The 144,179-nt window shown below is 31.5% G+C and overlaps 1 protein-coding gene and 3 long non-coding RNA genes across 7 annotated transcripts in view; 2 read left to right on the top strand and 2 right to left on the bottom strand.

Moving 5' to 3' along the window:
• The window catches only part of LOC143049102 (uncharacterized), a 5,916-nt gene extending 3,706 nt beyond the window's left edge, over window positions 1–2,210 (top strand). The window contains exon 3 of the long non-coding RNA XR_012970063.1: window positions 229–2,210. This is a non-coding gene — a long non-coding RNA (uncharacterized LOC143049102). The remainder of the gene's footprint in view (window positions 1–228) is intronic.
• A 25,815-nt stretch (window positions 2,211–28,025) lies between these two features.
• Window positions 28,026–73,255, bottom strand: LOC143049100 (con-Ins Im1-like). Of its 3 annotated transcripts, none has more exons than XM_076222872.1 (3): window positions 73,233–73,255; window positions 44,095–44,328; window positions 28,026–28,432 (listed from the first exon to the last, which is right to left on the bottom strand). In XM_076222872.1, exons 2-3 carry the CDS (start codon window positions 44,321–44,323, stop codon window positions 28,239–28,241), a joined length of 423 nt encoding a protein of 140 aa, XP_076078987.1. In that variant the 5' UTR covers window positions 44,324–44,328; window positions 73,233–73,255; the 3' UTR covers window positions 28,026–28,238. The 3 variants fall into 3 exon arrangements, with proteins under 3 accessions (XP_076078987.1, XP_076078985.1, XP_076078986.1); XM_076222870.1 differs by lacking the exon at window positions 73,233–73,255 and adding an exon at window positions 56,544–56,832; XM_076222871.1 differs by lacking the exon at window positions 73,233–73,255 and adding an exon at window positions 56,549–56,617.
• A 7,619-nt stretch (window positions 73,256–80,874) lies between these two features.
• On the bottom strand, window positions 80,875–87,153 carry LOC143047382 (uncharacterized). The gene is made up of 2 exons (XR_012969538.1): window positions 85,849–87,153; window positions 80,875–81,315 (listed from the first exon to the last, which is right to left on the bottom strand). It is a non-coding gene; the product is annotated as an uncharacterized LOC143047382 (long non-coding RNA).
• Window positions 87,154–89,539: 2,386 nt separating this feature from the next.
• On the top strand, window positions 89,540–99,450 carry LOC143047381 (uncharacterized). 2 transcript variants are annotated; one of them, XR_012969537.1, is made up of 4 exons: window positions 89,540–89,604; window positions 89,967–90,056; window positions 90,469–90,776; window positions 98,856–99,450. It is a non-coding gene; the product is annotated as an uncharacterized LOC143047381 (long non-coding RNA). The 2 variants fall into 2 exon arrangements; XR_012969536.1 differs by lacking the exon at window positions 89,540–89,604 and having other exon boundaries at window positions 89,613–90,056.
• The last annotated feature ends 44,729 nt before the right edge of the window (window positions 99,451–144,179 follow it).

Below are 144,179 nucleotides of genomic sequence, written 5' to 3'. Positions count from 1 at the left end.
GGAATATGAAAGTTGTTGTGTATTCGTTTGATGGGTGTGGTAATTTGATTTTTCTATTTGATTAGGGAATTTCCGTTCTGCATATGCTGAGTGTTCAGTATCGTACGAGATTTTTGTAGACGAAACGCGCGTTTGGCGTAAATACAAGACTTAAACCTGGTATCTATGATGAGTTTATTTGTATTCATTTGCTTATCCATTTTAATAAAACTTTGTTTGTTATTTCAGATACTACAGACTCACCACTTCATGGAATCATTTTGGGTAAAAGAAAAGCGGTGGCCTATATTACTAAACGACGGACACACATTGTTTGTGAATGTTGTCATAATTCTTGCGAATTCAGCGAAATGGAACAGTACTGCAACTAGGATTGAAACACGAAACAATAAATTAAAATATAGGAAATTAAATAATATTTGTAAAAGTTAACATGCTTAACATATTTTGATATACGAAAATATTGTTTATTTGATTTTTTGTAAAACAAACGGTATATGAAATCGTCTTTCTCCAAAAACTTTCAGCTTTAAAGACAAGAAGCATTTGATTAAAAAAATATACAACAAGACTGTATGAATGATGAATTCCTAAACTAACGTAAACATATGAATCGGTTGATATTATGATTAATAATTTGTTAACTATCATGAGAGTTGAATACAAAGTGAAAATGCCAATTTGAGTTTGAACATAATTACACAATTGGTCTGTGTTATCATAATACAGACTGGTGCATACATTAACACTACAACTGAACTGTGTAGGTAAACAATCGAGATCGTTTTTATTTCGGCCACTATCATTTTATGATTGTATTATCAATAAAAAATAATTGTTTCAAACCTGACTTCTATTCTGTTTAGAGATGTAGAGAACTAATCTATACTCAAATAATTTCTACTCACTCGCAAGATGTTTAATGCCAAGTTTTATCGAAGACGCTGCTGAATGATTAAATGTACAGGTGTGCTCTGCATTTGAACTTCTTGATATTATTGTAATAAATCTTACTTTTTCTACTGTTTTTTTTTTCGAGGATATACATTTTCTTGGATAAAAGTAATCTTGCATGGTCTTGGACAAAAATTTGGTTGTTATGAAAACTTTGGTTAACATTTTTACAAGCTTATAGGAATTTGAAATTGACGGAACACTTAAAGTCATGTTTCAACAATACCTATCAAATCAACGAAAAAAAAATATATATGACATGAATGATATTCGATAAAATTTATGGAAAAAATTGAAAATGAGGCTAATATTTTGAAAGTTTTGATTATATTTATTCAATATATGGTGTGATGGGAAAGATTCATGAAATATACACTGTAACATATAAAGTTCATTTTGTATAAATATCACATAGTGTGAACAATCGTTGAAAGAGAGAGAAAATCAGAGTATAAGCTATGCTGTGCTATGTGGCACTGCGACATTATTCTCTGATTTAACCACATGTAAGTGCAGATTCAGTTTAAAATGACGAACGTCCAGAGTAATAATTTTTACTCTCAGTTTATATAAACTCGCTGCATTGTCTCATTTATCTTGGAGATACTAACTGTGTAGTAACAATTACATCCTTAGTTTTATGATATAGACATTTGTATAGGTTAATTAATCGTTTTATTAATTGATATCGAAAGTCATGAATTATTTTATCATTTTTGTTTTTTGTTTATCTGAAATGTTCCAGTATTTGCTCAAGATTATTAACTGCTTTGTGTTTTTACATTAGTTTTGTTTTTGCAGTTGCTAATTTTCTTGGGTTCAAATATCTAATAATAAATGAATTTTTTAACACTATACAAAGAAGAAAAATACTTATAGTAATCTCTTATGATTGTTCCAGTGGTAACTTTGATGTTTTATCAAATAATAATATTCCTTTTTTTCCTTTAGCTAATGAGAAAAGAGAAGTTTCCTAGTCATATAATAATTTGAATTAATCAATTGAGAATAAAATGGCCAGTTACTGTCAATATCTCATTTTGACTTATTGTAATAGATATTGTCCCTTTTGTGCACATTTTACTACTAGTTGTTTTATGTTTATCTATACAAACAGAGCAAGTATGAGTGTAGCCTGGAAAACATATAACACTGTTGTGAGTCCATGTTAAACATACTTAGGAGATTTGATAATGTTCGTGAATGTTATTGTTAACGTAATGAGAATTATATTTGTATTAAAATGTTCTTATTGACATGTCATTATATGGATAAAGTTATTTTCAGTAGATTGATACTTTTTATTTTATTTTGGAACGAAGAAACTCTTTCAATTCATTCCTTTGATACTCTCTGCTCACGTTTAACAATGGTGTACATGGTGTATAAGGGGGACATTTTGTCTGTTTCTGCAGTACATCTAAAACTAGCATCTGGTGCATTAAATTGGTACAGTAAATGCTCTCACATACTGTAACAGAGGGGCGAAAGACACCAGAAGGATAGTCTAACTCATAGATCGAAAAAAAAGACAACGCCATGGCTAACAAACCAAAAAAGTCAAACAGACAAATAGTACACAAGACACAACATAGAAAACAAAAGACTAAGTAATCCGAATCAGCTAAAAACATGATATTTCCTAGTCATATTCTTTAAAATTATCAGAATGGTAATATTGCTTTAAAGTTTCAATTTTTTGCCAATAAAGTTAATAAAAGATTTAAATAAAGGATATGACTTTAACAGAAAAAGCAAAATGTCAAAATTGGTCATTAATTTCGATTGTGTTAATTTTATTGATGAATATGAGAAAGATGATAATATCTTGACAGTGGAGTTGCAAACAATAACATTTTTTTTATGTCACTTTGATTTTCGCTTACGTGTCGAATGTTAATTTGACATTAAATGACCATTTGTTGATATACCTGAGATAGGTAGTTGCGAACAAAAACCATCCAATATGATATTTTATTCACATAAACATCTTCTTCTCAAATAAATATTAGCATATGACTGTTAAGAAGATTCGAATTAAGATTACTTTGGCAGTTCTGTAAGACTGAGAATTTGTGCAAATTGAAATAAATAACGTTAACTGTGCCCGTTATACTACAATCGATTCTTATTTCGACAACTTATATCCCATCTGTGAAGCACGAGTCAACAAATCTTTTGAAGATCCAAAAGTTACTCAAATATTATTGCTGAAAAAAAAGAACTCATAAAAAGGACAAAAGGTATAGCTGAAGCCAAGCTGTTGAGATCATTGCATGAGGAAGATGTATCCTCAATATAAAATTACTTCCAAAATTTAGCATTTTTCTAAAACGCAATATCCTTATTTCGTATCAGTACTGGTAACTTTATGCCGTGCAAAATCTTATATACAAAATAAAGTTTTTATTGTTTACAGACTGGTTTCATATAAGGCCGTGTTCACACCAAACGCCGTGTACAGTAAATATGTTTACATTTGGTTTAATGTAATGTACACTAGTTTCACATTAAATTTGTTCACATCTATACACCTTGTTTAGCTACCTGTATATAAGATTGTTCACACTTGTAAACTATATGTCATTTAAATGTTCATTACGTAGAACCGAATTCAAATTTTCGAACAACTTATCTAGCAGTTAGGAAACGACCATTTGACTTTAAAAAAAGAGAGGGGGGGGGGGATTTTTCAACAATTTGATTTAAAAAAAAATCGAGCCATTCAGATGATTATAGAATGAACAAATATTCTGAATCCAAAATGTCCCCATACATTATAGTGTTATATATTAAAAAGAGTAAAGTGGTTTCTCCTATAAGAAAGTCATTTTGGATGATTTGCAGTAGCTTAATAATGTCTCGACTACCCATTAAAAACGTAGAATCGCCATCAACGTGCTAACAGACGAAAAAAAAAAGAATTGCTATGTTAAAGATCACTACATTTCTATCTCTTCTGTTTGTTTGAAATGCTATTTTTTTTTCCAAGGAATATTTGGAAAAGGGAGGGGGTAATGTTTTTTTTTTATATCTAATTGTATTTTAACGGGTCTCAGATACTACACAAACAAACAATTAACCTCCCCCTTTTTTCAGTATTTCATTTATAGTGAATCGTTGTGTGAGTATAAAGACCAGTGGCAAATATTTCTGTCAATGTGTATGTCTAATCGATTCAGGAAGACCTTTTAAATGAGTTATGTGTTCGGCAATGATTATAGATGAGTCCTGATTAGGGGTTAATAAGGCTACGTAAAGTGTTTTTATAACAAATAAATAAATCAAGTTTAGACAAATTTTTCTGTAAAGAAATTTACCAGTGTTATAAGTATCAATTTTATATACAACTTGTTTCTTTTTTAAATATACATGGGAAAATTTAAGTTTTGAATGCCTAGTTTTGTGTACACCTACCTACTCAAGGCCTACATCGACTAGCGACTGCATGTAGACAAATTATGATTTAAACTACATGTAAACATTGAGCTTTATCAATGAGAACGCAATTATGTTTAGTTTATGTGTGAGTTACACAAACACAACACCGAGTTTAGGTCAATGTGAACACGGCCTAAGTATCTGAATGTGATAATATGCTAATTTGTAATTCCTTGTTTGTATTCAAGTGATTAATGAAAAAAAAGTGGCTTTCCTTTCATGCATCAAACTTAAGGTATGACTTTGTGTCCTACGACAAATTAAAACGTTATTTAAAGAAATGAACTGAAATAATAATGCATAATATTAAATAAATTTCGACAAGAATATGCAATTTTTTAACTGCCAACAAATTAATTTCCGGTAGCCATACGAGTTCATTACTTGATTTGAAGATTTGATCGTTGTTCTATAGTTTCTCTTGAATATTAAATAATTACACTTTTACAGAAAATGCCTCTGCATAAAAAAAACCCCACTTAAACTGACCATCGAGAAATTACTTAAGCTAATGACGCTATGATGGTATCAAAACGCAAACCATATTCACTACCGATTAAAATCTCGGAATATTCATAGCCATCTAAATAATATCGACGCTTGAACGCAATCGAACACGACATATCGATCTCTTGACGCACCTTTTTTACATAACATATGCTGTTCAGTTGTGGTGCTGTTGTCACACTGTTTTGTAGAGTTATCCTATAACACTCATTCAAGGTACCAGTAATAGGTTTGATGTATGACCTAAGCTTTACATTTGAGAATCATTTGTTTGGAGGTCTCGTTGGAAATGTGCTACTTTATTTACAAAATTCTGTCATGGCATAAACGTTTGAATACCTCTCCAGCATTCCCAATTCCTTTTGAAAAAGTTCAATTCAATACCAGTTTTAAGTGGGGTTATCAAATACATGTACTAAATACATTTCAATTTTTGTTCTAAGTCTTAAACCTTATTCTCACTGAAAAGGATTGGCGTACCAAGTTAATTTTAACACATCGGCGTATGATGCTGCACGATATATTTTTTTTCTTTTTTTGGTTATAAACATTGGCTTTTTCATTCGAATGTACCGACTTTGTTGAGGTCTTTAACAGCTGGATAAACGCTATATTGTTTACGCTTTGACCTTTGTTTTAGTATTCATACCACATCTTTTTATATCTTGGTGTATACCATTGAGCATTTTTGTAACGATTTGTCTTATGATAAAAATTTTAAAAAATGTGAAAAATGTCTGTATAAATGTAAAACCAATTTAACTGTAGCAAATGTCATCTGTGACGTCAATCAATATTCCATCAAGTGAATTAAAGGGTTTTCCTAGACTCCGAAAACACGTAATGCATTGACCAATTTTTCCGTAATGTCGTGTCAGCACAAAAAAGTCATAATGAGACGTGATCACAGAATTAATAGAGTGTTAAAAGTTAGGTATCAAAACGCTATTTTTAGAAAATGATTGGAACCCATTTCATTAAGAACTCATCGAATATTGTCAGTTTGTATGTACTTCAGTTTCAAACCCTTACCATTTGAATTGTGATAAACAGTTGTATTCAGGCAGATGTGTATGTTTCAGTTTGAACTTTTTTTACAAAGGTGTAAAACCATCAAAGTAAATTATGTCACATTTGGTGTCACACGACAAAGGATCAAAATATATCGTCTTAGATTTGACATCTTAAGGTCTCTTTGATTTTCGTATTCAAGTGCTAAAATAATAAAAAAAAACAGTTGCCTTATCATGTCTTTTCTTTTGTCAAATCACCTTGCTTGTATCACGTAAGTCTTTTCATGTACAAAATACGGTATGACCTCGTTTTATTGCCACAGATTAAAACGTTGTGTAAAAAAATGAACTAAAATAAAATTTTATAAGCATATTTTGACAAGCTTATGTCAATTTCAAACTGCCAACAAATTAATGTACGGTGGCCATACGGGTTCATTCTTTGATTGAAAGGTTCTATTGTTTTTATATAGCTTCACTTGGATATCAAATAATTATATTGTAAATAAAAATACCTCTGACAAAAAAAAAAAAAAAACCTTAAATTGTCCATAGAGAAATTACTTTTATAGCGACTGACGCTATTGTACTAAGTGTAGGGTACTCCCTGTGGGAACAATAATCCGGACCTATGGAATCTGGGTTGCCAAAAAGGCAATATTGTTCGGATGAGGCCTTAATTTTGCCAAAGGTAAGGGTTTTCTTATCCCAGGCATAGATAACCTTAGCCGTTTTTTGGCACAACCTTTTGGAATTGTTTATCCTAAATGTTCCCCATTCATTTATTCTGATTTGGGTTTCTGATTATTCTGATCTGAAGCGTCATTGACTAGTCTTATGAAGACGAAACTCCCGTTTAGCGTATCAAATTATACCTTTGATAACTATCCTTATGATTCAAGATATTTGGGTTTTGTTTTACCTATATACGTCTGGCGTATCAAGTTATACGCAAGTTTTTCTACATAAAAATACCTGAATCAAATCAGAAATATGACAATTGTCTTCCATTCGTTTGATTTTGCAAACTTTGCCATTTGTAATTTTTTTCCGCTTTGTATTATCTTTGGTGTTCGGTTTTTGTTATTTAACTTTTTTATGCAGATTATAGGAGCTTGACTGTTCGTAACATCAACATGTTTTCCAATGTTCTCATTTTTTGATATGTCATGATAAGACCTTTGAATGATGATGCGACGTTACAGAAACATAGATTAATTAATCACTTTATGTTTAGCCCCTGAGAAAAAAAGTGACATATCTTATAAAAACACTTTCTCTGACATAACTGAGATTAATTGCCGTCAAAAATAGACATTTGCTAGAGATAATAATTACTGTTATGTTAGTTCTTAAATTTTACTGTGTTATTTGTCGTTTTCATCAGGAGAAAATTCGTTGGTCGAAGTAGGATCAAATACTGTAGAAATTACCAGATATTTGGTATAAAGTTCCCAACTCATTCGGTTTTCAAGAGCATGCAGCTACTTCTCAGACATTTTAAAATATTTCCAGTGACTAAGAAGGAAGTTGATGAACCATGCTTACACGTATGCGGAAGAACGTTTAACCCTGTTTCAAAAAAAAAAAACAAAATGTTCATCGGAAGATTATAAGACAACGATGTTAAACATTTCGTATTAATTTCAAAAATAATACACGATGGGCTTGAAGAGAAAAGTCTACGTATTGATGGTGTGTATCATCATAAATTCAATGTCGTAGTGTTATCCGTCTTTGTAAATTTTTATTTTTGATCTATTCCTGATAACATCAACTTAACATGGCTCTGTACTTATACATCCCGTCATTGTGTTTTTTCTATGGTTATTTTTCATTATTCTGTTGCTTTGTTGAAATATTTGTTTGGTTTACAGTGATAAAAATTTAAACACAAATTTGGCTGCTGTAACCCTATTTTTGACATTTGTATCTATTATGTATGTTTGTTTTCATCACACACTGTTGTCAGAATAATGAAATTTTATGCGACTGTCATACAAGTGAGTGGTTTATCAAACTTATAAACCCAAGTTAAATGTGCATCTTTCTACATCAATACAGGCAACAGTACAATTGTTAAAAAAAAGAAACATACGATAATGTAACATAAATGAGACAATCATCGTCTAATCGTTAGATGCGTTTGAACTTTTAATTTTTCCATTTGATCACCGAAACTCTTTTTGGAAATTTCCTTTGTAATCGTGTTTTTATATTTTTACATCACTTGTGCTCTCGATGGTACAAAAAAAAGTCACCCTTAGTCTTGAGTGAAACAGACTTGGTTTGGTTACAATTCGTGTTGCTCAGTCTTGAGTTTTCTATGTTGTGTATTGTCTCTTCTGTGAAGCCAAGGCTAAAAGATAATTTCTAAATTAAAAAGCTGTTTATCACAGACCCCCCCCTGTCATAAAAATATATATTAAAAAAGAGCCGATTAAACAAAAACACAAAAGGGACAAAAAGTACAACTCAAGCCAAGTAAAGGAGAGCATTGCATGAAGGAGATGTCTCAATCTAAAATAATTTCCAAAATGTTGTTCCCGTATTATATTATGACACTATATCTCTATTTCTTACCAGTATTGATATGGCTTATGCTGTAAAACACTTATACAAAAGAAAGTTCACAAAGTTTATGGACTGATTTCCCATAAAAGATAAGGATTTTCTTATCCCAGGCAAAGATAACCTAAGCCGTTTTTTTTGGAACAACCTTTTCTGAATTTTGGCTTTCTGATTATTCTGATCTGAGCGTCATAAATGAGTCTTATGTACACATCAGCACCCAATAGTATTATCGCGACTTATCACAACACATAACAGTTACAAGGACAAATAATCAATTGACAATTATCAGGTTTTAGGTTTTGATTGTGCCTTTTGAGAGATTTTCCGCTTTGAACTTTCTTTGGTGTTTCGTTTTTTGGTTATGTTACTTTTTTATACAGCTTGGATGTTTGTGACATCAAAATTTAGTACATTGTTCTCATTTTATGATATGTCACGATAAGACCTTTGGATGCTGATGCGACGATATAGAAAAAAAAATGATTAATTAATCACATTATGTTTAGCCAGTGAGAAAAACAAGTTACATACCTTATAAATACACCTTCTCTGATATAACTGAGATTAATTGATTGCAAAAATAGACATTTGCTAAAGACAATAATTACTATCGTATTAGTACTAATTCTCAAATTTCCAATTCTTATATTAGTCGTTTTCATCAGAAAAAAAATCGTTGGAAAAAACCCACTGAAATACAATAGAAAATACGAGATATTGGATATAGATGTCCCAACTCAAGAGCTTGCAGCTACGTCTCAGACATTGTAAAAGTTTTCCGCGTCTGAGCAGAAATTTGATGAATCAGGGTTATTTTGTTCAATGGTATTTTTTTTATTCTTGTGTTGACACATTTAATTGTTTTATAATCCTGGTACTTTTGATAACTATTTACAGTGATTAAGATTTAAAGACAACTAGAACACACCCGCGAAATCGTGGGCATTTAATAGAGCTTGGTTGAAAGTATGTAAACTGTTGTAAGGAGTTTTTCTGTTCAATTCCATTTTTTTCGCGTTTCTGTATACTATGAACATATATATACTATAATTAAAGTGTATTTGCTATCAAATATCAAATTTAAGTTTCTTCTGCTAGTCGATCACTGATATTATATAGAGAGTCTGTATCAACCCGACTGATAACAATCATTGATAATTATTGATAATTATTGATAATAATAGAGCTTGGTTGAAAGTATGTAAACTGTTGTAAGGAGAATTTTTAAAACAGATTTCGTGCCTGGAGAATTTCAGAAAAGGTATGAAAGTTCATAGGTACTTGGAAACAGTTTAAGACCTCTCTCTTTCTTCCAAAATCCGTTATTATTTTTTTTGTTAAATTCCATTATTTTCGCGTTTCTGTATACTATGAACATATACCCTTGTCCTGGTCCCCGAGTACTCTTGTGAAATTTAGGTGCAAGTTAAAAGCCGGAAGTCCGGTTTTACTTAAAAGCAAACTCGCGGGCATTTTAATCTTGGTTGAAAGTATGTTTACTATTTTAGGATGATTTTTTGTAAAATATTTTATGTCTGGAGAATTTAAGAAATGATATCAAAAATCATATAGATACATGAAGACAGGACTTTTTTTTAAAGCCCTCTCTCTTTTTTTTCAAAGTCCGTAATAATTTTGTTTTCTGTAATATTCCATTATTTTCGCATTTCTGTATACTATGAACATACGTATCTATATTATAAATATTTAAGTGTATTTAATTTTCTATTAACTATTTATTCTAAGTTTCTTCTCCATTGAATCACTGCTATATTATATAGAAGTCTTTCACATGATACATCATAGTAGTATATTAATCGTAGCATACATGCAAATAAACGCGAAAATAATTGTCCTGTCCCGTCTGAATACTTTATTATGAAAATTATGATACAAATCATGTGCAAGTTTAAGACGAGGTATAATAGTAGTGGTTCTTACGATCTAAAAACCACGATATGGACAACGCCCTGATTGGCTTATTTATTTTTCATTTTTGTGATCTATCATACGATTGGTTCTCAACGTTACCTCAGTTTTAATTTGTTACCCCGATTTAGTTTTTTGTCCATGGATTTATGAGATTGAACAGCGGTATACTACTGTTGCCTTTATTTAAAACCGAAAGTCATATATATATCTGACTTAAAAGTCGGTTTGAATACGGAATCAACATCCGGACGCCTTGATTTTTGTTTTTCTCCCAAAATAATTCAAACTGAATAGTCATAAGAATGGATGACAATTGCGACTATGCACGGTAAGTATAGGACACAGAGGCATGATGATTAATTCATTGTGAGAGGAAGAGAAGCAACACACACAATGAGGTCTTCTCGTTTAATAGTGTAGATATGGGCTGCTGTAACTCTGTGTTTGACCTATGTTCCTATTGTGTATATTTGTTTTGATCACAAATTGATCTCAATATCATGAATTTTATGCGACTTACATACAAATGAGAAGTTAATCTAACTAGCAAACCAGTTAAATGAGCCATTATCTACATAAATAATGGCAACAGTAGTAAATCACTGTTCAAAAGTCGTAAATCGATTAAGATAAAACAAATTCAGGTTACCAACTAAAACGAAAGGAAACACATCAACTACAAAAGGAAAACAACGACACAACAGAAATACTCGAGTGTTGTGTTTATGTACAATTGTTGTTTTTTTTTTCGTTTGCTATGGAGTTTTCAGTTTATGAATTGAAATTCCACTTAGCAGCTTTCGGTCCTTTTGTACATGCTCCAGTTGTTAATGATGTTTTACGCCAACAAAATTTAATATCAAAGATAAAATCATTAAACAAAATGTTTTAAATGGTGCTTTTAGTGCTCATTTCTATTTTTTCTAAAAAGACCTGTGTCAAGATAGAAATACTCTTTTTTGCATGATTTTGCTAAAGTTAACTTATGATTGCGGTTATATTTTCGAGGAGATAGATTAATAATAGAGTAGTTAAAGTAATGGTTGATAACGATATGATGTTTCATTTATAGTTAATTATATAATATTGTTTTCATCAAATAATAAACACAGGTCGATAGTCTCTTTTCTGTTATTAATTTGAATATTTCAAACAATTGGGTTAATTTTTGAATGTTAAAAGTTTTGTTTATCCTTATAAAAATACCATTAGTTCAAACTAGTAAGAGTTATAAAGGACGTTTCCTCATTCAGATGTAAAGATGGTGTTTTATCTTATTGATTTAGGTCCCCCTTTCTGCAATCAGCATGCAGAATCAGTATCAAAATAGACAATTTTGCCTCAAACCAAGATGTTGTTATGTCTTTAAGACATACTTTGTGTTTGATTTTCTGTTCATTTTGTTTTTGCCTTAAACTAAAAAGTTTATATGATTTTTTAATTGCTACATGGACAATATAAAACATATCTTTTAAAGCTTTCATCGTCATTTGTTTTATATGTTGAAGCGACTATAAGTTCGTTTGCTTGTGCTTTTCGCTGTGCTGGTTGTTTTTTTACATTTGTATGAGGTGTAGTTCTGTCAAGTAGTAATGTCTTTTAAGAGATATTTGTTAACATTGACATATAAGCGGGAGTTCTGATTGCTATAAAATCCGACTCAACCTAACATTTGTTCTTAAAATGTCCTGTACCAAGTCATGAATATGGTAGTTGTTATCAAATATTTCGTTTTTAGGTATGCTTGTTTTTGTTGCACTCTAGTTTTTCTGTTGTACCGTTGTTTTACTCTTATAGTTTGCGTGTTTTGTTTTCGGTATTAGTTGGTAATCCGGATTTGTTCACTCTCAACTAATTTTCTTTTGACCAGCGGTATACTTCTGTTGCCTTTATTTACAACAAAGTGTACGCTACTTCAAGCCAACAATTCACGCATAGCATACATTTACATCTAACAGTATTAATGATTAACTTCAATTTTAAATACGTGTTAGTTTGTGATCAATATAAAATACCATACCTGTGGTGAAACTTCCCTTTAGATATGATAAATGCACAGAGAATGCCAATTACCCACTTTAGATATTTTTCAAATATGATTTATTTGTCTATATTTAAATCATTTTATTAAACAAATAATGTATTATTGTTATGCATTTACTTTACTACATTGGTTAGAGGTATAGGGGGGTGGTTGAGATCTCACAAACATGTTTAACCCCGCCGCATTTTTGCGCCTGTCCCAAGTCAGGAGCCTCTGGCCTTTGTTAGTCTTGTATTATTTTAATTTTAGTTTCTTGTGTACAATTTGGAAATTAGTATGGCGTTCATTATCACTGGACTAGTATATATTTGTTTAGGGGCCAGCTGAAGGACGCCTCCGGGTGCGGGAATTTCTCGCTACATTGAAGACCTGTTGGTGACCCTCTGCTGTTGTTTTTTATTTGGGCGGGTTGTTGTCTCTTTGACACATTCCCCATTTCCATTCTCAATTTTATTTGCATTATTATGTCACTGATTATTCCTGATATGATATCAGGATTGATAAAGTACTTAAAAGTAATTCTACTGATTTCAGTGAACATGAAAATCCCTAAAAAAAATCAGTGAAATATACAAATTCATCGTAACATATCTACTGTATGTAGTATTTGGCAAAGTAGAAAAACATACACCATACATTTTAAATGACATGTGGTGCAAATTAAACAGTAGTACATTAAGTGTTTTCCCGATAAGCTCGTACGATTTGGTTGCTATCATAAAAACATATCCTGTTTTTCGTGAAATGATATATACAGTTCCCAGCTGAGATATGCAAATTGCATCACTGCTCTGACGAAACCATTCAGCTTTGCGATATCCTATAAACTTATGTAGTGAAGGTCTTCTACAAATAATAAAAAAAAGTCAATTCCCATCTGATGAATAACTCTGCGATCAGACGTAATCTTCGTTTCTTCCTCTTACCCTACGACGGTATAGAAAGTAAACGGGATGCAAAAAAAACAAATTTGAAGCCAACATATATTTAAGCTCCTCATTCTAAAAGGAAAATGTTCCTTTGCAGTTATACATAATTCTAGTTCATGCATACAAAGTTTTAAAACCCAATTGCATAGATCTAAAAAGAATACCATATATATTCAATATGTTTATTCATTTAACATGGATTTTTTCTATCATTCTGAAAGGGACAATCGTTTTATATACACACATAGATGTGTACAAATTGTTTCTTTTCACATATCGACTTTGTAGTGCTATGTATAATCAATATAATTGCTTATTGTAATATAAATAAGTACGCTAACTTTTTGATTATGTTGGTTCTATTTAAGCGCACTTATTTTCTTATGTGTTTTTTTCAAACATAGCAAACAATGACTTAAAAAAGGAAATCGTGTTTCTCTATGAAAAAAAAAATTTGACGTTTTAAGACGATTCTATCATAATAATATAATTTCCAAGAACTGTAACTGAATCCATGAGTAGATCAACACAAACAAATAGTATACCTATCTTTGATTAGGGTCTTTCCGTTTTGGATTGTCTTCGAAGTTCAGTATTTGTATAATTTGTTTTTACTTTTTGAAAGCAAAAAGTTTTATTTTGATTTGCACTTGAATACACATAGCAGTAAAATAGTGCACGAGTATATAAAAATATGACCACAAAGAGAAAAACAAAACATCTTTGAGATAATAGAAGAAAAAAAAATGTTTTAGTTTCTATATTTGTGGTTCATCAATTGGTAGAAATCTGTCCCGAATTTGCCTAAGGAAGAATCAATTATTTTTCAATGGAAAACTGAACATTTACTAGCCAGTGTCTGATTTTCCTGTGATGCTATACAAAGCTAAAAGAATAGGACATAGAAAATGTATGAGACATTAATGCAGTAGAATATAAAAAAGAAATACATGTCAATAACATAAAACCAAATGGGTTAATACAAAATGATACGCTGAAAAACAGAAAACAAACATAAAGACCAAAAACGGGCAATAAAAAACCCCATAAAAACATGATTGCGAAATAAAAAACTTCAGAAAAATAAAACAAAGAGGTTAAATTAAGTATTGTCTTTTATTTTTTGAAACATTATATATGGAGAAAATCGTACAGTTGCAGAAGTGTTTCGTAATATCAAGTTTAACCTATAAGCTATTTTAACTAAAGCAGTCCTTCGACTTCTTATTTGAGTTATTGTCCTTAAATGGCTTTTAAACATGTATTCATTTGTTTGATAGCATGTTAGAATACTTTACATGTATTAGATACAGTCGAACAGTACAATAAAATGATAAGCAAATCAAGATCAACAAATAAGTGTATCCCATTTTATCTTACATATTTAAAAATATACAGATCATTATTTTCAACGGAAAATTAACAAACGAAATATGTAACTATTTTATTTATTTGAGAGTTTGTTTCTCTTTGTGTGTAACATTCAACTGGTAGCATATGACGTTTTTCAAGTTTATCTTCTAAGACCCATTGTTGAGTTTGTATATAATGCTATATATGTACCTAGCAACATTCACAAAGCTTTTCAATTAATCAAACAATTACCGAGAATCACGTTAACAGATCAATGGTGTGCACAAAGCACACGACACTAGCTTATTGCTTGAAACCTTCAACCGCAAATTGATCCTATAAAGTGCAAAAACATTATTAATGGACATAGAACGGTTTTGCCTTGCTAACAAAGTCATCTGATAACATTTTAAAACTACTATCAACAGTTTACCATGACAAAGATATGTTCAACAAAATAAATGTATACGGTTCTAATGATTTGTTAAACCCATACTTCATAGCAAGCTTTAAAACGCCCGTAAAAATGTAACATAATTCTATTAAAAAAACTGTAGTTTAAGTTCAAAACAATTAACAAAAAACAAAATAAGATAGACAGCAAACAACGACAATAATTGAATTACATGCTCTTTACAAAGGCAGACGCATACGAATATGAGGCTGAGAATTATGTTTGCGATCGCTATTTATATTTGATAAATTTTACAACTAGTATTCTATGGTTCATTAAAAAGTAAAATGTTTACATTTTACTTGTACGTGTAACAGTGAGTTAATATGGGGACGAAGTCCCCAATAACAGTAGAAAATCAATAATAATAATAAAATAAAAAAAAAAAAAAATCGGAAAAATTTTCCCGAAATTTTCATTGTTCCAATGAACTCAAAATCGTTCAATTTTTTTATGTCATGTTTTAATTCCCGCAACTGCGCAGAAATCTACAATGTACTTCCCTTTTCCGGTCTCGTTTGTATAAAACTTTGAGTAAATATATATATGTATCAGTCTAGTATAAAATAGCAAGGAACGCTATACCAATTTCATTTTTAATAATTCATTGATATGAAAAACGTCACATAATGATAGCGTTTCTTTGTTTACATTGCATATGACGTCATAACTTAAATAACGTCACAACTAAAATCCCTAACAACAGAACCAAAATCGGAAACGTTACGGTATTTCTGTTTCTTTTTTTTAACAAATATTTAAGTTACAAAAAAATAATTCATACAAACTTCGTCCCCATTAACGGGTAATGCCTGCCTCATCTTAATTCATAACACAAACACCAACGAAACATGTCTAACTTATTGTAATTCACAATTAGTTGTGAGTCACGAGTGGTGATTTCATCAGTCTTTACTTTTACTGTTGTTTTAACACTTAAATTACATTGTGTTTAAAATGCCATAAATCAAATAGTACACTGATTTTTGTTTTGGAAGGGTTTTTTTTTGTTTGCATAAATAATGGACTATAACAAGGTTATTACTCGTACGTTTATCTCTCATAATAGTTATCCCACGATGACGCGGTGTGTCAGTGTAAGATCACCCCGATGGCCGGAGGCCAGAGGGTGATCTAACACTGACACACCAAGTCCGAGTGGGATAACTATTTTACATCCCAGCTGTTTTAGATTTGACGAAAAACCATTTACAATTCATAAAATCTAGTTTTGAACGCCATACAACCATTATAATATACTTTATACATTACTATATGATTTATACCCTTTTTGACCCCGAATACGATGAGCAGATATCAAACAATGTAAACTCGCCCCACTGGCCAATCGGCCCAACCTATATCGCCACTTTATGAACAAAATCGGCCCACTCTTGTTTACCGGCTTGCCCCACTTTTGAAAAAAGTGTAAAATCAAACTGAACAATCACTAACAACACACTTATTAACGAAAAGGGTTTAAACCCCACTGAATAAAGGTCTGCCAACTCGCCCCACATATAAAAATATCTTGCTTCCTTTAAGTATGTTAAATTACTAATAGGTCGTATCCAGTCGTTCTGGTGTAGTGGTTGTGTCGTGGCTTGATATGCTAAAGGTCTTGAGTTCGAATCCCAGCATATACACTGGATTTTTTTCTACGTGAATTTTGATAGTTAGTCTTTTCCGTATAATTGTATATTTAATTATAAATTTTATAGTGGATTTGACATTCCCGCCAAAATGTTACAGAACAATGGAAAGCATGCATAACAAAGAAACTCAAACTGGGGTGATCTGGTAGGGGTGATCCGGCTCATATCACCCCTGTTAGAACAAAGGAGCTGGGATGTAAGTTACTGGATAGCATAGTAAACTGTTAATATTTGTCATTAACAATTCCTTAACTTACAATATTGATTGATGTAAAACGGAAATTCAACTAATGAGTGACGTTGCATTTTAAAACAAAGTTTAAATGAGGTCATTGTGAAATTGTTGTTTGTGTTTGTTTGACTGTTTGTTCCCATCTGTCTGATAAGGTGCACTGGATTTGGTTTTTGCATTTTCCTCAGGACAAAGACCTTCAAAAGAAGTGGCATCTACCTAAACGTTGTACATCAACTCAAAATAGATACAATGCTTACAACTTAGAACACCAGAAGCACGTTTTTTTATTTTTAAAACTGACTCATCAGTGATGCTCGATTTAAACAAGATAAAGAAGAAAAAATGGGTTCAGTAAAGTATTGAGGACATACATGCCAAACGGTTATCCAAAATGCCTCAAAGGTAATCTATTCTTTGGGTATAAAGATCCTAGCTCTTAGTTTATATAGTTTTGTAAACTGAATACTTATGATCATGACCTCATCAATGATGAGTCATGCCAGCACAGATGAATTATACTGCAAATCTTTGCATTCAAATGACTTTGTAAAACATCAATCAAGTCATTCAAATGCCATAATTATGTCTTTAATGAGCACGAGGACATACAAAGTAGCACATGTCTCATCTAAAAAAGAAAATTAATCTCTAGCTTTCCGAATTATATATATTCACTGTACGTCCATTATATTTAGAAATTAAATTGAATTAACGTCTAATGTAATTGTTCTATTACGAAATTCGTCATAAGATTGTTTTAAAAACAATAGTTCTGGCTTAAAATAAATTTTAAAATTCACAAAACCAAAAAAACGACATCGTTATATTAATATAACAAACACCAATACAGCTAATACCATTTCGATTAAAAAGGTCCTTGAAGTTAAAGGTTAAGCGAAGAACGTATAAAGATTTTTCAGATATGAACATTAACAGCATTAACAAGACCTTTGATTGTCGGTACATGGTACATAAATTTTATCCAATTCTGCAACTATACTCACAGAGTACATATTATAATGGGAAGTATGGTTTACTGTTTATTTGCAATATGCAATTTAAGATAAAACCGTTTGCAAGAACAATCAGTTAGACGCATAAATTCACCAGGACAACCGATTAATGCAATAACGGTTCTCTACAAAAGGTTAAGGTCAAGGATCAGCAACTTGTAGTTCTTAGAAACAAAACCAAATAAAACAGTCCATTTTTTATAATAATGTGACTACACATTTTCTAAAAGTTATGAGTTGTAAAACTAACTTACTACTTATAAATATCACGGTAGGTATAGTGTCCTGCTAGGATCGTGGATTTTCTAGTGATTTGATCGGGCTTTTTCGAGTGTGACCACTTTTTCTCGAGTGAATATGATCAAAAATATAAACAAAAAGACTTCTTTTTTAACAAGACGTGATATAGATAGCATGATTTGTTAGTATTTGAGATATAAAGACAGTATCATTCAGACATTGCTTTTTGTTTAAAAGTTAAATTTAGCCTTAGAATAGTTTTATTCCAAAATACCGAATAAAGCCATTTTCTTACACATACCAATGCAAATGTCGACGGAAATGCAAACATGGAATCTACATATCCTTAGATATACAGACACTTTACATAAACTATTGATATTGCATTGAAAACAACATTTTGAGACTAAATTCAGTTTTTCATGTCCGGGATTTTTCGAGAGCAGCCCGGGCTTTTTCGAGTGTGTCCTTTTTTTATCGAGTTAGTATACACATTTCTTATAGCTAAAACTGTTATGTGTTTACGATTAAAAACTATAAAATATAAAAAAATGCAGCGGGCCTAAACGTTTAAATAGGTACCAATATTTACCCTTACCTGAAACAATGATAAAACATTACAACTTAGAAAGACATGCTATAAACTATCAATTGAATAGAGTTAACGTAATCAGAGGACATATTAACGAAAAACATGTGAAAGTACGTTGTACATACAAAATCAATAAAATAAGTGGTTATATGTTAACCAATATAAGAAAGATAACAATAACCTGAATAACTTTAAATAAAATTCCGACAATTAAAATAACGGTAACCGGTAAAAACACATATGTTTGTTGGAAGGTCAACAGTCCTGGAGTACGGAAAAATGTAGTTACAAAATGTATAATTTTGTTGTTCCTGAAATAAGAACAGAAGTGAAAGCTTATAGTCATACCAAACTCATTTGTCGAAACACACCCCTCCTCCGATTTGCTGTATATTTTTTGTTAAGTTGATTTGTAAATTCTTATTCTGTTGTGTAAAGTTTGCGATTTTCCCAGTAGTCAAGACTTCGGTGCTGACATGAGTATCAATATTGTGGTCATTTTTATAAATTTCCCGTTTACAAAACTAAGAATTTGCTTATCCCAGGAATAGATAACCTTAGCCGTATTTGGCACAACATTTTGGAATTTTGGATCCTCAGTGCTCTTCAACTTTGTACTTGTTTGGCTTTATAAATATTTTGATATGAGCATCACTGATGAGTCTTCTGTAGACGAAACGCCCATCTGGCGTACAAAATTATAATCCTGGTACTTTGATAACTATTTACACCACGTTGTCGATGCCACTGCTGATGGAGGTTTCGTCCCCGAGGGTATCACCAGCCCAGTAGTCAACACTTCGGTGTTGACATGAATATCAATATTGTGGTCATTTTTATAAATTTCCCGTTTACAAAACTTTGAATTTTTCGAAAAACTAAGGATTTTCTTATCCCAGAAATAGATAACCTTAGCCGTATATGGCACAACTTTTTGGAATTTTGGATCCTCAATGCTCTTCAACTTTGTACTTGTTTGGCTTTACAAATATTTTGATATGGGCGTCACTGATGAGTCTTATGTAGACGAAACGCGTGTCTGGCGTACAAAATTATAATCCTGGTACTTTGATAACTATTTACACCACTGTGTCGATGCCACTGCTGGTGGAAGTTTCGTCCCCGAGGGTATCACCAGCCCAGTAGTCAACACTTCGGTGTTGACATGAATATCAATATTGCGGTCATTTTTATAAATTTCCCGTTTACAACACTTTGAATTTTTCGAAAAAAACTAAGGATTTTCTTATCCAAGGAATAGATAACCTTAGCCGTATTTGGCACAACTTTTTGGAATTTTAGATCCTCAATGCTCTTTAACTTTGTACTTGTTTGGCTTTATAAATATTTTGATATGAACGTCACTGATGAGTCTTATGTAGACGAAACGCGTGTCTGACGTACAAAATTATAATCCTGGTACTTTGATAACTATTCAATAGTTTACTAAAAAAGTATAATTGTAGGAATACGTATATGGTGCAGACAAATTGGTACTGTTAATATTATTAAACATGAAAACGGAGGAAAATACCAAAAGGACAATTTGAAATAAACTTATAACGTCAATGCAAAACTTACGTCGCAGACCACTATGGAACGCCACAGCTGTCTTAGGTGGAACTCTGATATTACTTTATGTTGTTTTACTATTACTGGATGATATTTTGTCTTTATTTAATATGGTTTTGACATTACTTAATGATGTTTCGATATTACACGTTATGATTTCGCATTGACTTGATATAGTTTTGTCATTACTCAATATGTTTTTGTCATTACTCAATATGGTTTTGTCATTACACGCTGTGGTTGTGTCATAAGTCAATGTGGTTCTAACATTACTTGATGTGAATGTGACTTAACGTTATGTAATTGTTTCATTACATGATGTGGTTTTGTTATTTCGTAATGATGATTTGCCTATTCTTTATATGGTTTTAACATTACGTAATAATGTTTCAAAATTTGACGATTTTACACTACTTGATGCGTTTGTTGCATTATTTGATGTGGTTATCCCATTACTTGATGAGGTAAAACCACGTGACCAATTAGGAAAAACCTGTTCTATTTTTAGATAGATTTAGTGCCTTGGATGATTATGGCCATCCATCGAATTAGAGTTCATATTAAAGTTAAACTTTGAGTTAGTCTTCGATTTCAAATTCAGGCCATTATTAGAATTAAAGTTCTACTTGGCGTTGAGTTTCGAGCTGGACTTCGAGTTAGAGTCACATTTAAAGGTAGATTTCGAGTTACAACTTTGAATTTGAGTCATGTTTTGAGGTAGAGTTTGAGTGAGCTTTGAATTTAAGTCTCATGTTGATTATTTAAGATTTCGAGTTGAATTCGAGCTATCTTATGAGTTCGTAATTAAAATTTCTATCGCGGACAAGGGCTTTTGCTCGAGCTTCCGAAAAGAGGACTCTTGGGTATGCGTACAAACAATAAACAATGTAACAGTATACAAAACGCAACATAGAAATTGAAATGAAGTTAGATGTGTAAATGCCAATGAGACAACTTTCCACCAGAGTTGAAATGCAGTGGATATAAGAAATCATATATAGGCAACCGTACAGCCTTCAACACAGCGTATAGTCAGCTACAAAAAGCCATCATGCACCAGGTGAAGAAAATCAAACATAAAAACTTACGGTATAATTTATAGATTAACAATCTACAAAAAACAAATATGACACACATGATACAACGACGACAATTGAACGTCATGCTCCTGACTCGGGCAGGTACATGTACATACAGAAAGTGCACATGGCGGAATTTAACATGTATGAGACCGATTAATTCTAACCTAACATCGGACTGTTACAGTAATGTAACAGCACAACATGAGAAAAATATGTAAACTAGACAAAGTGATGCCCTTTGCACTCCGCTCTAAAGTAGCAAAGTCAATTGAGGACTTTCTCTGGGATATAATTGTGCTTGGGGGACACAATTGATGCCTTCGCAGATGCAAAGTGTTATTTTTAAATAACTACAACATGTAACCGCTTATACGCTCTATGTTTCGTGTCCCAATAATTAATGACAATTTAGTCATTTTCATTGATTTTTCGTGAAAAATCAATATGAGTACTATTTGTAAGGTCATGAATGACACGGAGGAACGTCATTTTTCAACAAAAAGACACATTTCCTATCTAGTCAAATGTATTAGCAATAATTCATTGTGATATTGGTCGATAAATCTTTAAAAAGCCAAAAAACGGGGCCATTTCATTTTAGGAACATAAACTCTTTTTCCAAAAAATGACAAAGTTCAACTATTTCCTAAAAGAGCAAATATTTATAAAAAAAACACGACCACATGCACACCTTCAATATATGAACAAACAGACAGTAAAGAGAAAACTTTCTATGATTCAAACTCTTGGAGGAGTTACTAGTATGCGGAATAACCATAAACCCATAATAGGTCGGATGGACGGACAGGGGTAAAACAACTTTCAGTTGCAGGGGCATAAAAAAAAACTGTTTCAATTGGCTGACTCAATAGATTGATATGACTGACTGGGTAATATAAATTTATAGGGGGGTGGGGGTGGGTGTGGGGGATCTCTTATTCTTATTTTATAGTATTGATGTTTGTCGCTTAATCCGAGCACAACCGCTCCCCTCCCTCATTTCCCTGTTTACTTTAGTGTGAGTTGATTTTATTAGTGTCTAATTTGTTAACAATAAAGTACAAGTCATTTGATTTGTTTCCTCAATATCAAGAAAAAGCATCTACAGAAAAACTTTTTTATTTTCTCTTTACCGATAAATGTATCGATAAATGTACAGCCGGTCATCATTACGCTTTCGCACTGACATCAACAATATCAGGCGCGACACAGGGTTCCGTGGAATATTTTACAAATTTATTATAATACTTTTCCATTTGAAAACTAAGAGAGAGAAAAACGGCAGTACCAAGTTGTTTGGGAATATCCCAACTAAGCCCGAAATACTGTAATTTTTTTAATACTTTTTTTTCTCAGTTAGTATTGTCTGCCGATCCCCCCTTTTTTTATACCAAATAACTCTGAACAACCACTCGAACTAAAATTTAAACTTTGACTCAATGAATAGCGATTACCATCCAAAGCACATTAAACAAAAGAGAGCCGAAAGATACCAGAGGGACAGTCAAACTCATAAATCGAAAATAAACTGACAACGCCATGGCTAAAAATGACAAAGACAAACAGACAAACAATAGTACACATAACACATCATAGAAGACAAAAGAAAAAACAACACGAACCCAATCAAAAACTAGAGATTTAAACAAACGAGATATTGAAATCTGTTTAAAAATAGAACATATTTTTTTCCGAATTGGTCACGTGGTTTTATCCCATCAAGTAATGGGATAACCACATCAAAGAATGACACGACCACATCAAATAATGAAACAAACACATCAAGTAGTGCAAAATCGTCAAATTTTAAAACATCATTACGTAATGTTAAAAAAATATAAAGAATACGCAAATCATCATAACGAAATAACAAAACCACATCATGTAATGAAACAACTACATAATGTTAAGTCACACTCACATCAAATAATGTTAAAACCACATTGACTAATGACACAACCACATCGAGTGATGACAAAACCATATTGAGTAATGACAAAACTATATCAAGTCAATACGAAACCATATCGTGTAATATCAAAACATTATTAAGTAATGACTAGTCCATATTGAGTTATATCAAAACATCATTACGTAATGTAAAAATCATATTAAGTAATGACAAAATAAGTAATAGTAAAACAACATAAAGTAATATCAGAGTTCCACACAAGACAGTTGTGGCGTTCCATAGACCACAATCGAATTTTTTTCTAATATTTAAAGAAAACATGATGTATTTTCATGTTAAAACGTGTCTTGGTATTTTATTTTGATCAATTTTAAAGTAACTTAATAAAAATTAAAGCCTTTCCTTGGTGTAAAGGAGTGTAATAGATCTAGCTGTTCTTAATAGTCACGACAGTGCATTGTCTTGAATCTAAAATTCCCCTCATCATTTTTAAATTAAAAAAAATATAGATAGCGTAGAGTACATTTGTATATGGTTAAATAATCCTTTGACAATTCCACTCGAATAATATTTGTTAATGAAATTTACAAATATGATAAGCATGAAAACAATTGAACCGAATGGTCTCATTAATGAAGTTAAATTCATTTGTATAAAACCGGGAGTAGACGCCTAACCTACTGATAAACCAATTATTGCTCATTTTGAAAATAATTCAATTCTCCAAGTTAACTAATTGTATAGAATATCCGAAAAATATCAATGAATAAGACTTGTTATTTTGTTTCTAATTTATTTTGCAGACGAAACCAAACCTTTGTCTTGAAATTGTCAGAAATGGAAAAACTTTCAGGTTTTATGACAAAAATATAGATTGTGTAGTGGTTGATGCATCGGACTACTAGCACAAAGTTCATGATTTGATGACCGTTCTGGAATGAACATTTCAGGAACTTAATTTTCGGCTCTCCCTAGACACCGTTTGCGAGTATGGTCTTGAAAAAACGATAATAGTCCGTCGTAAGATGACGACAAATGGCTGACCCGTATTAAGAGAGAGCCATATTTCTTGCACGTAAAAGAAATCCTTAGCGATTTCGAGAAAAAGTAGGCTGATGCGGCAGCACTCGCACCCGGAAAGTGGAAAGGAATTAATATAAATTGCAAAACTTGTTTCCCAATCCACAATAAATAAATAAGTTTAAACTAAAAATATAGATTTCAACACTGCAACAAGTGTTCTACGATAATTCTCCACTCGAGAAAATTAAGTTGTATTGTTTCAAGCGCGAATTTGTCGAGATTTTTAAATACTTAAAATTTAACTGTTGGGATAGGCGAATTATCGTAATACACGAGTTATAGTGGTAACATTTGTTTCTTTAAAAATCTTCATCCTTCCTTTTTTAAAATATGAAGAAAGTTGTGTACTTTTTATGTTACGCTATCAGATATGGTCGCCTTTATTTGTGACGTCACAGTAGGAAAATTCAGGAAGAAAACGTGACGTCTCAATTCAATGTTGACCAATCATTTGCCGAGAACAGATATTTCACTTGTGATAAAAAAAAAATTCTCAAACCAATGGAGAAATGTGAAAATAGCACAAAAGTTAGAGAAATATGATTACGGTTAATATAAATTTCCCATAAGAAACAGAATTTGTAAGGAATATTATCTTACCTCGTATATATTTATAGAGGTATAATTAGTTAAAGGACTACACGTGGTAACTATGTATATTTGATATAGTGTGTCCAAAAAAAAATACAGGGTTAGTTACCATAAATTGTTAGTTACCATATGTGGTTTGTAAGGAGTTACTGCCATTTCTTAACAAAAAAGATGCGACAACCCTTTACAAAAACAACACAGCATTGAGGAAAAATCTGAAAGGATTCAGCAGACGAAGAAATTATTGATGAAAGGTTGAAATCGGTTCATAAAACATAATCAAAGCTAACAAGTAGTTATTTGTGGCATAACATAGCTATTTCCCTTTAAAATCAAAGAAATCTGAAAGGATTCAACAGGCGAAGAAATTGATATATGTAATGAACGATGAAATAAATTCATAAAACAAATTTATATCTAAAAAGTTGTTATTGTTAGCATTTATTTTCCGTATATGCCAATGGAAGAAGGATCTTAATACTGAGTATTGAATACTTTATCACTTTGATAGGCCGCTAGTCAAAATACCACATGTGAAGATAGATTCGTTACACAGTGTGCTAGGGATTCTAGCTTCGCTCTCACTCCATATGGAATTTACTGACCCCATATATATTAGGTCTCTAACACACCATGTAACTAATAATATATTGATGAAAGATTATGAAGTCATCTATTGATTTGTGTATATAGAAGGAGTAAATGTAGGAACAATATTGTCTGAAAGCAAATTTATGTGACATAACTAAGATCTCTTTTACAACATTAGTTTCCATGCACCAATTAAATTGTTTTAATGATGACTGTTACATTGTAAGTGTTGTTGAAAGAAGAGTTGTTCGCTACTCGGTTGTGAGATACTGACATTAATTTAACCAACATTTCTATTTTCAAACATCCATTGATAAGATTAAATTGATTATTAAAAACTAAAGTTCAATCTCCAGAGGGTAAAATTGACCTATATTGTTTTTTGTTTGAGGTACTATTAGGTCATATATCCCCCGGGTCTTAACCAGCCTTGATTTTGAACGTACCTTAAAAATGTAAATCATATAACATGTATAAGCGCTTCCGGTGCAACTTTTTTCATAAAGACATTCAAAACAAAATGTTACGTTTATTAGCGATAATGTGTCCGTTAACAAGAAGTTATTAGATATAGGAAGATATGGTGTGAGTGAAACACATTTGTTTTTCCTTTTTTCATACTTTTCATCAAATCAATAACCTATTTATTAATTCCCAACTCGGGAAAGTTGAAATATAAAGATTTTACACATGAAAAACCCAAAGAAAGATAAAAACATTATTCAGATCAATTGAATGTCTTAAAATCAATGACAATCATTATGAATCGTTTGAATTAAACAAAATGTGCAAATGCTAATCTGTTTGCGTAATCAAACCGCTTAATTTAGAAATAATCGTATTTACCTGATATTAATGATGCTTTCCAGTCATTTATAAACTCATCATAGATACCAGGATTAAGATTTAAACCTTTCAATCTAGATATATTATCTTAATCGTTTGAAATATTTTAAAAATGTTTTAATTAAATGGTTAACAACCTACTTGTACAAATGTAGTATGTGGAAGACACGTGTAGCATTTGAGATTGAATTTGATTTTTTTTTTATTAATTAAAGTTGAAGTGTGAGTAGTTTTCATTACGTCAAATGCTTTGAACCGTCACGACTAGAGTATTATTAAATAGAAAACAAAGAAAGCGCATATTTATCTAGAAAAATTAGTACTGACAAAAAAAAACTGTTTAAAGACACAATCCGGAATATTTTCTCATTCTTCGATTTTCCATGTTGTGTTTCTTATGGTAGAGTCGCCTTTTTTAACTCTATATTTTCCTTCTTTAGTCTCGCAGTATGTTTTATATTACGTTGTTATATGTTTGTTTCTGTAGTAGATACTGTTACTTTGCTTGTTTTGTGTTTTGTTCTGAAGATGATTGCTATGCACTTACTTTATCACCATGTATAACGTTGTATCTAAAGAATCAGTAATATGTTTGCTGCTAAACAAGTAAATAGTAGAATCCATTCTTAAAGACTGTAGGTTATACTTTCTATATTGATATTACGTCATAGACAACCTTCAGTTATGACGTGAATTCCGGAAACAATGATATACAATATGATAATTACCCTGATGTTTATATCAAACACCTATAGCATGATTTTCTTGTCTGAATATCATAAAACCCCTAAAATATTTTTGCACATCAACAAGTGACAACAACATTATCGTGTGAGTATTCATAAATACATTTGCAATTGATGACTTAAATCATGAATATAGTTTACTGAAACCTATAACGACAATTTATATAGGTTAACAACAGTAACAATACGTGTGTCATAATTGGACCATTAACTATTATGTTTTATTTGATGTGACTGTCATACCAGTGAGAGGTTTAGCTAGCTATAAAACCAGATTCAATCCACCATTTTCTCAATAATAATATGCCTATGCCAGGTCAGGAATATGACAGTTGTTATCCAATTGTTTAATGTGTCTGAGATTTTAAGTTTGCCTTTTGAGTAAGGACCTGTTTGGAAGTTTTGTGATTCTACTTTTATCGGAGCAAGTGAGTTCGAACCAGTTTTTTTCGTGTTGCTCAATTGTTAGTTCTCTGAGACTGTAATTTGGTTTTATCATTTTTGTTTTTAGTAATAAGGGTGTTTATGACTTATGATCTTTTCAATGCTTGATCATATGTACCTAATAACATATACGCCAACGACAGCGGTAAATCTACGCGAAATAACAGAGGTAAATTTACGTGTAAAACAGAGATAAAAATGAGATAAAAAAGAAACAACACATTCATTTAGTGTGTCTTTTGTGTAAGGTGCACAATTGCGTTCATACAACATGTACTATAGTTACCATCACATAATACACTTAAATATCTCGAGATAAATCAATTATACAAAAGTTGGTACAAGGACAATATTCTGGTTTTACTAACACTTCTGTCTTCTTATGTAGATAACGAATACCTCTCAGTACATTTTCGATGTTGTAGTCTGCTGTTGTTATGAATCTTTCTTGTCGAAGAGACAGTATTGAGAAAGCTCATCTAGACTGCAATGATTGTAGCAACATTCACACACTATTCCTTGGTACGAACTTCCATAATCATAAAATCTCTTACTCTTTCCAAGATAGGATAGTGCATTTCTTTTACCCAGGATTTGTCCTTGTAGTGGTGAAAACCTTGGGAAAATATCTACAAAATAGAAAATAAGCGCATTACAACGTAGCATGAATTTGATGTGTAAATTTTATTAGTATGATCTGAATATTGTCTCGATTCAATGATGCACGTAATTATTCGCTGTAGAATTTAAATAAAAGAAATTTCAAACTTAAAGCAAACTTTCTAATATCATAAACTTAATGCATTTGTTTTTATTATTTTGTGCTTTTAATTTATTTCATCCAATGTGTCTTGATTATCTCTCTTTATTACAATTACTTTTCTGCGACATCATGTTTATACAAGTTACACTAAATAAAATATTGAGAAGGTGATAGGAGAATGTTTCAAAGACACAACGACCCGACCAACATGACCAAAGAGAAAAAACGACAAAAACGTGAGAAATGTGTATTAGTTCAGTGAAAATAAATGTCACGCTTAATTTTGAAACAATGTATAAATTAACGTTAAACATTAACAAAAACATTACATGAAAAACTAACGAAGGCTAGCGGCTCCCGACAGACGCACAAATGCGACATGGCTTAACATGTTTTGTGATATTTTAACACGTTTGAAGGGATAAAAGAAGCATACTTATATGTTATCTGGTTTTTGTTTTGAATTAACACGAATAATTTGTATACTAGTCCTCAGAGCAAATACAATTAAGATGGTAATAGGGAATGGATCAGAGACAAAAACCTGAGCAAAGAACAGAAAAGAGTCGAAAGCTAGACAAAGCATATTCGGATTTAGTTTGAATAAGGTAAGAGTATAGAGAAGTGTCACACAACGGTTACAGGTAAAACGTGTCCGTTGTAAGCATTTTCCTAAAAGCCCTTAAAAACAAGTGGAAACTTTAAACCAAACATAACAGGAACACTGGTACAGGCCAAGACTTTTATAAGATGATAGTTCCGATTAAAAATTATCAACAATTTGAGACATATCGGTTTTTCAAATATTTATTGTTTGTCCAGTTGAGAACAAATACAAACTCTGTTAGAGCAAAATAACGTACATTATAATGAAGTTTTGTTTTGCAAATTACGCGAAAAGAACAAAATATTTCGTATCAAGAAAATTGTGATGCATACAACATATTTCCGGTTACTGGTAATAACAAACACAATATCAAAAACATGATAACTCTTCTGCAAAGCCCCATAAGCATATACATATATGTTCTCTAAAGGGAATCGTTTAGACTCGGCTATTTTTTTTTCTAAAATGCAGAAATTAAATGGCAATTACTGTTGTACTTATTTAGAAATTCGTTAAAATTTTCAAAACTGATTTTTTAATGATGGAGCAATTATAGCATTAACATATCTTTCTTTTTTTCAAATTTTATGTTCTTTAATTGGACATTGATCTGATGATATTGATGAACGCGCTCTCATCTTCAATTTGTCAGTGTTGTAAGCTGAAGTGAATTAAAACAAAACACTTCTACCTATTTTATCTTAAAAAAAAAAATACATATTTGGTCTAACATTGCACCTTTTGGGTGAATATACACTGGCTTACAATTCGTTAGTGTTATATAATTTAATTTTGAATATATTATGTGTTCTGATTGCCTAAGCTCATAGACATAATTTTATCATGTGACTGTGCTTTCATCAACGTTTCTTTTAATGATTAACTCCTTAAAAATCGAATTAACAATACAATTATGAGGATAGACTGTAATATGTTTTCTGTCTATTCGAAATTATCTTGAAATTTGGTGCACACTTTAAAGTAACAAGTTATATGGATTATTCAGTGTGCGCCTTCTTTTTTGTTATTCTTTCAAAAACAGTAAAAAAAATATTGAAGGTATTCCTTAAATAATGTTTATAAGTGAATTAAAAGCTTCAAAATATTTTTAAATTTTCAGAATAAATATTAGAAAGACTGAATTGCAAATTCTAAAGCTTGATATTCAAAAGTGTTCACAAATTTATTAACAGCTTCAAAACATCCCACATTTAGTTTTAGCACAGTTGATAAAAATACGACTTATATGTAGTTTTTCTTAAAAATTATTCAGTATCATTGCTCCACTTTATTTCATGTAGAATTTTGACCTTAGTTTGCACCCTTTACTATTTCAGATTTTCGTTAAATAAAGCATAGACAATACAAAATGACAAAATCATTTTTCGACCTGACGCCTACACAATTAGACATTGTTTCATATGATTACAGTTGTCAATTTTCTTTCTGTTTAGAAAATTACTTGTCGTTCGATAACCTCGAAAGTGAATATTTTCTTATCGTTAATTATATTTTTTTCCTACTCAATGTAAACGTAACTAGTTATTTTTATAGACTAATGTCCTTATTTTTCGTAATTAAGAATTGAAATGTAATTATTCCTGTTAATGTATGAATATGGGGAACCACCACCCATTTATTGCAAGGTCAAGAGAACTTAAAATGACTAGATTTAGTATTTGATCAGTAATGAATATGATTAAGGTTTACATAAATGGACACATTTAAAGCGTTACTGAGATTGAAAACATAAAACAACAATTTATACATAATTACAGATGTTTTATTCATAACATGTTAACCAGTGCAATATGACGTATCGCTTCCTAAAAAATATATTTGTTCATGTTAACCACAAACAAAATTTAAAGAACTAAGTCGACTTGGTTTGTATTATTATATGTAGTTACATAATGTGATAGTAACCTAATAGGATATATATTGGAATGGAAATTCCATATGGGGTGAGAGCGAAGCTCTAATGTCCATGTGGAATTTACTGACCCCACATATATCGTATTAGGTCACTATTAACACACTATTTAATGAATATATCATACCGAATATCTTAGCATGTTGTATTTAGACTGGTTTCCTATCAAAGTGATCAAGTCGTCAATACCACTAGTATTAAGATCCTATTTTCATTGGTCTATACAAAAACAAATGCCAATAACAGTCTGTTAATTTTTAATGTGTTTTAAGAATTAATTTCAATTGTGTATTGTCCAGTTCTTCGTCTGCTGAAACCTTTAATAAGTTCCTTCAACGCCGTGTTGTTTAAATAAAGGGACGTAACACCACTCATAACCGTGTATTGAAATAAGCCCCGCCTACTAACCTACTAACATAGTATGGAATATACACGGTATTTACGCATTTGCTTTAACAAATCATATTCCTAAAATAACTTACATGATTTCTAATAAATTATTAAAGTTTAGTTTTATTAAAATTCTTTAAAAAAAGTATCTTCATTTGCATAAATGTATTATTGTGTTAAAGCCTTCCAGTTTCATGCAGTTTCTCGAAGAATAATCGCATTTCAAAGTCGTCATTTACACCGATCAACCTCGGGTAACTCATTCAAAATATGCTGCGTGGGAGTATGATTTAAACAGCCTACACGAATTATGATGTTGAACATCAGCTAAATACACATTATAAACTTAAGATTCTTGCATAAAGCCATTCTTATGTGTCAATGATATGTTGTCTACTATGCAACATATTTATTGACAAGATTTGTTAACTTTGTAAACAATTAGTTCAATAACAACTGTAAACCTCATTAGTTAAATTACTCTTTGACCACACAGGAAAATGGATTAGGAAAAACAATTAGTTGTCCTGCCTTTTTTAAAATTCTTTTCTAAGCCATGCTCTAAATATTGCACGTATTATAAGTGAAGTTAGACCTGAACATAGCTGCTCAAATACTTGAAAGAATCGTAATATCATTTTTCGAATATAATTTTGTCAAAGTATATAAGTGCTTTAGCATTAAACATTTGTGACTCGGATTGATAGTTGTCACATACGAATTATTACGACCAATTCTTATTTCTATTAACTGCAATTACGATTATACACGAGGGACGTTAATGTGGATGTGCGGTTTGATACATTCATTAATGTTCATGTATATAGGTGTTAAAAATGTGTAACACAAAACCAGATAATGGAAAAAAAATTCAGATAACTATAAATTCGTTTTATCCTCCACTAGTACACAAATTTTGAAATAACACGGTCTATTATATCTGAACATCAATTGAAATGAAAAACAAATGAATTAAGTCATTTTCAGTGTAACAGTTGAGGTTTTATGCATGCACTTCGGTATATAAAAAACTGGTCAGTCAATTTGCTAAAAGTTAATTAATACAAGTACACACCGTGATATCGTGGGTCCGTGACTGAATTAAAGTATATAACTATGCCTAAGCCTTATTTTAGTAATTAGTATTGTCATCTGATAAAGTCATGTCGATTATAAGATACAAAGTTTTCTCTGCTTTCAAATCTTTCTGTTTGAACCCGTCGACCTGGAACTTATCAATTATTGGTAATATTAATTATTTGGAAAACAAAAGGTCCTGGCTATCCAGGAATGGAGAATTTTTTAATCAACAGCATTGTCCTATATTAGTTATCTTAGAAAGTCTTGCTGATTGCTGAATAAAACTACAATAGTGAACAATTTGACAATGATTGAATTTAGTAGTGTCAGCCCTTTGATTATGACCCGTGTATATAGCAAAATCCTAAATACACCGTTTGGTGGTGCGCCTGTCAAATGCGGAACGTACAGATAAGGTAATAGCTAGCAGGTGAATATACTATTGATATCGGTATCGGATTCGACCCGGAACTTGTTAATTATTGGCAATATTAATTATGTGGAAAACAAAAGGTTCTGGAGTGGTGTAATTTTTAATCTACACCATTGTCCTATATTAGTTATATATAGAGTTGAATTCTTTGAATTGTCGTTTTTACCCGATGACGGCTGACAAATTGGACCTAGTAATTTTAGTATTATAGATGAGACAGGCTTTGGCTGTGAAAGGGGATGATGTCTATATGATCTTTTGAAAATTTTATTCAAACATATTTTGACTTTAAAATCTTTTAAAACGAAACGGAAGTACCGCAACGTTTCCGATTTTGGTTCTGTTGTTAGAGATTTTAGTTATGACTTTATTTAAGTTATGACGTCATATTCAATGAAAACAAAGAAACGCTATCATCAGGTAACGTTTTTTCATATCAAGAAATTATTAAAAATAAAATTGGTATTGCGTTTCTTCTACATTTTACTAGACTGATGAATATATATATATATATATATATATATATATATATATATATATATATTCATTAAATAAAATAATAAAATAAGTAAAAAGTTAACAGTTCCATTCTATCGATTTCATCCTTCCATTGGGACTCTTCAGGATAACTGATGTAGTGTCGCTATAGGCGACGTCGTTAAGGAGGTTTATGACGTTCCGTCATTGTTCGTTATTAAAAGTTCTCGGGATTTAATTTTGATCGGAACGTTGTTATGAAATAACGTTCCATCTCTTTTCTATATGCTTCATCCCGTCTACATTTAAAAATAGGCATTATTTGAAAATGCTTTTTACCACAAATGTCAAGATGGGCACTAATTGGTGAATTTCTGTATTGTGGGTGTTTTATTTGTTCTTTGTGAACTCGCACCCGTTCACAGAGGCTATTCCCGGTCTGTCCAATATAATTTTCGTGACAACCAGTACATGTGACGCAGTAAATAAGGTTTGTTGTCTTACATGTCATATTGGCGTTCACATGAAATTTTTTGCCATCTTTAAATGATTTCATTTTACCCGTTTCTAAATATTTCGTATCTTGGCCACAAACACCGCATCTTGAATCTCCGCAAGACTTTATTTCAAAGTCATTAACCTTCGGTTCGAACCGAGCTCTGGTTAAGTGTTTCTTTAAGTTTTTAGGTTGTCTTCGGCTGTAGATTAAGTTTTCTTCCGGTATCAATTTTTTCATAGTTTCACTTTCGTGTAGAATCGGAAGGTTTGATTTAATTGTATTAAAAACGTTTGGTAAATACGGGTCATGTGTACTAACAAACGGTATTTTCTTTAAGGTTTCGTCCGTGTGTTTCACTTTCGGGGTTCGTAATTCTTGAAGTGTCAAGAGTTTAGATTTTCGAATTCCACTTTCGATTAAACCCTCTGGGTATAGCTGTTGTGTCAAATAGCCTTTTAATTCCTTCAAACGTACTTCTCGAATGTTATGGTCAGATACTATAGCACAAATCCGTCTTGCCATACAGTAAGGTATATTTCGTTTTGTATGGGACGGATGACACGAATGAAAATTTAAGTATTGATGGGTGTCTGTGGATTTATAATAAATATCCGTTGTTATATGTCTGCCTGATTTTAAGATGAGGATATCCAAAAATGGTAGTTGTGTGTCACTGGTTTCCATGGTGAATTTAATCGACGGATGTAAGGAGTTGATAAGATCTTTAAATTTATATAAATCCTTTTCTGATCTGCTCCAAAATATTATACAGTCATCTAAATATCTTTTCCAAAATTTAATGACATAATCACAGAAATTTTGATCGAATTGGACAGATATTTGTCGATACATCTGTTGCTCTAAGTATGCCATCACTAAATTTGCGTATGTGGGGGCAACTTTAGTTCCCATGGCTGTACCTTTAATTTGTCTGTATTTGTTTCCGTCGAAATAAAATGTATTTTCTTCCAGAACTATTTTGGTAGCTTCTAGTATGAAGTTTGTTTCAAATCTACTGTCAATTTCATCCCGTTTTTCTTCGATCCAGTATTTTACGGCTGTAAGACCTAGATCATGGGGAATATTTGTGTATAGACTTGTAACATCAAAGCTTGTTAATAGTGTTTCTTCCGGAACTATGGCAGGAATGTGATTTAAAAATTCCATATCATCTTTGATATAACTTGGAATTGACGGACATAGATGTTTGATAACAAGGTCGATAAAATGACTTAGTCTTTGAGTTAATGATTCCGGTCCGGCGTTGTCAAATTTCTTTTGAGTTGATTTAGAAGCAACGGCGGCATATGTTCCAGTATTTGTATTCTGTGAATCATTTGGTTGGTTAGGGGTGGTATTGATATTTACATTATTCATGGGTATATCGTTGTTTCCCTTTGTTCTAGCTGGTCGTTGCGGTTTTAGTTTCATTATGGACTCATCGCCATAATTCTTTTCCCAATGGAAGGATGAAATCGATAGAATGGAACTGTTAACTTTTTACTTATTTTATTATTTTATTTAATGAATATATATATCTGCACATGTGAAAATTATTTTTTACGCCTATATATATGTATATGAGGCTAAGCGATTAGTGCTGTAGTGTATCAAAGGTGTGAGTTCGAATCCCGCTGAGGGACTGACAAAAATTTGTCAGTATAAAATCTAACTCTAACACTGTTTGGTGTAATTTTCAGACTTATATAAATATTTGCATTAACCTTGTATCTATATCACTATTAGATCCAGTGGACATGTATATTGTATGGTTTGTCACTTGTTTAGACTTGTTTGTAAAATATACTTATTTCTAGTGACTGTATAATGAAATGAATCATGATCCTATATGATATATAAAAATTGTTGAGTTAGATTGCTGACAAATGATAAATACATTGTGTATGAAAATAATAATATAACATCTACACACGCTTAAAAAACACGTGTCTCATGTCTATCTCTAGATTCACCTTCCGTGACAAGGTAACACTACGACTATTGAAGTTATATTTTTTATATAGCGGATGTGGTCGAGTGGTCTAGAGCGCTGGACATGAGGCTAAGCGATTGGTGCTGTAGTGTATCAAAGGTGTGAGTTCGAATCCCGCTGAGGGACGGACAAAAATTTGTCAGTATAAAATCTAACTCTAACACTGTTTGGTGTAATTTTCAGACTTATATATATATATATATATATTGTACTCAAAGTCTCATGCAAACGAAACCAGAAAAAGGAAGTAGATTTCTGCGCAAATGCGGGAAAATAAAAAAGTTTCAAAATAAAAAAAGTTAACGATTTTGAGGTCATTAGTAAAATAATATTTTTGTGGAAATAAGAAAAAAATATATTTTTTTTTTATTTTCTACCGTAATAGGAGACTTAGTACCCAAAATATCTGATTAGTTAGTATTCAGTTGTTTTATACTTGCTCATATAAATAACGTATTGAATTATCTTAAAAGTACTAAATCAGCTTTCATCACATTTTGTGAAGATATTTAAGTGAATTGAAAGTGGTATATTCTTCTGTAAATTGACTATTACATATATTTTGTTCGGAACTTCAGATGATATTCAGATCAAAATGACAGTTTTAGACTAAATTTCATTCAGTACTGTATCCTCTGTCCGATTACATTAATCATCTGACTTTTTTATCCTTCTTATTCTGATCTAAAATATACTTGTCTTATACCAGCTTAGTCAGTTGTAAAATAAACAGATTTAAATAATATTAGAGAATATCGATGGAATTATTTAAATATCTAATGAGGAATTATAAAATTTATCTTCCGGTATAAAAAAGCTATATTTGATGTCTATGACGTGATAACATGAGGTTTTGTTTTTATTTAATGCTTTCCAACATCCAGTCCCGATCATTTTGGTTATCCCTTGTATCCTATTAATTTTCACAATCTACTCTTTCTATTAAAATTCGTTTTTGGACAACACATGGTTAAGGTGAATTTAATATAAAAAATGTTCAGTTTATCAAAATGTGTCCCTATAGGCATGATAGGTGTAATACCTCCATTGATTTCCCCTATTAGCCTTGTTAAAATTGCACTTTTCAAAAAATTGTGCAGAATTTATCTTTGTTTCAAATAAAAAAAATACTTGGCATGAGTCCTGTCCAGTACTATAGCAAAATTTTACATAACAATTCATTGCATATAAGAAAATAACCATCACTGGAAATTAACCACTCAAATTTCTCCCCTTATAATGCTTATTTAACCCGTGTACAAGCTTAAGTAACCATGTAACCTCAAGTTTACAAAATATTCTATAGAAACCCCAAATAAAAAAATTTGAAATACCCAAGACATATGTTTATGAAACAGAAATGTTTTACTGCAATAAAATGTAGGATTAATAACTATACAACTGTCAAATTCAAGGAAATATTTTGTTCGACTTATTTTCGTATACAACCGGATGTGACGTACCATGATTTGGTATTATTACATTAATTAAGTAAATCACAAAGTTAGTAATTGAAGACGGATAGATATTGAAATGAACCGCTCGATTGACAGAATAAAAAACAACTTCTATCAAGGTTTATCTAAAATGTTGAACGGGTAAAAATTTATTGATTCATTGTTTTTAATTGTAGATAGTTATATAATTGTTGGTGTTTATATGCGTTATACTCCTATATACGTAATTCCATAAGCCAGAAACTTGTTCCTTCTCACAAAAACACACATACGTATAGAATATCTAATGCCATGAATTCAGAGATTAAAAACTATTTCAAATGAAGAACGTATGACTGCATCCAAGTAAATGATAAACACATCCTACATTTAGATAGAAGTTTTATTAAACTACAATCCTTTACAAAATGTTACTCCTTAATGGGTATCTCAACAGCTGAACAAACAAATGTTGATTAAGATCTCAAATGTCAACCACTTGTCATTGATTCTAATGTCGTGAAACGGTATCTGGAACATCCTCTAATTGCTATTTTAATTATCAAATAAAAGATTAAACCTATGCAATGCTTGTAATGGCCTTGTTCTAACAGGTTTATTGAGAAGTTTAGATTTTCAAAGCTTGTTAAATTATTTGATATATGTTATTTAGGCGTAATGTTTTTATTTTTAGAAAATTTAATTAATTTGATGGATGGATTGACCTACATGATTTAAAGAAAACTAATGTACTTAAAAATTAATTGATGGAATAAATTTTTATTTTAGATGTACTACAAGATAGGTTGCAATGTGCCGCTTGATAATCTAAAGAACCATTTGTATTTTCATTGTAAGTGACCGGAAATGAAATCACCACACAACGTTGGTTGCATGTATGTTGTTTTTCTAAGTTTTTGGTCAATCACAACATTTATTTGTACTACTTTATAAATCATACCTAGAAAGATATAAGATTCTGAAACGGTGAATTATTTCAATTGAAACACTGCTTAAATTTTGTCAATTTTCTTTATGTAGATTGATTTTCAAACAATTTTTTCCTACTCTGTAGGGTATGAATAAATACAAATTGCTGTTCTTAATACATGTTTAAGGTAATGTAAACTAAACACATGTTTTCAGATATCCCTTCCCATGGATCGAGAAAAGAAACCGGAAATGTGTCAAGTGAAATAGAATGACCAAAGAGCAGAACACAGTCAAAAGTCATCATTTTGGTCATCCACACTGCAGGAAAATACGGAAGCAGCCCGAGTCAAATGTTCGATAAGGTAACAGAAGAATGACAACGATGAAGATAAATCAACAAAGGACGACAAGCAGTTACTAACATGCCAGCTCCAGATCTCAAGTGATTCAAAGAGTATGCCCTATGTATTCCTTTTTAGTGAAAATCAAGCACAATTCATCCCTTAAGGGGTTCATAATAGTACTGTCATTAAATATAAGAGAGGAACATAACCCGTACCATGCCAATAACTGGTTTTAGCGCCACTTGAAGATTATTTTTTTTAAAGAGAGTAGACAATTATTGTTTTCAAGCGTTTTTGAATCGATCTTAGTTTTATGGGAAAAGAACAAGTTAACTATATGTCGTTCCTTCAAGCATTATAGCCAAACAAATAAAATGATCCGTCTTGCGACAGGTCAATTTTCTTGCATATCGATTATCATTTCTTTGTTTAGATTATTAACAATTTAAATTTATAGATAGAGGACAATTTACCGATTAACAAATTGTACCGACACTTGTCTGTTGTTGACGTCGGCGTTATACTATCATTTAGTAGTCTACTCTACTATATTATTTTCTTAATGTTGTCGTTGGGTTATAGTCTTATTGACGAATATTCCATATTTCCTTATCAACATACGCAAACTTTCTATCGAAGGTCTAAATAGGTCTCTTCTAGTACTTTGGCTTCCTCCATCATAACAAAAAAATTGACCGTCACAATAACGTCAATAGTGCTGAAAAATGCGTTAAAAACTAACAATCAACTAATCAATCATTTATTTAAGGTGGTACCCAACACTTTCACTAAAATCAATTTGGCTCGTTTAATTTTGATAAAATTTTGATAATGTATTTACTTTGACCCTTTAACAAAAATATAAAAATTTCAAAAATTTTGAATCAACCGTTTTATCAGAAAAATTACACTGGTTAAATAGCAGTTTGACAAACACCAATTTTGATAATTGAAAAGCTTAATATTCCCTTTACAACACAACGTAATTAAAACATTTAGATGACTTTACAGAGTTATCTCCCTGTAGTGTTAGGTTCCACCTTAAATAAAAAGAGAGTGAGTGTAGATATGTAGATTGAATATTTAATTGACTTGAAAAGGGAAAGAAATTAGTGGTAAACATCATTAAGACAACAACCCAACACTACAGAAAATTAATGTTGTTTGATTGGTTAGTTATGTCGTCATCAGCATACGGTATCTAGCAATTAATTGACCTGCATGGTGACGTCATCATGGTGAACAATATGGTTTCTCCTGCCATCATTGTTATATATATTTTCATTGGCTTTCATAAAGATTCATTCCAATAATTATAAGAGAATTCAAAATGAATAAAAAAAATTCAAAACTAAATTAATCTTGATAAAAAGTAAATAATTTGTTTTCCTAACATTATCATCAATGCAAACCACGCAGAATCCCGTGGGCGAGATTTGAAATTAACCTAATGAGTATGATAGTTATACAACGAAAGATGATATACTGTTATTGAATATTTGTCACGGTAATCAAATCAGATTAATAAAATTATAAACACTAATCATAAAAGCCAGTATGTATTTCCTTAACGTTTTACTTCCTACCCACAATCAGGACGTAAAAGAAATTAAGCTATAAATAGAATGCGCCAGACTAGTTAATATCAATTTATTAACTATAGGCATTAATTTACAGAAAGGAAATACAGACCCAATTTCTTTAGACATTTGAGCTATTAAGCTGATTTCCATGCATCAACAAACACGGACCTTAAAAAAGTATTTAGGCAGATGGATGGTCTCACAAGAAAAGAAAACCCAAAGTTTCAGTTTGACTGGAATATAAAGTTCGAATTATAATAATAAAGGTAAAAATACCAAAAGAAAGGGTAAGCATCTTCCATTTCCCTTGCAATAACCATTTATGTGCAACTATAGTCAAATATAACGTTAGCGGTTCATACCATTTAAAGACATGAAGTAAGAAGTGACACATGCCTTGCAATAAGTATAAACAAACAAAACAGTAACAATTGACCAAATGAGTAAAACTAAATGTATATACAAACAAAAACCTTATAATATCAGATCAGTTGAGCTTTTATGTGGTTCGCACTATTTGCTCTCATACTTGAGTCTTTGAACTGACCTCGATAATTACTTTCATTTAGCAAGATAATATAATGCATGGACAAGTTTAAGTTTAAGAAATGTGTACACTGCTAAAAATAAGAGAAAAAATGGGGGGATACTCTGGTATTGCTTATATTTTAATGTATTATAAGCCAAGTTCGAATGGGATAACTATTATACATCCCAGCTATTCTACATTAGATAAACAACCATTTAAACGTCATAAAATCTAGTTAAGAACACCAAACAATCCTTATAATATACTTACTCGATGATTTATCCCTTGCCTTACCTGTTGATTATTTTTATTTATCAACGTTCGGCTCGAGGATTAGGCATTCCCACCAAAATGATACAAAACAAAGGAAAACATGCAAAAGAAGGAACCTCAAACTAGGGCTCAGATCAACCTTCAGTAGGTAAAACGTAGGAACCAAGATGTACTTTTATGTACGAAATACGGTTTAAAAGTCCGCTTAAATTTAAATATAAATGGAATATATAATCTGTTGGTTGCTTTTATCGGTTATCGGATAACCGTTCCGTTGGTTTTGATTTAGCGTGTTTGACTCCAGTATAGGAGATCGTGAATTGAACACGGGTCGAGTTGAACCTAAAATTCAAAAACTTATTTTCTGTTTTTTTTTCTGCTAAGAAAGCAGCATTAAAATTGTCCAATTAGTAAATAGAATAATGTGTCCGGGTAGAGTGATACGTCTTGAGAATTTGTAAGTCAAGTCAATAAGATAAAGCAGGGTTAGTATTCATATTTAATGTACATGCTCTATAGTTATGATTATGGAATTGATTTGGGGATGAATATTAGATAAGCATCCATCACAATCATGATCCCCGGGTTTACTGTTTGTTTTGGATTTATTCCTTATTGTTTTGGGTTTCTACGATATTTTTTGGTTAGCTGTACGATTTTCCTATTTTGACTTTTTGCATACCAGTACAAAGCTGAATTTAGAAAATAATAAAACTGATTGTCCTCTGAAATGATAATGACGTACCATTATTGGTTAGTGATTTATAAGAAAGAAGTTACCGATCACAGCCTTTTGATGTATGCTTTGAGTTATGTAAGATGGGCTGGATGAGCTTCAAGGCATCTATAGTAATGGCTAAGATTTGGCTCATAATATTTATGTCACCCTGACGGAGGTCGGGTGACATATTGTTATTGTTCGATTATTTATTATGTCACCCTGACGGAGGTCGGGTGACATATTGTTATTGTACGATTCTTTTTTTCTTATTCTTATTCCGCACTTTTTGTCCAGCTTACTTCTCGGAACTGAATGGACCAATGTTGATGGAACTATAACATAATGTTAATCAGCATGTGTAGTTTTACACCTTACTTTGGAATTAAAAAAATGGCTGCCATTGCCATGGAAACAGCAAAAATGTGAAAAATAGAAATGTGTTCAAATTTATATGAAACTTCTATGACATTAAGAGACTCATGCACACTTCAACATGGTACATTTTTTTTCAACTGGGGGGTCTCTAGACATAATTTGAGGGGAGTGAATTTTTCATGGAACATTCCAGAACATAAGTGTTAAATTTATTCTAGAGACATTTTAAAAATGGTATATTATGGTATATAATTATGGAGAGATCAATTTGCAGCAGAAGTTAGACTTTGGAATTTTAAAAATGGTAGCCGTTACCATGGAAACAGCAAAAATATGAAAAACTCCAAAATGCTTCAAATTTAATGAAACTTAAAACAAATATTGCCTAGCTAATGTAGACTTGACTTTTGAGTTCGGAATTTCCAAAATGGCGGCCGTTGCCATGGAAACGGCACAATTGTTGAGAACAGAAAAACGTACATAAAGCTATGAAAACTGACAGAAAGATCTTTTGTTATGGATATATCTACATTTACTGATGGAACATTTCGAAATGGCTGTCGTTTAGTGGCAATTTGGGAACCAGGGTGACATCCGCTATTGCTTGCAATGGCAATTCTAGTCTTTTCCTTATTATTATTCCACACTTTTTTGTCCAGACTATTTCTCGGAATTGAATGGACCAATGATGATGGAACTTTACCATAATGTTAAACCCCATGTGCAGATGTGCAATCGAGGGTTGGAATTTCCAAGATGGCTACCGTTGTCATGGAAACAAAAAAAGTGTGAAAAATCGGAAAGTCTTCCGAAATGAATGAAACTTTGGGGAAATGTTACTTGGCCTGCGAAGACATGCCATCCATCTTTGGTATTTTAAAAATGGCCGCCGTTGCCATAGAAACAGTACAAATATGAAAAATTTCAAAATGCTTTAAACTTTCTGAAAATTTGCAAAATGATGTATTGTGAAGTAAATTAAGTTAATTTAAAGATAAAAAAAATTTCAAAATGGGTGCCACTTAGTGGAAATTGGTGGACCAGGGTGACATCCGCTATTGCTTGCAATGGCAATTCTAGTTCTTGTTTTTACATAGATTAGATCGTTGGTATTCCCGTTTGAATGGTTACACCAGTCATTTTGGGGGCCCTTATTACATGTAGCTTGCTGTTCAGTGAGAGCCAAGGCTCCCTTTTGAAGACGGTCCTTTGACCTACAATGTATAATGGTTTACTTTTACAAATTGTGAATTGGATGGAGAGTTGTCTCATTAGCACTCTTACCACATCTTCATATATCTTAGCAGTGCAGAATAAAGATAAAATAAACATAAAGAATAGAGAATAATAAAATACTGAAATATGACGAATAGAAAATAAAAGGGTGCTGAAATAGAATGAATAGAAAAACAGGGTTTAAACAAAAGAAAGATTAGAGATGCCCAATAAATGTTATAGAGCAAACAAATGAATACTCTTATCAAGGCTCGCATTCGCATTTAACCAAGTGCAAATGGAAATTGTTGAGTTGCCTTCATATATATATATTAAACTTGGGTGGGGAGGGGGAACAAAAAAAAAAAGAAAAGGAAAAACAGTCAAACATACAATAAAAAAACTGAGAAAAAAATGTGACACTAAAAATAATAAGATAGTATTTGTTTTAATTTCAAATTACATGGCCCTCAATTCATACGATTAGTATTAAAATTATCGTTTTTACCGTTGCAGATATACATGTTGTCTGCTCTATAGTCTCTTTGACACATTCCCAATTTTCACTCTCAGTTTTATACTGAAATGTACATTTGTACGTTATGAAATTAAATTTATTTTCTCTTTCTTTTATTGATTGTTACACAAGATAAAATAGATAGGAAATTAGCATAATTTCTGCAAATAGAAGTCTTTCAAGTACTTACCTTCATTAGAATTTTTATGGTCAACTGAGCGCTTTTTAGGTAGACTAAACTTTCCTTCACACACAAGAGTAACGACAAGCGACAATTCATCTCCACAAATTCCATCTTTATGACCGCCATACCGTTCTGTCTGTGACATACAATACTTTTCAAAACCAGCAAGCACAGGCCAAATGAAAGCATATATCACAAAAACAAAAACAAGAAGCCAAACTGCATATCTGGGCATTTTACCTAAAATTAGAGAGAGAAAAGTATCTGAGAATTAATTTGGGAAGAATAATACGGGGTGATTATAAGGGATAGAAGTTGACAGCTGAGTCTTACTAATTTATACAGTATGAGATTTGTATGATGCTTAGAACAATCTGATTAAGTTACTGTAACTGACCGTACGTGATGTTTGTAATATATACGGATAAAATGTTTGATTCGAGCGTCACTGATGAGTCTTAAGTAGACGTAACGCGCGTCTGGCGTAAATTTAAAATTTTAATTTTGGTATCTATGATGACTTTATTACATTTCAAATACTGAAAAGTTATTTGTCTTAATAAAAGTTACATTTTGTTACCGTATATCAAATAATATCTGTTATATTTTGTACTTGATTTATATTCCAATTACTGAAAATTTGTTTGTCTTAATAAAAGTTACATTTTGTAACCGTATATCAAATATTATGTAAGTCCCATTTTGTACTCTTAAACTTTATACAAAATTTTCATTTTTTTTTACTCGTTAATGAAACGAAATCTTATATAATATATATAATGTATTACATGCTTAACTTGAAATATTTCTTTTTTTCATTCTAATTTTATAAAGAAATTATAATATTTTTACATTTCGTAAGGTATGTACCGGCTCATCGGATGTCAATTTTATATATCAGCATTGAACATTCCAGACCGATTCCACATTTTTGGAAATCAACAGGCTCATAATGGTAAAATTGTCAGCGAGTTTGCTTCAAATTTCAAAGTTATAAGGCCTCATCGTTGATACATACTTGCTGCTACTTTTAAAATCTCGAAAAGTACGTCATCAAAGTGTTTATAGTAAGTATTAAATGAGATTTTATTTTTATGCATAAAATTGAGAGTGAATGTATATAAAACATTATTTGCTTAGAGATACCAGTCTTGCTCCAAAGTTAAAAAATTAATAGGAAATGATTGAATATTTTGTAATTTCTAAGTTAAGTCTGATATATTTTTATTGTTATTTCTACTGTAATATCTTTTTTTTTCTTTAGTAACTGGTTTTAGTTGTTAACGTTGTTATTATTTGTTTGACATTGGTTAACGTAATGTTACAAAAAATATGGGTAAATAAAACCAAGTCCAAAGACAGGAGCCTGCAATTCCGTGGTCGTCGTTTTTTGCTTTATATCATATCAGTCTGTTTTTCGTTTATTGCTTTAAATATAAATAGGGGCGTTAATTTTCTCTTTTAAATTATTATATTTGTATTCAGTGGAGACTTGTCTCATTGGCAACCCTACCACATATTCTTATTTCTATATTTAATTTACAAAAAAATAATTATGTTTTAAAATATAAGAATATAACCCATTTTAAGAAGTAAAGCAAGATTTCTCGATACCAGCATTGCCATAATTGATTTATTGATTTGTTTCAGTTAATTCTCCGACGTATCCAATATGTAGTTTAACCAAAGTCTGAAGGCATTGATCATATGTTAAATGACGCCTTTGATCTCTTATATTAAGTTAAATCTCCATTAAATTAATAAATACCGGTTATTTTATGGAATATTAGCTACTTTATCTCGAGCTTAATGTATACCCCTACAAAAGGTCAAGAATGGCATTATCATTATGATTGGCTAATCTCTTCCGTTGATCAACCGACAGATTGTCACTCATTTCTCGAATAAGCTTCCAGTAAAGGTCACAGAATATTTTATAAGTGTCAAGAAAAACTCGTTAGGTCACATGTAATTATGTGCTAGGTTATTACAATTTTCACTTGATTTTAGATATTATAGGTGATCATAGTCACTTATTAATATTCATTTGTACATTAACCGAAAATTGTTTTATTCTTGTGTATTGATTTGAGTTCAGGTTGGGTATTTAATTGTTCTTATTTTACACTATTAACAGCAACAAATGCAATCTACTTTTTTTTCTTCTCTCAAATCGATGTACAATGCCAGGCTTTACAAAATGTAATTTTATGCAATGCCAAATTTGTAAAGAAAAGGTAAGCGAATCATAAAATCGGAAAAGGGCACAGAGTTACAAAAAGTAAAATAGCCAAAATACCCAAATCCGAGGTAAATTCAAAACGGAAAGTCAGTATAAACAGTTGTCATATTCCTGAATTGGTTCAAAATACAGAGCTGTGTTGTATTACAAATTGAACAGATTTATTTTCCGGCTAAGTATGCCAAAATTTAGGACCCGAGTACATATATTAAAATTTAGCTTATAGAATGAAATTCAAAACAGTGTGGCTGTGGCCATTGATTGACACATTAAATTCACCCATTGACTGGGACAATTTAGGTGAACGTTTGTATGTAACGACCACTGCTCACTATGTACTTTTTAAAGACACTTAAACTATGGGGTCACCAAAGGTTCTCAACACCTTAATAAAGTAATTCGAAAATTAATCAGAAATAACACGATGTTTTGATTTATATCAATTATATAAATCAAAACATAAAGGTTCCTGATTAATTTTTCGAATTATTTTATAATTAAAGGCGTTAAGAAACCTTTGGTGACCCCACAGTTTAAATGTCTATCGTAGGTACGTCGTGAACAGTGATCGTTACAGACAAAAGTTCACGTAAATTGTCCCAGTCAATGGATGAATTTAATGTGTCAATCAATAGCCACAGCCACACTGTTTTGAATTTCATTCTAAATGTATGCAAAGAAATAACGAATTCAAATCAGACTATGTCCATGTTTAAAGTTATAAGTTTAAATATCGTTGTTTACATCTTGGGTTAAAAAAAATGAAAAATGAAAAAAAATAATTGCGCAGAAACAATTCACCTCTGATTCTTCAAAATGGTTTTGAACTCTGAAATGCATTCGTTTTTTTTTCTTCAAATGATTTGTAAAAAAAATAATTTAAAAGCATTTTTAAATAAGGATCAAAATAAATATTTTTTTTAAAGAATGATTATACAAAAAGAACAACGCACTTACCAATATATGAAGCTACAGAACCTAGTGCACAGAACAACTTTAAAAAAAATTATAACCTCTTAACATTAAAGATTTATATCTTTTATATTGACATCGATTGTATCCAAAAGAACATCTTTTATATGACTAATAAATATCACTGTGTCATCAATTGAAATTATATGTTTTTGTTTCGTTTCTATAGCGATTCCTATTTTCTACGAAGGTACATACATGAAACCTATATTTATCTGATGTCGTATGCTTTTGAAGATAGATAAAATGACAGATTATTTTCCAGTCATATAATTCCAGACCTTAGTTTAATGATATCCTAAACATACATTTGAAATAAATATAACTTTTTTTAAATTGACATAGACATTTTATCCAATATATAATTATGAAATAAAAGCATAAAGCTTTAGGAATTGGAACTATTAATTTTGGAAAATACGAGTCTTTAAAGAATAAGAAACCAAAAAGGATTTTTGTTTGATCATAGGGTTAAAATGTTTTAAACTTGCCGGTCAGAGTGGGGTTTACAGAATAGACAACAATGGACCAAGAGAACAGGAAATAGGCAAAGACAATGCCAAAACAATATAAAAAAAAAAGATCGAAAAGACAAAAAAAAAAAAAAAAAAGAAGAAAGAAAAATAGAGGCCTTAAAAATATAGGATCGAAAATAATAGTCATTCAAAATAAAAAAAAAAAAAAAAAAAAAAAAAGAGAATAATTATAGACAAACAAAATATGGAAAAGAGAAAAATGGATTACAAAGTTAGAGAATACGGAAATGATCATAAAACCCCATAAAGACCTTCAAACATACTATATCTACAAATGTAACATACTACATTGAATGTCCTTAACCAAATCAATATCAGATATGAGTAAAATGGTGTGTGTGGAATACATCAACTGGACAGTAACTAATCAACACAAGAAAATCAAAAGACGTCAAGAGGAAGAATGTTTTAAAAATTGCGAAAAAGATATTTGATTTACAACGATTATTACTGTAGCAATCATCAAAATGAATGTTATTTTTCAGAGATAAAGATTAAAAACTAGTCTTCATTATATATTTTGCATGCACGAAAATAAGGTTCATTAAATAATAGACTTGTAGTATATTGTGACATGTCTGGTTTGGTACAGGCATTATTACGACACAAACAAACACTTTATAAGGAATTATAGACCAACATGACCTCTGGGCCTTTTATAGCTGACTGTGCGGTATGGTCTTTGCTCATTGTTGAAGGCCGTACGGTGAACGTATAGTTGTTAATGTCTGTGTCATTTTGGTCTTTTGTGGATAGTTGTCACATTGGCAATCATACCACATCTTCTTTTTTATATGACCTAAAATTCTTTAATACAAAAAAGCTATGCATGACTGGGTAATAAGAATTTCGCAAAATAGAAAGAAAAAATAGTAATTAACTACAGGATTGACTATTAGAGCCACCTGAAAGTGAATCGATATAGTTAGATATGAAATTCACAGCGCTTGTTTCCCTTTTAACGTTAAAGTTTCTGTTTCAGTGATAATATATTACAGTATTGTATTGTATTTGTCAAAAAAAAAAACAACAAAAAACAAACAAACAAAAAGAAAGAAAAACAGCAGAACGTTTGCGTTAAGCTTGGAACAGAATATCTGAGTGAAAATGTGTTTTAAGACAACTTTAAGCAATCTGCGGTATATGTATATTCCTTCAAATTGTTATTCTCTCTGTATGTATGACCTTGTATTTGCTATGGCCAATATGCCTTAAATTATGACTATAGGACATTCCAACTTATTCGGGGCCATAATGATTATCAACAAAACGCCCTACCTGAGAATCAACTGTCGTTTCCCCTGTTATATATACATGTATATATATTTATTGAGAAACTACCCCTTTACATCGGGGCAAACACCAACAGGGTATACAAAATATAAATACAATACATACAGTGTACATAAATAAAAACATCACTATCATTAAAAATGTCAATATATTCGTTAAACTATTTTAACATCAAACATTTGCAATAAAAAATCATATAAGTGAATAAAAGAAACCGTAAATCGTACGTTGCGATATTCTGAACATTTTTTAAAAAAGATTACACATATATACTTTTTGGAAAAAACATATTCACATAAACTTGACACAATTTCAAACTTTCATACATTTAGAATAATTTACCTTAGCCGTATTTGGCACAACGTTTTGGAATTTTGGATCCTCAGTGCTCTTCAACTTTGTACTTTTTTGGCTTTATAAATATTTTGATATGAGCGTCACTGATGAGTTTTATATAGACGAAACGCCCGTCTGGCGTACTAAATTATAATCCTGGTACTTTTGCTATTATTTAGACTTTAATGAGTGAGGTAAGATATTGTTTTCCCATTTCATCAACCTTTTTCCGATATCATTACTGAACAGAAAAGCTATGTCGCCGATATTAAATTGAAGTTTATTAAAGCGAGGCAACTCTGGGAAAAACACGCCGGTTCCTGCATTGATAACGAAATCGTGAAAATCAGAAAGGAAACGTTCTCGAATATCAATATATGCTTCGCATTCTAATAGCACATATAAAACGGATTCTTCAGTACAACACGTTTCACATGCATTACTATCTTTCAATTTCTGTTATAAGCTTTTCTTCATTATATGTCACCACATATAAGAAATCCGATTATTAATAATTCATAAATGGTTTTTGTGCGGTTTTAAGATAACTAGAAAGAAAACTTAACCCCATTTTTTTAAAACTTATTTATTTCATGTCAAACTTTGTGTGATCAGTCGGGTATTATTCTTTCTGTTTCAATCATTTATATTACCAAGTTCACGGGACTATGCTTTATATGCGAGGCGTTTAGAAAATACATTTAGAAAAAAACTCAAATGACGTTAGATTTAATATACACTGAGCTCGGATCTTCTGAAAGCAAGAACCAATTTGAGATCAAATCCTAGAAACTTAATTATTTAGGAACATGAGATAAAATCAAATTATTTTACTATAATAGAACATATCGGATGACGTTACACGTGTCTTATTTGAATTGCATAACTGATTACTTAATTTGAATAAAACAGTGATTTCGATGAAACATAATACTGTCAATTATCAACGGAAATAAGTAAAAAATAATAATAACTGAAAAAATCATACTGACTTCACCCTCACGAATATTCTCTATACAGACTTTTAGGGTGCATATTCTTTACAGTTTTTATTTAAGTAGCTTCAGTTGATTGTAAGGATTATACTATGACATGCATCGTCAACTCTCAAACAACTAAGCGAACAACCATTTAACTTTAAAAAAAGGAGAAGGTTATGGATTTTTTTTATGAATAAGATTTTATTTTCGCGCTATCGATCAACATCTTTTTCAAAACTTAACAGGTATTAAGGAAATCTGGATTCAGAATAATTTTTCACCTGCTTGTACATAATATTTTTTTAACATATAGAGGATCAGAATATATTTTTTTTTTAGAAAAACCATTACCCCTCCCCCAACCGTGCAGTTAAATGGTCGTTCTCTAACAAGACTGCAATATTTGTCAGAACATGTATCCACAGTAAATTTTTATGAATAGGAAACGTACGGAAATCTGAAATTGGTGCCTCTGCGAACACTAAAATTAAACAGTACCTGAGACAATGTGTATTCATATATATAAACAGAATTGTTGCAATATCAAAGGGAACAAGAATGCAGTAAAATGTTGTCAGCAGTCTATCTGAGGGTGTGGATGGGGTTTACAGAATAGATAATATTGTGCCAAAAAATAAAGAAAAATTAGAAAAAAAAAGAAAAAAAAAAGAAAAAGAAGAAGAATCAATAATTGAGTGCTAAATATATGAATACAATAAGATATTGGCTAAATATATACTGATTATAGAAAAGATAATTGTGATTTCAAATGAAAAACGTAAAAATTGTTTGTCATTTGAAAAACTTTGATGCAGACGTTCAAACCTTTAATGTTTTATAGTCCTTTTCAAAAAGTATCACATACAATGTTGCAGCTTTCGATTTATTGACAGCTTTAGGCATTGATGATGTTTTTGAATGCCGTTTCCTTCAAAAACTATTGGTATTGCGCATGCGTATTTAACCACTGAAACATGTACATTAATACGTTTGTATAACAAATGTTTTTCATTTGTCTGTTGACTTAAATTCATTTGAATTGAGTTTCGAATGTATCAAAGCAATTCTAGCACCAATGCACCGATTGCATTCTCATAATAATTGATACCAATTTTATTTAAATGCATTTTCGTATTGTCACTTTATTTCAAAAGTAACATATTCAGCGCACATGCAATACGGAATAATTACTTCTTTGAAATATAAAACTTGAAGAAAGCTTTCAACTCTAGTTATTCAAATTCGTTTAACAATGAAATAAATTTAGTTAGTTTTACAGTGCCTCGGATTGATCATAAAGTTATATTGTTTCTATTTGTTCTTAAATTCCTTGAAATTTGTATTAATGTAAAACTGCACAAAATTGTTAAAGGATGACTAATAAATAGTTCAAATGTAATTTTGTTAATGTTTAAGAAAGTGGGTCAATTTCATAAAAAGGAAATTGGACACACGACTTGCCATCCCACAGAAAATCAATATTTTAATATCCGAATTAATAGAATATCTGAGAATGAATTGTTAGTGAATTTTCATAATATTGCGTAAAGAGTATTTACGTTATTGTAAACGAGGTATTTATCCTTTTTTTGTGAAATACAATGGACCTATACCTTTTAAAAAATGTTAGAAAAACTGCTGACGAATTGGGAAAAATTCATATTGTTTCAACAAAAAAACAAAAACATTAATTATATATTATATAAATTACATTGAGAAGTGAAAGGAGTAGGTCCGGTAAGGACCGATTTTGGCCTCAAACTTCAGGTTCATTGGACGAAAGATTTTGACCACTTTTTAAACACACAAGTGTCTATTTTTTTTGAATTAATTAGTTTATGTGAAAGATTTTAACAGATTTAGTCATTAAAAACTATCCGATTCAAGCTCAAATATGAAAAATCTACCTAATATGCCGAAAAATGTCACTTTTCAGATGGTTTTTGGTAAAAATGAAAGTGGTCGCATCCGTGTTCATCCTCAACCTTTATATATGTTAAAATACAACTTACATTTCAACACTAAGGATGAACACGAATGCGGCCACTTTCGTTTTACACGAAAACCGTCTAAAATTTAACTAAAATGCCAGAATTATGAGGATTTCAGTAATTAAGCATGACTTAATGGTGCTAGTACCGGATATATGTGCATTGTATTGTCAAAAACAGCCCATATTTATGTAGCAGAAGCATTCTACTGTCCAATAAATAACTAAAGTTTTACATTTTAACAATTTTGTAAAACTGCTATATTTTGGGGCCAAAAAGGGGTCTTACTGAACCTACTCCTTTGTAAGCATAATTTACTTTTACGAAACAAACGTGAATAGTGATCGTCAACTTCAGTACCGGGTGCACCACTAGTTGATGGGCCCATTTGCTTCCTATGTTAAATTCCTCCATTTTAAGCAGACACACCTCTTTTGTTTTAAGTAAGTTCAAATAAAGTGGCAATCATTGCATGTCATTGATAATATACCTGCATGGCAAAATCTATTGTATTTTTTCTTTCTATGATAATGTCTTTTATACTGCCTCCTCTTATGGGTGTACAAATCTCAATAAGTTAAAATGAGAAAAAAGATACCAAAAGGAGAATCCAAACTCATAAGCCGAAGAGAAACCAAGCCGAGTCAGGAGCTAGTAGTTTGTGGTTGTCGTTGGTTCCTATCTGTAATGTTTGGTTTTTTTTGTAAGCTGTTTTGTTATAACATAGGGAGTTAGTGTTGTCAATTGAATTGTTTTATATATCAAGTCGGGACCTTTAATATATTTAGCTGACCACACGTATGGGCTTTTCAAAATGTTGTATGCCGTATACGGCTGCCTATACTTCTATTTCATTTAAACTTTGGTGGTTAGTTGTCTCATTGGCAATCATTACCGCATATCCTTATTGTTTTAATAACATGGCAACAATATAAAAAAACTTCATTGTACAAAACACTATACATGAAAATCCAAATTTCAAATTAAAATGTTTTTGAAACTTTTTTAATTGTTGAAGACTATAATTTGGTGATTTGTGGTGTCAGATTGCTTTTTCATTTAGTGGTATTTCCAAGAAAAACAGCAACCGAACACCAAATGGAACACTATGTATGACAGGTATTAAAGTCTGTGAGCAGGAGCATATTAGATATATCGCTGAACAATTGTTGTGGCTATGTCGTAAACAATCATTTATGAAACAGACAACGTTTACTCTCAGATCTGTACTTTTGGTGATGGGATGTACAAGTACCCGGCCACGTCCACTCTATGTTTTTGTTAGGTGCATTTCTTATTGTATCCATCTGACGAGTTAAGCTTTTTTCGACTGATTTTTATAGTTTGTTTTATGTTGTACTGTTAGACCACGGTCCCAAGTTAGGAAGAGGGTTGGTCCCGCTTACATTATTTTGTATATAATTTATGCCGTTAGTTTTCTCGATAGAAACGTTTTATCTTTTTCATTTCCTTGTCTATCAAAGCTGAATATGCGGTATACTTTACTCATTGTTGAAGACCGTACGGTGACCTATAGTTGTTAATTTCTGTGTCTGTTGGTCTCTAGTAAATCGTTGTCTCATTGGCAATCATACCTCATCTTCTTTTTTATAAGCAAAAATTAAAAATAAATAGTTAAAGAACCCGTAAACATGTAATAAGTAAAAATAGATAAAACGGTGATAGGGCAGAAATAGAACATGACTTTTGTCGTTAAGGTTGAACATATTATCTTGATGCAGAAATTATAAGGTTTCAGTGATACATGTAGTTATGATTTTTATACACAGTGTGAACATTATTGTTGCAGCTTCCAGTTCATGCGTTTATACGATGATTGTTTCTGCTGCAGTAGTAGGTAGTGGTACATGAAACATACTAGATCACGTTATGAATATCACAAAAGTTTTATACAGACCATAAACAGAGCAACATCGTGATTGACAAACACGCTTTTGGTGTACCGAGACACACACTTTTTCCACTACAAGCATTCAATATAGTTCAACTTTAAAGTCTCGTGGACAGAATATTTCTGAGAATAATTATTTTGGTCTTTTACATGTAAGCTCTGTCATTTATAGTTAAACTTTATTTTGTTAAGTTGTACTGGTAGTTTGTGTATTCAAAGAGGAAGCCGTCTGCGGATACAGATTATAGGACTATTGCAAATACAGAAATAGAATAAAGTTCATCGGGTATATTTCTAATTTTGTAGATTGGGCAATATGATAATTAATATAATAAAGAAAACATTGTTTCCAAAAAATGTAAAAGAGTGAATATGAAATATCCATCGTTAGAAATCTTCAAAAGTATTTTCCCAAAGAAATAACTCAATTCTTATGTTTAAATACTGTGTAACAGTTAAAATAGTCATTTAAAATATGTTTACATTCAACTGCCCACGAAGAACACAATTTCATATGTTATAAAACTAATTTAATGACTTATTCCTTTATTCTAATTTTTCTTCTATACATTTGTAATGTCATACTAAAAATTTACAGTTTTATCCCATTAAAGTAATCAGATATTTTAGTTTCAAAATGGATACAAAAGATAGCGTATGCAATAAATTTGTTATGGTAACGATAATCAATTATAAAACTGTCTTAATAACTCAGAAATAACCATTAAAGAATAGTAAAAACACTGCTGCACAATTAACAGTTTCTCCTAACTATGTGTCACTGCATAAAAACTTACTTTATGCAATCATATACTTAATTTGTAGGCAAAAGTGCTGAAAGTTTTTTTTTCGATTTTTTTTTTTTTGCAATACACTACGCACGCATAGAAACGTGTTTTGACGTGCATGCATTAATTTGGAAATGTCACCATTTCAAAGTTGTGTAAAGTACAACGACTTTTGTAAAATGGCAACCTTGAAGTCAAGTTTGTAAACAAAAAAAGAGGGGGGTTGATGGCAAGAGTGACATCTGAAACCGTAATTCTAATAAACACAGACTGTACAATAAAACATTGTAACCAACAATAAACAAAACAATCAACCGCAAAAAATTACCATTGCATAATTGATTGATGAACTTTTGGTTTTAAACAACACTTTCAGCACTTTTCTTGTTGGCTATTTTGAAATAGGCATTCTGTTAAAAGTTGTGGAAGACGGAGTACTAAGAGAGATCAACTGACCCCCCGCAGGTAGAAATTGCAACCCTTGCAAACTAATATCAGAGTCAACCGCGCTTGTCACGTGCCTGACCCGAACTCATCACTTAGGTAATGACACTCTGTGATACAACACATAAACTACTCATACCTCTCAGCCACCGAGACCCCTAGTACCATAACACACAACACCCAAATCTAACGATCTAGCTACACGAACATAACAAAATACCGGCGGTGAACTGGGGTGCTCCATTAAAGTGCGTTTTAACTTCTCCGGTAGTACCCGTCGATCGATTTGCTCGGGTCAAGTAAAGATTCTGTTATATCTAGTAACTCAATCGGTGGCGTCACAATTAAGGAAACATGAACTTGATTATGTACTACGACACGTGAACACAGACGTGATTACGTGTGAACCAGAAATTTTATAACGGTCAAAGAACTATTATATATAAATGAAGGCACTTATAAAATTTTCAAAAACATTTCTTCGATTTATCTAAAGTTTGATGTTCTACAGCAATCCGTAGAATGTCGGTGTGAATATATTTATTTTTTTACCTAACGAGAAACGTCATATTTCTCGAGAGATGTTGGGAACGTAAGCCTCTAAAGGATAATAAAAAAAATCCAATTGAGGAGGTTACTTAAATATTCAATTGGAAAACACGGTTTTATTCAATGATCTACTCAAAGAGAATCAACAACTTTATATTTAATAAGCAATACTTGAAAACTTTCAAGGGAAATCTTTAAAGTTTCAAAATTGAGAAGTTATCAGACAATTTAAATTCATTTGAATTAAACAATAATTTCACCTTGTTTCGAATGTGAAATTATTTTAATTTAAATTCAGCATTACAATTCCAATAAAAAAATCAATTAAAGACTATTTACGACTTTCAATTACATTCATGCAGTATTTTAATTGTCTTAAATGCACGTTTCTAAGAATAGTAAATTGTCTTACCTTACCCTAACTTACGCCTTCTGCCGTTCTAAAGGTTCTACGACACTTTACGTCAGACTGCTTTGCATCGAAATAAAATTAAAACATCTTTTATATTAAGTGTTTTAGTAACGAAATCGCATAAAGTATTTTAATTTCCGATTAAACCAGTCAATAATTTTAAAGGCGAGTAATGTTTTGTTACAAACAGATAAATCTCAGTATGCTTACGACATTTGGCAAAGCAACAAACACTTTTACTGCTTGCTTTTGTGTCAAGCAGATTGACGTATGGATGGCATCGAATAGTCGGTTATGATGTTGAAGTGCGTTCTTTTGTTTTATACAAATAGGCGGGAAAATTATGCAAGCCGGAAATGATGTCAGTTTCACAACTTACAACTTCAAGATGTTTTATTGAATTTGCTACTATTATATAACATTCGTAGTTACGTGAAGCTTTATAACTTTTGAATGTTATTAAAATATTCTATACTTTTTATAAGGTGTGAAACAAGTATCGTATTTGTTTTCACTCAAATTGTAGAACTCGTGAGAGGAATTGAACAATCTTGCACATGTAGCCAATTCAAAAATATATTTCAACATAAAAAATAGCGAAAATTTTAAAGATACGATAATGATCTTAACTTAAAGTCTTACACTATCTCGCATTAGGTTCTGTTTAGGGTCAGCAATTAGAGGACCAAATAGTTCGCCTTTCCATGTTCTTTCTATTAATTAGTATGGTACTAATATATACAATAAAACGAAAAAAGGACAACAGTTTTTTTCGAATACAAAAGCTCGAATAAGCTTTAGCAAAAAAAAGGAAGACCTTGGCCGGCAGGGGCCGCATCTCTAATGCTAGTCTCTAGTTTTGATTTGTTTCAACAAGGGTTATTAAATAACAAAAATTGAAAAGAAAAAAAAAAGAAAAAATAAACATTTGACTTTGAGTAGTTATGACTTCAGACTATTAGTCCGGCCGATTGGTGCAGGTATAGAGCAAAATTGCTCACTTGATGAGGAAAGCATGAAACTTTGCACAGTAGTTCTTGGTTATATACCCTTTGATTTTAGCTATGGAGCCACTCTGAAAAATCCAATATGGCTGCCATTTTCAAGATGGCGGGAAAACGTTATAAATTTTAAGATTGTCCGCAAGGTATTCTATATAATTTCAGAAATTAAAGTAATGATGCTTTAAAAATGGTCTCCATGTTCTTGAATTTGTAATCAAATAATTTTTCAAATATAAAAAAAAATAATTTTACATTTGCAAATATGGCTGCATATACAAAAAACAAATAGTGAAATTCAAAATGTTAATCAATATGTTACATGTTATTGTAATCGTTCTTTAAACGCTTTAAGTTTTAATGGTTGGAATGAAATAGGTTGAAGCGAGTCGATTGGACGTTGATATAGGTCAGTTAAATGTGGTGGAATATTACATTGTAGGTAACTTTGATGCAGTGCCGAGGGCATCTTGTCTCGTGTCTCGTCAATGCCACGTCTTACGTCACTTATCGCGTTTTCATCTGCCGTACCCACTACATCGTCAATTATTCTATGTAATCAATAGGTGTACCTTTCTGCGGGCGGATAAGACGATTGTCATCCTTTAAATGGTTAAGGGGTAACTATTTCCTTTTCCAACTACGTGCGAAACCAATTCGCTACTAATCAACGAGCATGGTCCTAAAATGCACTCCTGGTCAGCACTTTTATTAGTTTTATTTATTGTATTTATCAGGAGATCTTCCATTGAACTGGTGATCTTCCATGATTATCAGATAAGAAGAACCGAGGTTATATTGATCGGCCAATCCACGGTTATGCTGATTAGTTGAAAGCATAACATCAGCTATTTTTTTACAATTTGTGTGAGGTTATGCACCTCATTTTCCAAAGGACTGCTTATATTTCCTTTATCGGTCGGTGATACTGCGCCATCAGCAAAGTAGATGTGCATAATTGGCACTATTTAATTTATATATCGCCATCTGATTGGCTATTGAGGTTTTCAATTGTTTTAACGCCTTGTTGAATGGTTCTGGGTTCTTCTCTATTACATACCTTGCAGAATATTTGTCTTTACATCCTGGGAGGAATGCTTTGGTTCCAATCTGGTTTGATCGTCTTTCTATCTTGCTGAAGCGCTGCTCAAATGCTTTTCTGAAGGCTTTGAAATTATCATCTGTCTTTACCTTGCGCGCGTACTCAAGGCCAACATCGACCTTGCAATCTGGGAGCCTACACACTGTTTTCCGATTGTCATCTACCGGCAGTTCGTTCAAATTGGTAAATGAACGACTCACAATTCAAGGATCCTCTTCAATGGAGTATTTGCATTTTTGGGAGCCGTGGGCTAAGTCTCCGTTCCGTTGCACCAAGATTTTATTGCCATCGGGTATATTCTCTCTCCAATGAGGAGTCTGAAGAAGAGCTGTTGCCACACTCTTTTAGTTTCCTCTGCCCTTTTCTTGATCGGTCAGTGAAGTCAGCTTGCTGTTTTGGGAAGCCTGTTAGAGCTCCAGGAGCTGACGAGGTTGTCATAATTGGTGTAATAAATGTGGGAGGAGGAGTTGCCATTGACTCGACGGGGACACTGTAGTCAGCATTGGAGAAACTTGATAGGATCCACTTGCAGCCAATTGTATGTTCTTAAATGGAGGTTGTTGTTGAATAATTTGAACTGTCTCATGCAAGGCTCTGACATAGGACTTTCGAATTTAGGTGAAGACACCTTCAACGGAGTTGTCACGGTTAATGGTTCATGCGAACTACAATTGGGGAAAGACCCAAGGCAGGGATTTTGTTATTTACTTTTGGTAAACTTGCGTTGTACTGACTAAGGTCAAATTTTGGCTTAGATGATGTGTCCATTGCTGGAATTTTAACTTCTTTATTTCGATTGTCCACTAATTCACTTACAATAGGCAACAGATGCCAGTTGTTGGAAGGTACCCTGCTGTACAAATGTACTTTTAAATTGAACTGTGTCTCCTTCCTTAGTTGTTGTCAGCTTGTCCATCCATTTCACCACAACATCGAATATCTTATTGGTCTGACCATCAATTCCACCAAGCAATTAACACTAGCCTTGTGGTCTATTCTGTCTTCAGACTGCTGAAGTTGCTGAGATATTGCTCCCATCTTTTCGTTATATATTCGTTATAATATTCATTGCCATTCATTCTGTTCAGCTTGCCTCGTAATTAGACCGACACATATTTGATCAATTCGCGAATCGCTATGTTTTATATCGCGGTAAATCTGAGCTGTTCTTTGAGCGTTAGATTTCCTATCTGCTAAAACGTCTTTGTATAATTGTTAAATAGTCATTTCTGAAAGCGTCTTCAGCTGGTGGTTTCTCCAGATCCCCAAGTGATTCAGTTTCTGCCATTTCAATGTTCTTGTCCTTGTTGTCCTCAATTCCTGCCATTTCACTGATATGTGTTTAAATGATTCTCAATTCATAGTTTAATATCTCAAATTGCAAAATATTGCGACCCAAGAAATAAGATGGGCACTGAATAATATCTTAGGGCAAATAAATCCCAAATCACAGCTTTTAGGTCTGATCCAAGACAACAAATAGTGCAGCTTTTTATAAAAGCTACTACTGCAGCTTTTTATGAAAGCTACTACGTTGTGGTTGAAATGACAAGCCAGACAAAATAAAAAAGGACAGAACTGCGACAGAGACTAAATGACACTATAGATCAATAAAATGCTGAAATTCAGGTTTTATCTCAATAATGAATATTTGCTTATTTTTCAAGGCGGCCATTTTGAAAATAGCCGCCATTTAGAATTTCAAAGATATATCGAAACAAAATCTTGCAAAGTACACCAATTCATTCAAATATGTTCATTTTTGTGCTTCCAGCATCAAATCCACTGTGGATTGTTCAATACTGGAAAATATTTTAAAATGTATGGCAGCCATCTTGAATTTGAGGGTGGGTCCATAGCTAGTATTGCTCAATACACAAAAATTTACCATCATGCAAAATTTGGTGCTTTCCTTATTATTTGAGCATTTTTTTCACCGATCGGCCGGACTATATGATATGTCCTAAGATGCGATAAGACGCATATGTATGTGTAATTCTTGATGCAGATTTATCTAAGACGCTGACTTGCAATTTTAGAATGAAGTTAAAATGTACTTCCTACTTACCATGTATAGTAAAGAGACAGTTTCGTAATTTTATAATTTTATATAAGATGTTTGATAAGAGCCGTTTTCGATCACTCAAATTGTAAAAATAGTTTATTAAGTAACGATGCAATCTCTTCAAAAAAAGTCTACATCTTGTATTGATAAATGAAACAGATAACAATTACACTTCAGTTTAGAGATATCAGATGTACTTCTGCAAAGATGTCAGACACATGTTTGACCTAATGTAAAGTTAAACTTAAAGCACTCTTTCAACATTTCATCTTATTTATTTGTGTTTCTCAATATAGACAAATTAAATAAAAATAGCATGGGTGATGTTTTTGGTCTTCAACAAGAATTTGAAAAAAAAATACACTAAATATGTTTTTGATTCAAATTAGAAAATATCTCACGATACTTGTTTAAATATCTTACAGTCTATACTCTTTGGAAACTGACCCTGTTAAGTCGAACACTTTTCTGTGTGAGAGTTATCTCCCCGAATACTGTTTTCTTGTTATGGGATCTCCTTCGCAACCATAAAAGAAAGCGACAAATTTAAATTTCAAAATGCGTATTATATCTTCAGGATGTTACTCTTTATTTGACCGAAGCTGTCATGATACTCCATATGAGTGATATTTCCCTTATGCATTTCATATAAGTGATATGCATTTCTAACTGGTTAACCGTAAGTGATAGAGATCTACTAGGGTCTTGTGATTTCAGGTCCTTGGTAAAATAATAGGTCACGATCAGAGGACAAGGTCATATTCTAAATTTAGAGTTTGGCTTATTTTCACCCTTTTTTTCAAAAGCCGTAAAGACATCGACAACATATTTCTCTATTTTTTTTTAGTTACATGTCGTTACACGGACATTAAGTAAAAAAGGTACGCAAATATTAACTTTGAGTTTTCTTCCCTCTTATATTTAAATTTACGTGTATGGTGATATAACTTATTCACCATATATAACAATACACTAAGTGTCTTTTGATGGAAGGTCCTAGATAGATGACCTTCAATATGAGCCCAAGGTCATAGTTAAACTTAACGCTCTAGATTATAACCTTTGCTTTTACTTCATATGTATACATGGCAAAGCCATGGGACTTTTTGCATTAGGTTGCAAGCCATATGACCTTGGAAAGCCAACTGGAAGTGACCTTATGTAAATCGGAAGTATTTATTGTTTGTATTTGTGTAATGTACAAGCAAGGATTTGTATAGTTATAACTATACAAATCCTTGGTATAAGTATATAGAACCACATATTTTTGGAATCCGTAAAAAAAAATATAAAATAATATCGGAAGTGACATTTTTCAAACCAGTTGTGACAAGTAATCTGTCTTGTAAAAAAAAATATAAAGAAACCATATATGTTTTAACCCTGCGTGCAGTATTTTAAAGCTATCTTTTGACACTGGAAATGAGATTTTAAATAGAATTTTAATACTTTTTGTTTCAAAATAGATATCTTTCGGGTGAAAAGACCTTCAATTGCTATTTGAACAATTGGCCTTTAATAATTATAATGATGGTCGCAAATTCAGTTTACTGGCGACGCGTTAGCAGAGACAGTAAACGGGTATTTGCGATCATCAAATCCCCAATTGATGCCGTCGGAGCTTAAAATACAATATTGTTATCTCCATTCTAATGAAACTGACAGAAAACAACGTTAAAACATGTATTTAAAAACTGTCATATGCCGTATGCGCTTGCGCGTACGTTCCATAGCATCAATTGTCAATTGATGCCTTGTAGATAAGTGACGTTATCCAATCAAAATGAACGATACAAACGTTGTTGCATGATAAACTTATTTATTCAGTTACGCTTCGGCTTCGCCTGGGAAAAAATTGAGAAAAATATATAATGCGACTTCCCTGTAAAATCTGCTAAGAACTACGTAATTAAGCCTCTTTTTATAGTGCTACAGTAAAAAAGTTTATGTCAACTTGTTTGATAACGCATTTTACAGTTTTCTAACAACCAAACAATAATAAAATAGTTACTTTTATGGTGAAACTGTAGATTTAAGTATGTACTTTTACTTGTGAAGCTTGCATCGGATTTTATTATTTTTACATTATTGTTCGGATACATGTATATGGTTCTGTACTGGAACAGATTTCCACGTACTGACCTAGAATGGTTCAATCTCTTATATTGAACTGTTGTGTGCAAAATCCTAAAGGCATTAGAAAAAATGAAGATAAAGAGAAACAGAATAAAAAAAAAATGATCATAGAAATATAAAAGATACAAAGAAGGTTCATGAATTCAATTAAGACCGGGGTCGAAAGAACCTTGACAAAGACCTTTCCGAATCGACGACAATCTAATTTTGACAAGTTGTTGATGATTTTCGCTATAAGGCAACCATTAATATATGTATGCATGTTATCAACATTGCTACTTTAAATTACATCATTTGATCCAAATGATGAATTTCGACCAAATTATTGACTAGTGGAGAGTTGCCTCATTGGCAATCATACCACATCTTCTTTTTTATATAGTGTTTTTCTAAAAGCAGTAGGCACTTGACACTCACATATACCAATTGTCCGAAGCTATATTTATAGATTATCGTTGATTATCTCAACAAGATTTATTTTCTCGCTTGAGGCGGGAGAGCGAAAGCCAGAAAAAGCAATCGAGTTCAGATGAACATTCAATGATAATCTGTTTATCGCTATTTTACCTATGACGACGTTGACAATTTCATGTCAACTTCATTAGCAACGCCACCTGCCTGCTTAATTTCTAGCGATAATTTGTCATCTCAAGCGAGTAGTATGATATGAAAAATTATCACAAAAAAAGATCAAAGGAAAAATGCACAAAATAGCGATAATATGGTATAATTGATTGTTTGATATTCCTGCATGGATAACGCCGGACCTTCTTAATTGCGAGCAACTTAGTAACAGGGCGACCTGTTACAGGACATGGTTGCCTTAATCAGAATGTTTCGCATTCCTTTCCTAATTTGGTTTCAGCGCCGCTGATATGTTTTATTTAAACGAAACGCGTAAAGTGCGGACCAGATTACCAGCCCGATTTCTTTCTCTTTTGATTTCTAATAATCATTCGGTCGATGCTTTTATCTGGTGTACGATTCTGCAAATAGGGTATTACTAGCCTGTTCACATTATTTGAAACGTTCATTTTTTGATTATTACACGGTTTATAAAAGACACCGTTCACAAATTTGGTTACCTACGAAAGACATCAGATTTAGCCTGATTTGGCAACGCTTAAAATTAAGTATTGTTTCCAACACTTTTTAAAGGTGACCTACAACAACCGTGAGTTCCACTACCCTAAGATCTTATGTAGACAAAACTGCGAGTCTGGTGTACTTGATTATGAACCAAATACATATAATTAGATGTTTATAATATTATCTTTTGTTGAAAACTTTGACTGGATACACTATTAAGGCGTAAGCTTTATTCATGCTTTCGATTGCAATAATTTCCTCTTTACTTGTCGATTGATATTAAGCAGTAACACATACACATGTATATACATGCTTAATATGATTACAAGGATAAACTCAATTTCAAAAGAAAACTCAACTTTTAGAATTTCCTGTAAATTATTTGAATGATATTAGTTATCAAAGGTACAAGGATTTTAGTTTAATACACAAGACACGCGTTTCGTATATAAGACTCATCAGTGACGCTCATATCAAAATAGATATAAAGCTGAACAGGTACAAAGTTAAAGAGCATTGAGGACCTAAAATTCCAAAAAGTTGTGTCAAATACGGCTAAGGTAATCTATGAGCAAGGAGAACATACAAAGACAGACATATTCTTGACTTTTACGCAGAATTTTAAAAGAGAACATTACAACTTCAAAGTATGTTTTATATATGTACGACTTATGTACTTAAAACTCTTCTGAATTTTGGGATATTACCGGCCCAATAGTCAGCACTTTGATGTTGACATGAATATACATTATATGGTCATTTTGATAAATTAACTGTTTGCAAAAATAAACTGAATTGTTAGAATTAATAAGGATATTTTTTTTAACACAGGCATATTCGGAACAACGCTTTTGGAATTTTGGGCCTTCCACTTTACATTTGTTTGGCTGTGTAACGATTTTGATCTGAGCGTCACTGATGAGTCTTACAATGTATGTAGTCGACACGCGCGTCTGGCTATCAAATAATAAGCCTGGTACCTTTGATAACTATTTACACAACTTGGTCGATGACACTGCTGGGGTGGACGTTTCGTGCCCGAGGGCATCACTAGCCCAGTAGTCAACAGTTCGGTGTTGGCATGTATATTAAGAATATGGTCATTTTTTTTAAGAATGAACTTTTTTCAAAAGTATGAAATTTTAGAAATAATAATGGTGTTTTTATCCAAGGCATGGATTACATTAACCGTATTTGGTACAGCTTTTTTGGGGTTTTGGGTCCTCAATGCTCTTAAACTTTATACTTTTTCGACTTTCACTGATGAGTCTTATGTAGTCGAAACGCGCGTCTGGCGTATCAATTAAAAACCTGGTACCTTTAATAACTATGTACACAACTTAGGCGATACACATGCTACATGTACCACTGATTGTGGTAATTGCTATTGGTGACTTGTGTTTGAATTTTTACATCATTTCATTTGAACTTTTGTTGTCTCATTGGCAATCATACCAGTCAACATCGCCTGATTTTAACAGTCCTTTTGTTTAATATCGATGGACATTTTGAATACAAATGTAAATAAAATGTATTTTTCTTACGCTTTACTTTATAGTTTTCGTACATTTTGATATTTGCCGAAATATAATCAAATTAGTATGCCTTGTTTTTTTTTAAAACGTTAGTTTGTTTATATGTTTTGGAGTTCAGTGTGACGTCTACTATTCACTGAACTAGTACATATATTTTAAGGGCCAGCAGAAGCCCGTCTTCGAGTGCTGAATTGTTCTCGCTGTGTGGAAGACCCATAATTGATGGCCTTCAACTGTTTTCTGCCAATTGGCCGTTTCATAATCTAATGGATCCTGGGTAATATTTTCAAAAGCGTACACCAAAGCGTTTTGATTGGTTTAAAACGTTATAAACAATGAAAATTCAACCAATGACGTAACGTTATTTTCACTTTGGTGTACGAACAATGAAATTACCCATAATGCTTTAGATTCTGAAACGGCCAATTGTTCGGGTTGCTATCTCTTTGACACATTTGCTATTACAATTCTCAATTTAAAATTGCTGTGTTCGCGTCTGTCGACATTATATGTTATAATAATTAAACTGGACCAAGGACTTATTAATTATTCGTATGCACGTGAATTTAATATTCAAATCAGTATATGTCTGATTAAGCTTTAAGTATTATAATAATTAAAAGAAAAATCACTAGACGCTGAATTAATATCTTGCGACATATTTTCTAAACTTTTGATTGACATTTATTGGACTGTTAGAAGAAAAGATAATATAACGTAGTTCCAATGTAATGAAAAGAATGTAACTTGAGAATTACAATTAGTTTTACATTAGTTAAATGGTTTAAAGTAGAATTTTAGTTCAAGGTTTTCAACATTGCGTAATTAAAATCTTAAGGCAAAAAAATAAACCATTTTAGCATAGTAGTCATTTTGTTTTTTATAAATGATTAATGCAATAAACAGAAGATGTGGTTTGATTAATAATGAGACAAGTATCTACCAAGAGACCAAATTAGGACTTTATGTAAACAACTAGAGGGCACTGTATGACATTCAGTAACGAGATAAACCGATCCCTCTAATCTGTTTAATATTGGGATAGGTTGTAAAGTAATAATGAACAAAAGTAATTGAAATGGCAAAACGTGTGTATTCAATTTCGTTTAAAAAAATATTATCTAATGAGCGTATCTTTTTGTGTTTTAATTTTTTTAGTGGAAACTAGAAGAAATAGATATGCAGTAAGATAATTATTCATCGGTGTTCAAATGAAAAGGATAAAGGCAATTGTACGTCATTGCACGACCTTCAACGCTGACGAAAACCTTTACCGTATAGTCATATATAAAAGGACACAACATGAATAATGTGAAACAATCAAAATGGAAAAAACTAAAGGTCTTATTTAAAACGAAATAATTTACTGTTTAACATATTACAAGCATAATTGATTGATAGGTGATCGCTTTACGACATATCAACACAAAAAGGTTATATTGCGGCGAGAGCTATGTCAAATATAATAACAAGACATTTAAAAAAAAAAAAGAATCAGACAAAATATTTTTTGAATTTACTAAAAGTCTTAGTTTAACGGTTAAAGTAATAATATGCGTATTTATAAAATACAGCAGATTGGGATTTCAATGTTTTCATTTTATTTAGTTTTACTTGCTGTCAGCTTAAAACCAATGTTACTAGAGATCGACTATATGACGTCACAAAGCTTAATTGGTTCCTTTTTGTTTTTTTAGCAGAGATGACTTCTTTAGACGTACAAAACAAAAGGACTGATTTATTGAAATATGAATTAGTAACGAAATCGATTTATTAACCTATTCATACACTTAGCTTAAAGAAATAATTTTGGCGGATATCGAATTTTCAAAATTGTAAAGTTGACAAAAAACGATTAGCGATTCAGACACAATTGCTCGTAAAATCCAAATAACATTTTTTCTTTTAGACATACATCAAAGTTAAGAAACTCCCACACCAAACTAAATGTCTAAAGTGTAAAATTGATATTTTTGTCTCTCGGATATTAGTTTCCTAGTTATTTTTTCATCTTTTGGTTTTAGTTGACTGAGATGCGTGATAGGGCAATGCGAAGTCGAAGTAAATAGCATAATTTTGTTGGGTTTACAAAGTTTCTACCTTATTATTGTTAATTTATTATTCTCGTTAAATACCATTTGTCATTCCTTATTGTTTGTTTAAAGTACAGTGGCATGTTTGTCATGTGTGTTTAAAACGAGAACAAGTTAACAATATATACAATAAGTTCTGAAATAGGGGTCGTCTGAGAAATTTGGTTTGCCACTTGAAAAGAGTGTGTATTTGATTCGAACATACAGTTTGCTCTGCCTTGCTAATGGCCACCTGAGGATCTGGGAACGATCGTTTTTGCAAGGATCCATAATGTACATTTAGTTAGCTCTTGGCAAGTATGGTCGCGATCGAGCACACATTTTAGTTAACAAGACTCGACATAATATCGGCAATACTTAAAAAGTAAAATTACAAAAATACTGACTTCCGATTGAAATTAAAAACGGAAATTATCTAATCAAATATCAAAACAATTGCAAACACATGAAATGAATGCTTAACCGTACTTAACTGTACTTGACTTAGGTTTCGACTTTATTTAATAAGTCTGCTTGACGACTTGATCAATTTGGTCCGAAAATGGTCTCGAAAAGACTTGAATCCCGTTATTTTGTAAAATCAAAATATAGTTGAGTTAGATGTCTTATTAAGACCAGTCTAGACTAAATTAAAAGGACAAGACGAAGGCCGAAATCGAACAATAAGAAGTCAGACTTGTCAAGACAAATCGAGACTGATCAAGAGTTAGCCGAGACTGGTCCATATCATAATCCACCTGTACAAAATCAATTTCATTTACAATCATTAAGTCAAGACCAAAATCAAGTACAGTCGAGTAAAGTCAAGTAGCTGTACGAGATCAATCCGAGTCTTGTCAAGTACAATATGTGATCGACCTTACTGCTTGAACACACAATATGGTCTTGTCATTCTCCGAACATTTTGTAGTTTTGTAGTGTATGCAGACTTGGTCAAGTTTGCCGAACACACAACATTTGATTAGTGTTACTCGCGAAGATCATGAATTAACCAACAGTATCCTCCTTGATTCAGACACTCTTTGCGCAGCTTTTAATGATACTACCGAAAGTTTGTAGGATACAATTATATATTTGTTGCTTATCGAATGTTCTAAAAAAATCCGTAAAGAGGATAACCAACTTTTTGAGTACATATATTTGTTAATCAAGAAAACCACAAAAAGGAACAGATTGAATATCCCGAACTCCAATCTTATCATCGAGACCAAATGTTAGCGTCCTCCGATATGTGAACCATGATTTCATTTCAAAAAGGGATGCAATATTTCATTAAACTAAAATATAAAGAAGTAAATGATAAAATTGTTAACTGAAAAAAGCTCAATAATTTATTGAAGAAGTAACAATGACCTTTTTTGTGACCTTTGTATTGTTTCAGGCGAATGATGTTGATTAAATGATTATGACAGTTTAAGAGATCTGGACACAATATTCTCAAACTGTCAGTTATGACTTGTTTCTCATTTGAATACGCATTAACAGCCGCATAAAAACCGTCGTTGACAAACGCCTTTAGATTATTTAATTAAGTCATCAAGTCGAAGTTCATATTCACATTTTTATTGATGACCATGACCTCTAACATTGACAAGAAAGTCAATGATATGTGTCATAGAGACCAAGTATTGTAAATATCCCAGATTCTAATTCTTTTAAATATAATACTTTTTCATGTAATCAAGTGCTACATTTCTGAAGCTGATGTCTTCATAGCTTGTCAATACAGACACAGAGACACAGAAATGCCAATTGTCTTTCAAAATAAATATATAAAAAAAGTGATCCTGTTTTAAAAAGGCACTTGCCATGTCTGTTTGATGCAGACACAGCAAGAATAAAAGTTTTGGTTTATGTAAGACTAGTTATCTTCTTGAGAATTTAAATAATCAGAACATAAGCGCGGTCGTCAGCATAGCAACAACGTACCAGAGACGGTATAAGATATTTGAGCCAGTCGGTTAATCCTTAACTATTGCGTGTTTGGCAGACACATATAAGAGAAAAGCAGTTGGATATTTTGACCTGTTAGCATATTCGATCTACGAGGACACTTTCACAAAACAGTTTGAGATACATGTAGTTTATATTTTTCCTGATTGTATTAGTTGTTGGAACTTAATTTTGGATTTTTCGTGCACAATTGACAAAGAGACAGCCATTTTAAGTTAACGTTGTCTGCATCGTGCTTCAATTATTCAGCTGTTCAATGTTCTAAGAAAATTAAGATAAGCTGTATCATCTTAGCTATTTATTATCTATATATAGAATGTATTGGTCACGACAGCCTTTATTCTAGACATTATTTGTTTAATAATACGATATATACATGCTATATGTTACGTTAGATACTGGATCAATGTTACTTCGTGCTAAGAAAAAAAAATAATTTCCTATAGCTATGAAATCGAAAGCTTAAAGATAAATATATAACAAGACTTGTCTTCTAACCTATATTCAGTAAAAGCGAAATGTCATTAAATAAGAACAGAATAAACGCACTTCCCATAGGTTAACTAACAATCACATTGTTAAAGGGAAATTAGCGTTCAAGATAAAACGCAATATAAAACAGGAAGATATGGTATGATTACCAATTAGACAACTTCCCACATATACTGTAACAATTTCGTGTGTATCAAGATGAACATTTATGATATCATTTATGTGTTGGTCCTTTTCGTTTATTCATGGTGTCGTCTGTTTTTATTCGATGTAAGATTTTTTTTTTTTTTACATATTTTAGTCTTTCTCTTTTCGCAGCGATTTTGTCAGACATAATTAAAATATATTATTTATATCTGACAAGCTTATGTCTTTTAACATCAGATAAAAAGCAAACGAAACAAAAATACCAAACTCTAGGGAAAGTCCACAACCCAACTGCAAAACCAAAAGCGCAAACAGATCAAACGTATGGGTAACATGTCATATTCCTGTCTTGGTACAGGCATTTTCTAATGTAGAAAATAGTGGATTTAACCTGGTAAATGTAAGTTGATATATCTTTTAAACATTGTTATTACAGGCATCAAGGGGTCGGACGTACTTTTAGGGAAAAATAATATATTATATATATATTAGTTTAAAGTTGAGAGCTTTGCACATCCCCAAAATTCAAATATTGTTTTAAATCATTATTGGCTTGGATATGAGGGATTATGTGTTAAATATTATTGTAAGTGGTTTTATATAATTTAGGTTTCGTAATTACAACTCACTTATTGATAGACATTGTTTTAAACCGTACCTGCCTTTTCTTGTTAAAAATGTATTGATTGATAGTGTTTGAAAACAAGTTTTAAGGGATAACACACTGACATCTAAGTATGCTACCGTCAATGAAATGTATTCGTGGCATCAATGATATCAACAAGCGTTATAGTAATACTTTACTCCTTTTCATTTATTTAATTTCTGATGGACACCGGTAGCCTTCAACCACAAAAACATGTGTCCAGGCAATATGTCATTTATATACTGTACAGAATTATGCAATTTCAAAATGCTATCAAAATATGGAATATCGGTTCTTTACCTGTATCATTAGCCATTATTAATCAATTTTGAACTAATCAGTCCAAAAAGACTAAACTGGTACACATTTTTATTATGGGGCCAACTGAGACCCACCTACAGATGCAGATTGTTTTCGCTACGTTGACGACCCGTTAGTGGTCTTCTGCTGTTATCTGCTCTTTGTTCGCGTTGTTGTCTCTTTGCCATGTTCCCCATTCTCAATTTTATTAACTCTTGAATTAAATAAACATCTCATCATATAAATACAGAATTCTCCACCTCGGTAAATCAATATTGTTTAAACAAATTGCTGATAGTCATTTAGATCTGTTCATATTGAGTTACTGTACTGTTCAGTAGATATTATTAACATGAACAAGACAACAACATAATGAATTTTCTGAACAACTACTAAACAGTACGTGATTGAATGTAAGCCAATTGTTTGAATGTCTTTACACGATTAAACGATTATGGTTCAAACTTTTCAGATAACGTTAATATGAAATAGACCGTTTGAATTAAAAACAACTAGTGAGCAATGGAAAGATTGATGAGACTTTATATTCGGATAAATTAAGGCAACAGTAGTCTACATAGTTATCAAACCAAAGACACCGGGCTTATAATTTGATACGTCAGACGCGCGTTTCGTCTACATAAGAATCATCAGTGATACTCAGATCAAAATAGTTAGAAGGCCAAAACAAGTACAAAGATGAAAAGCAATGAGGACTCACAGCTGTCTAAACTCAGAAAAAATGTTTATATGTATTGCTATTATTTGATTAACTTTAGATGAATTGAAAATAGTAATTTAGAATATAAGATAGCTGCCAAAGTTATTGGATTAAGATTAAACAAAAAAATGTACAAATATGTAGATATTGTATTTTCCTCGCTGACTAATTATAAGTTATCGCTTGTCCTTTATTGAGATAATGTTTACACGGGCGTTAGTTGCATATGATACATAATCAAAATCGCATGATAGTTTTAGTTGTATATAATTAGGGTCATCAACAAATTTAAGTTTTCTTAAAGTCATATGAAACGAGTGACTAGTGAAAAATAATGTGAATCCAATTCTTGAACCAATGCATGTATATATCTTGAACTGAGGCTTATGTGTACGATTTTATAATTTTTTACGCATCCATGCATTGAACCTTAAAATCATAAAAATAATTTCTCGGTCAATTGTGACGTAAAAATATGACAGCTACTTAATTGTCGTGTTTTGAAGCCATAGTTTAACCCTTTTCACCTTTATAATAAACAATAAAAAATAAAGCATGGATATTGAGCACGTGTATAACATGAACAATAAGATAATAGTTAATTTCAATGACAGATATTGTTTATTGGAATCACCAGCTTTTTACGAAAAAGGTCACGTTGAATTTGCTGCAATACGGAAAACATATTGGTGTATTATTTACTGGAAGCAATCAATTGAAAAAAGTAATTCCTTCTAAATTTGTAAACATTATAGAGTTTTCTTGAGAAAAAAGTTTATTTACATAAGTTTAATAATAAAAACTAACCATTTAGTTATAAAATCATGTTTTTTTTTATTTGAAGTTTCATATGAACTTTTAAAAGTAAGAAAGTACCAAATTCTGAAAATACATGTAAGGAATATGTTTATTTTTAACGGTTCCGTTGGTTGTGTTTGTTTAGCTTAATGTTCTGGTAATGAACTTCCCCTTTTTGAACTGACCTGACGACATATGTTTTATAAATGCAAAAATGTTTTTTTTTCTCTCACTCTACGTACTATTCAGTTCGTAATCACTTATATCTTTGCAGAACTCAAACGTGTTTTTCTTCAGTATACAGATTCGCTCAAAAACCTTTCTTTCTGTTTTTTAAAAAGAAATTAATTATTTGCAATTATAGTAAAATAGTATACTATTTTAAGAGTTTAATAACTTACATTGATTTATTTATTTATTATTATAAAATCAAGATTCATTTATATTTGCTCATTTTATTAACGATAGTATTGCTCTAAAAATGGGTAAACAAAAGTGTATTACGTTTTTCACTGTTTTAAAGTACATAAAATTTATATATTCTTATTTTGCTTTTGATATAAAAAAAAACCAAAACATTTCAAGTAATATACAATAGAAATGATACTTACCTTACCGTACCTATATACCATACGCATCCACCTGACTAACAAATTATCAAGTTAATGTTTTAATTGTTCAGCAGAAAACTTTGCGACAGAAATTGATTTTGAAAATCTTTGATGACAAACTTTTATGAACGATTTATTCTAAATCAATGGCATAAAACGTTGAGTACTAATTAGAGTTTTCTTAGTTGGGACACTTTAATTTGTTAATGACAGTTGTGTAATACCTTTAACTAGATCGATGTCTTCCTACTGTCCCACGCCCTAACATATGATAACACAAATTCGCTTATATCTGGATATATCTGTTGTACATGTAACAGGCTCAGTTATAGTGCAGATGAGCATTTGTTCGAATAAACATAATAAAAGCTTATTTACCGAAAAAAACAAGGCAAGATTTTAGTTGATATACCCTTTAAGTATTTAACTTATTTAACTGCTCTTATGTTAATCTATACAATTTTACAATATTAATAGTGTAGTCTGAAAATTTTGTGTATTTATTTTAAAATATTTGCCTCTGTAATATATTCGAAATGATTTTTATCGTTCATCATGATTCAAATAATTTCATTTGGATTCACACAGAACATACGTTTGACCTCTTTAATACACTAGTCGAAATAATAGCTTCTAATGCGTGAAAATATGCAATTTCTGCAAAGCTAAATGATTGCATATATAAACCACTAGCAGAATTAAAAAAAAAATAGCATACAGAATGTGGCGGGATTACGCATGTTAGTGGCATCCCAACACGTCCCTAACCTAAGACGATTGTACAACAGTACAACATAAGAATCAACGGAACTATAAAGATCAATTGAAAAAGGCTAAACTCATCAGATGTATAACAATAGAAATACATATAACAAAAACATAAAGGGACGTGGCCGGGTACTTGTACCTGCACATCGTAACAACCAAAAGACTCTAAGTAAAGATCTAAGAGTACTTGCAGTAACTGACAAGCGAGTTCAAAGTCATTAATTTCTAATACTAAAAATCCTTCATCTAAGAACAAATTATCAACCAGTACACATCCAACATCCAACGGCAATGGATTTAGTAAAAAGACGCCACAAACAGTCAAATAATTTACTGATATCAAAATCAATATCACTACCAATAAAACAATATTCAAGGATCAAATGACAGTGTTGCATTGGTAACCTTTAAGAATAAGTTTGTTTAATGGATCGATAAATTCAGTAGAACCGTTTCTAAATTTGAGGGCACGATAAACAAGATCTCCGTAAAAATGAGGATGTGCTATCCTATTTCAAATAAGTATAACTTCGAAGTCACATCTTGATATCTTTGAAAGAAGTTAGTAAACGTTTTAAGTAATTTGTGGTAACGAAATCCCCCAATTTATCAATATAACATGAATAACGTTAATTAAATTCTAAAAAGTCACGACAGACCCGGGTATAGGGCACGAATTGTGAAATATAAACACCGTTAGATAGTGCTTAAGGAACACAATATCATACAAAAAAGGAAAATAAACATTAGGGAAGAAAAGTCGTAAACTTAAGTCTTGAATTTCTCGTGTAAAACTGAAATAAATAAACCTAGAAAAAGACAGTATGAGCGTTTAAATCGATAGATATTTCTAGATTATTTAACAAAAAAATATATCATCAAGATCACGGTAAGTGTTGATGAATTTATCAGTTAAATGCAATTTGGACGGGTTTTAACTGAGTTAGGTCATAAACTGTGATTTATAAGAGTACACACAAAAGTCTGCTATTAAAAGGGTGCAATAGTATCATTAGAATACATACAATCCGTCGATAAACCTTGTTGGCGAAACGTACATTAATATCACCAAGAAAATAATTAACAACTACAGTCATCTCACCACACGGCCAGTAACTTTACTCATTAGAAAAGAAGGGTAAAATAAATTGCAGTAAATATATATTTGCAATCAGATAAACCAAACGACCATTTAATTAAGAAGAAAAGTCAAAACTGTCAATGGAATCAAAAGGACAATCAACAGCACGTAATTGATGTAAAACATCCAAAGAAATTTTGCACGTCAAATATAGTTAATTCCTTAATTTTTATATTTTGTATAACAAACGAATTTGATTGTAGTTAAGGAATTTGTCTCATAGGCAATTATACCACAGCTTCTTTTGTTAAAGTTAAAAGCAATGGGAGATAATATGTAAAACACTAACTAGTTGCCGAAATGAAAAGATAGTTAACTGGTTTTATGTGTGATTATGTAACCTATACATAGCAGGGACTTTCAAATGTTCAGAAGAGGCATTAAGCTGTGATGTGGTTATGATATTTTGTTTACTATATGACTATCTTAAAGCGCACGGAATTCTATATGGATTGAAAATACATTTCATTTTTTAGAACGTCCGTGTAGTATTTACGGCATACCAGCACCCAATTCTTGTCTGATTAATCGGCGGGTAAAAACATAAACCGGTTTGAAAGTTCTTGAATTTAAGTATTTATAAATAAATTTATGCTTTATTATCATATTTTTTTACTTTTATCTTAAAATGTTTTGATAAATAAGTGTATATTCTTTTATATTTGACATATTTTTGCATCCCCGTACATATGTTCATTGAAAACATGATGTTATTTATTGTAGTTTGAGGTTTCTAATCAATCTGTGTTATTGAAAAAAATCATAAAGATATAAAACAGACCTTTTAGTTTTGGTAGTTTTCTTATCTCTAGCTTACTGAATTAGACCGTTTAATTTGTTTGATATTTGTCATCATTATCCATAAAATTAGATTATTAACTGATGTTGCATGTGTCTCCTCGATAACATCTTAACTATCTTATACATGTTATACCAGATCTTTCACGATCTAATCGCAATACTAGATCACCATAACTTATTTTTTCAGGATTACATTTCTCGATATACAGAATGACAGCTGTGTCAACATGTTCTTCAAATCCCACATCAAATTAAGCGGAATTATTACATCTTAACCTGTTACCCTGATTTATTTTTGTAATTATCTGTAATATGAATCGAATATTGTCCACAGAACGTTCGGGAAATAACAGTCATCGTAAAATGATGCACAAAAATAGACAAGATCGTTTGGCTAACTACTTGAAATAAATAGTATTGAGAACAAAACTCCTAATAAAAGAAGACAAAATCGACAATTCATTTATATTATATTGTTCAGAGATTAGAGCTAGTATTTATAGATCCACCGTATTTGTAAGTCAATCCTGTTCAGCAAAATATCGATACCGATAAAGTTTTTAAAGTCTAAAATAAAATCTACTACGTCATCGTCAAATAAATCTGTAATTTCAAGCTCATAATTGCGTATTGATATTGAGACCAACTTTTACCGTTCCTAATTCCAGTACGTTATATGTTTTTTCTTGATCAATATATTTTTGTATATTATATATCATAGAAAACTTGAATTATATTTGCACAACACCTACACGATTATTCCTGTAATATTATATGTGTGTGCGAGAGTTTGTGTATTTATACATGTTATACATCCCGTCATTGTATAATTGTATTATTGTGCAATGGTGATTTTTTTGTATTCTTTCATTTTGTTAATGTGCTTTGTCTATATATAGATACAAGAAGATATAAGAAGATTATATATGAGTGCCAATTAGACAACACTCCATCCAAGTCACTATTTGTAAAAGTAAGCCTTTTATGTTTCTTTCTTACATATTTGCTTGTTTTTATAGCGGTTAAGATTAAAACACAATGTTGGCTGCTGGACCTTTATTTTGGACATTTTCACCTATTATGTCTGTTTTATTCACACGTCGTTGTAAATATATACTAGTGAGGTGTTCAACTAGCTATCAAAGTAGGTATAATCCACCATTTTCTACATTAGAAAATGCTTGTACCGAGTTAGGAAAATGAAATCTGTTATCCATTCGATGGATGTATTTGAGCTTTTGAATTAGCCCTTTGAATACAGACTTTCCGTGTTGGATTTTCCTCGGAGTTCGGAATTTTGGTTATTCTATTTGTTTGTTATTGATTTGTAATGCTTTGTGAACACTTTTCAGATAGACATATAAGGAAATGTTCAAAACTTCGGTATTTCAACGACCCTTGCTTTTTGTTTATACTATACAAAACGTTTGAGTGATTTATTTGTCTTTCTGTAGCTAGCCTTGTCTAACATTTATAAACAAAACATGGTAAATGCATGTTACATGTTACATTTCTGGTAATGTTGGTTATCATTCAAGACTCAACGTTCAACTGTGAGATATATATGAGTAATGACTGAAATAATAGAAAATATAAATCTTTGGATGGTCTACCATCAGAGAACAAATATGTAACCCTACACCAGTTTTTACTGCATAGACGTATGTGCATATCATACGAGAATCGTGTAAATATTCATTTTTTTATTCTTTGGGTCAATACGGACGTTAAGGGAAACGACATATACCAACTTTCAATTGTCAAACATGTTGCCACAAAAGCTATTATTACGTATTCGAATGTTATTCCTATTATGAACCCTGATAACCGACATAAATTGCATTTTTATTATACTATATAAATTCAAGACGTTTTGATTAAAGTAGAAAACGGGAAATTATTTCATAAGATGCTGTGCACCAATAATCTGATAAATCATCGCTTTATTGTTTTACACTTCGTAACACTGGCTTTATGGTCTTACTCCACAATTTCAGTTCAATGTCTCATAAATTAATGGCATGTGCAGTCAAATCCTTGCTTTTACAAACATGTATATTGATTCATCTACTAATGCAATAAACTTTATCACTACGTACATTTACTCGTTTTTTAAAAAGAGTTTTTACTAGCATTATTTTTCATGATTTTCTCGACATTTGTAACTGATAGATAAAGCTGTCATGAGTAATTTAAGAAATGCATGCAATTTAAAAAAATAATATCTATTTAGAATAGCCATTACTTATCAATTGAAAGCGGTTAACAAAATGGCAAGACGAGAACTTGTGATAATTTACTGTAGTGGACTCCGTACATGTATACGAGTGAATTTTTGACCGGTTTTATTTTAAACTTTCAATTAAGTCGTATACCGTGTACATTTTCACTTAAATTTTATATGCATATATTCATTGATTCTAGATCAAAATCCGTTTTATTCTATGAAGAGTTTAATGATTGTCAAGCTATCTAAGATGCAAGTCATGTAATACACCTTTTATTTTAATGATTATCAAGTGTATGATCATGGGTTCATTAATCTAACAACAAAGTATTTGAATAAGTATGCAAAATCTTGGATTAAGAACTAACGGAATATCAAATTGCATTTACGACAATAAGATTACACATTTATGTCTTTCAACTCATTTTACTCTGCATTTAGACCATAGTGCAGACTTGTATGATGTAACAAGGAGAATGAATAATGTATAAAAATAACTAGTTTTAAACTATTTGTACTCTTTTAGATTAAGCTGTATGTCATTAAGAATTATAATTATTTTCCTTTATGTACGTCTGTCTGATCGCAACAGGGATGGGCAAAACTTCCTAGGGAACATTCATGTCATGTTTGGTTTCATTCTATTCAGTGGTTCTTTAATTTCATAGTAAATAACCTAATTGAGAGAAAAAACATTTGTTGGCTAACACAGATTCATATTTTAAACAACTTAAATTATCCTTCGGGGCTCCAATAAGTTGAAAATATGATGATTTATTATCATTCCTTAAAAGAAAACTTGAAAATCGTATTTAATTCCGTAGAAACTTTTCAAGTTTATTCGCGATAAATATTTCCAAATTTGAGAAATTAGTTCATTTGAGAAAAATATTTCATTTTTTATTTAAGAAAAAAACTTAAAGTTCGTCCTTGTCCGTGTTTTCAGTGTCTTTAGTTTTGTTCTCATCAAGAGATGCATTACCCACTGTTTTATAACTTATAACTTTGTGCATTTGAAATGAGTGGTAAATATATGATCTCGAAACATGAAAGTTCTATTACGTCATAACACTTCCGGTATTAGATGAGATAGTACTGCACAACTGCAACCTCAATGTGTTGCTAACTTTGCTGTCGAGCGGACGTGGTTTGTCTCGATGCGCAACCTCTAACTAAAGATTTCCTTAAAGATATATTAAGTCAATGTGATTGACTTGTACATATATTTTATTTATATTAAATAAAAGTATATGTCTAAAGAGATTTTTAACGCAAGTAAAAATGTTATAAATATTTTACTATTTATATATTACTAGTTATATTGAAACTTGTTACGAGGAAAACAGTGAAAATTTTTTTTTTTTAATATTTATTAAGTTATGTTGGCTGACAGACCCTGTTATAATATCCACCATTTAGCATTATAACTGTTATTATTGAAATGAAATAATTGAGATTGGATTTTTTCACTATGTACAATGTACATGTAACTAGTTAAAAGTGTATGCTAATTCGGTTTACAAAACTTGACCTTGAAAGAATTTTGCTATCAATTTTGGTTTTGATGTACCTACATACATTTTTTTTTATTTGTTTTTGGCTTCGTAATCGTCTGTGGCGAACATATCCGGTGAAGGTTGATCTCTTTATTACAATTACGTTCCGTTGTATCAACTTCTATGGCCTGCAGATGATGCTGAATGTAAAATTGGGTGTAAATTAGATATTAGATAGGAAAAAAGACCACCGCATAGGTTTATTTATAAAAGTATCCTAGTTGTAACCGTGAATCTCAATCATTGGATTAACTATAACATTGTATCAGTGTGTTATTCCTTTGACATTTTATAAAAAAATTAAAACATTATGAATGCATAGTATATACATACAAGATATACGTGTGTCATGAAAGTAGCTTAGACATCTATTATATCCTTGTCAGCCGTTGTTTTATTTTCAAATTGTCTTTAAGAAATCATGCTAGGATACTAACTTTTTTCTTTCACATGAGGCGGACCTAATGAAAAAGCTCAAAGTCATCCCTTCAAAAAATGTATGACCAACACCACGAGTAGGGTTATAGTTATGAAATATCTGTTTCACAGTGGACGACAAAGATGATCCAATTATCGTTTTCCTTTATTCGAATGTGGCATCACATAATAATACTTATTACCGAGTGTGTTTTCTATAAACAACACGACATATAGATCAGAATATGGTTACATTTCCGGACTTGGATTTTTTTCTCGGATTCGTGCTGCTCTTTCATAAGATTTCTTTTTCATGTAATTGTTTTTTTTTTAATTCTGTTGTTTGACTATTGGTCGTTAGTTGACATGGTGTCGTCAGTTTATCATCAATTAGTTTGAATATTTCTTTGGTACCTTCCGCCTTTCTTTTTGAAAAAAAAATACTGCGTTTTATTGATAATTCATCATTAGCAGTGTGGATTCACATGCTGGTTAATACTTGCACAACAGGAAACGCTACCATTATCAACACATCATGCCTCGCTCTTATTATTTGTTTACATTGATATGTCTTTTCTCATATGATTTACCTGACTGAACAATGCTGAACACCAGCAAACTACTTTCGACATACAATATTACTATAAAAAAATAATGAAAGTATCAAAAGTCACGACCAAACGGCCGAAAATGATAAATATTGTAAAAGTTGAAATGAGAAACAAAACTTGATTTATAGTTGTAGACATTTATTTTAATGAAACAGTAACAAACACAGAGGTTATCCTGCTTAAGTAGTGGCACTTGCTACATTGTAAATGTAAAATGAAAATCTGCTGATAAGACAAAGAAGATCATAACCTAACTATTTTCTTTAAGTAAATACATCAAGTTTTCAATAGAAAGCTGTAACAAACCTAATTTAAGCACATACAGTTATATTTAAGTCAAAGGATTTGAAATAAAAAAAAATAATAAATGCAAACAAAAAGTAATTCATACTTAAACAATTTACAGAGTAAATGTTCACCAAAATAAATGTGCGCTTTTATGCTGTTATTATTCACTGTAGGGTCCATTGTAATTAACTTCCTCGTAATGAAAAGAAGATCCCAATACCAACAACTATGATCATCAAATTGGTAAAACACATGGATCCATCTCCCTTAACGCCTGAAAATAAAAGTTTAAACTACGGATAATTATAGTATGTTCTATGTCACTGGTACTTTTTTTTTACCAAAGTTTAAATTTCATAAATATATATCAAGTAGTTATAAATTCAGGTAAAACATATGAACTCTGAAGGGAGACTTTTTACGTCTACGGAAAAGGCTTCTGATGCTGTTTATGCATATCCTTCATGCGAATCAATACTTCTTCAAATGTTTAATCAGAAAAAGAAGCCCATCGGAAAATTTATAGGTTAGTCTGGTATCTTATGCCAATATTGTGGTGGTAAATTAACACAAATACACTTGGAATTGTGTACTCCGTGCTCTTAAACTTTGTTTTTTGTTGCCTTGTTTTCATTTTTGATCCAAGAGTCAGTAATTGATCTGTTGTGGACGAAACGCGTATCTGGCATACACAGTCTTGATTCTAGTATCCTTGCTGATTTTATAAGATACATCGTGTGTGTCAACTAATTCGTGTTGGTGACCATGACCCTAAGAAAACATCAACTTCAGTCGTTCTTTTTCATTGGTCTTTGGGGACAGTTTTTATGTACGCTCCATATTCCTAATAATGAAGCCTGTATCCTATAAATATACACGTGCGTTCTTATAACTTTAAATATATAAATGCTATACTAGTGAATAATACTCTACATGTACATGTATATCAGTACAAAATTATTCAGTCGGACACTGCGCGCCATACTTTATTAATATCTATAACAAAGAAGATGTGGTATGCTATAACTCTCCACAAGAGTCCAAATGACACAGAAATTAATAACTACATATCAGCGTACAGCCTTCAACAATGAGCAAACAACATGCCGCATAGTCAGCCATAAAAGGCCCTATAATGACAAATGTAAAATAATTCAAACCAGATACTTACGGCCTAATTTATGTACAAAGTTGTCAAAGGTACCAGGATTATAATTTAGTACGCCAGACGCGCGTTTCGTCTACACAAGACTCATCAGTGACGCTCATATCAAAATATTAAATAAGCCAAACAAGTACAAAATTGAAGAGCATTGAGGATCCAAAATTCCAAAACATAAATGAAAAACAAATATAACATATTCAATCAAACCAACGAAAAACAGAACCAATGAACTGCTATGAAAACAGACACCAACGTACATAGAAACTATTTGATAACTGATTTTTTTTATAACAACTGTGAATAAAAATTTACAATCGGGAATGTTGGAAGTTTTATTCCCTATTTGATTCAGCGTGGCTTCCCTAAAGGAAGATCTTTAATGACCTGAAACATTTGTATCTTCTTTATAATTGTTATAGAAGTTAATTGTACTTAACAATCCAAAGTGGTCAACGGAGACCTTGTGACAACACAACTACAAGTATTGTACATAATTATTACATTTCGTTGCGATGACATATGCAAATTTACTTCTAATGATTAAGTATTTTCTCCATGGAAAACACGTTTGCTTTGTAAAAACAGAAAACAAAATTATTGGCAATAATATGTATCAGTCACCAGTGATTATATCGATATGAATCACGGTTGCAAAGTTTTTATTGCCTATGTATATACATGATATACACGTGCGTTCAAAATAACCTTAAATATATAAACGCTATAAAAGTGAATGCTACTTTATATAGATATAAAGGATGTGGTATGAGTGCCAATGAGACAATTCTCCATCAATATAAAACTAATTCAATCAGAAGCAGCGCACAAATGCACAATACGTTCGCATTGTTGTACTTTGTAAACGTTTAATCAGTGATCAATAAGACCGGTACTGTGGTCATTTTTATAAATTTCCTGTTTACAAAACCTTGAATTTTACGAAAAACTAAGGATTTTCTTATCCCACGCATAGATTACCTTAGTCGTATTTGGCACCACTTTTTGGAATTTTGGATCCTCAATGCTCTTCAACTTTGTACTTGTTTGGCTTTATAACTATTTTGATATGAGCGTCGCTGATGAGTCTGATGTAGACGAAACGCGCGTCTGGCGTACTAAATTATAATCCTGGTACCTTTGATAACTATTGTACATGACGTTGACATTTTGTTGCAGTGACATATTCAAATTTACCTCTACACTGTTCTACTTATCAGGTATTTTCTTGTTAGAAAACACCTTTGCTCTGTAATAAACCTAATGATAAGATTCAATTGTCAATATAAATGTGGTGCATGCTTTTTCTAACATATTTAGTGCAACTAGATGTCGTTTATTAAGAAGTGATGAGAATAAAATAACGTCTTTTAGAAAGAGTTTTAATAGATAACTTAGTTTGGTCATGTCATAAACAACAATTCTTCACAGGATGCAGATGCAGACAAGACGTACCAATGGACCGTAGGACGGTTGGACGTTTGAAAGGGTGCCCACCCCGCTTTATATTGAACGCGATATACAAGTATATTCTGTTTCGGACCTAACTAGCTTACTATTTTTTTGTGAAAGGTTGTACGGTTACAACGAACCTATATGCGTTATTTCATTTTTTCATTGAGTTAAGCCTTTCAATTGATATTTATAATATGTCTTTCTATGTTGTAATGTTATGACTATTATTTCAGAAAAGGGAGAACGTTTGGAATCATTAAAACGTTTAATCCCGCTGCAATTGTTTGCACCTATCCGAAGTCAAGATTCTGATTTTCAGTGGTTTTCGTCTGTTTGTGTGGTTCATAAGTTTTTCTTATTTTTCGTTTTTATATAGATTAGATCGTTGGTTTTCCTGTTTGAATAGTTTTACACTAGTATATGTTGTTGTACGATGTGAGACAAGGCTTCGTGATGAAGGTCGTACCTTGGCCTACTATGGTTTACTTTTTAAGTTCTTACTTGGTTGGAGTGTTGTCTAATTGGAACTCATACCACATCTTCCTTTATCTACCTTTAGTAATTTACACATATGTCTATAGACTTTGGTAGATAGATGTCCTATTAGCAATCCCTCAAGTAATTCTCATTTTTTAAGGTTAAAAAGAAAAATCATATATTACTCAACACTTACTAGATGTCAAGATGAAACGATTTTCGACCGTGTTAATTTGGTGTATATTAAAGGTAAAAAATAAATATCGGGGAATGTCGATTGATCACATGAGGCTTTAAGCTGATATGTAGTAAGTATATGATCATGATGACTGTCTACTGTTTGAAAACATCGAATGTATAAATTATCCTTGAATATAGAAAAAACAATAATTTTATTCGTTTGTAATTTTGTTTAGAGTCTTATTCATACTAATACAACAGCGCTGGATGTATTGAAGAATCGATTGAGCCGAAAGTCCGTGGATATGTATTTTTATATATAATATGTGTATGAGAAAACTTTTCAAAATAGTTAATATGACGTGAATTTAAGCAACTATAGATGGTAACCGTTCGAACTTCAACGATGAACGTAATACAAAGTTGATGAGCATTACGCACAAAACTAATCTGACTTTTTTTTTAAAGGGCTACGGCAATCTATTACTGGGGGTGAATAATCGTGTTTCGTAGTTTTATATATTTCAAAATTTGATAAGCACATCTGAAGAATAGGAAAATATCAAGGATAATTCGAGTCAAATTGTAAAAAAAATCAAACACGACTAAAAACCAAACAAAAAACGTATAATAAAGACATACCACCGAATGACAGGCTCTGAATTCTGTTATCAAACGCGAAAATAAATCTAGATTACGTACTATTTTTTTTGTCCCATACCACACACAATGTGAACAATTTAATCGTTCAAACAGAGCTGTTTGAATTATTTTGAAATTTCGGTTTGAGATGAGCTTTATAAAATGCTAACCTTTTTTCGAATATTATCAAAATAAGAATGCTGCGATTTTTTTTTCGGATCTAAAAATGGTATTTGCTGCTAACAATTATATCGAGAGATTGTTGAAAAAATCAGTAAGCATGATTCGAAGTGGCGGGTTTTTCAGTCGTTAGTATTTATAAATCTATGCACACACATTTATTTACTATTTATTCTCGTAAATTCATTCAGTAGTAAAAGAACACACGGATATTTTAAAATCCACGAGTTTAATTTCTCTCTCAGTTTCAAAAAAAATGTGCTAAATTTGATTTTTGTCAATGAATATATGACAAGGTATATAGTTTTGATAAACAAAATATATGAAAAGGGTGGGATACTTGATGTCTCAGCTGCCCACCCCTAGCAAAAAAGTTTGAAGTGCCTCCCCCACCCCCGAGGTTTTGTGTATTGCCCTGACTTTGTTAATTGCCATAACGTAATTATTTATTTCATGCGATCTGTAATACAGCAGTTGTCTTTGGCTGGTGTCTTCTATTATTGTTGTAGTATGAATAAATTGTGTCGTAGGTCTTTTATAGCATAAATACAACATGAGTTTGTTCATTGTTGAAGGCTATGTGATAATCTGTAATTTTTTTTTACCTTTTAGCATTAGGTGTTATTTGTTGTTTTGTCAATCATGCTATATGTGCTTGTAATACTGAATGGGGAATATACTATAACATGATATGTTGCTACAATAACATACCGTTATCATTTACAGTTACATTGAATAACAATGTTTCACAGCTTGCATCTAAGCATCCTTGTGATGATAGAATCTTGAAAGAAAACCCGTCTATGTTGCCATTGAGATCGCCCGTTTGTGTCATTTCCTTTAACTTGTTTACAGTAGTGTTAAGATTGGATGGTACAGTTGTGTTTTTGACGTCTAGATTATAAACATTTCGGTCAGTTAGAAAGATATCGATATATGTTTCGCTTGAAGCAGAAATGTTCGAGTTAATTTCAGGGTCAGAAAACCAAAGAACCTCCTTTTCCTGCCAGTTAAGTGTGTACGCCATGGAATCTACAAAATCATTTAAAATTTTCATTTTATCATCCGAATTTGATCGTCGACGCCTACCAAAAATAAAGAAATATTTCAACTTCAGTTTAACTAAGCGAACGGGTCCATCAAAACTAAAACTAGGAAGGAAAGACACAGTGCATTGTTTTAAAGTTTCGAACATGCTTCTGATTGTACGAAGTGACGAATCGGTCGAGGTTTTTAAGCTGGATTGAATTGTCCAAAATACAGAGAAGTAATCTGATGCATCTAAATTTCAAACGGAAATTGAAGGAGACTCTGGAACTGGTTTCACATAACATGGCGTGTGAGAATCAAACGCTATTCGCTTCACATCCTCACATGTGAAAGGTAAGTAAGGACGGAGAGTTTGCACTAAGGAAACTTGCAGACATTTTCTGACGGCATCTATCCACTGTTGTCCGTCCTGTGAAAAATCTCGATAACTTTGTGAATACAAATTACAAAATTTTGTAGCAAACGCCATTGCATAGTCGTCGTCTGTTCCACTGCATTTAAACTTTCTCTCTAAACAGTCTCGATACCAAGAGCAGTCTGCTCCTGAAGGACTGTAACATCGCGAGGGTAAGGTTAAATTAGACTCTGTATATTCCTGGCCATTTTCACATTTGCAATCATCATATACTGGACCGGACTCCACGTCATGAAGTTCTAACATGCATTGATAATAACAATATGTTCTTGTGCTATCTCTGCAATGATATTTTCCTCCCGACTTTTCTTGCATATATACATTTGTAATACATGTTCCCCACTGATACTCTTTATAATACGAAGAATCTAGAAAACATTCAGTTACTCCACTCGGACCAGTATCGCGATCACAATTCCCGTTTACAACACGTACAAATGACAGGAAAAGTATATAATAGAAATATGCTTGCGTAAACATGTTAAACAAAGTTACTTGATGATCATTGACAGCCGAGCCAGTCTACAAATAACATAAATATTCAGAATTCAAACTTAAATTTATCTTGTTGGAAAATCCGAAAAGATAACCTATGACAAATCAAAAATATGATAACGCTTTATCAAAAGAAAACTAAATTAAACACATAATTGTTTTTGTATTACAAATTTACGCGTCTTACGTTAAAACATACATTCAAAGATGACGTAGCATTGTTATTGCATGTACGATTTTTTTTATATTTCTAGCTAAATGTTTATCACCGAATGCGTTCGATATTGGTTCATTTTAAATATTCCGAAGACAAATTATTTGAATGACTTGTAACGTCCTCGCTTAGTGCGTTTAATCAAGAATGCTATGTTATGGTATTGATTTTAACGAAAGTAATGGTTGGCTTATTATTCTTCATATATGTACCCAACTTCCTATTTTTATAGTATACTATTTTAATTCTGGATGTAACGCGTCTTCTGATTGGCTTACGTTGTTTTGTTGATCATCTTATAGACATAATTTATTCATTGAGTCATCAACGTTTTTTCATGATTTACTTCGGATAAAAATGGAATTAGGAATTAAAGTAATGGTTGGCTTATTAATCTTCATACATGAACTAATTCTTAAAGGTGAATAACACTGTCTTGACAATTTTAGTCATGTTAGAATATTTGAAGATATCAACGTGCCTATTATTTACCTTTTTGAAAATTCTATTTAACTACAACAAAAAATCGACATAACATGAATACAATATTTAAAGAGTAATATTTTGTAATTCCGGCTTTGTTGGCGAGGTCACCGTACACATTTTAGAAATTTTATACCATAATGATGATTGTGGCTAAGTTTGGTTTTATTTGGCTTGTTGTTTCAAAAGTGAACGTGTTTTGTAAAATACTAATCTTAAAAGAGGAAATGGTAAAATTTGTCTTAAAAGGTCAATGACTTCGGATCCAATACGGAGTCGTCTGATGATTTCTGCCATGTGAAATGTGTGTGTATATCTTATCTGTCTGATTATTTGTCCTTATACAGTTTATCATTATGGTTTTTAATATAATAGACAAATATGAAAAAAAGTAATCGATAAAGTCAACATCCGCGGAAAATAAATCTTTCAAGAAGTCATCGGACAGTTTTGACATGAACGGACAGCTGAAATCATCTCTTTTGTCGTAAAGTTTTGTTTTCAATCGACCCTCATTGTCTATTTCTACATGTAAGTCAAGATATGATGCCGACTTAATTGTATCTGTCGTTTCCTTTATCTCTAGTTCAATGGGATAGATGCATAGTCACCAAATTTTGAATTATTTAGTGAGAGAACATCATCTATATAGCGGAAAGAAGAGTTAAAGGATATTGCTAACTTCTTATCTTTCTTTCTAAGAAGTTCCTGTATGTTGTCAGCCTCATAATAATAACGAAACAAGTCGGCAAGAAGAGGGGCACAAGTCGTTTCCATTGGAATGCCGATAGTCTGTTGAAAAACACGTCCTCCGAACGTTACAAATATGGTGTCAATCAAGAAATCAAGCATCTAGATAATGCCAGTTTTTTGTTTGAATCAGAGTGATCCTACAGAAGTGTTTTAGAATACTGATATATATATTAAATGCATGTCAATTTGATAAAATTCATTATTCTACAGTAGTCAATATACGCATGTGCAAACAAATGCTATTAGATGTAGAGCATGGGTTTATTCACAAAGGGAAAGACACACGTCATATAATAGTGGTTGTGGTAAAGCTGTTCAAGTTTGTAGTGGAGTCTATTTTTTTCAAGTGTTAAATTATTTTGTCCAAAGACCAAAAACAAAATAGACGCTAGCTACTTCATTAGAAAATATTAAAATTACGCTTCAAACATTTAAAACGTCCTACGAGATTACCTTCACGAGTAACCCCCCCCCCCCAAAAAAAAAAACCATTAAAAAAAACAAAAATATGTAAGAACAGAAACACGCGACGAGCATTAAGTCATTAGGGAACATATGAATTGTTTGATTGTTTAACAGACAGTTACAAAAGTGTATGTTGTAAAATAAAATCAGTACCGAGATAAAAATTTCTAGGTTGATGAAACCTGCGGGGAATAAAACCACATCCAGTAGAGGAATATATCCGGTGCTATAAAATGATTTCAAATTAACCTCAAGTGTACCAATATAACGGTTCCAAAGTTCGTCTCTAAATTAGAACGGCATACAACTGTGGTAAAGTGTTATTTTAAGATATATGTATTTTATATATAAGTAATACTGTAGTATTATATTATTGCATGGTTAAACTATACGGAGTGTATATTTCAGGTTCGCTCAGGTGTGACTTTTATCAGATGTTTCAATTGTGTTTTATTGGTATTGATTAGTGGTCAATTCTTTGGCGGGAACTTTACATTTCTACATGGTCACTTTGTGTAATGGACATCATTTTCATTGTCTAGTAAATTGTAATATTATATTCTATTTGGAGTTTGGTTTTCCTATTTATAAGGTCAGTTATTCTTCTTATACTAATATATTAATTATCTATCCTTATAATTATATGTATGCATGATTTACGAATGTTATGAATAAATGCATGTTTGAATGATGTGTAGATGTGATATGCAAGTGTAACAATAGAAAACTTAAAAGAACTTTAAATCTCTTTAATAATTGTGCTTTTATGGTTAAAACAGTAAATTATATAAAACAGCTAAATTTCAGTAAATGGATTAAACTATTGAATTTTATGGAATGAATGTTTTATAATAATTTCAGATATTAAATAAAGTCATAAATTGATAAAGATAATAACTATTTTATTTTGATATGCAGATTAGGTTAGTTATGAATTTAATATTTGTACTGCAGGTATATTCCATATTGATGACCCACCATGTCGGCATCAACCTGATGTGATTGTACTTTTATTGTATTCAAGCCTTCACAAATACCTGTGAGGTAGGTTTTGTTATGTTGAATCTATGTGCGTTTTGCTTATTGTATTGTCTGCTTTAGAAAGTGCTTTATGCTTTGTTTGCACGTATGTTCTTGCTTTGCATGTATATGTTATTTTTAAATATGCTTATTTAAATTTGATATTTAACAGTTCATTGCATTACTGTTATAATGTATTACTAATGCATCGACATATGCATTATGATTAGATTTGGTATTTAGATGTATTCATGAGACAATAGAATTGGAGATCACTATTTCCGACTTAATGAAATTATATAGTATTCTTTTATTATTTAAATGCTTGGAAAAGTAAACAGTTTCCTTGTTCATAATTGTTAACATAATGTTTTAAACCTTTTATATAGTTACTTAATTATATTACATCCATTAATATAATGTATTGTTTATACAGGGTATTTATTTTGGATTACAATATATAACGAAATAAAGAATCCATAACTATATATTGTCTTGGTGTATTAATTTGCCACGAAACAAGACTACATGTTTGGCGCCCAACGTAATATTTCGTCACAGATCAAATCAGTTGATGTCACCTGTGTTCTACCTGTGTGCGCGTCATCGATAATTCTACGTCACAGATCTACCTACGTATATTGACTGACCAGTAACATTTATTTAGCGTCCGGTGTCAACATTCAGCACGTTCAGAAATTGGATTCATGTGGATATCAACTTGGATTGTGAATTCATTAATGGGTCAGTACTGTGCATTGTATGTTTATATATGTTGTATTGTTTGTCATATGTATTGTATAAACCGATCATAATTATTTGTTCATTTGGAAATTGCCATTAGAAACTTTAATTGAGTTTGAAAAAAAAACTTTGTCAAAATTTTCATTCATGTTTTAGTTTACATTGAAAAAAAAAAAACACTTGATATTTTATATTGAATAGATAGACAATCGTTATTTGGTATTGAGCATACAGTTTACATGTAAATTAAGTGTGATATAGACATTATTCATACATAGTTTTGTAATTAGACTTCAACATTTTGTGTTTGTTGAGACCCCATACACTTGTATCCCTACCCCCGGGAAAGGTCATAGAGGTCAACCGGAAGTACTAGATATTGACATTTTTGTTTACATTAGCAACTACATATCAGTAGTTAGCAGTTAGATACACTGATTTAAAATTTACTTTTGATTTTTGTGCATACACACATACACTTAGTTGTACATTGAAAATATTTTACAAATTTATTTGTCTTATTTGGACTTAGTAAAATTACCAGTGAGATATCAACATACACTGATTGATTGATAGTTACACATAAACACACATAGTCCATTTCACCTTGACTTAGCATTTCACATTGTACTTTACATTGTTTATATTTGTACATTGTCATGTTTATTGTTTATGTGTATTGCATTTGACATTGTTCATTGTTGTTTACATTGTCATATATGTATGTGTATTGTGTACATGTGTATTGTGAAATTGATTTGTTTGTGTACAATTGTCATTGATATTTGTTACATTTAACATTTGATGAAATAGTTAAACTTTTCTAGAAACTAAATTTTAAATTAAAAGTTAAAACTTTAAAAGTTTAATTGAGATCAGTGAGCTTGTGTAGTACAATTAACACTTGATTATTTAACCTTCATACTTACCATCCTTACTTATCCACCATATTACACCATACCTAGGAAAGGCACTTATACTATATTTAACTTTCTATTACTATTTCTTGGACTTAGTCTTTAGTGGAGAGAGTTATTTAGGTTGGTTTAGGTTAGCTTGGTATAGTTTGTTGTTAGTTTAGTTGTACTTTGACTTGAGTAGATTGGAACAGTGATACAGTTAGTTATCTTGTGATTATATTGTCCTAGTTGTACCATATATATAGTTGTCTGTATATTCATTTGTATATATTTAACTTGCATATTTATTTACAAATTTTTTTTTTCTTTGATTTGATATCATACTTGTTTGACATGGGTTTGTAGACGTACAAGCTTTACAACTCATATACAAGTTCAGGTTTTGCATATAGTTGGTAAGTCATTGTGGTTATATATATATTTCTTATATTGATTTGTGTTATTCTCTTTAGTATTGTTTATATATAGTGATTATCTTGAATTGCTTTTCATTTATTAATACATTGATTTTCTTTGTAGTTATTAATATCTTTATTTTCTTTTTGATTTTCAGATATACTATTTTGGTTTAGAGCCTATACTGTGTGATTTTGATTGACTTATACTTTATTTAGTTTCAGACATATATATATTTACTTGTATTTTCATTTGTATTTATTGTCTATTGGTATTTACATTTGACTTTGGATTAATTTATACATTTTCTTTTCAGATAATTTGAATTTGATTTTTTACATTCTTTACTTAAGCACTTATTAGTGTATTTACTTAAGCACTTATCAGTGAAACTTATTTAGTCACTTCTTAGTGAAACTTATTTAGTCACTTCTTAGTGAAACTTATTTAGTCACTTCTTAGTGAAAATTATTTTAGTTTATTTTTCATTATTTACATTTTGGTTATTGTTCACTTTACTTATCATTTCTTTTTCAGAATATTTAGTTTATTATTATCAACTTGAGTGAAAACTTTATTTCATTTTTTTCTCATTATTCATATTGAGTTGAATTTTGTTTTCTTTATTCACTTTTTAGTGAATCTTTATTTACAAATCACTTATAAGTGAAACAAATATATATCAACATGGCGAATCCAGAAGAAATTGCACCTGAAGATATCGCTCTGTTGAAATTATTGAAGAAAGAGGTGGGAGAACACCCAGTAGATATTGCAGAATTCATGAAGAAATGTTTGGCTTATAAAGGAGAGGAGTCTAAACCGAAAGTGAAAGATGAACCATCCAAACATACCAAGTACAGAGATCCACCCAGGATATCAAACTTTTCTGGAAACAACACCAAAGGGGAATCCAGCTACGAACTTTGGAGGTATGAAGTAACTGGATTGATGGCTGATAAATTGTACGACCAAGAGAACATCAATTATGCTGTTAGACGATCACTGAAAGGAGATGCAGGAATGGTTGCCATGCACCTTGGAGCAAAAGCCAGTATACCAGATATCTTGCACAAGCTTGACAGTATATATGGAGCTGTGGAGAAAAAGGAGGATTTACTTGCTCAGTTCTACCGAGCCAGACAAGATGATACTGAGACAGTTACTAAATGGAGTTGTAGATTGGAAAACATCATAGGTCGAGCAGTAGATAGAGGATTAGTACAACAAAAAGAAAGAAATGGCATGCTACATTCTATGCTATGAACTGGTTTGAAGACAGAATTAAAGGATATATCAGGCCATAAGTTTGACACCATAAAGGATTTTGATGAGCTCAGAGTTGTACTTAGACAGATAGAAACAGATCATGAGGAGAGGAAGTTATCATCTCATAAGCCACAACCAGCCAAAGCAACTGCAATTTCTGATACTTCAATACAGGAATCACAGATGAATAAATTTGAAGGATTGATTAATCAACTTACTACCAGGATGGATAGATGGGAAACAGATTTTAGAGGAAGAGGATCAATTAGAGGTCGAGGTTATAGGAACAATAGAGGATATTTCAACAGAAATCAAGGACAGTACAACAGAGGAGGAGGACATGGACAACAGCAAGGATATCATGAGTCATCTACACCACAAGCTACTTTAACTTCAAATTACCAACACCAGGAAGAACAGAAATGCTTTCGCTGTGGATTACCAGGACACTATAAGATTGGTTGTACAGCAATACTAGATGGGAAGAAGAATTTAAACTACAAGAAGTCTATGGGTCAGGACCACCCTTAGGCTTATGCGAGTCAACTACGACAGGTCCTTCTACACAGATACCACCAGGATTATTTGGAAGCCCAACAGAAACTGAGGTTATACTACATGGTAGAACAGTTAAGAGTCTTCTTGACACTGGATCAACAGTTTCAACAGTCAGCCACACATATTACAACAACAACTTAATTGATTTGCCGCTTCAACAACTTAACACCTTATTAGATATAGAGTGTGCAGATGGACAGCAACTGCCATATGAAGGATACATAGAAACAGAACTTCAGATACCACTTCAGACTGAAAGATACCCATGCATTATATTGGTGATTCCAGACAGTACATACAACACCCAAGTACCACTACTCATTGGAACCAATATCCTACAACACATCATGAAGTTATTGCAACTACAACATGGCAACAAGTATTTACAAACATCAAAACTTAGCACTTCATGGTACCTTACCTTTAGAACTATCACACTCAGAGAAAAGGAACTTCAACGTCACAATAACACATTGGCTGTTATCAAGAATGCTATTGGCAAACCAATTACCATCAAGCCAAATTCAACGGTTCAGATACCAGGTTTTATCGACAAAGAACTACCATATAGTACAACACCAGCTATGCTTCTTCCATCAACTTTACAACCCAACTGCAATGATCTTGAAGTAGAACCATCACTTATAGAATTCAAGTACAGAAGTAACGGAAAGATAGACGTACAACTTGCCAATGTAACATCACGCACCATTACCATTCAACCAAGAGCAGTATTATGCGAAATACAACCAGTCTGTATTGAACATCAAACAGAAGATACTGAAGCAAAGATACCAATTATTGATCAAGTGGAAATCAACACCATTGACTTAACAGAAGAGCAGTTGAAGATAGGGAAAGATTTTATTAAGTCATACGAAGACATCTTTGCTAAGAATGATCAAGATATTGGCAACACTACAGTGAAACATCGAATAGATTTGTTAGAGGAACATCCGTTTAAACAACGATACAGGCGTATACCACCAGCCATGTATGATGAAGTGAAGGCACATCTCAAACAGTTGTTAGGAAATGGAACTATTAGATCATCACATAGTCCTTATGCTTCAAACGTAGTTCTGGTAAGAAAGAAGAATGGAAAGCTACGCCTATGTACGGATTATCGTCAGCTGAACAGAATTACGAAAAAAGACAGTTATGCGTTGCCTAGGATTGAAGACCTTTTTGATGCTCTTGCAGGCAGCTCATACTTCACATGTGTTGATATGAAGAGCGGGTATCACCAAGTGGAGATTCTAGAACAGCATAAGGAAAGAACCGCCTTCACAGTGGGTCCACTCGGGTTCTACGAATACAACAGAATGCCGTTTGGTTTGACTAATTCACCAGCAACCTACCAAAGAATGATGGAGGAATGTTTGTCAGATTTACACCTCAAGATTTGTTGCATTTTCATAGACGACGTGATTATCTTTGGCAGAACCTATGAAGAGCATCTGGACAATCTCCGCCTTGTATTTGACAGGATCCGGAAACACAACATGAAGCTTGCACCAGACAAGTGCTCATTTTTCAAGACCAAGGTGAAGTACGTCGGCCATGTTATTTCAGCGGAAGGTGTGGAGGTTGACCCAGCCAAAACAGACAAAGTAGTGAATTGGCCAAAGCCCACCAGTCCTGAAGATGTTAGACGATTTCTCGGATTCGTCGGATATTATCGTCGCTTCATTCGACATTTCAGCAACATCAGTAAACCACTCACAGAATTGATGCCGAATCCGATGAAAAAGAAAGTAAAGAAACATGAGCAGAAACCATGGCACTGGGGTCCCGAACAAGACAAAGCGTTTGAAACACTAAAGGAACGACTTGTGTCAGCACCTATACTTGGATATGCCATTAGCAATCTTCCATACGAACTACATACAGATGCATCAGGATTTGCACTTGGAGCTGTATTGTACCAGAAGCAGGGAGAACATTTGAGGGTTGTCAGCTATGCCAGCAGAAGTTTATCAAAGTCAGAGAAGAGATATCCACCACACAAGTTGGAATTCCTCGCTTTGAAGTGGGCTGTTTGTGAGAAGTTCAGGGATTACCTCTTAGGCAGCAACTTTACAGTCATGACAGACAACAACCCCATGACATATGTGTTGACCACGGCTAAACTCGATGCAACCGGTCACAGATGGTTGAGCAGCCTTGCAGACTTCAACTTCAACATCTTGTATCGACCTGGAAAGAAAAATGGAGACGCAGATGGACTCAGCCGAATTCCAGATGCACAAAGTATAGATAGTGGAGAAGTCATATCGATAGAATCCGTACAGGCTATCTGTAATTCACAGCTTCCGAACACATTCATCGAGAGTTTAGCTGTTAACCCAGATGTAGTGCAATCTGATGATGATGAAGATGAATACAAAGATGAAGATATCATCAATTGGAAACAAGCACAGGCCATGGATTCACAAATAGCGCCGTTTGTGAGATATGTTAAAGAAGGAAGGAAACCTACAACAGCAGAGGTTGGATCATCATTACTCTTGCGACAGTTTCAACACCTTATTCTCAAAGATGGCGTATTATACAGAGACGTGATGATTAGTGATGACAGGAAATCACAGCTGGTATTACCATCTGCACATATAAAGATCGTCCTTGAGGCACTGCATGATGATATGGGCCATCCAGGCAAGGATAGAACACTATCACTACTGCGTGACAGATTCTACTGGCCAGGAATGGACAAGGCAGTTGATGATTGGATAGGACAGTGCAGTAGATGTTTGAAAAGGAAAACACCAGCTAACAGTCAAGTTGCACCCTTGGTCAGCATTACCACCAGATTTCCACTAGAGCTAGTTTGCATTGATTTCCTGAAACTTGAGCGTTCTAAAGGAGGATATGAAGATGTATTTATCATCATGGACCACTTTACCAGATACGCTCAGGCTATACCAACACGGAATCAAACAGCTAGAACTACTGCCCAAGCACTCTTTGATAATTACATCGTCCACTACGGAATTCCGCTACGCATACACTCTGACAGAGGAGCGAATTTTGAAAGTAAAGTGATCAAAGAGTTGTGTACTTTGACTGGGATGAAGAAATCCAGAACAACACCATACCATCCCATGGGAAATGGTATGCCAGAGAGGTTTAATCGTACTTTGATGGGGATGCTTGGTACATTAGATCGACAACAGAAGACTAATTGGAAAGCTTACGTTGCACCCATGGTTCACGCCTATAACTGCACTCGACACGAGTCAACAGGAGTTGCACCGTACTTCCTCATGTTTGGACGACAGCCACGTTTGCCGATTGACTTAGCTTTTGGACTTCACAAAGACACCAAGATGCCAGCTACAAAATACATCAAAGGTCTTCGTGATAGACTTTCTTCCGCATATCAACTGGCATCAGAAGCATCAAAGAAAGCTCAAGCAACACAGAAGGAAGCATACGATCTTCGAGTCAGAGGAGCTTCTATACAGAAGGGAGACCGAGTATTAGTAAAGATTGTATACTTCGATGGCAGACACAAGTTGGCTGATAAATGGGAAGATATACCATATGTTGTTTTGGATCAACCAAATCAAGAAATTCCTGTATTTACCGTTATCCGGGAAGATGGAGAAGGGAAAACAAAGAAACTACATAGAAACCTACTTCTTCCAGTCGGCTACATCAGAGACCAGGAACCAGTAGAGTTACAGACTACTAAACAGAGACCAACTCCACGCCCACGTGCTAGTAAGCAACAGAAACTACCAGTGGTTCATGCAACCAAGGAGGATTCAGCTGATGACACAGCATCAACTATTTCAGAGGACTCCGAGGTTGGATTTATGTTAACAGCGGACAGCGAATCATCTCTTGCTGAAGACTCCGATGCTAACGCAGATATTAGTGATGAGGTAACAAGTCTTTCTGGGGACGCTCAGATTGAAGAGACTGAACCTACTGGAAGCGCTTCCGAAGATGCTGAGAGTATTTCATCAGAAGATACTACTATTGATGATGATGATGTACATCAGGATACTGACGAATTACCACCGGTAGAAATCAGACGTTCTGGAAAGGAACGAAGACCACCTGCTTGGTTTCGATCTGGACAGTTCGAGACAAGTATGGCTGTTGCTGGACGAACTAGTATTCCAGAGTGGCGACAGAAAGCTGATTACATCTCGTCTTTGGCCCAGACGCCGTTATTTAAAGCAACTGGATTAGAGAGAGATGCAGCAAGGACCATATTGGACATTGTCAACCACCACTAGTTGGAAATGACGGGACGTCATTTTACAGCTGGGGGGAGTGTGTGGTAAAGTGTTATTTTAAGATATATGTATTTTATATATAAGTAATACTGTAGTATTATATTATTGCATGGTTAAACTATACGGAGTGTATATTTCAGGTTCGCTCAGGTGTGACTTTTATCAGATGTTTCAATTGTGTTTTATTGGTATTGATTAGTGGTCAATTCTTTGGCGGGAACTTTACATTTCTACATGGTCACTTTGTGTAATGGACATCATTTTCATTGTCTAGTAAATTGTAATATTATATTCTATTTGGAGTTTGGTTTTCCTATTTATAAGGTCAGTTATTCTTCTTATACTAATATATTAATTATCTATCCTTATAATTATATGTATGCATGATTTACGAATGTTATGAATAAATGCATGTTTGAATGATGTGTAGATGTGATATGCAAGTGTAACAATAGAAAACTTAAAAGAACTTTAAATCTCTTTAATAATTGTGCTTTTATGGTTAAAACAGTAAATTATATAAAACAGCTAAATTTCAGTAAATGGATTAAACTATTGAATTTTATGGAATGAATGTTTTATAATAATTTCAGATATTAAATAAAGTCATAAATTGATAAAGATAATAACTATTTTATTTTGATATGCAGATTAGGTTAGTTATGAATTTAATATTTGTACTGCAGGTATATTCCATATTGATGACCCACCATGTCGGCATCAACCTGATGTGATTGTACTTTTATTGTATTCAAGCCTTCACAAATACCTGTGAGGTAGGTTTTGTTATGTTGAATCTATGTGCGTTTTGCTTATTGTATTGTCTGCTTTAGAAAGTGCTTTATGCTTTGTTTGCACGTATGTTCTTGCTTTGCATGTATATGTTATTTTTAAATATGCTTATTTAAATTTGATATTTAACAGTTCATTGCATTACTGTTATAATGTATTACTAATGCATCGACATATGCATTATGATTAGATTTGGTATTTAGATGTATTCATGAGACAATAGAATTGGAGATCACTATTTCCGACTTAATGAAATTATATAGTATTCTTTTATTATTTAAATGCTTGGAAAAGTAAACAGTTTCCTTGTTCATAATTGTTAACATAATGTTTTAAACCTTTTATATAGTTACTTAATTATATTACATCCATTAATATAATGTATTGTTATTACAGGGTATTTATTTTGGATTACAATATATAACGAAATAAAGAATCCATAACTATATATTGTCTTGGTGTATTAATTTGCCACGAAACAAGACTACACAACCATGAACAAGAAAACCCAGGATGTATAAGAACAATACAGGCGAAGATAAAAATGGACATAAATATTCAATATTAGCTTTACCTGAAGGAGTTAAGATAAAGTTAAAAGTATCCAAGTGAACAGATGATTCAAGACTTAATGAATTTCGTGAGGTTGGTCAAGGGATATTCACCGATCATCTATGATACCAAATCTTTTATGATTATAACAAATGAACGTTATTATTAACACGACAAGTTGCACTTGTGCATGAACTTATGATATAGTTTGATCATTTGAAGGCTGCAAATCAAAATAAAACGATGGGCTTCGGTTATTTACATGACAAGCATGATATCACTATTGTCGTGTTCAATTTTTTAAATTGAAGCTTGTCCGTTGTGTTTAGGCAGAAGCTGACTATATTCCGTTTTTTTTGTCATGAATGTGTCTTTCAAACTTATATGTGTTATGTATTTCCATTTTGAACCTTTTATTTCAAACAAAATTTATTTGAAAATTATCACAAAAACTATTAGACACAAGATAGTCTTATTTAGGTTGTCTTCATCATCAATATCTTCATAAAAGCTTACAGTGAAGGGTTAGTCATATTTTGAATCTAATGTTTTGAAAGAAAATATGTTACAAGTGTTACTTCATGCTTTACTTGACGGGAAAAAAAGGGGGGGGGGAGAATACACAATAAGTAATTTGCATGATTCAGAGTTATGAATATCTACATTTTATTTTCCAATTGCGAAATTTAAAATTTTAATAAATATTTGTTATCATTGATCCATTTGCATTACACTTACTTCTATTATATCAAACATACTTTGATGATCTCGAAATGATATGTTTTAATTCGATCAGCATAAAGATAATGAGAATAGAATGTCATTTGGAAATACATGAAATACATGAAATTATAAAATTGTTTTGTTCAAATAACTTTAGTAACGGTTCAACTGCATACAATTCTATTTATATCAAAAAGGTTTTATTGAATAATGTAAAATTGAAACATGCTACATAATTAAGCGTTGATAAACAGTGTGTTTTTCATATATTTGTTTATTCATATCTTTCAAATACACTTATTACAAATACAAAATTAGTTAAAAATATATATTTTTCTATAAGATAAAAAGTATCTATATATCTATCTTCTAACATAATTGACAATTGTTTATGTCCCGTGATATAAAACAACTTTCGGTTTCGGTATTAGACGGACAAAATGACGTTATTCATTTTGTAAAATGTATCATATGATATGTTTTTTTTTCATCTATTATCATTTTAAATAAAGACATGACGTAATGACTATAATTCATATATATATATATATATATATATATATATATATATATATATATATATATATATATATATATATATATATATAAACAAAATGGCGAATATATCGAAAGAAAAGTTGGATGAATACTACTTAAAACTACTAAAGAAAACTGAGTACATGACTAAAGAAAATATGCACTACTTTTCGCATTGTACTCATTTATCAACAAAGAGAAAAATCAGTGACAGTGGCAAATTACTTGGAAATAGCACAGTGATGCCACTTAGAGCACCACTTGCAGGCAACAAACGTATAAAAGGAGTATGGTTTGAAATGCAACCAAAACAGTTACCAAAATATTCACCTTATGGAACTAAAAGATTAATCATTCCAGCTGATAAATTTATGTTACATATGTGCACAAAGAATTCAAATGGATGCGTGAAAGATGCACATCAATATTCAGACGACAGCAACGACGAAGATGATGATGATGATATTAATGAATATGATGATGAACCTTTTGAGAAAGATATGAATGATAACAATGACACACTTTTTTATCCGCAGTGAACACCATTTGAATTTAGCACATACTTTGCACGTAAAAGCTAAACAAATGAACGAACTTCAGGGATTACATGAAACATTAGAAAAATAAGCAAGACATATGTATTGCAGAAGAGCTAACAGGTATTATACATGTTATAGGTAAATTGTAATGTAAGATAATAATAATCATTATCAAATTTATCAATATATTAAGAGTTGAATAGTGCATGTCCATTATGCAATAAGGGCAAACTAAAAACATTAAAAAAAGATACAATCAATCTCCATTAGTTCTTAAAATAAATTATCAAAATTGTTACAAAAGATATCGACAACGATTATAAATCCATTCACACGTTTTTATGTATTCAAATTGATTTTACCTTATTACCTTATTTTTAGCTGAAATATGAACCGCTTACCTTTTACGTTAACCATGTATATTGTATATACATTTAAATTTATATTGTAAATGATTCACATTTCATCAATATGAGATTTTATTTTGTTGAACAGATTTTTTAAGTAAATAAATGTGAATTTTGATTACAGACACGTAACATATATTACAGTAAGTTTATAAATTAATTCAATTTGTTAAAAAATAGGTCATTAATTTTCTTAATTGAATTGGTTCATACTTTGCATGTTGAGGTCTGCCATAGCTTACTATACGGTATGGATTTTTCTTATTATTGAAGGCCGATAATATTGTACATTGACTTCTACAACTTCAATAGATAGTTGTCATATTGGCATCACCAGCCCAGTAGCCAGTATTTCGGTACTGGCATGAAAATACGGATTTTTTGTGTTATTTAGATTTGATGTTACAAAATATTAGAAATTATTATAAATTAAGGAATGTATCTCCCTCATGCAAAGCTCTGATTCCTTTCACGAAATTTACTATACTTTTTGGACCTTTTGGATTATAGCTCTTCATCTTTCATATAAGCTTTGATTTTCAAATATTTTAGCCACGAGCATCACTGAAGAGACATATTTTGTCGAAATGCGCATCTGGTGCAACAAAATTGGTACCGTTGATTTTATTGGCAATCACACCAATTATCTTTAACTGTAAAGTATAAGTAAGGTTCGTGTTTATCAATATACAGGTTTATGACTACTCGTTGTTGCATTTTAGATTGTTATGTTTGTTTATTGGGCCCCGTTTTTTATAATTGTGTTATATCTTTGTCATACTTTGACTTATAATTTCGGTTTGTTCTGATGAAATAGGGACATAGAATAACTTTAACTTTAAATAACTAGCTAAATTTATATGACTGAATTGTAAGAAAAATAGTTTAAAAGGTTTATTCTCATTATCAGTTATTTTCCTCAAATTAATGCAGTTGAAACACTGCATGAAATGATGCATTTAATATAAAATTAAATGCATATGTTATGCATATTAAATTTCAAATTACAAAAAATATTATGCATTTACTTTGCTGGAAAATTTCTAATTTAATATAGATTTAAACTAAATTTAATATTGCAAATAAATTCCCAAATTTCAACCTAGTTTAAAGGTATTTTTAAATCTAAATAAATTTCAAATTTAAAGAATTTAAGTATAGACTAAATTTGAATAAATTTCTAATTTAAAGAAATGTTTATGTAAATTAAATTTGAATAAATTTGAGATTTAAAGAATTTTTAATATAAATTAAATTTGAATAAATTTCAAATTTAAAGAAGTTTTGATATAATTTAAATTTGAATAAATTTGAGATTTAAAGATCTTTTAATATTTATAAATTAAATTTCAATAAATTTCAAATTTAAAGAATTTTAAATATAAATTAAATTTAATTAATTTTGTAATTTAAAGAATTTTAAATATAAATTAAATTTAATTAATTATGTAATTTAATTACATGTAAATTCAAATAAATTTCTTGTTTATGACTTATTTAAATTAGAACTTCCATCAAATTTAATGCAATTTAAAGTCAATATAATCCTGTATAACTACTTACAAAACAATAGTGCAAATGAATAATAATGAAAAGGCAGAATTTTTCCCTCTGCTTTTTGGAAAAGGGATGTTGGGGATTTGTTTTTACTTTAACCCAAATATCTGGTTTGAAAATATCTAATTAAATAAAAAAACAAAAATTAGGAAAAATAGGAATTTTTAATGGTGATAACTTTGTAGCTACTGTACATATAAAATTGATCCTCCAACTTTTCTGATCCATGTTTACAAAGTATTAGACTTGAAAGGCATGGATTGCTGCTCTGTGTATTTACAGTAGAATAATATTTGTGGTTTCAAACGGCATTTGCAAATGTATAATTTGTCAGAAAACATTGAAGACTGTATTTTTCAGATGAAACTTAAACAATAATCCAACGAATACATGTCACTCATTTGCAAAGCTCAATACCATTTTGTAAATATGCCTTTACCTATATGTAAAGAATGGCAATGCATCTGAATTTATATAAGAACTTGAAGAGTTAGAATCTAAGACATACAAAAAACACAAACACCAGATATAAACTATAGGACAAGGCTATCTATGTGTGATTTGAATTTTGACAATGGCAGCAATATACAATACAGGAGATAACAAAAAAGTTTGGACAAAGCATAACCATACACAACAATTTCTAGCATTTTCTTATTGTCATCCTGTCTAGGGCATAGTTATTTTTATCACTTCTAATCGGGTCAGAATAATAAAAAAAACCAATTTTGAGTTATCTCCCTTTGTATATACTTCAATAAAAGAAACAAAGTATCTAACAAATTAATTTTATTCAGATACTGTCAGACAAATTAGAGTTGTTTTGGTGATAAATTAAAATAAAATGTCAAAAAGTTTGTTATACAATTTTAAAAACATTTAAAACAAATAAAAAAACACTTTTGTTTAAAAAAAGTCAAGTTCTACATCAAAGAACCTCATCAAATTCAAACTAATTAATAAAATAATGGTTATTGACAAATTAACATGCTTACTTGTATAGATTATTTAAGAATCATAACAATTGGGTTATAACAAATAGCAAACATAGGCACCTCTAAATTTCAAGTTTGGCATCATAAAAATATTAATGAATAATCTCCCCTGCTAGCATTATTTGTCAATTTTAAAAACTTCAAAAAGCAAAAAACAAAAAACATAACATTATTTACATGATTAACATAATTCGTAAATTCACAAGAGTGCACACACTGAAATGTCTCGCCTTCTTTACTTATCATTGATATTATGTTGATAGTCCTAAGTATAAAGCTTTATTAAAAACTGTCACATAAACTTAACATTAACCAAGATAACTAAACAAAGAGCAATGAACCATGAAAATGAGGTCAAGGTCAGATGAACCATGCCAGGCAGACATGTACAGCTAACAATGCTTCCATACAACAAATATAGTTGACCTATTACTTATAGTTTTAAAAAATAGACCAAAACACAAGAACTTAACACTGAGCAATGAACCGTGAAAATGAGGTCGAGGTCAAATAAAACCTGCGCAAATGACATATAGATCATAAAATATTTCCATACACCAAATATAGTTGACCTATGGCATATAGTATTAGATAAAAAGACCAAAACTTAAAAGGTCAGATGACATCTGCTCGCTAGACATGTACACCTTACAATCATTCCATACAACAAATATAGTAGATCTATTGCATATAGTATGAGAAAAATAGACCTAAACACAAAAACTTAACTATAACCACTGAACCATGAAAATGAGGTCAAGGTCAGATGACACCTGCCAGTTGGACATGTACACCTTACAGTCCTTCCATACACCAAATATACTAGCCCTATTGCTTATAGTATCTGAGATATGGACTTGACCACCAAAACTTAACCTTGTTCACTGATCCATGAAATGAGGTCAGGTCAAGTGAAAACCGTCTGACGGGCATGAGGACCTTGCAAGGTACGCACATATACCAAATATAATTATTCTATTACTTATAATAAGAGAGAATTCAACATTACAAAAACTCTGTTCTTTTTTTAAAGTGGTCACTGAACCATGAAAATGAGGTCAAGGACATTTGACATGTGACTGACGGAAACTTCGTAACATGAGGCATCTATATACAAAGTATGAAGCATCCAGGTCTTCCACCTTCTAAAATATTAAGCTTTTAAAAAGTTAGCTAACGCCGCCGCCCGATCACTATCCCTATGTCGAGCTTTCTGCAACAAAAGTTGCAGGCTCGACAAAAAACATCCTGCTGCTCGAACATTTATTAAAATTTCATTCCAAATGCTGTATGCAAGAATAAAAATAATAAGGTGTAATGAAATACTTCAAATATGTACAATTGAATAAAATAGCACACAAATAAACTTTTATCAACAAAATTATGTAATGTCAAGCAAAAAATTATCAATATTGAATATGTACTTGGACAATTGAAGAAAATAATAAGTTTATATGCTTATAAATATATTTGGTGTATTGAATGTCTCCTGATTAGTTAAAATTTTTTAATTTTATTTTCATTTTTTTTGTTTACAAATTTTATGTAGTCAACATGTGCATGATGTGTGTACTTTGTTATTATTTATATAAATAAAATAAAAAAATTCTTTGAGCCTTATTTTTGATAGAAATTCATTTATAATGAATGGCAATAACTTATTTTGATTTTATTGAACCATAAAATTAATTTTCAACTATTTACATTTTACATAATCCTCTTCGCAGATTATCTAATGTGAAGATTCAAAAAGTTATCTCCCTTTGACCAAGCGATTATAAATAATGTGAAATCTTACAGGAAAAATCTTGACAGCAAATACAAGACACTGAAATGAGCAACACTCAAATTATTATTCAGCATTTAATTAATTAGAAAAGGCAACAGAAAGTTTAAGTAAAAAGAAATATGTAGCTTAACCAAACACATTAACATAATCTGATGTCACCGATATGCTGCACTTGTAAATAATTTTAATAAAAAATGCAAATGTTGAAATAAAAGAACAGTAATTCATTTTTTTACTTTAAAAAATAATCAATTCAATAAACCAAACCACTTCATTTTAAGGGTTCCCCCCTTAAACTAAAAACTGTCAACTATAATTCAAAAGTAAACATGAAGGTATTTTTGTTCTTGCAAATTCCAAAAGTGTACCTTTGAATTGGTCCTTATTAAAATTTAAAGACATTTTTATTGATATCTCTCAATTTTGTGTCATATGCCCTTAAGTAAAAATCCATGCAAGTTCTGTACATTTCTTGTGACAAGGCCTCTCTGATTTACTTGGACCTCAGCTCTTTGCCCTGTGCATTCAGCTGTCTCTGGTATTTACAGTCTAGTAAATGACTTTAGTTTATCCATGTAAGATTTAAAATCTTGTGACAGTCAAATCCCAGTTGTGATCAGGCGAGTTTATCTACAGAATCACTATCCCAACTTGACATTAAATCAATTTACATGGCCTTTCTAAGTTTGTCCTTTTCTGACACTGGCAGTTTCTTGTCTTAAAGGGCCTTAGCTCTATTTTGTAGCTTCTGTAATAAAGTAATAAAAAAAAAATGTTTAATTTTATTAAATTGACAAGTGATATATATGTGACAAAAGCAATAATTTTCTGCATGCAATTATTCTATCTTAATGCAGTTGTAATCAAAATCATATATTTAAAAGATATTCTAATGAGTGACCCAAAAATATCTCGTGGAATAACTCTATAAAAAGAATAGCTAGAAGTTGTGATAAATTTTCTATTTTCAATGGACCATGAAATTGGGGTCAAACCATTAATTTATCCTTAGAAAGATCATAACATAAGGCACATGTACATTTATTTTTAAGTTGATTGGTCGTTAACATCATTAACAACTATCCTGACCAAAAACTTGAACCAAAACTTGAACCTAAAGCAGAACAGATGAAAGAATAAACAAACAAAAGCATGGATCATTAAACATAAACCCCTTCTACTATTGTAGGCTGGCATAACAATTTATTACACATTGTGATTTATTTATCAACATCAAAAAAATTATTGATTTGTATCAGTTTAGTTTTTCAATTATATTTTAAAACTAACTCCTTGCATAACATGAAACACTTTCCCTGGCGATGCACCCGGTCTCCTTTTAGAGTTAAAGCAATTCCCATAGACTTGTTTGTTAACCTTGGTTTGTATGTTCGGAATCAGATAAGTAAATTGATAAACAACTGTTGTATTTAGTTTAATTTCTACTTTCCATCAAATGACCTTTAGTGTTGATCTCTATATATTTAAAAAAAAATATAAAATACAAATAAAATATTCAATTAAAAACTGAATTAATACTAATTAAAAAAAATTAAATTTAAAAACAATGAAAAGTAAAGAGTAAATAATCCATTTTGACAGGAAATTTCGGAAACGTTTTAAAGATGATTTAGGTGATTAAAAGACCGATTATAACCTATTTGCAAAATAATTGGATTACCATGTCTATTAGCAATTAGAAAAACAAGTCGTCACTAAGAGACGTACATTATAAGGAAGAACACCGTTGCAAATAACCCAATGAAAAAAAAAAAAGAAAAAAACCCAATATGAATATACGAGGAACTTAAGTTGACACCAATGGGACATCAACACAAACACAGAGATAGCTATATAATGGTCTATCTTCAGTCTTCAACAGTAGACAAAACTCGTAAAGCATATAATAAAAAAAAAACTTATTCAACTTAAAACTTAACCTGACCCAAACCACATCGGAAAGAATGCACTATATGTTATCTAGATAGGGAAACTGATCATACAGGAAACCTTCAGATTAGAAATTAATATAAGGTGGTTAGGGAATGGTAATTGTTACGTGCCAAAATCATACATACTCGTAGGAAACAAGTTGAAAAGTACAATAAAAGATACAATAAAAACAGACTCACCTTTGATTCAGTAATGGACGAAGTACTCTATGATGATTAGTATATTTAACATTGAATATTTATATGAAGAAACTGCATCTACTGACCAATAGATATACCTGTTTTATGAATGTAGGCGAACAGATGACTCTCCCTATCTAATTATTGATTGGTTGATGCAACCTTTTTATTTCTGTTTCATACATCACGAAACTGTCTGTGTAAAAAGGCAAATTTTGATATTATTTGTGTATTAGACATAACCAGAACTTTGACCGTGACACTTGTTATCTTAAATATTTTCATAGCATCTGAATGAATCCTAAAGAACTGTCGCAATTAATAGGTGCTGTCTATCTATGGCCATAAGGATGCCTCTGTAGAGCAATTAAAGTTTCTGAATATTTTAACTCGATTAACATTCAAAGATAAAGTTGTAATACCACCAAATCATAGTACGTATCATCCGAATTCATACAAAAAAGGGTCGAAAAAAAATATTCACTTGAATTTGACAGCTGTAGAAAATCAACCCTGCTTTTCATTGCAGAAAATAATTTCCGAGTCATAACCATATATCTTGGGTGATTCAAAGCACAATTCTGTTGTTTTTTTTTTTTTTGTGTTTATATATAATATTTTGGAAACTTGAGATGACATGGTTACTTAAGCTTGTTGACAGGAAAACAAGGGGTGAAAAGTTGATTTGTTTACTTCCAGTGATAGTTATTATCTTTTATGCAATGAAATGTAATGTGAAATTCTCACTGTAGTACTGGACAGGATAAAACTTTACTTATGCCAAGTGTTTCTTTATTTGAAACAAAGATAAGTTCTGCACAAATTTTTGAAAATAGCCAATTTAACAAAGACAAATGGGGTGAAAAAAAATGTGGTATCACACCTAAAGACACAGTTGGTGTATATTCTGGTCAATTTTAAGGTTGTTGGTCGATGTGAAAAGTTTATTGCACGTTTGCAATATATATTAATATTGTATATTAACTCGATGTTGTTTTTTCGTCAATATTGAGGTGTTACATACACAGTGGCAGCGAAACAGGATTAATTAATTTAAGGTATTAATCACTATGTAGTAAATTATAAGCGTAATTTTCAGTAAGGGATATAAAGCTGATAACAGTCCATTCTGTAAAATATTGGACAGGTCTGAGGCCGCAGGCCGAAGACCTGTTCAATATTTTACAGAATGGACAGTTAGAGGCTTATATCTTACTTTAAACATTGTTTAACACGTCGAAAAAGGTAAAACAAAAGAAAAAGCAAGCAAAAATTTATTTTCAGCAAGTATGAACATAAGAATAAGAGCAACACCAGAGGTCAATTTTGATAACCTAAAGACGGAAGAGGATAAATCTTTTGAAAAAAGAAATTCATAAAAGCAACAAAAACAAGACTTACAACGAGCATTCTCAACTTATTGAATTGGTGCTAAAAGAGACAACCCAAAAAACATGAGAAAAATGGCTGTGAAATAAGTATTGGTAGTGTTAAAAATCAATTTGAAAGTGATTTTTTCCTCAAGAAACCGTTTTGATGAGTGACAAAATTATTGTATTGGAAGATGACTTTAATAAAATGGGTTTTTTAACTGTCATTTTGTTCTTTGGTTGTATTTTTGTTTACATGATGAAAACAATTGGGGTAATTAATAGTTTTTTTTTTATTTCAGTGATTGAACTATCATTTACCTGTAAGAATCAGTTATGCTACCTTTAGCTGTCCAATAGTTTTATGAAAGAGGAGCGCTATTCTTAAAAATATTGGACAGCTAAAGGTAACATAATGGTTTCTTACAAGTAAATGATAGTCCAATCACATAAATAAAGAACGGGTAAAACAATAGAATGACGTCACAAAAATGTTTTAATAAAGGATATAGGTGCTATCGTAGGACTACTGCTTATGTAGCTGATGAGATTTATCAGTGATTATTGCGATTGGATGACATATTGCATATGTGTGTCGTTAACCTGGCCTATATCCAGCTGTGTGATTCAGTATACTATTAAATGAGAAGACCTCATTTTGTGTGTCGCTTCTCTTCCTTCCACAATAAATTAATCATCATGCCTCTGTGTCTAATAGGTACCATGCGTAGTCGCATTTGTCATCCTCGTTCGCTTATGATTATTCATTTTGGGTTATTTTGGGAGGAAAACGAAAATAAAGGCGTCCGGATATTATTTCTGTCATCGGACGGACTTTTAAGTCATAGACAAGACTTCCGTTTAGGACTGTTTTTAAAATTACACATAATTTTCATAAGTACTTGGGGACAGGACAATAATTTTCGCGTTTTTCTGTATACTATGATCATACGACTCTCTATATAATATACCAGTGACCACCGTGGATAGTAAACTTGGAATTGATAGTAAATAGCAAATGCACTTTATTAATAGTATATGTATGTTCATATAGTATACAAAAAACAACAGAAAACATAAAAACGGACTTTGGAAAAAAGGGGGAGGGCTAAAAAATATTGTCCTGTCCCCAAGTACCTATGACTTTGATACCTTTCCTGAAATTCTCTAGTCATAAAATCTTTTACAAAAATTCATCCTACAACAGTTTACATACTTTCAACCACGCTCTAAATGCTCGCGAATTCGCGGGTGTGTTCTAGTGATAATTGTTTTAAGTTATTTTATTGGATATATGTGATTCTGTATCTAGAATATATCTGACTGTTGATTCAGCGTAACTTTGGATTTACCGAGCGTATATTTTAAGCCTTAACTCACTTTCGTTATAATTGCGTTAATCATAGGATTATTTTTTTAGTGTTACTATCCGTAATGGCAGAAGAAGGTGTATGGGAAGATGGCAGCATAGCAAAAAATCGTCCAAGAAGAAATATAAATGTATTGTAATTTACAGATGCCGAATATGCAGATGAAAGCGACGTGCCAGTTGAGGAAAACGTATTTCAAAGACCAAAAACTCCACTGCCAAACAAATCAACAATAACAAGAGTTAGATATTGAAAGGAAAAAGCTTGCCATCGAACGTGAAAAACTCGAAATCGAAAAAGAGAAATTAGAAATCGAAAGAGAGAGAATCCGTTTACTGGGAGAAAACCTCCTTATACTGATAAGCGTCAGTCACTACCATTCAAAGTAAAATTGCAACCGTTTGATCCAAAATTCGACGACATCTTAACATTTATTTCGGAATTCGATGAAGTAAGTGGTCAGGCAAATTGGTCTAATGGCATTAGGATTGTACAGTTAAGAACAGTGTTGACAGATGAAGCAAGACATTTTTCTTCACAAGCGTCCACTTCGTACGACGATCTAAAACGTGCGCTTATCGATCGATATGGAAAGAGACCCAATGATTATTTTGTTGACTTAGTTAATGTTAGAGAGCTTTGAAATTACAAAATTAAGCCTCTTATATAAAACAAAACAAGTTTCCATTGGACAAAATCAAACATTTGATTTCATTTATATATATAATTACACGAAAAGTCTCTCAAATAAAAAAAAAAAAAAAAATTCAGCATCAAATCTGATAATTTCAGTTATAAAAACTCGACCAAACAATTGCAGTAATTTGCAAGCATAAATCAATTTAGACCCCGATCGACTTTACGCAGTTTGTGATGCATTTTGTTAATGTTTTTTGTTGTTATTTTTAGTTAAAGACCTAATGTTTTAAATCTGTATTTATGGCCAATCGTAAAAATTGAAATTGTCTAAACAACTATTGCAGAAGAAATAACGAAAGGCCACAACATGAATACAATACATTTCTTTTCCACATGCCTATGAAAAAACTGACATGATAATCATATTAAAATGTATGTAGGTTTTATCCATTCCATTTCTATGTTCCGAACAATAAATGTGTTCTTAGCCAATGGCAATACTTTCTTTTGTATTATTAATAATTAATAATAATAAAAAAAATGATAAAAAAGGTTTTATTGCATTTGTCCTGAAATAAAAAAAAAGAATGCAATTTTTTTTTTTAAATCCACAAGATGGTCTTTTTTCGATATGCATTATGTTCCTGTATGGAATATACTTGAATAAACAAATGTGGGATGTTTGAACGCAAGACGGCATCCTTCCTTTATCAGCAAGATAATCCAGCCCCCGGAGGCGTGTCACTTTTTATATGATATCTATATTTTGTATTGTTAAAATGTAAGTCTGTATTTTTTGTTATATATGTACATGTATTGTATACATATGGTTCATTGTTCATGTGTATCTGTATTATTATATTTGTGTACTACTTACAATGTACTTATTGAATGCGACTGCGAGTTTCTATATATTTCTTTGGTTGTTTTGGGTAGGGTTTTGTTAAGGAAAGGGGGGGGGGGTGGAATTAGAAAAGTCCAAATTAAATATATACATATTTTGTTTTCTGTATGCTGTCGAACATTGTTTGTTTTTTATTAAAGTAAAAAGAAGTTTAGTCCAATGATTTTCTCAGACCTAGTCCTATAACATGACCTCTGGTTTTAATTATTGTATGCTAATATGTTCATCCTCTGTCTTGTTGGAATCAGGGTTTCACATTGATAATAAAACAGCAAATAAGAAGTAAAGAATAACATGAATTACAAATAGCAAAATAACAAAAAGAAAACTGTCGGAAAACAAACAGTTAATGAAAATGCTGCCCCCTATGTCATATGTTTTAGGACTACCAACTCTAAACAATCGTTCTATTTATCAAGTGTACGTTCAAAGTCCTAGAGTTATGACGACTATTAAGTCTACAGCAGCGTCACAATAGGCAAAACAGGATCAAAATGTTCAGAATATTTCAGAACGTATGATTAGTGCATTTTCTACGTTTTGTATTTCCTCCCATATTGACTTTCTGCACACACTATTCAATCGTTCTGCACATGTTTATGTTGCCATAAATTTCCATTTCAAAGTTGTGAGTGAGTCGACTTGATTTTGGAGTTTATTTTCAAATGAATGATGTGTAATATGAACGTTTGAGACTTAATTGAGGTTAAAAATGGGATGCTCATTTAATAATTGGTAGGAGAAGGGGTAGCTAGGGGATACCTGTATAACATAACCTTGGCAAAGACAGGATAAAATAAATGTTCTATCCTACAATATGTAGGACTATGCAGGATCTAGTTGTCGATAAAAGTTTAAACATATTTTCGCATGATATAAAAAATCCGTTTTTTCAACAGGTGTGGATTGAATAATCCCTCCACCAAACATTCTCCTGACCCCTCTAACCCTAATCCAACATCACAGTGAATATCAAATGGCCTCTCCTTTTAGGCTGTTCAAATTCAATTGTTTTATTATAATTTGGAAAGCAATAATGACAGTGGTTAGAATTGCTCGTATATCCCAAGAGTTTTTCAAATGTATGTTGACATGAATATCGAATTTGCAACATTAATTGATGTCGTACAGATGTTTGTGTCAATCATTCCTATATTGTGGTTCTTTTCAGGTACACAGTTACCTTAATTTGTTCATACTTTATTATCAGAGCTAGAGTTGTCTATATGTACATATTGTACTCTCATTTCAGTTGTTTTGCTATTCTTACAGTATGGATATTTCAAGACATGACCATCAGCAAATTTTCTTACTTGATTTTTCTATTTCAAAATTATCTTTTGCAGATGCGGCATTCAAATGTACTTGTTGATTTTTTATCTCTATTGTGGTAATATTTGCCGTAATTTGTATTTTTCTTATGTCAACAACCACATTTTTCGATGAAGTCGCGAAACTTTGTCCTGTTAACGTTGTTAGGATAGAGGACTACACATGACTAATATTATATATACCCTCCCTCAAAGCGTGCATCGGAGAAGCTTTGCCTTTAAAATAAAATTTCAATAAACAAAAACCAGTGGTCATTGACATTATCAATAAAAAAAAAACGATAATTACAATTACTGGTAAAAGAGGAACAAATACAAAAATATATCCCCATATACACCAGGAGGTCTACAAATCTCAATGAATTCGATGCGAGGTGGTAGTATCGTTCCACACAACGAAAGTATAAACACTACACATAGCTCCACCAATTTATGCAAATTTGTTCCTATCAAATTTTTGACTAGTTCCAAAGTTAAACGACCTCACAACTAAGTACCGTTGTAACAAAAGAAGAAATATCAAACAATAGTTTGATTTAAAGCTAAATGTAACAAGAAATATATGCAGAAGACATGATCCAACGTGGTTATGTTTAATTACAGATCCTAACGAAAATTGTGCCGATGAAATCCCCAAAGTAATATCGCTAAAAAACAGAATCAAAATTGTAAGATGGTGGAAAGTTATCTTCAGAGCATTAAAGCAAAGAATGATATAAGTGGTGTCAACTAAAATTGTCGCTAATGCTTATGACGTTAATAGAACTGTTACTGCATTATCAACATGAGCATCCTGTAGTATGGTACCTGTTTCCTGAAAAAGTAAAATAAAATACACAAAAATACCTTCTTTTGCTGTATATATTTTCCGAATTCGTTTGCTATGTACGTAATTGACGTAACGTTTTAGAATTAAATGAATATTAACAAAATATAACCAGTTAGTTGTCAGGGATTTCATTACCACAAATTACCTTACACTTTGTTTAGAATGTTCCATGGCTACAAAGATTTGATTAAGAAATTTGAATTCTTATTGAACAATGTTGAAAATGGGTTATCACTTTTAACTTTAAATGTGATGTTGTTTATAGAGCACGTACATTAGAATACGATGCATGCATACTTGACTATCATCTGAATAAACTCATTCTTATGGGTTATTAATGTAACACTCTTTGTTATTCATTTTTGTAAAGTAAATTTTAATTAATATTTCAACTTATAAAAGCTAGAAACTACCAAAACATATAGTATATTTAGTATGAAAACAAGGAGCAGTTAAATAACTTGAGCAAATACATGTACTAAATAGTTGGAGGTGTAAATAAAAATGTCATATAACAAAGCAATTGTTGACTTTTGTTATCAGTTGATACTATAGGGTTATTGCATGAATATTGGGGAATATTGTCCCGAGTAGAATTTTATATTGCACGAGCTTGCGAGTGCAATATATGTTCTACGAGGGACAATATTCCCCAATATTCATGCAATAACCCTTTTATTGTATAGCAATATAATATTTGAAAGTACAAATTGGTTTAAACTGAGATTTTGACGTTGATGACGTCATGAATTTTGAAGATTTATTGCACTAGTGCAATATTGGAATTTATTGCACGCTAACTTTTGGTTACTTTCTGTGGGAAATATTATATTGCTATACAATAAAATGATTTATCCACCTCATCAATGGTCTGAATAAACTTATTCTTGTCAGCTATTAATGTAACACTGTAAAATCGTAAGATATTGTTATTATCTGTACTCACATTGATTTTGCTTTTGATAGATTGGTACACAAATAAAAATTGATTCTTTTACAGTTATGAATTCTTATTATCCTACATCCTTTTGGTCTATATACATATAGTTTGACATTGCATACGGTCATCCTTTTTGACCGACTGTTGTTGACGTCTTTATACTAAATCCATTTAATGTTTACGGATTGATACTTCAGTCTGGGAAAACATGATTTTTGCATTAGTTGTGAATGCCTTAGATTTCCGAGTTTGTATTTTTTTTACATTTTGTAATGTCGTGGCCTTTTATAGCTCAGTATACGGTATGGATTGTGCTAATTTTTGAAGGGTAACATATAGTTGCTGTCATCTGAGTTTTATAGAGTATGGTGGATAATTGTCATATAATTAATCATAACACATTCTAAACGAATCGATACTGCACAAAGGCGGACCGCAATTAAAGGTACCAAAACAAACTGTGACAGGTTTTTTAATCTAACTCTAATTTTTATTTAATCTTAGATTATACTTCCTCGATACAAAGCGATTGATAATTTTTTGATAATCGTTTGAACTCAGTTTTTAATTGGTAAAAATTCAGTTATGACGTCAAATGTTCTTGCTTTTCTCTGAATTTGCAAGTATGACAAAAGGCGATAATGCTTGATAACGTCGTTAAAAAAGACACCTTTTTCTCATTTACATGTGTTAGCAGATCATTAAAAAGAAATGTAAAGTGCCTACATATCTTCTAAAAATCACTAGAGAAACAGATTCCACCAAAACATCTCGTACAATCTGATATTCTTGATATTTAAATTCTCATTATTTAAAAGGATCGGCAAGCCTTTGGTTTGATATTTGAAAATTTAACCGTCTCGAGCGTAGAAATATTGTATCATACACATGCACTCGATGTATGTACAGTGTTAGAATCTATATGTTAAGAATAAAACCTGGGCTTTGACGAATATAAACATGATAAATGTATACTTAACATGCTTAACGGATATTGCACATGTTTATTTTCACACCTGTATTTGTATAGTAAGCTGAAAAATCACGGGATAAAACAATCAATGATATTGTCGTACAAATCCTCTCGATGCGAAGGGCATATTGCCGTAGGTTTTATATGAAAAATAGTGTATAAAACTTTGAATGATATTTTAAGTTACGAAACATTTTATTTTAGTTGCGTCAGCAAACATACCAGGCATGCCTTTTTCGAATGAAAACAGTTGAAAGGTCAAATCAGAAACGGAGTTAAAGAGTTAAAGAGTATTCAAAACCAAAAATTTCAACTAGTAATGCCAAATCTGAGTAAGGACATATATATTATTTAATTTTCTATTTAATGTTTGCTTTAGTAAAATGGAAAAAATACTAAAATACTGATTCATATGTATTTATCATTGTATTTGTTTAAAATAATGTCTGTTAACAGCGGTATTATTTTTCTAAAGCAGACGGGGAATCTATATTAAAAGCATTGGAATGTTTTTGTAATTTGCAATCATGTAGTTTATATCATATTAGTAAATGACAATACAACTTCTCTTTACTCATTGGCAAAAACATCCGGAAACTTCTTTGTTAAAAAATTATGTTCACCGCGGGAAAAATCAGGAGAGGTTCATATCATATGATTTGGAACAGCCAACGTTTACCTAAATAGTTATTACCGCATTCAAGTTCTCTTTTTTAACTTCTTTTTTTCGATGTTAATTTTCAACTTATAAAAGATAGCAATTACCAAAACAGAAACAATATTTAGCATAAAAACAAGGACCAGTTAAATGTCTCGAGCAAGTACTAGAAAACTGGAGGTGTACAAAAAACGTCATATAACAAAACAACTGTTGATTTTTGATATCAGTTGATACTATCAGATTATTACATGGCATTTTTCATATCGCATGTATTATCAGCCCTAGGTTCAATATCAGCCCAAGAGTCGCATGGCTCGAGGGCTGATATTGACCGAGGGCTGATAATACATGCGATATGAAAAATGACATGTTGTGATCTTTTTATCATATGCTTCAATAGTAGAGAAAAATAACAGATTCATATATTGATCCTTCTACGTGGTTCCCGAAAAGAAGTTGAAAGAGTAAAAAGTTCACGGACGTTGGACCCAAAATTTGATACATTCAATATGAAATCTTTCTATCATATGCCTCAACTGAGGAAAAAAAAATCATTTAAATATTGACGAATCGACAAAAAATAATTCAACAACATACACAATGAACATTGTTTGGAAAAGTCAACTTTTTTAAAGTAACTTTCTAAATTATGTTTCAGAAAAACTTAAAAACTGCATTTATTTAATATTTTTTTTTTTTTTTAATTTAATTTAATCATTTTACACAATATATTTTCCACTATTCAAATAATTGTTTTGTACAGTACTTTGTAATGTTTTCCACTGAAAACGTAGCATTGAGGTGTTTTTTCCGGAATTTGCCGAGTATCACCGGAATGCCATGTGATAACGTTACGGAAAGGCATGTGATAACAATCGAAGCATGTGATAAACTTTTCATATCAGCCCGCTAAGCACCAATTCGGAAAATATGGAAAATACTTTAATTTAATGCTATTATCATACGGTAAAAATCATATGTTATTTAGTCTAAGTAATGATAAAATGATTTATCGACCTAGTCAAAAGTCAATAATTGTATAATATTGTCAAAATTATGATAAAAAAGGGTCACCGAGTTTTTTTTAAGTTAAAGTTTAAACAAAAATGTCTGATTTGTTTTAAGTATGTACTATACATTGAAAAGTCAATTTTTATGAGTAGAAATATAACTGAACGATAGCATTTTAAATTAGATATGATAAGGTCTCACTTACAAAGCGCGTTCAGAAAATATTATTAAAAATATGGTCGTTTTCTTGCTATACAACACAATAGCATGAATAGGTAAAGGAGTAGGTTCACGAAGGGTCGATATTGGCCCTAAAATTCCATGAAAATTAACCAAGTAAGTAATTATAAAAAAAAACTTATGATTACAAAATATATAAAATTATCAGAGAATACAAAATCAACTAGCTCGGGTTTATTTCTTTAGCAATGATGTCAGTATGACTTCATAGATGCGCACTTTTTTGGAGAAAATCATAATTTTGACTATTTGTTGGCAAAATTTTGATAGTTTTTGCTACAGACGATATTGGCCACAGATGGAGCATCATGTCTTCGTAGAATGTGTATATCATCCTTATACATCTTCAATCAACAAAGTTATATTGGAAAAATTGCAAGGTGAATGTTTTTTCAAAAGTAAATGTACCTTAAAAATGGATTTAAATAGAGAATATGGCCACGTACATTTAAATAATTATTTAAAATAACATTCTATTAAATGTGTCAACATTATCTTAAATAAATATTAGACAGTATAAAAACTCTATTTTACCTCTTTGTGCATAATTAAGATCATTAATATTCATTTTTAGATATGATATTACATAGTCTTTTTTCTGCGAAACTTAAAGATGCGTTTGCTAAGTTATTTCTCCTGATATTAAAAAAATTAGTGTTTTTTTTATAAAAATAAGTTACCATGGGACAAAATCACATAACTGTTTTCATTTATATAAATAATCACACGAAAAGTCTCACAAATAAATTTCATTTCTTAATCAAATTTCCTATTTTAAGTAATAAAAACTAGACCAATCATTTGCAGGTATTTGCATGTATAAATTAATTTAGATCCCCGATCAACTTTAAGCAGTTTGTGATGCATTTTGTTGATGATTATTTGTTGTTGTAATTTTTCGTTAAATACCTAACCTTATTTTCTTCAGCTGACGAGGACAAAAACCTGATAATATTAAAAATATTACAATGTATATTGGTTTTATAAAAAAATGTTTGTTTCTGCAATAACCTCCATTTCTATGTTCCAAAAAAAAAAAAATGTTTTAAGCCAATGTCATTGCATATTACAAAATACATTTCAATATTCTGTATAATTAATAATTAAAAAAAAATGATTATTTCTACTTACATTCATAGTGTTGTTATGTTTTCCTATGGCATTTGTCCTAAAATTAAACAAAAGAATACATGTTTTTTTTTAATTGGAAGACAGCATCATAACTTTCTATATGTGAGTCGAGTTTTCGGTCATTTAAAGCACATTTGTTTTCTTGCAGATATAATTGAGTTAAGAACAGTCGTCAACTATAAAAGATTTTTAATTGTTAGTTTAAGGCCACCATTTAATTTTTTATATTTTTTGTCTATTTTATCATGTTGTGAAATTAAAGTTATTATGTTTAAACGTATATAGCAACTGTTCTCATTAGCTTCATTTAGCTTTAGTTTTTTAGGATATATCTGCGGCATGGTAATAAATATAAATAAAAAGAAATGTGGGTCATACTTCAATGACACATCAACCAAACAAACAAAAACAAAAAAAAAAAAAAACAAAAAAGGAGTTATTAAGTTTTCTCACCAGTCCCACACTGACTTTGACTGATACATAGTTCTTCTCTTTGGAATCATGTAAACATTTTATTCATTATGACAATATATATTTGATGGAATATGAAGCTAATAGTATATGAACCTATTGTAAAGAATTGAGGTATGTCAGATATATACATTTAAGGGGGTATATAAAACCTACGACAGTTAACTTTTTAAAAATCAGCTCAACGTTTAAATCACGTACTATTAGCATTTGAAAGAGAAAATAAGCTTCTCAATGATCAATATGAGCGTTTTACAAACTACTATATATGCAATGAAATAATTTCGGTGAAGTGTGTTTCAAATTTCTTGCAATGTTTATATTTTTGTCAACAGGGCAAATTAAATATTTTGTCAAAATGTGATGAAAATTAAACGAGCCAAATCTATTTTAGTCAACGTGTTGGGTAACCCCTAAATAAATGAAAAAAAAAATTAGTTTGTTAATTCCAAAGAATTAACCTTAACATGAACACTCAAACTGAAAATTGTAAGCCAGTGAGGTATTGAGACTTACAGATCATTATATATTTTAACTTCCTTTGACAGTGAATAAAAGTTGGTCACTGAAAAGCTTGTTATTTAATTGTTGCATGTTTACGTCAAGCATCATGTAAAACATGTTTAAAATCATTTACTGTGTAATACTGGGATTAATCTATAATTAATTTGCTGGAAGCCTGCTATGTAAGAGTGTTAAACTCGTTGGTTTAATTTTGGATATACAGGTTATTTTGATGTTTCAATCACACCTTTGGAACCTTGTATGTGTGAATACGTATGATTAATGACGTATCAATTGCAAATTGTCTTAATTAGTCGGTCTTGTGACACCTATAGTTACATATATCATCATCATGCAGTATAGTTTCATGATTCAATATCTCCTTGTACTTTCACTTGATGCAATCATATACTCATTCATTAAAGTACACATAAATAAATCAAAATATTTGCAATTATGCCACAGTCTTTTTATATGTAACCAAAACTGGCATACTTCGACTACGCCAAAAACTTAATTCCTCGTACTACACTATATATATAAGAACCCATTAGTAAATAGATGTATGGTCTATTATCAGTGTCCAACGTTCCCATTATGTATCAATTATCAACATGTATATTGGGACTTGTTTGTTGTGTTCTAACAGTATAAGTATTATTCAGGATATTTCTATTTTATATTAATGAAATGTAAGTATGTGTTTTGTTGTAGTATATGAAAACGTATTGTATAACTATGTTTCATTTTTGATGTGTATCTTTTTTAATATTTTTTTTTGTGTGTGTGTGTGGGGAAGGGTGGGGGGGGGGGGGTGTTTGGAATCAAATAAAATTCTGGATTAAATATATTTATATATATATTTGGTACGAACTGAAGTGAAATAAGGTGTTATTCTATTGACAATTAGGCATAGGGATTTATTATTGAGTTTTTCAAAAATATGACTGTATGTTGTTGAAAATTGTTTGTTTTTATTAAAGAAAGAAACAAGGTTTGTCCGATGATTTCCCAACCCCTAGTCCTATAACATATGACTTCCTTATTTATTTTTTAAATGCTCATATTTTCATTTTTTATCTTTTTTTTTTAGTAAGGGTTTCACATTGATAGTAAAACAGCAAATAGAAAGTAAAGAATATCATGAATAACAGATAGCACAATTAGTAAAAGGAAGAGTTAGATAACAAAGAAAATGTTTTCCCGAGGTCATATGTTATAGGACTACCAACTCCAAAACAAAACATGAATGTTCAGTGCCTATTACAATCGTTCTATTTATTTATTGTACGTTGAGAGTACTAAAAATATGACGATTACTCAGGCTACAACGGCGTAAAAATAGGCAAACAAAGGATCTAAATGTTCAGAATATTGCAGTACGTATGATTAGTGCATTTTTTAACGTTTTTTATGTCCTCCCATTTTGACCTTCCTTTGCACAGACTATTCAATTGTTTCTACCCATGGTTCTGTTGCCATACACTTTAAATTTCCCAAGTTAAAAAGGAAGAGTTAGATAACAAAGAAAATGTTTTCCCGAGGTCATATGTTATAGGACTACCAACTCCAAAACAAAACATGAATGTTCAGTGCCTATTACAATCGTTCTATTTATGATTAGTGCATTTTTTAACGTTTTTTATGTCCTCCCATTTTGACCTTCCTTTGCACAGACTATTCAATTGTTTCTACCCATGGTTCTGTTGCCATACACTTTAAATTTCCCAAGTTTATGAATGAGTCGATTCAATTCGGGAAGACATTTTCAAATGAATGATGTGTATAATGAATGTTTGTAGTTTAATCGAGGTTAATAAGGGTGTGACATTTGATACCCGGTAGGGTAAGGGATAACTGAAAATATAATCTTGGCAAAGATAGGATGAAAGAAATGTTCTATCCTACAATATCATGAATATGTAGAACAATGCAGGATCTAGTTGTGGATAAAAAGTAAAAATCAATTTTCGTATGAATGAATAAGCCACACTTTCAACTGGTGTGAAATGAATACTCAATCCGCAAAACATTATCTTGACTTCTCTCCTACCCCAACTCAACCCCCATAGGAAATTAAATGGTCTCTCCTTATAAGGCTATTTGAATGATATTTTTTAATAACTGAGCAATATTTGAGTTTTGAACATATAAACTGGTATATGACTTAATTCATAAAATAATACAATTTTCATTTTAAACAATAAATCCTTCTACATTTACATATTCATAATTAACTTTTTGAATTTCTAGTTGTATGTACACTTAATTTGCACAAGGCCTACATTAACAATTAACTACCGACAGCATGTATCAAAACCTGATTTAAATTTTATGAACGTAATGAAATTTAGTTTAAGTGATGAGGACATCAACATAACAACTATTTTAGCTGAATGAGAATACGGCTTGAGTATAACAAAGCTAATTAAAATAAGAATAGTGTTTTTCTTTAAGTTATAATCCAAATACTAAGATGGTCATTTAAATTTTTGTCAGGTTATTGTGGTATATATACTGTTAAACTATATAAGAAATAATTTCTCACTATCCTCTTTAGTATGTTACTTCTTTTGTCTTAATATCATTTTATATCACAGTTTTAATGGACTTCCCCTTTTTGAATTTGCCATTGACTTCGGTATTTTTGTTTAACTTTTTTTTTTCAAAAGACAAAGTTTAAAAGTTTTGAAATACAACAACCCTTAAATAGTTTGGATTAGATTCTTGTTCTACCTTAATTAAGATTTGAATTAATATTTTTGTTATTTGTAATGGAGTTTAAAACCGTTCACTGGTGTACAATTTGCATGCAGGATTCTTTTAGAAGAGAGGCGAAAAATACCAAAGGAATATTGAAACTCATAAGTCGAAAACAAAATGACAATGCCAGGACAAAAAACAACAACCCCAAAAACGACGAAAAGAGGGGTGATCCTGTTCCACATAGTTTAGTTGTTGTTTTTACCAAAGTTCCTACAAAATTGAAAGGTTTTACATACTGTTATTTAAAAAAACGGAATCAAATCAAAAGCCGGACGAAATACAATCATTTGATAATTCACTTGTCATTTTCAAAAAAAATTTCTGAAAATTTGAAGTGTTTCATATTAAAAGTTATCTTGCGAAAGTCTTACTCAAATCAAAATCCTGAAAAAATAAATATTTGTTACTGGTACTGGTAAACTGTCAATAAATAGATTATATGACATGAACACTGTAAAAGGAGACTTATTGTGAGAAAAACACGTCAGCCTATATTTTTACTAATAACCGATAAGATATTCAATATGGTTATATAATATTCGACAAAGATATATCATGTATGAAATTAAAGGTTTCAAAACGAGTGAAAATGGGATATAGATTGACATCAACTTGAATTATCTAATTTCAATATAATAATAAACGAGTCATGTGTGATCCAGGTTGGTCTGCATTTTCATTGAGCTTAACCCATTTCTCTGACGTGTGGATTATTTTTCAAGAATCCATTGTCCCCCGAAATTAACTGGTATTCTAACTTGTAACTTGTAACTTTTAACTTTCAAACTGTTTACCTCTCAAAAACGTACACCGTAGAACGTTCGAACTTGCGAGCATTTTCGGTTTGCCTTGATGATCGTTAACGAATCCACTAGTTCTTATAAATTCTCTAATACTAAATAGATTATCTTGTTTTTAATGTATAAGTCGAAAAAGCAAGTGATTTTTTAATTTTAATTATTTAACCTTGACAGTTTCTCGTTTTATTTCATTTTCGATAAGACAAATGTGCTGTATTTATTTATGAAATGCATTGTAGCAATATTGAAACACGTTGTCAAATTAAGCATTTATTATTTTCCTTTCCCTAGCTTTTGGATTCTAATATCTTGAAAATTGTTCGCCTGTCAACAAGAGTCATCTCTTAAAATTATACTCTAACTTCTTCCTAACATTTTTTATCATCCCCAAACAGTATAATTTCAAATAAAAGACGCCTGAGATAAGCACAATCAGCATTATATCAAATAACAGACATAAGTAACACAAAATCAAGAAATATGAAATGAATCTGATGGTTCCATCGGACAAAAAATCACTAAGTTTTAAATGTCAAACAACCGTATTGCGATTAGATCGACTGCAAAAAAGACGACCAATAAACTCCCCACAACATTTACAGCAAATTGTAGATTGAATAATAAGAACTCCAAAACATACAGGAATTGAGGTAACCCAGGTGCTCAGAAGGGTTGGCAGGTCTTGTAAAATAACATTTAAATAAGACAAAACAATATCACGTGTTACATAGACATAGAAAAACCTTTTAAAAAATACAATTGCAAAAAAAAACAGGGTACATGTATAACATAAATAAAAGATTGAAAAATAGTAAATAAATCATCAAAAATTACGCAATGAAAAATGATTTACCTTATATTTATTCAAGTTTTGACCAAACAGTCTGTGATTCATTATTTTAGAACGTTGCATTTTTACTTTTAATAACTGTAATTTTGAGCAATTACAGACCTGTTTTGATAACTTAGGCGTTAACAGGACAAAATTAATATTTGTATATTAAATTAATATTATGTAAAATACACAAATTCATTTATTTAACACCAGTTTAAGCTCTATTATCAACATAATTGCTAATGATACAACGTGAAGTAATACTTAATCAATATTATAGTCTTTTGTTTAATCGTTTCAGGTCAAAATTGGTTTACTATAAAAACAAGGAGATGTGGTATGATTAACAATGAGACAACTCTCCACCAGAGACCAAATGACATCGAACTTAACAACTATAGGACGGTCACCGTACGGCCTTTTAACAACCAGAAAGCGCATACCGCATAATCAGCTATAAAAGGCTCAAGAAATGTCAAATGTAAAACAATTCATACGAAACAAATTTCGGACAAATTTATGCACAACACAATAAACGAAAAACAATTACTAGCCTTATTTCAAGTTAACAGGAGAACATGAGATGAATGATCTGACTGAAAAGAAGGTTATTGAACTAAATGAGCATCTGAATGTGAACAAAGTTTGCGATATGCCATTGGCTTTGTACAACAGGAAGTGTCCAAGCTGCAGTTTGACACTTTTTAAAACAAGGGTCTACCGATATTTAAAGTGAACGTTTTGCTGAATATATAAAAGTTAACATAAGTAAAAAGTAAAATCACAAAAATACTGAACTCAGAGGAAAATCAATTCGGAAAGTCCATAATCACATGGCAAAATCAAATAACAAAACGCATCAAAAACGAATGGACAAGAACTGTCATATTCCTGACTTGGTACAGGCATTTTCAAATGTAGAAAATGGTGGATTGAACCTGGTTTTATAGCTAGCTAAACCTCTCACTTGTATGACAGTCGCATCAAATTCCATTATATAGTCACCGATGCGTGAACAAAACAAACAGACATAATAGGTAAAAATGTCAAAAATAGGGGTACAGCAGTCAACATTGTGTTATCATCTTAATCACTATAAAAACAACAAATGTAACGAAGAAGCACAAAAAGGCATACATCAAATTAACATCCTCATTTTGATTATATTATACGATTATATTTGTCTATGTAAAATGCACCCATCAAGGAAGGAGGGTATGGGTACTGGTGTAAAATTGCGCGTTTGAAATTCGCACAGGTAGACATGAAATAATTTTGTCGTTCAAAGTATGACGGGATGCATAAATACAGTCACGCAAAATAGATATAACAAACACTGACTTAGCAGTTAAAGTAATAATAATAAATAAAATAATAGTGTGGTTCAAAGTATGACGTGATACATAAGTACAGAGTCACGTAAAATGTATATCACAAAAAAAGTTGGTTAACAGTAAAAGTAATATTAATGAATAAAATAATTTTGTCATTCAAAGTATGACAAGATACATAGGTACAGAGTCACATCATAAAATAATTTTGTCATTCAAAGTATGACAAGATACATAGGTACAGAGTCACATCATAAAATAATTTTGTCGTTCAAAGTATGATGGGATACATAAGCACAGAGTTACGTCAAAAGGATATCTAAAAAAACAGACAACAGTAAAAGTAATATTAATGAAGACAAATAAAAGAATAATATAACACGTAATTAAGATGATAAACAACGTCAGTAATGGAGTTACTTTCAGTAACATGAGTAAGTTTTTTTTCACATAAAAATGTTCATGGTGGCATTCATACTAGAATAATCATGAACAATATAATTATTGCAAATAATTGACAAACTAGTTTCCATTCCAGATGTCGGCTGGAATACATAAACTTTTCATGCACTCCTTTTCAGGTTTGTTTTCCTTTATTGTAAATTTGCATATGAAGTATATAATAGTCACTGGCTACGGGTACGTTATATTATAAGACAACATGAAACAACCTCACATGTTTCCAACAAAAATATCAGACGAAAATACAAACATCGCAAGAGTAAAAAAATATGTTTCACCTAAAGCATAGCAGACATTGAAAGTTGCTTTAACTTCAAAAAGGTAAAGTGCAGAATGGACTTGTACAGTATGCAATACAGACATGCACATTGCTGCATAACTCATTCGTGATGACTGCTTAGACATCATGTTAGAGTGGTTTCACCAAAAATGCGTCGGACTGCAACATGCTCCCAAAACAGCAAACTGGATTTGTAGAAACGGCCATTGTTGATATAACTATCTAAAAAATTGTATGCAATATTGTAAAATTCAAATAAAAGTTTTCAAGTTTTATTTTAATACATATAACTATAATCGTAGACACAAATATTATTGTTACATTCGTAATTAATCGGTTCCTTATCCAACCCTGCATTCCGACATTTAGTCTCCAATGTAACAATAACTTGTTTATTATTGTTACATTTCAATGTAACCGTAGCCAGTGTGTATATAAAATGCAAAATGTTCAGTCTTGTATGGTGCAGTCCGGTGTATCCGAGCATCTAAGACTTTTGGCTTCACTTTGGTAAACCTCATAAAATCAATAATCGGATACTAATTGGTGAACAAATTCATGACACACTTTTATGTCATGAAATTCTCTTATTGTATTATTTCACCCTTAAGATTTTGTGTAATGTGTGTCCAAAATTTGGGAAACCCCTGTTACGGCAGGTCTTCAAAGGTCCGGTTATTTTGCACATGCCTTCTTAAAATAGTTAATTCCGAATAAAGGATGAATTTTATAATATGAAATACTGTTCAGTTTGAACCAAACAGACTGCCAAGGATGCGGATCAAAAGGTTTTTTAGTTTGATAAAACTTGCCGTCAATTGAAACCATTTTTTTCTAATAATGTCATAATTTTTATATGGAAATTGTTAAATATTGTTAATCATGGGATAACAATTATGAATTTATGCTTGAACTTATATAAATTTTCTTTTCTGTCCTTTCGGAAGACTAAAACAATTAAAAGAACGATTTTATTTATGTAACATTGTTAATATGACGAAATCAGGTAATGCACAATCACAGGCCACGAGGATGGAAAACCAATATATATAAGACCACTTCCTGAAATCTATGTGTCTACTAATTTAGATTTGCAATAATCATATCTGAGTACACATTTATGTTCCATTACCTTATAAAAACGTTCTTGTGTTGCTCCACTGTAGTTTTATACACTATGCAGTGGAATTTGTTGTAACTTTTTCATTAAGTCGAGACATAGAAGGGAGACAACTGTATTTTCACAAACGGCAAAGTACAAAGTATAGGTTGCAGTCTTGTAATTGATTGCTCCATAGGCTTACATGCAAAACAGCTGATCTAAAAATTTATTCAAAAATGCTACATAGAAAAAATGTTTAGTCCATATATCATGCATTTAGTAATGTTATACTATGATTTCATGCAAAAAAATGGCATCTTGCCACGAAGAATAACAAGTTAATCAACCTCAATGTCAAAACTCCATTTTTCTACTTTCTGTTTGCTGTTTTCATCCGACCGCACCACTTCTGGTAAACATGAAATCCTTCCACCTTCCTGTTTTAATTTCTGAAAAAAAGATGCCATATTTTTGTTACATTTAAATAGTACTTTCAATTCATCACAAAGTTTTAATTAAACAGTTAATAGGCAGTGCAGAAAAAAATTCAGAAAAATTGGGACTATTTTATTACCCTCCATGTTTTGACATGCACCGGAAATTGAAAATGTAACACAAGACTGGTACCTACAACCGATTCAACATTGCTCGGAAAATTACGAAAAAAATTTTTAAGAAAGAAGAACCATATTCTGACTTGTATGCCAAATTATTTTTGTATGACTATTAAATTGCGGCTTAAATTACATTTTTTAGACTTGTACCCTTTTTGGGATATTTCAGATTTTTTTTTCTTTTTTTAACTATAGGGTCAACTCTAGTTTTTGCTTATAAATTTTTTCTATAGGAGATTTTAAGCTCAATGTGTGATATTTTTGTTCATTATACATTGATCTTACTAATTATTAAAGAAAAAAACTGTATATTTTAATATTATGTAATTTTTATGTATTTATAATTACTGTATTGTAAAAAAGTAGCTTTTTATCAAATAAAAGTTAGATTGTTTTCTTGGTGTTAGTTTTAATTCTTCATTATTAGATGACTCTGTGTAGCAGAATGTGTGTAGGTTCTTTTGACTGCTTGATGGTTTTATGGTACTTCACACCTAGGTTAGAATTGGGTCTTTAATGTCATGTGGTGGAATTCTATTGAATTGTCATTATCATCCCTAAGGTTCTAAGAGGCTGTAATATCTGGCATTTATATGCAATCAGTTACATTTTTGTGGTGTTTTGACTTTTGACACAGTTGATTGATGATGTTGGAAAAGTATAAATTCAGAAGTATTTTCAATATAGGCATCAGAGTTCAAAGATTAAATATATTTACAAACGGCATAGTGCAGAGTCTAGTACTGTGTTTCTTATAATTAAATATATTCACAAACGGCATAGTAAAGAGCCTAGTATTGTGTTTCTAATGATTAGATATATTTACAAACATTGAATTAAAGAGCCTAGTATTGATTTTCTTATAATTAGATGTATTTACAAACAGTAAAGGAAAAAGCCTAGCATTGTGTTGCTAATGATTAAGTATATTTACAAACTGTATAGTACAAAGCCTAGTACTGTGTTTCTTATGATTAAAAATATATTTTCAAACCTTTAAGCATAGAGCCTAGTACTGTGTTTTTTTAATGATTAAATATATTTACAAACAGTAAAGAAAAGAGCCTAATTGTGTTTCTAATGATTAAATATATTTACAAACAGTAAAAAAACGAGCCTAGTATTGTGTTTCTTATAATTAAATATATTTTCAAACAGTAAAGCAAAGAGCCTAGTATTGTGTTTCTAATGATTAAACATATTTACAAACGGTAAAGTAAAGAGGCTAGTACTGTGTTTCTTGTGATTAAATATATTTACAAACATACTATGTTTCTTATAATTAAATATTATTGTGTTTTTAATTATTAAACATATTTACAAACGGTAAAGTAAAGCGGCTAGTACTGTGTTCCTTATGATTATATATATTTATAAACATACTGTGTTTCTTATGATTAAATATATTTACAAACAGTAAAGCAAAGAGCCTAGTATTGTGTTTCTAATGATTAAACATATTTACAAACGGTAAAGTAAAGAGGCTAGTACTGTGTTTCTTATGATTAGATATATTTACAAACGGTATAGTACAGAGCCTAGTATTGTGTTTCTAATGATTAAATATATTTACAAACGGTATAGTACAGAGGCTAGTATTGTGTTTCTTGTGATTAAAGATATTTACAAAGCAGAAAATAAGATAAACATACACTTTCAATGCTCTTCAACTTCGTACTTTATTTGGCCTATTTAACTTTTTTGGATTCGAGCGTCACTGCTGAGTCTTTAGTAGACGAAACGCGCGTCTGGCGTATAAACAAAATTTAGTCCTGATATCTATGATGAGTTTATTTTCATAGATTTGTATTAAGCTTACATTTCTTTGAATTATAAATCATATTATCACCAACCCAGTAGCACGTATACGTACTTGGATGAAAATTCGGATACTGTGTTATAAAATTTGCTGTTGAAAAAACTTTGGAAATTATTAAGAATTCAGGAATAAATCACCCTCATGCAAAGCTCAGGTTCCTTGTCCGGCTTTGTCTGATTTTTTTCCTCAATTTTGGTTTATAAAAAGATTTGACCTCGAACATCACTGAAGAGACATATAATGTCGAAATGCACACCTGTGCAGAACACATTGGTATTGTTAATGTTATTGCCAGCTGTATCTGAAGTTATCGTTTAAAACTGTCTTTATTCAATAAGACATCCACCAAACGCCAAAAAAAGAAAAAAGACAATAGAAAGTACACTTTTTTAATCACTGAAATCGATCATTGTCTAAATCGTTTTGAATTATTCAACAAAGGTTATCAAAACAATTGCATCACAACAAAGCCCAATTTGTAAAGAATATTATCGAAACTTATCCTCGAAATTGTACTTACACGAGAAACATGACGAGTAGAGCAGAGTCTGCTAAACCTTTCCGGTTCACATGTTATCATGTTTTGGTGACGTTTGTGTTAAATTGCTTGCCTTGATTTGTCTTTTCCTATAGATTTGAACACCGGTAAATGACTGTTATCTTAATTTGACATGATCTAGATACACCACTGGGTCGATGCCACTGCTGGTGGACGTTTCGTCCCCGAGGGTATCACCAACCCAGTAGTCAACACTTCGGTGTTGACATGAATATCAATAATGTGGTCATTTTAATAAATTTCCTGTTACAAAACTGTTAATTTTTCGAAAAACTAAGGATTTTCTTATCCCAGGCATAGATTACCTTAGCCGTATTTGGCACAACTTTTTGGAATTTTGGATCCTCAATGCTCTTCAACTTTGTAATTGTTTGGCTTTATAAATATTTTGATATGAGCGTCACTGATGAGTCTTATGAAGACGAAACGCGCGTCTGGCGTACTAAATTATAATCCTGGTACCTTTGATAACTATTGTATCAAACGATTAAAAGGATCCCCTGTACTTTTCAATTAAAGATACAATAAAAAGTCGTCATAATATCTATCTTACACAATTTAACTCGGATGTTAACTTGGTATTTTTTCAAATGTCAAAAAATCAGGACTTTATAGCAGTAGACACATCTTTTGCTATATAATTCATTCTGGAGTATAAAACATGAGCAATTATAATACCAGTACCGGGACTTCATGAGAGAGATAGAAAAGGAAATATTGGCAATGTCTTTGTCAAAACAAGGTTAATTAGTAACCGTTGACTTACAAACTTTTTGAAATAATCCATTATTTGGTGCCAACCGAACAGAACTAAAATGCCTGTCCAAAATTTTAAAGGAGGAAAACATAAGAGCCTATTTTTGTGTTTCCCACAAAATTTCAGAAACCAAAGACTCAGACTGTATGCAAAGTAATCCATCATGAGGTACCAAAATAGCAGTGTTTCAATGGTAGTACATACTAAAACAATAAATCTTAAGGTACCAAAGAACATTATTTTGATTCTAGAACAAGATTACAAAGAAAACATTTAACATTGGCAATTTAAGTTATTGCTGACAAAATATTTCAGTAACTACAGACTTAGATAGTTCAAAATGTGTGTATAAGATAACAATCATTCTTAAATTAATTATAAATTATTGAAAATACTGAGTTTTTCTTTATTTGAACTAATTACTTTAATAGCAGATCAAGCCAAAATTTCAACGCAACCAGTGCAGATGAATTAATGTTTGTCTTTAAACCCATGGTGCTTTACAGCATGTAATGGTAATAACATATAGGAATTCTATGTATGATAAAAGAGCATTGCGTTTTGAAAAATAAATGAAAATGTGATACGAACATTCCTAGAGCCTACAAATCAAATATTCCAATACTTTAAAATGTGTTAACTAGGTTTAAAGATACCAAAGGAGTTTTACTGGATATTGGACTTTTCGTTATTGATACCAGATGAAATGAATGCACAGATACAGTTCATAACCATCGACAAACCCTTTTGGTTTTAATTATTTTAAAAAGACGACAAAATAAGTCGAATGCTGATCCTGGGGGAACAATGTTTATTCAATCTGACCAAAATTATGGAAAATACATTACATTTATTACATTAGATGAACAAAACATTAAACATGAGATTCCGATACACAATATACAAAAGACACATTTTAACCTTATTCAATGTGTTGTAAGTAAAGGTAAACTCGAATTAGACCACAATGCATTGAAGTTCATTTTGTCGAGTTGTCAGTTTCTCAAAGGTATGTTTATATTTTGCATTTAGAAAATTACTATGCAAATGATTACTGACGTTAGAACTCATTCATTAAGAAGTCTCGGCCTGTTAAATATCTATATTTGCATCGAGCATCACTGTAGATACTTTTATTGTTATTCAGTAAAACTGTTAAACAAACATAAAAAAATATCCAGCCTCAGGTATTAAAAGTCTTCAATTAATATGTCAGTACATGTATGGTATGACAACAATTTTTATTCTCTTATTGACTTTTCTATATCATTTGTATTTCGTTTGTTTGTCTTCAGATTACACAGAAGAGTCAGCATGTTTTTTTTATATACATTTAAACATTTGAATCAATTAAAATTATTTGTATTTCAATAAACATGCATTGTTTTACTTATTAATCATAAAAGACATATCTTATCATGCATGCACATACCCCTTTTATCTATTCTAAGACAATGTAATTAGATCATTTCATTTTCACTGATCATGTGGATCGGACTCGGTACTCAATCTGATGGACTCAATCAATTCTCCAATGGGACAATACTTTTGCGAGATATTGCCTCATTGGAACGTTTCTCATATTTACACAGGTCACTAAAGGCAAAGTCTGGAACTTCTACGAAGAGTTTTTCGGACAAGGAACATTTTAGTTTTGAAGAAATAGATTGCATTCGCAGACACCAATCGATTCCTATGCAACGCCCGATAGCATATGTCGATTCTTGGTTATTTTGACATACAAACACTACTGTTAGAAGAATGCCGTATCGTTAAATCTGACTAGAGTCTTAGTGAAAAAGAACCAGTGATCATTTCTGAACGTCAACATATAGAAACGCTTTTATTGAAACAGTTTTAGGACATGATCAAACATATTGTTGCCACTTCACCGATGGAGTAGCCAGAGCCGCAGGATTCTGGATAGTTAGGGCGAACCGCTTGATTTTTTTTACAAATGTGTGACGTTTTGCAAACTCAGAAGAGGACCTAGTATTAAATACCTTCGAATTAACCAGAGGACTATTGCGAATTGTTACCGACGTTTATCAAAGCTGGAGCGAAAGTTCCTACCTTTACAACAACAATGTAAATAGACTATGTATGGATCGAAGAAACTCCGTACTGGTGATGACAATAGCTTTGTCGTACCCAGTTTTCCATGGAATAAATTGCGAATTTATCTCCGAAATTTAAAAATGAAACTACCAACAGTCGTAAATGTTGAAGCCAACGTCCTTGCGACCAATCGTGGACATGATTCCTGTTCTCATTTATGTGTTCATGTTGGGAAACAATCGATTAATAAATGATTTATATATCTTACATTCCTATATATCTTTTTTTACACAATAGTGCTTTCTGATAGATATCAGACGCGGGGGTATTCACATCCACCTTAAGTATTACCAATAAGCAGTACTAATGATCATTTTGGGTATAAAATCCATCTTGATAAATGAATCTTGCAAGTGGAATATATAGAAGGGTGTTGTTGAAGTTACAAAAAGGGGATGTTGGATATAGGATTATAAAAATTCGGGTTGTGAAATCAAGGGGACAACAAAGGTGGGATCTGGAGAACCAACAAAAAAGAAAAAAGAATTTAGGAAAAGGCGCACACCGAGACACTCCGACCTCAATCACGTGAATGAAATAAAATTCCATCTGTAATGTCGGAATGAGATTTTAGTGTTGTTAACTTTTTTTTGAGGGGGAGGAGGGGCGGGCATTATGGGAAGATCTCCCGTCTCTGACTCAAAATATGGATAATTTTATGTCAAGGGTTTTATAATTCTCCCTGACAGCTTCAGACAAAATAATTTTGTATCTTCTATCTTTTTAAATAGACAATACACTTTTCTAAAATTGAGAATGGAAATGGGGAATGTGTCAAAGAGACAACAACCCGACCATAGAACAGACAGCATCAGAAGGTCACCAATAGGTCTTCAATGCAGCGAGAAACTTCCGCACCCGGAGGCATCCTTTAGCTTGCCCCTTAACAAATATATATATACTAGTGATAATGGACGTCATGCTAAACAAATTAAACACAAAAAACTAAAATTAAAAAATAAATGAAGACCAACAAAGGCCAGAGGCTCCTGACTTGGGACAGACGAAAATATACGGTGGGGTTAATAGATATAGGACAATGTGGTGAGAGTGCCAATGAGACAATTCTCCCTTCAAATTACAATTTAAAAAAAGTAAATCATTATAGGTCAATGTACTGCCTTCAACACGGAGCCTTGGCTTTCACCGAACAACAAGCTATAAAGGGCCCCAAAATTACTAGTGTAAAACCATTCAAACGGGTTAAACATGTTTTTGAGATCTCAACATTCCCCCTATAGCTCTGGCCAATGTAGAAAAGTAAACGCATAACCATATGCACAGTAAAATTCAGTTCAAGAGAAGTATGAGTCCGATGTCAAAAGAGGTAACAAAAGAAAATAAACAAAATGACAATAATACATAAATAACAACAGACTACTAGCAGTTACTGACATGCCAGCTCCAGACCTCAATTAAACTGATTGAACGATTATGTCTTCATCATAGGAATACCAGGCAACTTCCGTTAGGGGTTCAGTATTATACACACAACATATTTAAGAAAAGAACACAACCTGTGTCATGCCAACAAATGGTTTTTAAATAAATGTGTTTAATTCCGATGTAAAGAACCTATAAGTGAATCAATATTAAAGGCAAAATATGCAAACTTTAATGACCTCATCCTGACAACAGTATTGTAAGTATATCCCTTCTTAATAAGTCTGTTTAAAGGTTTTGTTATCTTTTAATGTTCCTTGTTGTCGATTGTTGATGTCACTCATAAGTGTTTCTCGTTCTGTATATAGATTAGACCGTTGTTTTTCCCGTTTGAATAGTTTTACATTAGTCATTTTTGGGACACTTTATAGCTTACTGTTTGGTGTGAACCAAGACTCTGTGTTGAAGACCGTACTTTGATCTATAATGGTTTTTATTTTAAAAATTGTGACTGAGAAGTCAAGCTGTCTCATTGGCACTCAAACCACATCTTCTTATATCTAGAGAAACTAGTTTCACATTTGAAGTTCATTTTTAACTGAAATGCCACCTTACGTTCATTCCAAATAAAAGAAAATGTGTCTCAAAATGAACAAAGTGATCAGCAATATCAGTCTCAAACCTATTTTGACTATACATTTACCAAATAAACCATACAATAAATATAAAAGATCACAGGAACAATTATACACCTAAATTTTCAAAACTTGTCTCCTAGAGACAGTCGTATCTAATTCCACCAAGCAATGACTGAAATGTCTGCTTCATTCCTGATTTTTTTTTCCAAAATAAAGTATTTCAGTTAAAACAGAAAAATTGCTGTAAAATTCAACATCAACCTCGAGAGACCAAAATTTAGCATGGGTAATTCTGATTGAGATTCGGAGATGTGGACCACAGCTTGTTCTAGTTGTAAACAGAGACGATGGATGCCAAATGTTAAAGCACTATTGGTACAGTGTATCAAAATAGCTATTTAAGTAAATAAAAACCAAAAACAGTGAAAACATTATATTATTCATTTTATCTAGTTAAGAAATGGAGCATTCAATGACTTCCAAAATAAGCCGTATTTAGAAGGAATATGGCATACTCATCAACCTTATACAGGGAGATTTGGAAAGGAACAGCTGTCCTAGGTGTTGTTGTTATCTTTACTCCTTTTCTAGGTTGTCAACGAGGGTATAACCAAACCCGTAGCCAGTGCATGCAAGTACGAAATTTTATGTTAATATAATTTCATGTTGCAATATTTTTTTTTACTTACTTTACATTTGGGAATAACTTTCTCGGCTTCAGTAGAATTTTTCTCTCGTTGAGGGCTTTGTAAGGCTCATTCTTAAGGCCTCAACACAAACATGATTTTTTTTATCTTTATTCAATTATAGCATGATGATGCTTTGATCAACATAGATGCTGCTCAGATCTTATATTAAATGTACACTAACTTTTTAAAGAAGTTTACAAATGTTTAAGCAACGATACAAGTACTAAACTTGGGAGTTAAAATAAATATCTTTATCAATGAATTCAACATACCAATATCTATTTAATTTAATATACAACTCGTCTAAACATCAACCCAACAATGTTAGATCTGTAAATTTGCTTTTTCAAATTTTTTGTTCATCTCTCGCCGGGATTCGAACCCATGCTACTGAGATATCGTGAAACCGAATCGCCTGCACTGTATTCGGAGCGCTAGACCACACGACCACCTATGCTTTATATATAATAAAGCTTTCGGTGGCCGTATATTACCTTTCCTTGTCAGTTTTAATCTAGCGTCGTAATACAATACATGATATATAAGGCATGGAGATGTTATTGTTACAGATCAGCTCAATTATCTTTACCCGGTGAGGTAAGAACAAAAAAATTGCGAAAGCAAACTTACAGATCTAACATTTGATGTTTAGACAAGTTGTATATACATAATGTACACATCCATGTATCACCATCATTGCTGGTGATCCGATGGATAAATCTGTTGTAGAGTTGTCACTGACTCAGACGTACTTATATTTGATTTAATATATATAGAGAGAATATTTAGTTAACCTGAATGTTAATAATAAAATAGGGAAATATAAAATTCATGGTTTTAAACAAGGGAAATAGAATTTGCATAATAATCCTGCGTCACATCACAGAATTTTGCTGGTGCGTTGTTGTTTTCCTATCTTTTCGGGGTAAGGTAATAAATGTGTATAAACGGGTTCACACATACACACATTATTATATTTAAAGCATAAAAACAAAACTTCTAAAGTGTAAACAATGAATGAAAATATAATTTGATAATCTATTTTTCAATATCTTTGATTGAAAAAATTGAAAATGTTCCACACAAAAACATTTTCATTTTTGAGAAAATTTCCTAAAAATGAAAATTCAACCAAAACGGGACATTTTTCATTTTTCAATATTTAAAGGCAAATTGAAAAATGCTCCACGTTTAAGCATTTTTCATTTTTCAATATTTTAAGGCAAATTGAAAAATGCTAAAAGGTTAGCAATTACAAAATTTAGTCCTTTAGAAGGATATTGAAATTTGTTTTTTTCCAAAACAACCAAATTCAAATGTTTTAATTTATTCAAACTGTTGATAAGATGAAATCATTTAAAGACAAACTTATCATTACTTTTTATATTATCCTCGTGAAATCAAATAACTTAATCTCATAAAAATTACAAATTTCAAATTTCATAACGAAATTGATTTTTCAGAAGTGACTTCAACAGATTTTTGTTACATTTATCAAACTAATTAACTTTAAAATTTGTAGAGTCTTTTGCAAAATCTATTTTTCAACTTAAAATGAAAAATGTTTCACGTAAATATACACGGTCTTAAGTATTACCGTTTAATTCGATTGAATTTACCGTAGGTTTTATTTTCAGGAATTGAATCTGGAATTTACTGTATTATGCTCTAATGGAGAGCACATAATTTACTCCTTTATTCAACAGTCATGCACGTTTCAAAATTATAATAAACTGTAACCACAATTTCGTTAAGTTGACGTCCAAGCTTTTTTTAACTGTTAATTGTTGATATCAGTCAATTGAACTGTAAATTCTTCTTTCGTTTTTGACCTGATATTATAGAATATGTTGGTTTTTTTTTTGGTTTCTTTCAATTGTTTTGTTATAAATTAGGCTGTTAGTTTTCTCTACTGAATTGTTCATATTTTTCATGTAGGGACCTTTATATTTGACCATACGGCATATGCGGTATGTGTTTTCTCATTGTTGAATGCCGTACGGTTGTCTATAATTTCTTACATCCACTTCATTTGAAAATTGGTGGATAGTTGTCTCATTGGCAATCATATCACATCTCCGGATTTTTATATTATTCATTTTAAGTATATACAAGCCAGATAATTAATAAATATGCATGTATACCTCATTTGTCTCAGAAATGTTTTATTGTACCTGCACAATGTTTTTTCTCTCAAATTGGTAAATTGTACCTGTACACTTTTTATAGTTCTATAGGCTTTGTTTATAAAGTTTCTACGGTTTTTAATATATAATTGATTCTGGTATGTTCTATGAATTGATATCAGATCGTTTATTCATAAGTTAAAAAGACCTTAAATTGTTTTTTTTTATTTTCTATCTGGACATTCTGTAAAAAATGTATATTGATAATTGCGTTAAATGTACTCAGAGATATAGCCGGCAATTGTAAGAAGGCTTGGTGTCTATATCAAATGTTGAGGACTTTGTGCTTGTTTCCAGTAACTTCGAGAATTTCTCAATACATTATGATTTAAATTGTATACTAGTATGTGTTTGTTTATAATGATGGAGTAATAAACTTATGTTTTTACCACTTTATCGATGGTTTCATGATACCGTACTCTCCACACGTGCGGGAGATACTGGGTTCGATCCCCGGTGAGGTCGAACGAAAAACTTGAAAAATGGAATTTGTTTCTTCACTGCTTAGCACGCATCATTTAGGAGTAAAAGCAAAGACTGGTTGGACCGGAGCCAGAAAATGTGTCCATAGTCTGACATGTTTTCCTGCGGAAAGTTACCCCGTGAACTAGCGCATTAAAAATCTGTCTCAGTGTGTCAGACTAGTACAAAGTATAATCAAACTCATCAGTCTGACAAACCGAAAACGCAATGGCGAAAAATGAAAAACGACCAAAACACAACATAAAAATCTAAATACTAAGAAACACGCCCCTCCTAATTAAATAACACAACACCGGAAAGGTATGAAGATTAGGTTCAACATCAGGCACACGTCTGTAAAACCGGTTATATATTAAGATCAAAAAGGTCAAGGACCACAGATGATACAATGTTATTGACAAGTATATCTAGTACATGACATTGTGCATATTTACAAGGCAACACTTTAATGTAAATGATAATTTCTCTCTGAACTACATCCACTTAATTGAGTGTTGTTTTGTTTCAGTTTCATCAATTATTTATTCTAAAGAGCTTCTTGAACTCGTGTCGAATTTCGGGGATTCTCCATGCATATATAAAAGGGTTGGATATGCAGTTGATCAAATATGGGATAAAGAGCAGAAGTCGAAACTGTATTGTTAACGGCGCATTGGAGAACGCCTCTATCCAAAACGACGCTACAAAAGGTCCTGTTAATGTTATAGTTTGGAAAGCAATTATGATAGTAGTTAAAAATGCTCGGATCTCCCAGGACTTTTTCAACTGTTTACTTGCATCAAATGAACGGCCTTCGTTAGCATGGTTAGTTGATGTAGTAAAGGGGTTTCTATTTTTATAGTGTTTCAAATCAACCATTTCTTTGCAGGTCTCCTTATGTGTGAAATTATTTTCCTTTGAGCTTGAACTTTCTGATTTTTTTGGCACTGTTTTCCATATTTGAAACGAGTTTTTTTTGCCCTGATTTGCTGATATTTTATTATCATCCGTTGAGCTGTAAGAGTGTTTCTTATTGTCCGTCATCGTGCTATTCGTACAATGTGTGCAACTCAAGTCATTGCAACTCTGACTGGAATTCATCTTACGTGGTTTTCGAATCCCTGATCTATCTCCATTGACTTCAGTGTTTGAAGTAACAATTTGAATTTCTATATCCGATATTTCAATATCGCTCTCCTTGTATTCATCTTGTATTTTGTTGTCAGAAGCATAGCTATGTGATTTGTGAGAACATTGATTTGTTTTCGAAAAAGACGACTGCATACGATCAGAAATTATTGTACCATTTCTAATTCTTTGAATCGGTGCAATTGCTCCTTTGAAATAAATTTTCCATAAACGAAAACTTGTGATTATTGACATTGTCAATAGAACAATAAGAATCACAGTTATGGGTCCATAGATAATAGTTACAAATATATAAAAACTATCTCCAAATACGACAGCAGCTGTACAAACCTGTAGATATTCAGCTTTTGAAGTCAGTATGAATCCAAGTAAGGTAAATATGAACGAGAGGAAGATAGCTACCCCGATGTGTAAAAATTTGTTCTTATCAAATCTGTCATTCGTTCCAAAGTTCCTGGACTTCACCACAAAGTACCTCTGTAAGCACAGCAGGAATATGAAACAATAGTTTAATTGAATACCAAAGCAAAAAAGAAAGAACTGTACTAGACAAGTTCCAATGAATTCGTGTTTTATTACTGAACTTAAAGAAAAAAGTGCTGATGATATCCCGAGAATACTGTCGCTGAAAAGAAGACCTAAAATCATAAGATGGTGGAAATTTTTTTTCAGAGCCTTAAAACAGACTATGATATAACTGATGTCCACTAAAACTGTAAGTCCAGCTAATGCAGTAAATACAAGTGTCACTGTATGATTAACCTTTGCAGCCGGTGGTATGGTCACTGTTGCCTAAAAAGATACGAATAAGTTAGTTTATTATATAAACTGCTCATTTGTTATTGAATCCAGCTCGTGGCAGGTGCGCTCGAATAATATCTTGATTGACTAGGATTGTTAGTTTTCCAACCGAAGGTTTGTGGTTTTCTCTCGGCACTCCGGCCTCCTCTACCAATAAAATTTATCACCACGAAAAAACCAACAGTGTTGGAAGCTTCCTTAAACACCAACCAATCAATCAGATCGATACGTTTTTTTTTTTTATTTCAGATTACCTTTTTTGTTACATCGATCGTCTTTGATGGAAACAATTGTAGAATTTGATGACATCATGCAATGCCTGTATCTTTTTAGTGGATCATTTTGCAACTTAAATATACAGAATAAAAGAAATATCACATGTTATCCAATAAGTATACGACATACCTCTATTTTGCGAAAAGTATAATGTGTTTGTATGCACTGTTTCGTGAAGAACACAATTATACCTACTATTTTCATCCTGATATTTTTCGTCAATTTCAGATAAAAAAAAGGGATATAGCTTCCTGGGCGATACATTATTTCAGGACTTGCATTTCCTTTATAGGGCTTGCTCATTGTAAGTAAGCTATTACGTCAAAAATAGTAAATTATAAAATATATTTCATTTTTTTAATAATCACGGATATGTTTCACTTGTTTAAGCTGCGATCCCGTTCATCTTTCCATGTTTTTTTACATCAACGATTGCAAGTTTTCATCGACAATCGATGAACAATATGAACAATATGAATGATGCCACAAGCTAACATTGCACGGCTAGCCCTTTTGGAGAACGTAAGTTTAGTCTATGCCGTATAAGGGTTCATGGATGCCAATTTTCATGTGTTCAGATTTGTTGAAATTTCGTCTTTTCGTCATTTTTCTGTATCATGTTTGTGGTACATGTGCTGTCTGACATTTTTCGATTTATGGATTTTATTGCATTTTTTTGTGTCTTTAAAAGGCTTTGTTTTTTAATTCAATTTGTTTCTTTTCGTATTGGTCGGAGTATATATTGTATCAACATCGACTTCGAAAAAAAAACCCACAAAAATCCGCTTCAAAACCAATTTTAGTCTGCTCTAAATAGAAGCAAGATTAATATATAAAAATAACATGCGGAAGATTGCCAATGAAATAACTCTCAACTTCGGGTTCAGTGAAAAGTAAAATAGCAAAACGGAAAGTCCTTTATCAATTGGCAAAATCAATAGCCCAAACACATCAAACGAATGGAAAGCAACTGTCATATTCCTGACTTGGAACAGGCATTTCCTTTAGTAGAAAATGGTGGATTGAACATGGTTTAGGGTTAAAAAAAAAACTGACATAGAAGATACCAACTATATGTCAGCCTACGGCTTATGATTTTGAAAAACAATCCAATATAGACATGAGTATTTGTACAATTGTTATTTTATATATATATAAGGGCTAAGGATGAAGGTCATTGTCAAACAAATTAATTTGTTGTTATTACAGTTTTAAGTACATATTTTGTACAAAATAGTACAAAAATGTCAAGAAGTGCCTTCTACGCGCGAAATGCGGATATAGTGTGGTCCTATCATGAAGAGCACTGGAAGATATAGAAACTTCGTAAGTGTAACAGGTACGCTCTTACCAAAAACTGTGAAAGTCAATGATGTATAAATGCTTGAATATTTTAGCAGCTTGAGAAAAACAATTCAACCTAATGTCAACGATTTAATTTTTGTTATTTTGGATATTCAACTGTTATATGATGAGGATTGTACGTAACCTCTTTTGTATTCCTTGTTTTTGAGTTTCTATCTCATTAGCTTACACCACTTCTACTATAATATAACATATCCTGTGGCGTTTCTCTGTGATGAATGTTCTTGCGTGTGTTTGTGCTGTATTTCTTTCAAGTAGTGTTGTCATTTTAGCGAAATAATGTTTTAGCATTTCCACAAAGAGGGAGGTTTTGCATGCCATTAAACCAGGTTCAACCCACAATTTCTTTTCCTAAAGTGTCCTGTACCAAGTCAGGAATTGGCAGTTGTTATCAAATAGTTCGTTTCTATGTATGTTGGCGTTTGTTTTTGTTGCACTTCAGTATTCCTGTTGTTCCTTTGTTCTCTTCGTATAGTTGATTTGTTTCCCTCTGTTTTAGTTTATAACCCGAATTTGTATTCTCTCAATCGATTTATGACTTTTGAACACCGGTATACTACTGTTGCCTTTCTTTATACACAGAGTAAACTATTAAAATAGGGAAAAGGTACAAAATTGGACTCTTAATGCAAATTGACATCTTTTACCAAATATATCTAACGTGTAAAGATAAATATCCGCTTAAAAAAACATATTTGCGATGTTACGTTTCAAAATTTAGACATAGATATATCGAAAAATATTCACTTTTATCTATCAAAGTCGCGCATTCTCGTAAATGAAGTTTGGGCAATTACTTGTATCCAAAAGTGATATATTGATTTAAGGCAAGACCATTTATGAAGTGAATGCTTTACACTGTATTTTTTCAAGAAATTACTATAACGAATTTCGAGTCATATCGTATTGATTATAAGAGGGATCCTGCATTATTTTATCTGTAGCACTCCTGAAACTTTATCATGAACGGTCGCTCATTATCTTTTGATACGGTGTGTGAAAGGGAAACACATACAATGTATATTCATATCATGTTCTAAAACCTTTAATTGTTTCTACTTACATTCATTGTTTCCTACTTTGTAAAGGTCTCACTATTGGCTTGGCCTGAAATGAAAAAAAAAAATCTACGAAAAACATCAATATCAAACTATGTCAAAATCTCATGGTTTTCATTTTGACTTCACATTAATTGACGCCGTTCCTTTACTTTTTCATAAT

This window comes from Mytilus galloprovincialis, chromosome 10 (genome assembly GCF_965363235.1).
Source record: "Mytilus galloprovincialis chromosome 10, xbMytGall1.hap1.1, whole genome shotgun sequence".
Taxonomy (NCBI): Eukaryota; Metazoa; Mollusca; class Bivalvia; order Mytilida; family Mytilidae; genus Mytilus; species Mytilus galloprovincialis.
Note: the sequence above shows the minus strand (reverse complement) of the source record. Positions and strands in the feature narration are given on the sequence as shown.

Excerpts from the sequence above, each read along its gene's own strand:
- LOC143049100 (XM_076222872.1), bottom strand. The coding sequence starts at position 44,323 with ATGCCCAGATATGCAGTTTGGCTTCTTGTTTTTGTTTTTGTGATATAT. Across the intron at positions 28,433-44,094 it reads CCATAAAAATTCTAATGAAG|ATATTTTCCCAAGGTTTTCA; the intron begins GTAAGTACTTGA and ends TCTATTTTGTAG.